General features: G+C 42.9%; 2 protein-coding genes across 4 annotated transcripts; one reads left to right on the plus strand and one right to left on the minus strand.

Moving 5' to 3' along the window:
• Positions 1 to 12,878: 12,878 nt before the first annotated feature.
• On the minus strand, positions 12,879 to 91,080 carry LOC311135549 (gamma-aminobutyric acid receptor subunit beta-2; the record flags this gene model as incomplete). Of its 3 annotated transcripts, XM_084169559.1 has the most annotated exons (10): positions 12,879 to 13,217; positions 18,678 to 18,818; positions 21,918 to 22,162; positions 28,364 to 28,516; positions 33,149 to 33,286; positions 44,714 to 44,796; positions 62,354 to 62,574; positions 90,008 to 90,075; positions 90,786 to 90,877; positions 90,998 to 91,080. In XM_084169559.1, 10 exons carry the CDS (start codon positions 91,078 to 91,080, stop codon positions 12,879 to 12,881), a joined length of 1,563 nt encoding a protein of 520 aa, XP_084025685.1. The 3 variants fall into 3 exon arrangements, with proteins under 3 accessions (XP_084025685.1, XP_084025687.1, XP_084025686.1); XM_084169561.1 differs by lacking the exon at positions 18,678 to 18,818 and having other exon boundaries at positions 90,998 to 91,044; XM_084169560.1 differs by lacking the exon at positions 18,678 to 18,818 and having other exon boundaries at positions 21,912 to 22,162; positions 90,998 to 91,044.
• An 11,615-nt stretch (positions 91,081 to 102,695) lies between these two features.
• Positions 102,696 to 112,216, plus strand: LOC311135673 (gamma-aminobutyric acid receptor subunit alpha-6-like; the record flags this gene model as incomplete). The annotated part of the gene is given in 11 exon segments (XM_084169696.1): positions 102,696 to 102,725; positions 102,729 to 102,743; positions 102,747 to 102,784; positions 102,924 to 103,054; positions 103,523 to 103,590; positions 104,908 to 105,128; positions 105,404 to 105,486; positions 105,583 to 105,726; positions 106,101 to 106,253; positions 110,095 to 110,348; positions 111,959 to 112,216. Coding segments are annotated over 11 exon segments (1,395 nt in total).
• Between the last annotated feature and the right edge of the window lie 31,963 nt (positions 112,217 to 144,179).

Raw genomic sequence — 144,179 nt, forward strand, 5'->3', positions numbered from 1 at the left:
TAATGGGTTTAATGGTGCTCCGTGGGATGTTCAAAGTTTCTGATATTTTTTAATAACACAACCCTGATCTGTACTTCTCCACAACTTTGTCCCTGTCCTGTTTGGAGAGCTCCTTGGTCTTCATGGTGCCGCTTGCTTGTTGGTGCCCCTTGCTTAGTGGTGTTGCATACTCTGGGGCCTTTCAGAACAGGTGTATATATACTGAGATCATGTGACACTTAGATTGCACACAGGTGGACTTTATTTAACTAATTATGTGACTTCTGAAGGTAATTGATTGCACCAGATCTTATTTAGGTATTCATAGCAAAGGGGGTGAATACATATGTACGCACCACTTTTCCGTTATTTCTTTTTTTATAATTTTTTGATTCAAGTTATTTTTTTCATTTCACTTCACCAATTTGGACTATTTTGTGTATGTCCATTACATTACATTATTTATTATTATTCTTATATTATTCTTATATTATATTATATGAAATCCATTTTTTTTATTTTTTTTATTACAGGTTGTAATGCAACAAAATATGAAAAACGCCAAGGGCGATGAATACTTTTGCAAGACACTGTAAGTCTTGTCTTGCAAAAATGTACCAAAACATTTCTGCAGTGCAGGTGTGACTTAATTTCAGCCTTATTCTCATGTTTATCTTGTATCACTTATCAACTTTACAAACATTATCTTAATAGGAAGTATACTTCATTCACCACTTCAAACAATAATATAATGGTAACACTAAGAACGGATACGCTTTCTTTCTCGCATGTGCAAAAACACAATTATAACATATCCTAAACGAACCCATTACTTTCACTCATTACTTATTCATCCTTACACATTTACTTTATGTTTATCATGTTACAACAAGAGTGTGGTGGCAACCTTTGTTTGGATTGTGGAAAAGTACGTGTTAGAGCATGGGTTAAAATGTATGGGCCCGGGACCCCTTCTGTGATAGCAAATTCATCAGGGACCCCCTCATAATCAGAAACTCGAGTGCAATAAAAATAGCATACAGATGTAGGATCTTAATTTGATCACTCTTTTGTTGCTGAAAATTTACCTGAAAAGAAGGAAATGCAAACTTGTAGTGTACTTGTAGTTTAAAAAAAATACTTCTAAAGTTTGTCATTTCCACTTTGAAATGTCAGACTTGATCACCCCTACACATTTTGTTATTAATTATAATCCACATAATAATGTGCATTCCCTGTTGCTGCAGGATTATTTACCTGCTGTAGCAAACTGTACAAGGAGTTTTACTATGATGTCTGCAGGCCCGGGGAAAAAACAGGCACACCTCTTGGCATCAGAGAGAACATTTTGCAGTTTTCAAGCTGCCATTCTACACAATTCACCATAAGCAGAAACTTTTACAGTTTTGAAAATAAATGACAGTGCATTTATGTTCAAAACAAGTATTGAATTGAAACTTGGATAATTGGTGGAGTACTGTGGATACCAATATCCCTGTGAGCCTCCCAATACCCATTTTGCCCATGGTTAAGAACATACTGTACATTGTAGATTAATAATATTACATAGTATTGTACTGTATTACAACCTCTAATAGTATTCCACGACTCTCTTGGCCAAAATGTGTTTAATCTGTTGTTGTTAGAAATATGTGACTCGTTTCAGGAAACTAAGCATATGTCACGGGTCACTACCTCACAGGAGAGCTATTTGAGCATAAACTTATTTTTTAAATCAAAATTACTTTTATTTTGGCAGAAATGCCGTCTGAAACATGTGAACTTTCATGTGCCTTAATAACAAACTTGTATGCCATCTGTAAATACGAATACAATTGTTAAATTACGAACCTAGTTGGTTAAGCCACAGAAAAAGACAGCAACCTTCCCACTAGCCATGATTGGCTGAGATAGTGAGTGGGCTGGACATGCCGAGAGAGTTCGGATTGGTCTGCCATATAGAAGGCTTCTGTCTATATGTGAGTATGTGTAGGTAATCCTGTCTAACGCGGCTTTAAAAATATATATATCATGTTGTGGAGCTGCATAAGTGTTGCTCTCCACTTTCTGGAGGATCGAGTTTTGAAATCAGTGGAATTAGAGTATGATAGCCAAAGAGATGGAGAAAACACCTGTCTCCGGATTTCATTTTCAAATTAGGGGCAACCATGGCATCTGTGACTGGGAGATGCGTCCATCATGCATGATGTATACGGGTAAGATAGTCTAGCTAACTGCTAGCTACATTTTCAGATATTACACGTTTCTAATTTTGACAGAGTGGTTTCATTTCAAGTTAAAGTGTACTGTTAGCTAGCTAGCTAACGTTAGCTGGCTGGCTTGCTAGCTAACATTACGTGTATGATGTTATTATTCGTATCTCAGAGCCGTTTGCTTGGCTAGTTAGAGCCTAATGTTAGCTAGCTAACATTGAACCTGGTTGGTTAGCTACCAGCAGATTCATGCAGGGTAGTAACGACATGAGTTGGCACTATGGTTAATTGTTTATCTAGCTAACATTAGCTGGCTGGCTCGCTAGCTAATGTTACGTGACGTTGTTTACCTAGCTAGGTTCATTGTTTACCTAGCTAGCTAGCTAGCTAGCTACATGTCTTAACAAAAGACTCCACTATGCAAGAAACAATTTCGGGTGTGTTTGTAAATGCAGTCTTAGTATGCCAGAGCGCAGAATAAGTGATGAACTTACGAACACACAACACCCATTGAATATGGCCGGTGTCAGTAAACGTCGGCAAAAAAGCGTAATTAAATTGTTGCCATCAGAGCTGGTTAGGCTCCATAATCCCAGTGTTGTGTCTGAAAGTAAATAGCAAGCTGGCCAATGTTAGCCAGTTAGCTTGGGTGGTTGACTGCCGTTGTGAGGTCAGAACGCTCGGATCAACCCTACACATTGGAGAGAGCGTCAAGTGTGCGCTCTGAACGCTCCGAGAGCGAAACGAGATGGGTGGGGCTGATGCTTAAGAGAATGTGAGCGATGCTTAATGGGTGTAGACTTAGAAGAGCTCTTCACTACGTACCAAAATATTCAAAGGCCATTTTCTCAAAAGTGAGATTACAAGTTTATCTACTTTCAAAGCATAATTACTTTCCCATTGTTCCCTTAAATGCAGTGTATGATCTACCATTTGTGTAGATATACCAGAGCTCTGTGTCTCTGCTTTTATCCAATGTAAAAAACACAATTTCAAATTTTGCTACATAAGACTGAATCAAGGCGGTCGGTCACATATTCATAAAACACTCAAATGGAAAACAAATATTAGATATCTGGCCGTGGACTCCCTGCACTTTGGGAACCCCTGCGTTAGAGGACCTTATCAAAAGCACAAAAAAAGAGAAGGAAAAGGACACAAGTTGATAGTATTGAGAAAAGTGCATGCAGATGAAATGCAATCTGACATATGTTGTGAATATCAATGATATTGAAAACATGCAATTGAACTTGAGGTGATGTCACTACATCTGCATTTAATGATAATTGAAATGTTCATGGACTTGTTTTCTATATTTTACTGTTACCGATCATCTAGGGGTGGCATGACCAGAAATCACATTTATAATATTTGTGCAGTTATCCCTGTTTTTGTTTCCATACATTTTCCAAGAAGCATAAGAGAGACATTGTAATGTTCTAGTCTCATTCTTGAAACGATCTCTGTTTGGAGGGAGCACCAAGTTGTTTGGTAACACCTACTATACAGCCACTATACAGCCACTATGGCTTTTGTATCGGTGTGTGCAAAATGTTGTTTTATAAAGTCAGCGGACAAACATGGTAATTCCAACATTTGTACGATTCTTCATGGAGTTTCACTAATAAGGTAAACAAACAGACAGGAAAGTAGTATTCTTACATTATAGTGTGTTTTGGTGTCAAAAATGTTTTTGACGTTTCTTAATATAACGTGCATTCGGAAAGTATTCAGACCCCTTGACTTTTTCCACATTTTGTTACGTTACAGCCAATCTACAAGCGGTACCCCATTATGACAAAGCGAAACAGGTTTTTAGATTTTTTTTGCAAATGTATAAAAATAAATAAAAATAAAATAGCTTGTTTACATCAGTATTCAGACCCTTTGCTATGAGACTCGAAATTGAGCTCAGGTGTATCCTGTTTCCATTGATCATCCTTGAGATGTTTCTACAACTTGATTGGAGTCCACCTGTGGTAAATTCAATTGATTGGACATGATTTGGAAAGGCACACACCTGTCTATATAAGGTCCCACAGTTGACAGTGCATGTCAGAGCAAAAATCAAGCCATGAGGTAGACGAAATTGTCCGTAGAGCTCCGAGACAGGATTGTGTCAAGGCACAGATCTGCGGAAGGGTACCAAAAGCATTGAAGGTCCACAAGAACACTGTGGCCTCCATCAATCTTAAATGGAAGAAGTTTGGAACCACCAAGACTCTTCCTAGAGCTGGCCGCCCGGCCAAACAGAACAATCGGGGGAGAAAGGTCTTGGTCAGGGAGGTGACCAAGAACCCGATGGTCACTCTGACAGAGCTCCAGAGTTCCTCTGTGGGGATGGGAGAACCTTCCAGAAGGACAACCATCTCTGCAGCACTCCACCAATCAGGCCATTATGGTAGAGTGGCCAGAAGGAAGCCACTCCTCAGTAAAAGGCACATGACAGCCCGCTTGGAGTTTGCCAAAAGGCACCTAAAGACTCTCAGTATTAGGTTGGGTGGTGGACTCAGGTGCAGAGACGGACACACGGACAAAGAGAGTAAAATTAGGATGTAGTTTATTCAACGTGTATTGGCAGAGAGAAGTAGTCAGGGTGGAATAGCTTCAGGCTGGGGTAGGAGCTGAGTGGGGTGGAGAGCCAGTAGTCCTGAGAGCTGGATAACGAGGATGTCAGGCAACAGAGGAGCAGGTAGCGGCGTGGGAATGGCAGGCAGGCAGGCAGGCAGGCAGGCAGCAGGAACAGACGAGATCTGGTCGAAGGAGAGACAGGTTACAAAACGTGGCAGGAACAACAATAATACTGAGAGAGTACAACTACACTGAGAGTGCTGTACGGGCCAAGTTACCACTGGAAGTGTAGGAACGAACTGGCGCTGGAGAGGTGTCCAGCCCGGGTAGATATCTGCTGCTTGATTGGTGCCAATGAGCTGCAGCTTGATGTAACTGCTCTGGTGATAGAATGGCCACGCCCGCTGACCTAGAACCTCTGACTGCACAGCAGGGGGAGACAGACACAAACAACACACACAGGGGAGAAAAGGGAAAGGAACACCAACAGGAACAGGACCAACAGAGCCGGACCGTAACAGTACCCCCCCCTCAACGGGCGCCACCCGGCGACCCACCCGGCTTGTCAGGGTGGTCCCTATGGAAGTCATTCACTAGCTGAGGATCCAGAATAAAACGTCTGGGAATCCAGGACCTCTCCTCGGGACCGTATCCCTCCCAGTCCACCAGGTACTGAAACCCTCTACCACGCCTCCGGACGTCCAGCAGTCTCCGAACCGTGTAGGCTGGATGGTCGTCAATAATGCGCGGTAGCGGAGGGGGATCCGCCGGCGGACACAAAGGACTGGAGGAGACCATCTTCAGCTGGGACACGTGAAATGTAGGATGGACTCTCATGGCCTGGGGAAGCTTCAACCGAACAGCCGAAGGGTTGATGATGGATTCGACCTCAAAAGGACCCAAATATCGGGGCGACAGCTTACGGGAGTCAGTGCGCAGGGGAATGTTGCTGGAGGAGAGCCAGACACGCTGACCAGGCTGGAACTGTGGAGCGACTACCCTGTGCCTGTCCGCCACCCTCTTATTCCTCTCTTCTGTCCGTAGAAGGGCCTCACGGGTGTCCACCCACACCTTGCGGCAGCGACGAAGGTTATCCTGAACTGACGGAACGGCTAACTCCCTTTCCTGAGACGGGAACAATGGCGGTTGGTACCCCAAAGCCGCCTCAAATGGTGAGAGGCCCGTGGCAGATGAGGTGAGGGAATTGTGGGCATATTCGACCCACGGGAGATGTTTGGCCCAGGTGGACGGGTTCTGGGATGTCACACAGCGTAGAGCAGCCTCCAGGTCCTGGTTAGTCCTCTCAGTCTGGCCATTGGACTGGGGATGGAAACCTGATGAGAGACTGACAGAGGCACCCAGAGCCGAACAAAACTCCTTCCATACCCGAGAAATAAACTGTGGACCTCTATCGGACACTATGTCCACAGGTATTCCATGGGGACGGAATACATGTAGGACAAAGAGGTCGGCTGTCTCACTGGCAGATGGTAATTTTGGTAATGCAACAAAATGGGCAGATTTAGAGAATCTGTCCACGATGGTGAGTATAGTGTCATTACCCTCAGACATAGGAAGTCCAGTGACGAAGTCCAAGCCCACGTGAGACCAAGGGCGACTCGGGACAGGGAGAGGCCGCAGCAGGCCCGAAGGAGCCCTGTGGGAAGCCTTATTTTGGGCACAGATGGAACAGGCCGCCACGTACTCCCGGACGTCAGCCTCGGCGGATGGCCACCAAAAGTGCCTCTTGAGTAGCGATAGTGTACGTTTCATACCAGGGTGGCAGGAGAAGCGTGAGGTGTGGATCCAGTTGAGCACTTGCGGCCGCACGGCTGCGGGAACATAGAGAAGGTCGGGAGGCCCATCGGCCGGTCCAGGTTCCAACTCTTGTGCCGATCGGACGAGGGACTCGATTTCCCAATGAACAGCCGCCACCAAACAGGAAGCGGGCAGAACAGATTCAGGATTGCTGGAGTCTTCAGTGTCTGTAAACTGGCGAGAGAGAGCATCAGGCTTGACATTACGTGTGCCAGGACGATATGTTAAGATAAACTTGAACCTGCTGAAGAACAGAGCCCATCTGGCCTGACGGGAGTTCAGCCTCTTGGACGACTGGATGTAGGCCAGGTTCTTGTGGTCCGTCCAGACTATGAAGGGTTGCTCTGCTCCGTCTAGCCAGTGCCTCCATTCCTCCAACGCCAACTTGACAGCAAGCAACTCCCGGTTACCCACGTCGTAGTTCTTCTCAGCAGGGGTCAATCTCTTGGAGAAAAAAGCCACCGGATGGAGCTTCTGGTCCGTGGGGGAACGTTGTGACAGGACAGCCCCCACCCCCGAATCCGAGGCGTCCACTTCCACAACAAACTGCAAACTAGTGTCTGGATGAATAAGAACAGGTGAGGTGGTGAACAGTTTCTTCAATGTACTCACGGCTGACTCGGCCTCAGGCGTCCACAGGAATGGCACCTTAGGGGAGGTGAGCTTGGTCAGGGGGGCAACCACTCGGCTGAAACCCCTGATGAAGCGGCGGTAGAAGTTGGCGAAACCCAGGAAGCGTTGTAGCTGCTTCCGAGACGTGGGTGTGGGCCACTCCACAACCGCTCTGATCTTCTCAGGGTCTGGTGACACTTGTCCCCGCTCGATGATAAAGCCCAAAAAGGGGACGGACTGCCGGTGGAACTCACATTTTTCTGCCTTCACATACAGTTTGTTTTCCATGAGGCGTTGGAGAACCAGACGGACGTGGGAGACGTGTTCATCCTGTGACTTAGAGAATATCAGAATGTCATCCAAATAGACAAACACAAAACGGTGTAGAAAATCCCTCAACACATCGTTCACCATGGCCTGAAACACTGCTGGGGCGTTAGTGAGACCGAATGGCATGACTAGGTATTCAAAGTGTCCGAGAGGGGTATTAAACCCAGTCTTCCATTCGTCTCCCTGCCTGATCCTAACGAGGTGGTAAGCGTTCCGTAGGTCGAGTTTGGTAAACACAGTGGCACCATGAAGGGAGTCAAATGCTGAGTTGATGAGAGGCAGGGGGTATGTATTTCTGACTGTGATGTTATTAAGTCCTCTGTAGTCAATGCAGGGCCGTAAAGTTTTGTCCTTCTTCTCAACAAAAAAGAACCCAGCACCAACAGCGGACGATGAGGGACGAATGATGCCAGAGGTTAGGGAGTCGCCTATGTAGGTTTCCATAGCTTCTCTCTCAGGACGGGACAGATTGAAAAGCCGACTGGACGGCAAAGGCGCTCCAGGCAGTAACTCAATAGCGCAATCGTATGGCCTATGAGGTGGTAATGAAAGTGCCTTGGACTTGCTGAATACCTCGGCCAGGTCCCGGTACTCCTCCGGGACTGAAGAGAGGTCTGGGGTTTTGACAGGGGAAGCAGGGGAGCCGACCGAGGGCGGAATAGCCGACCCAAGGCAAACAGAATGGCAGTGAGTGCTCCAACTGTGTATCTTGTGGTTTTGCCAATCAATATGGGGGTTGTGAAGGCTAAGCCAGGGAAAACCGAGGATAAGGGGGGAGGCCGAGGAGGAGACTACTTTGAACTGGATGGTTTCTTTGTGATTGCCGGACAGCATGAGAGAAACGGGGACAGTTTGGTGGGTGATGTTGGCAAACTGATGGCCGTCAATAGCGGTTACTGTTATAGGCTTAGGCAGGGGCTTAACAGGGATCTCAGCCTGAGTAACCAGGCTAGCGTCAATAAAACTATCCTCAGCACCAGAGTCGATGAGAGCAGTTAGTGGGAGAGATAGATTCCTGAACTGGACTGTAACTGGGATCACTAGACGGGGTGCTGTGGGCATTGAGTCTGGTATAACACTCGCAAGTACGCCCACCTTTACCTGCGAGCTTGGTCTTTTTGGGCGAATCGGACAGTTAACCAGGAAATGAGTGCGGTCCCCACAGTACATGCACTCACCAGCCCGTATGCGCCGTTCCTTTTCGACATGGGACAGACGAGCACGGCCCAGCTGCATGGGCTCGTCTAGTTCCGTGGAGGGATCCGCTGAGGTGTGTGGTCGGTGTCCGAGTGGTGGTGTAGCTCGGACTGCAGAAAGCGAGGGAGCCCCGTTAGAGGTGTGGACCCGACCGCCCCTCTCCTGTCTCCTCTCCCGTAGCCTGTTGTCTATTCGTGTAGCAAGGGAAACGAGAACATGAAGGTTAGCAGGCTCATCACGAACAGCTAGTTCATTCTTAATTGTGTCACTTAGACCGTTAACAAACGCTCCCTGAAGAGCTTCGTCGTTCCACTTGGAATCGGCTGCCAAGGTCCAAAAATCAATGGCGTATTCAGCCACGCTACCCGTGCCCTGTCGTAGCTTCAATAGTCTCTTTGTGGCGGTTCCGGCATAGTCCGGGTGATCAAACACAACTTTCAATTGAGAGGAAAAATCGTCAAACGACAGGCTGGTAATCTGCTGAGTAGAACAAGCCGCTTCTGCCCACATCAAAGCTTTGCCCCTCATTAACCCCAGTGCGTAATGTACCTTTGAGGATTCCGTGGCGAAAGACAGGGGCTTCTGTTGGAACACCAAGCGGCACTGAAGCAGGAACCCACGGCATTTGTTCAAATCCCCGGTGAAAGGTTCGGGTGCAGTTGTAGGGGGTTCCCGAAGGACAGGAGCGGAAGCCGAGCCTGGAGCCACTGTAGGAGGAACAGGCGGAGGAGAAGCAGAGGGAGAAAGGGTAGTGAGTGTTACCAGGTTAGTTACCTGAGAGGTGAGATGAGATACTTGATCCAACAACTGCTGGTTGTTATCCAATAGAGTCCGGATGAGTTGGTCGTGTTGTCCCAATAGTACTCCTTGTGAATGGAGGGCGTGTTGTACGCCATCACCCGTTGTTTCATGTGGCATCTCTGCTGAGTCCATGTTTGGCCAGTTCGTTCTATTAGGTTGGGTGGTGGACTCAGGTGCAGAGACGGACACACGGACAAAGAGAGTAAAATTAGGATGTAGTTTATTCAACGTGTATTGGCAGAGAGAAGTAGTCAGGGTGGAATAGCTTCAGGCTGGGGTAGGAGCTGAGTGGGGTGGAGAGCCAGTAGTCCTGAGAGCTGGATAACGAGGATGTCAGGCAACAGAGGAGCAGGTAGCGGCGTGGGAATGGCAGGCAGGCAGGCAGGCAGGCAGGCAGCAGGAACAGACGAGATCTGGTCGAAGGAGAGACAGGTTACAAAACGTGGCAGGAACAACAATAATACTGAGAGAGTACAACTACACTGAGAGTGCTGTACGGGCCAAGTTACCACTGGAAGTGTAGGAACGAACTGGCGCTGGAGAGGTGTCCAGCCCGGGTAGATATCTGCTGCTTGATTGGTGCCAATGAGCTGCAGCTTGATGTAACTGCTCTGGTGATAGAATGGCCACGCCCGCTGACCTAGAACCTCTGACTGCACAGCAGGGGGAGACAGACACAAACAACACACACAGGGGAGAAAAGGGAAAGGAACACCAACAGGAACAGGACCAACAGAGCCGGACCGTAACACTCAGACCAAGATAAATAAGATTCTCTGGTCTGATGAAACCAAGATTGAACTCTTTAGCCTGAATGTCAAGCTTCAGGTCTAGAGGAAACCTGGCACCATCCCCACGGTGAAGCATGGTGCTGTGGGGATGTTTTTCAGAGGCAGGGAATGGGAGACTAGTCATGATCGAGGGAATGATGAACGGAGCAAAGTACAGAGAGATCCTTGATGAAAACCTGCTCCAGAGCGCTCAGGACCTCAGACTGGGGTGAAGGTTCACCTTCCAACAGGACAACAACCCTAAGCACACAGCCAAGACAATGCAGCAGTGGCTTCAGGACAAGTCTTTGAATGTCCTTGAGTGGCCCAGCCAGAGCCCGGACTTGAACCCAATCGAACATCTCTGGAGAGACCTGAAAGTAGTTGTGCAGCGACGCTCCCCATCCAACCTGACAGAGCTTGAGAGGATCTGCAGAGAAGAGTGGGAGAAACTCCCCAAATACAGGTGTGCCAAGCTTGTAGCGTCATAACCAAGAAGACTTGAGGCTGTAATCGCTATCAAAGGTGCTTCAACAAAGTACTGAGTAAAGGGTCTGAATACTTATGCAAATGTGATATTTCTGTTTTTTATTTGTAATACATTTGCAAAATGTTATAAAAAACAGTTTTTGCTTTGTCATGATGGGGTATTGTTTGTAGATTAATGAGGGGGGAAAAACAATGTAATCCACTTTAGAATAAGGCTGTAATGTAACAAAATGCGGAAAAAGTCAAGGGGTCTGAAAACTTTCCGAATGCACTGTATGTTGAATGCTGATTCTACTACCGGCAATGCCATACCTAGGGGTGATTCTTTATGGAGTTTCACCAATAAGGTAAAAAACAGACAGAAACGTAGTATTGTTACAGTATACTTATAGTAATCATTTGGCAGAAAAGTAGAGTAATGGAATGCATTGATAACCAAAAAGAAACATATCTTTAAAAAAAAGAGGATAGTCCCTTTTCAATTGAGATTTGGAGCATTATTGTGCTTTTATGTATTCTGGTTTATCTTACCAGCTTGCAGAGCAGGCTTTTCTCTCTTTCACACTCTTTCTTTTGTATGGTTAATATCGAAACCTGCATGCTTGAAAAATAAATGGCAGTAATGACTGAATGTATATTTAAAGTATGTGGAGCTGCTCAAAACCGTCATTCAAATCCTTCCAGCTTCCTGAAGAGAATTATGTCATGGACATATGCTGGATGGATCCTCTGGAACTGCGATAGATATCATTCCTTTTTAAACAATCATATACAAGAGATATTTACACATCATGGTGATCGAAAATAATGGCTTGTGATGCATCACGAAATGCCCATGATAGACGCCTTAACTGCTGGCTCAATGTCATCAGTCATTAGGAATTGGAATGACATATCAGATGTTATCTGATGTTTTCTTAACAAACTAGAGCCAATGTTTGTTTCTGTATATCTATATGCAGAGCAATTATGAACAAATACATAATTGTATCCTGTAATCTTAAGGATATGTGAACAAAGGACTGAAATGGACAAAGGACAATATTCAGATACACATTTGTGCATTTATCTTTGAGATATCTTTGATCATATACAGTAGCCGTCCCTGTATCACTGACTATTAAACTGCTTTGATGACTAATGCAGCATTCTCTTTCTCAGTTTCTCTCTGCTTCTTTCACTTTTTTGCAATATATTCAACTTCTCAGTTGACAGGGGGCTTGAAAGTTAATCAATCAAGTGAATATTCTGTACCTTTTCTGAGTGAATAAGCTAAGAAAACAATGTCAAATCAGGAATCAAAGGCTTAGTGATACATTTCTCTGTAAGGTGTGCTTTAGCTTTCAATGTGAATAGTCTATAAGCTTTACCTTCTAGTTTATTCTGTCAAGGTTTGGAATGATGTAAGTTTCTGTTTAAAAAAAATATCTACTACACTATCAAATGTTTTCTTAGAATTGAAATAATGCTTAAAATAAATTATATGATTTGTCAACTATATCAAAGTAGAAAAGGTTGGATAATCCTAAAACCCTCATACTATTACTTAATATTGCAATACTATTAACATGTGAAACTTCACAATATAGAGACAAAATCAATTCTAGGATAAATATTATTACATCTGCCTCTTTGAAGGAATGAATCTTAGAAAAGATTTACCTGAATGTGCTTGTAGCTATTTTAAGGAATGTCTTTGTGGTCTGTGAGTCATTTTAAAATCAATATATCATTAATATTTCTAACTATGTTTTGGCAACAAATTAGATATATATTGTACAAATATAACATAAACACATACGCAAACAAACATAAAAAAATGATAAAATACTATATTTACTAAATATTCTACTTGTAAAATTATAATCATAAACTCTAGTACAGGCACCATATATGTTCTTAATCTTTCTCTCCTTTAAGGTTTTCATGTGTTAGCCAGCAATTAAGGTGTTCCAAGGTCAAATGGAATCAGTCCTGATTTTGTTTTAGTAATTCAGTCTTGTGTTGCAAGAACAAACAGCAAAATGATAACAATTCAGAGAAAAACAAGCAACATTTTTGTTGTTGTTTGTTTTGTTCTGCCCTTGCTGAAGTCCATTTAGTTGACGTAGTAGAGCCAATAGATAATGTTGAACAAGGAAAAGACAGTGGGGAAGATCATTCTCGACCACTTGTCGATAGAGTTTACATCAGTCAAGTCGGGAATGTTGATCTTCAGCTGGGAAGCACGCCTCCGTAGCCGGCTCTTCTTCTGAGTCACATGACGCTCCAGAGTGTTGCGTCCAAAGTTGTGCCCTGCTTTGCGGTACTGCAGGGTGGAGCTGTCATAAGTTAACATTGTGCTCCTGGGGTCACTGAGACCAAGGGTCAGCTCCGACGCTCCCATCTCATTTTTAATTTCTATGGTGCCCAGTAGAATGTTTTCGTGTGGGTCCATCTAGAAGGTGAGAAATGATATAAAGAGTTTAGTTACAAAATGCTATATCCACCAATTTTGTACGTTTTTTTTTTCATCAGAAATGATTGCTTATGGGTACCTTCATGTGAGTATAAAATATCACTGTTCTCAGAATCTTTTATTCATTATTTTTAGATTTTAAAAGCATTACACGGGGATACTGGCACATGTTGACTCCAATGCTTCCCACAGTTGTGTCAAGTTGGCTGTATGTCCTTTAAGTGATCATAGCTTTCACCTGGATTCACCTGGTCAGTCTATGTCATGGAAAGAGCAGGTGTTCCTAATGGTTTGTACACTCAGTTTAGCTGGTATGCAATGTTCTTATCCTGTATATTTGACTCTGATTTGTGGTTGTCTCATCCTAGCTATCTTAAGAGGAATGCACTAACTCTAAGTCACTGTGGATAAGAGCATCTGCTAAATGACTCAAATGTAAATATTTTACATACAGATCTCATATTACTGTATTGATATTTATTTGTAAACATGTTTTCTTTTGTAAAAGAAAGGTTGGGCGATGAGGCATAAAAACTCCTGGATACAGAGCATTAAGATAATGATCTGTTCAGGTCATACCACTTCTCAAAAGCACATTACTAGTTTCCACAGTGAGCGTAAAGATTCTGGATTCTGATGATCTCGAGTGGTAGGTCTGTCGCATTCAGTCTTTACATCTCACGGGCCACGGCCAGAGGGCCATTGCACTGGGTGAGGGTGGTCCATTTCTCAGTATGCATGGGTCTGACGATCCCTGCGTAACGGCAACCGCCAGGGATGGTTGTTAGCAGGAGAGTGATCTCCGCCAACCAGGGCATCCCTGGTCATCGAGATAAGCCTGTTACCTCACTCTGCTAACGGAGGGAAAGTGTGGGGCATCACCCTTGACAGAAGCAGAGGTACATTAGAGGTACATCCCTAGAGGTACGTTACCACCATATATTGATGGAGCCTCCAAACTACTCTCATGTGGAGTCAGTCTGGATAGATGCAAAAAACTGACTCTCAGAAGTTGATAACACCGCAAGGGCAGAGAGTATCCCAGTTAACTGGGCTGTCTCGTAATGTGTTCGAGGCATATGCATAGTGTTTTTCTCAAAACATGCTTGATCCTCTAGGACTGTGCCCTCAGTAGAGTGGCAACAGGCATAGGTATACTGTGTCACCGAGCGGGTGCTCGTGCAAGAGAGTAGCCGACACAATGACGTAAGTCGTCAACCAATGTAGCTAAAAGGAAGAAGGAAACATCCTGGTGACCCAGATGTCCTAATCCTAATCCGGTAGAACAGCTAGCTATGTGCCTGGTCTGTCTGGCCCTCCCTCAGAAAGTAGGGCTATCAATAACAAACATTTCCCCAGCCGCTCGCTCCCGGCTAGGAGAGGTAGAGCGGGCACAGGCCCCACTGCATGAATCAAGTGCAGTGTAAATAGGAAAACGTCAGAGCGTTGCAGACTCAGGAGTAACAGACATGCTGACTTTCATCCCTGGCTGGAACCTGATTTTTGAGGGTGACGAGGGGAGAGCCTATAGGGGGATGGCAATCGGGGGTAAAGTGCTTCTCCTCCACATTCCCATGTGAGCAATTAAATGGGATGTGCTGCTACACAGTGAACGGGGTCTATTCAAAACGCACTCGCATAAGGAGAGAGTGGCTCACGTTGAACACGAAAGAGTCTGGATAGGGCAGGGACACAATATTCCTCTGCCGCTAGGGCTGCACCCTAAGTTGGCTGGCCCTTCATGCCCCCTTTCGGGGGGTTGAGAGGGCGGAACCTTGCAGCGTCCACAGCGTGTTGCGCCTTGCCCAGCTTGTTGCCCCTTATCCGCTGTGGAGCAGGTTGCTGTGACCAACGGGCTGCCACAGGGCCCGGGTTTGTGGGGAAGGCTTCGCCTTCTTTCTTATGCATGTCACACTTCTGCCGCATAGCGGCGACAGTGGGCCCAAACAACTCGTTGGGTGTCACTGGGGCATCCAGCAGCTCCACTTTTTCTTTGTCTGTTAAGCTGGACAGGCTTAACCAAAGTGCCATCTCTCCCACTACCGCTTATGGTGTGACCACAGCTTTGGATGGCGCTAAGGATGGCGTGGATGTTAAGGTTTGTAATCATACAGATCTCATCTCAAGTATCTGGATTTAGGGTATCCAAATCCAGTTCTTTCCCCATCTCCTCCAGTAACTCAGCCTGATATGCCAACAATAAAGAGGTCACATTAAGTGCTCTGATTGACTTGGCCGAGGCTTTGTACGTCTTCTGGAAAATGGAGGCTGAAAAGCACCTCGTCTTTCTAGGGAGGGAATTACTGGTGGCACTAGCAGCATGGCATGTGGGGTTGAAGTGGTCAGCAAGAGACGGATCCACTGGGGGAAGGGTGGAAAAACCTGGATTCCTCCATTCCTAGCATGTCCAGGCAAGGGGCACCACTAACCTGGATCTTGCTGGAGAGGGTACTGCGAGAAGCAGTTGCTTGACTGGGGCCGAGTGGTATGGAAGACTCTTCCCATCGTACAGGTCCCTTACGGAACCCTAACCTCACAAGGGAGCCGGCCACTCGATGCCGAGTTTGGCTGTGGCTCGCTTGCAAATGTCAAAGAGCCCAAATTTCAAGTGGGGGAGATTTGCAGCTCCTCCATCCTGGGGGACTGGAGACATGGGAATTTGAGATGATGGAAGAGTGGTGTCTTCACCCTCCATCTCAGTTTCAAAGTCGAGGAGACCCACGAGATGAATCCCGCCATTGTCCTCGTCATCCCATAGCTCACCTTCCCTGGCACCAATTCGTCAGACAGTGAGGGGATGGAATCGACTCTAGTCAGTACTTTACAATGTTCTCAGGACTTGAGGTCATCGAGTGCTGCCTGAGCATGTTCCCTTCCCAGGCAATTGATGCATAGAAGGTGAAAATCCTTCACCGCAATCATAGAAACGCAAGCAAAAGAACTTGAGGGTTTGAGTGCCTGGCTAGGTTCGCCTTGGGATGGGGCAGCAGTAGCCATTGTACAGAGCAGGGCTTGCTGATATGAAGACGCCTGTTGTTACGCGGGAGCTAGCTAATTAGAAGCCTTGCGGCTAATGCTAGCTAGGGTGAGCACTGTGTGAACACTAAGCCGCGAGGCTAGTAATGCGTTAGCTAGCTAGCAGTTACCTCGTAGCTAGTACAGTGCTAGCTGAAGGGAACCGCGTTGGGGCAATTCGCTTTTGGGTAGATATACTCCCACAACCGTAGAGCTGTGAGGCAATCAGTCGGTCTAATTAACACGAGTAAACGTAAGTGAAAATTAGATGAGAGAAGGGAGCTAACAATAGTACCATGTTGCAGGTAGTAATGATGGTGTGGTTAGCTAGCTTTCCAGCTAGCTAGCCAAGTTAGCTAAAGCCCTTTGGCAAGGATTCACCAACTCTCGATAGCTAGGAGTAGGAAATTAATTATACTTGAAGCAAAACTTTCCTTTCGGTCAGTACTCAACACTATCGACAGGAGCTGGAGTCCTACATTTCTTAGTGTCAACCTCGGGGCTCAACTCATTCGCCTCTCGACCTGTCTGTCTCCAACAGATGCTGTGATTGGTACTTCAGTTAGAGATTCCGCTAGAGTGAATCCCCATAAGTGTGATATCAAAACTATATATTTTAAATGGAACCTAGCAGTACTACTTAATTATCTGGATTATTTGTCTCTCTGAAATGAAACCATCAAGTGATAGATTTCAAATAAATACATGTCTGCCATGCCATGATTAGATGGTGAAAAAAACAACCAATCTCTTTCATATGTTCTTTAAACAATAAAAGCTAATTTACCAACATTTCTGAAAATGGATTTATAGTTTTGGATTGAAACTCTTAATATGTATTATTAATTATGCTACAAGCAATGAATGAATAGCCTGAGGTCTAATGTCTTCATTTAGAATCCATACCAAGAAATCCCTCTTAACAATTTTGTAACAGCCCCTCCTGATAAAATAATGTTTATTTGGGTGAACTGTGGGTCCCTTTTACCATAGAATGTGAAAGACATACTGTATTTACTTCTTTCTTTCAGTGAGTTATACTCCCTGACAATGTTGAGTTGAAGGAACAAAATAACAGGCACAATTACAAACATATTTTAATCTAGTATTGGATGACTAAAACTACTTATATGACACAAAGTGTAAACAGTGATGGTGATAAACACCAACACTGGTGTTGTCACTGTCTTTTATCTTTATCACTGTTTACACTTTGTGTCGTATAAGTCGTTTTAGTCATCCAATACTAGATTAAAATATGTTTGTAATTGTGCCTGCTATTTTGTTCCTTCAACTCAACACCCCTTGCCTGGACATGCTAGGAATGGAGGAATCCGGGTTTTTCACTCTTCTCCCGGTGGAGTCGTCTCTGGCTGACCACCTCAACCCCACATGCCATGTGGCTAGCGCCACCGGTAAACAGTGGTGTTAAGTACTTAAGTAAAAATAGTTTTAAGTACTACTTAAGTCGTTTTTTGGGTATCTGTACTTTACTTTACTATTTATATTTTTGACAACTTTTACTTTTACTCCACTACATTCCTAAAGAAAATAATGTACTTTTTACTCCATACATTTTCCCTGACACCTAAAAGTACTCGTTACATTTAGAATGCTCAAGCAGGACAGAAATATGGCACCTATCAATATAATGCTTTGTCATCCCTACTGCCTCTGATCTGGCGGACACACAAAACACAAATACTGTGTTTGTAAATGATGTCTGAGTGTTGGAGTGTGCCCCTGTCTGTCCGTAATCAAAAATAATACGAAAATTGTGCTGTCAGGTTTGCTTAATATAAGGAATTTGATGTATAGCATTTACTTTTACTGAAGTATGACAACAGAGTACTTTTTATACCACTGTACTTCAGTACATTTAAAACCAGATACTTTTAGACTTTTACTCAAGTAGTATTTTACTAGGTAACTTTCACTTTTACTTTAGTCATTTTCTGTTAAGGTATCTTTACTTTTACTCAAGTATGACAATTTAGTACTTTTTCCACCACTGCCGATAATTCCCTCCCTGGAAAGACGAGGTGCTTTTCCGCCATTTTCCAGAAGATGTACAATACCATATGGTAGAGGGTTGAGGACAGAAAGGGCAAGGTGAATTTCACACATGATTGCACAGTGAAGCTTATCATGTATTCACCATCTACTAAAATGGGAAGCTATCAATCACAGTGTTTATTTGCTAGATGTTACCATATATAGTCCGGCAGATAAGTACATAAAATGAAAATGTGTTTAGAATGTGGAAAACAGTGTCTAAAAGTGGAGGGGAGGACAATGATGGTGGTGGAAACTATAGGTACAATTTAATAAGTGGTGTAAAGGAAATACAAAAGTGGTTCTAGTTGGGTTCTTTTTACTGTGCATTTTACTGTATGTTGTCACTATCAATTGTTAATCAAGTACCTTATTCTTTTGCTCGCCTAGTCCCATCGCTGCATCGTCCACAAAGATTGGTTCCCACATTGAGTCATGAGCGTCAATATCCCTCTGTTTCATTCTCGCATACAGAGTATCGTCTCTCTGAACTACATTTCCCACCAACCACTGAAAACATACACAATCATTATAGTCACTTGGGTCAGCTGCTAGGAGAGGGAACACAAAATAGACAATTCTGTTTAATGTAACCATGGTCAGAGAGGCAGTTGCTGCAATTATCACATTTCACTGAAAAAAAACATACTTTACTCACAATTTAGTACTACAGGAAACTACTATTCATCCCTTTATTTAAATGCAGTCCACAACATCCAAATCTCTATCCAATGCATGTTTTTTCTCTTATAAGTGTCAACCTGAAAACAGAACAGAGTCTGATACACCCTGTGTTCATTCAGTTAACCCACTTAACATGTAGTTAAGAGAAAAGCTTTTACAATACTTAATCAAATTTTCAGGACATAGAAGCCCCGTTTATACCTGGCTTTAACATGTGTCCTTTATCTTGATCTTGTCCACATTCTGATTGTGCCCAGATTTTTTTGACAGGTGTAGATGATTAAAAGATGCATTGTGATCGGATTGTGATCAGATCTTCCTGACCACCTCCGGAGGTAGTCAAGGATCCATTGTATCTGGATAACAATCAAGTCTAAACAGATCTGGATGGTCAAACCATTTAAATCATCATTATACCGGTCTCTAAAATAATTGACAGGTAGCACCACTGACCTATGGGATCAATAGCCTTAAAATAAATTAATACATATTATTATCAAATAATCTGCATATAGTGAGGGACCAGGAAATCTGGTCACATGTTATGCCGTGTTCACCTAATAGTCGGAACTAGGAAACTCTGCAATTTCCGATTTGCTAACTGGTTGAACGCAGCACGTGCATAACTACAGCCTATTAGCAAGTCGGACATTTTCTAGTTCCGACTAGCACGTGAACGCTGCAATAGCACCAGGTATAAACAAGGCTTAAAACAGGTAAATGTAACAGGAAGACTACTCTTCACTTCATAAACTCCACAGGCTCTCTTAGGGGCTTTAAATGTTTCTTGGCCTTTCATTCCATTTCATTTAGGCAAAAGAACACAGTGATAAATCACTCTCTCTGCCTGTGTTTCAGGTGGCAAAGAGCCTTATTTGGAATTAACACAGGACTGGCGTAGGCTTATTAAGGCTTGTTCTCCTTGACGGTAAGGCAGAGTAGCATTAATCTACCCCCCCATTTGAAGTGGTGACACTATTACCTTCCATGTCTTCACTACTTTTAGCTTCACAGTCAGTTCTTTCAATAATTAAATTCACTTTCATAAGGCGAAGAAGAAAAAGAGAAAACATCAGATTCATTCCAGATCATTCCACAGTAAAGCTCAAGAATCAGGTCATGCCACTGCTTTCATCTGAAACGGTCAGCTCTCAAATTAGTGTGCATGTGTGTTTGTGGGTTCACAGTGAAATCACAGTGAATTTATGAGAACAGACTGGACAGGAACAACTAATACAGCGATTCACGATACAGGACAGACTAAGCAGTCATATTTTTATAAAGTAAGCATTGTATGAAAACTAAGAATTTATCTAAATGTACACAAAGATGATTCACTACCTAGAGCATTTGGTTCTTTTCAAGCCTGTGATTACATACAGTAATTTGTATCATCTATCCAGTGGGCTACTCCTTAAAATACTGGGTATTCTATGAAGGTGAAAACCATGTACACTACCGGTCAAAAGTTTTAGAACGCCTACTCATTCAAGGGTTTTTCTTTATTTTTACTATTTTCTACATTGTAGATAATAGTGAAGACAAATAGTGAAGACATCAAAACTATGAAATAACACAATGAGATTCTTCAAATAGCCACCCTTTGCCTTGATGACAGCTTTGCACACTCTTGGCATTCTCTCAACCAGCTTCACCTGGAATGCTTTTCCAATAGTCTTGAAGGAGTTCCCACATATGCTGAGCACTTGTTGGCTGCTTGTCCTTCACTCTGCGCTCCGACTCTTCCCAAGCCGTCTCAATTTGGTTGAGGTCGGGGGATTGTGGAGGCCAGGTTATCTGATGCAGCACTCCATCACTCTCCTTCTTTGTCAAATTTCCCTTACACAGCCTGGAGGTGTGTTGGGTCAAAGTTCTGTTGAAAAACAAATGATAGTCCCACTAAGCGCAAACCAGATGGGTTTAGCGTATCGCTGCAGAATGCTGTGGTAGCCATGCTGGTTAAGTGTGCCTTGAACTCTAAATAAATCACAGACAGTGTCACCAGCAAAGCACCCCCACACCATAACATCTCCTCCTCCGTGCTTTACGTGAGAAATATATATGCAGAGATCATCCCGTTCACCCACACCGCATCTCACAAAGACACTGCAGTTGGAACCAAAAATCTCAAATTTGGACTCCAGACCAAAGGACAAATTTCCACCGGTCTAATGTCCATTGCTCGTGTTTCTTGGCCCAAGCAAGTCTCTTCTTCTTATTGGTGTCCTTTAGTAGAGGTTTCTTTGCAGCAATTTGAACACGAAGGCCTGATTCACACAGTCTCCTCTGAGTAGTTGATGTTGAGATGTGTCTGTTACTTGAACTCTGTGAAGCATTTATTTGGGCTGCAAATTCTGAGGCTGGTAACTCTAATGAACTTATCCTCTGCAGCAGAGGTAACTCTGGGTCTTCCATTCCTGTTTATCAAGAGAGCCAGTTTCATCATATCGCTTGATGGTTTTTGCGACTGCATTTGAAGAAACTTTCAAAGTTCTTGAAATGTTCCGTATTGACCTTCATTTCTTAAAGTAATGATGGACTGTTGTTTCTCTCTGCTTATTTGAGCTGTTCTTGCCATAATATGGACTTAGTCTTTTACCAAACAGTGCTATCTTCTGTATACCCCCCTACCTTTTCACAACACAACTGATTGGCTGAAACGCATTACGAAGGAAAAAATTCCACAAATTAACTTTTAAGAAGGCACACCTGTTAATTGAAATACATTCCAGGTGACTACCTCATGAAGCTGGTTAAGAGAATGCCAATAGTGTGCAAAGCTGTCATATGTGTTATTTCATAGTTTTGATGTCTTCACTATTATTCTAAAATGTAGAATATAGTAAAAATAAAGAAAAACCCTTGAATGAGTAGGTGTTCTAAAACTTTTGACCGGTAGTGTACAGTGCATGGTGTGTACTGTACCTTGTTTGGATCTATTCTCATTTTCTCGTTGTTGGCTACAGCTGCTTTCTCAGCCGCCCTCTTCTGGCGCTGGGGTCCCCTGCCGAAGAAGATGTAGTTGACCAAGGCATACTCCAGCAGGGCCAGGAAGACGAAGACGAAGCAGCCCATCAGGTACATGTCAATGGCCTTGACGTAAGGGATTTTAGGAAGGGTCTCCCGCAGGTGAGTGTTGATGGTGGTCATGGTCAGCACAGTGGTGATTCCTGGGAAAATAAACCGCCCATCATCATCGCAGATCATCACTGGAGACCAACAGTCCACCTCATTAGCAGAGGACTCCCACAGAGAGAGAAACTTAAGCCTTAACCACAGATCTGAGGGATCAGATACATCAGGTTCGTTCTGCTTTTCATTTGACATTTGAATGTGCTAGCAAGCAGACTGCTGTGACTGACAAGGAATCTCCTGTTGGCTTTCACAACCATTTCTGTTTAATGACGACAGTCAAATGGGAGGTCAACTCACTGTTAATAAAAGGGGTCTTGGTGTTTTTCTACTTATATGGTGAAGCTAACTGATGTCATTCAATATGTTCTTGTTTCAACTCCTTTATTATCACAGATTAATTAGGCTTTTTTTCCCGTATTGACTCTGCATGCAATCTGTAAATGACTTCATAGTCCACCTCTGATTCTGGTCAATGACAAGTTGATAGAAGCTGGGCATTGCATCCATACACATTTGCAATGCACCAGCCACACCTCTATTTGTTGTTAGTGCCTATAATGACTGAAAGCAGGACAGAGTCAAATGGTTCCTGAACTGGGGTCTGATCTGGGTTGACCAACCCCCTGTCCAGCCGCCTCCATTATCAAGCATTACTTATGGTTTTCATTAAATCCCATACATCCCTCCCCTCTCGGATAAATAAATGCAGGTCAGTCTCCAATCAAGGAGAGTGCTGCTCTTATCGAGGGAGCCAGCGATGGGGACAGGCGAGGGAGAATGGAGCTTTCTATATCCTATGTAGGCAGGCAGGCAGCACCGCAGACCTCATGAGCCAGACTTACGCAATAAAGGATGACAGCGAGAAATTATGACTTCCAAAATACAGGGAACCTAAAACGCAGAGGCACTCAAATCAGAGTGGAAACAAATCACTTCAGTCATCCATCACTCTACTTTAGGAAGCATCTCGAATGTTGTGTTCCGTATTGCTGCTGCATCATGCTTTTTCTCCCAAGCCATCTTACGAGTTCCAACCTGACTTCGCTATTTAGTTACTTTTTTCGTGTTTATCTTTACTTTTTGTGTAACAAGAATTCATACTATTGTCACACGACTGCCAAGCACTTTTGAATATCAGATTGACAGTTACTAACCTCGATTTCGACTTCAACTCTGACTGAGCTGTTCTTTTGTTCACACTGGACATTATTCCTTTGTTTCATGGAGTACCAAAATGCAGCAGACGTAGATGCGGTAGATGGGCTGGCATCCTGGTTAGACTGAGACGAAGAGAAAATCGACCAGCGTTCCCCTCCATTTTATTGTCCAAATGTCCAGTCACTCAAGAAAAAGATGGATGAGCTTCATTCGAGAGTCTCCTATAAGAGAGACTTAAAAAGCTGCAATATTATATGCCTCGCAGAAACTTGGATGGCCCAATCTATGAACATGGCACAATCGGACGACGGCAGCCTCGGGCAAGTCCAAAGGGGGAGGGGTGTGCCTTTTCATAAACAAGAACAGGATGTCTCAAGCATTTGCTCACCTGACATAGAATAACTCATGGTAAACTGCAGACCTTTTTTGTACCAAGAGAGTTCTCATCCATAATTATCATGGCTGTCTACATCCCTCCACAAGCTAACACCACTTTGGCACTCAATGAACTGTATGGGGCCATGAACAAACAAGAAAGCACACACCCAGAGGCTCAAACAGGAAGTACCAGTGATGTACTGAATACGGAAGAGATCCGATGAAGCAGATGCGAGGCTACAGGACTGTTTTGCTAGTACAGACTGGGATACGTTCTGGGATTCATCTGATAGCATTGAGGAGTCACGGGCTTCATCAATAAGTGCATAGACGACGTCCTCCCCACAGTGACTATACATGTACGAAAGTATCCAAATCAAAAACCATGGATTACAGGCAATATCTGTTTACAAGGAATGGGACACAGACATGGACGAATACAAAAAGCACGCTACAACCTCCAACGAGACATTAAGCATGCAAAATTACAATACAGGAGGAAGGTGGAATCCTATTACACCGGCTCCAACTCTCGTCAAATGTGGCAGGGCTTGCAGACGATTACAGATTATTAAGTGAAACCCAGTGAGATGGCCAGTGACGCAGAACTCCCAAACGAGCCAAATGCCTTCTATGCTCGCTTTGAGGAAAACAACACAGAGTCCTGTATGAAAGCCCCTGTTGTTCCAGATGTGATCTCGCTCTCCGTGGCAGATGTGAGTAAAACTTATAAACAGGTTAACACTTCCAAGGCCGCCGGGCCAGACAGAATACTAGGATGCATTCTAAGAACATGCGCAGACCAGCTGGCAAGTGTCTTCACTGACATTTAAATCCCTTTTTGTCCCAGTCTGTAACCCCAACATGTTTCAAGCTGACCACCATTGTCCCTGTTCCCAAGAACTCCAAGGTAACCTGTCTAAATGACTATCACCCTGCAGTACTCACATCTGTAATTATGAAGTGCTTTGAAAGGATAGTCATGACACACATCAACACCATCATATCAAACACGCTGGACCCACTCCATACCGCCCCAACAGATCCACAGATGATGCAATCTCAATTGCACTTCACACTGCCCTCTACCACCTGGACAAGAGTGGAATTAACTATGTGAGAATGTTGTTCATAGACTACAGATCAGCGTTCAATACCATAATCACCCCAAGATCATCACCAAGCTCAGAACCCTGGGACTGAACACCTCCCTCTGCAACTGAATCCTGGACTTCCTGACAGGCTGGCCCCCGGTGGTAAAGGTAGGCAACAACACCTCCGCCAAGCTGAACCTCAACATGGGGGCCCCTCAGGGGTGGGTGCTTAGTCCCCAGCTTTACTCCCGGTTCACCCATGACCTTGTGGCTACGCACGACTCCAACACCCTCATCAAGTTTGCTGACGACACGACGGTGGTAGGCCTGATCACCGGCGGCGATGAGACAGCCTACAGGGAGGAGATCAGAGACTTGGCAGTGTGGTGTCAGGACAACAACCTCTCCCTCAACGGCAGTAAGACCAAGGAGCTGAATGTTAACTACAGGAGAAAGAGGGGAGAGTACGCCCTCATCCACATCGACAGGGCTGTAATGGAGCGGGTCGAGAGCTTCAAGTTGCTTGGCATCCACATCATTAAGAACTTAACATGGTCCAAACAGACACGCACAGTTGTGAAGAGGGCTCGACAGCGCCTCTTCCCCCTCAGGAGGTTGAAAAGATTTGGCATGGGCCCTCGGATTTAAAAAAGTTCTAAAGCTGCACAATCCAGAGCATCTTGACTGGCTGCATCACCGCTTGGTATGACAAGTTCACCGCCCTCGACAGCAAAGCACTACAGAGGGTGGTGCGGGCGGCCCAGTACATCACTGGGGCCGAGCTCCCGGCCATCCAGGACCTCTATATCAGGCGGTGTCATAGGAAGGCCTGAAAAATTTGCTAAAGACTTCAGCCACCCAAGCAATAGACTGTTCACTCTGCTACCGTCCGGCAAACGGTGCTGGAGCATCGGCTCTCTGACCAACAGGCTCCGAGAGCTTCTTCACCAAAGCCATAAGACTGCTAAATAGCCATAAGACTGCTAAATTGTTAATTAAATGGTTACCTGGACTATCTGCATTGACCCTATCTATGCACTATCTATACACACTCACAAGACTATATATATTCACTCACACACACACTACACTGATACTCTCACACAAAACCCACACACATTCACATACACTACACAAGCACACAAATATACACACACAATTTCACACTCATCATATGCTGCTACAACTCCGTTCTTTATTCTTACTCTTATTATTATCTATCCTGATGCCTAGTCACTTTACCCTGCCTTTATGTACATACAGTGCCTTCGGAAAGTATTCAGACCCCTTCCCTTTTTCCAAATGTTGTTACGTTACAGCCTTATTCTAAAATGGATTAAAAAACTAAACATCCTCAGCAATCTACACACAATATCCCATGATGACAAAGCGAAAACAGGTTTTTAGAAATTTCCGCACATTTATTAAAAATAAAAAACATAAATATCTTATTTACATAAGTATTCAGACCCTTTGCTATGAGAATCGAAATTGAGCTCAGGTGCATCCTGTTTTCATTGATCATCCTTAAGATGTTTCTAAAATTGATTGGAGTCCACCTGTGGTAAATTCAATTGATTGGACATGATTTGGAAAGGCACACACCTGTCTGTATAAGGTCCCACAGTTGACATTGCATGTCAGAGCAAAAACCAAGCCATGAGGTCGAAGGAATTGTCCGTAGAGCTCCGAGACAGGATTGTGTCGATGGCACAGATCTGCAGAAGGGTACCAAAACATTTCTGCAGCATTGAAGGTCCCCCCAAGAACACAGTGGCCTCCATCATTCTTAAGTAGAAGAAGTTTGGAAACACCGAGACTCTTCCTAGAGCTGGCCGCCTGGTCAAACTGAGCAATCGGGGGAGAAGGGCCTTGGTCAGGGAGGTGACCAAGAACCCAATGGTCACGCTTACAGAGCTCCAGAGTTCCTCTGTGGCGATGGGAGAACCTTCCAGAAGGACAACCATCTCTGCAGCACTCCATCAATCAGGCATTTATGGTAGAGTGGCCAGACGGAAGCCACTCCTCAGTAAAAGGCACATGACAACCCGCTTGGAGTTTGGCACCTAAAGACTCTCAGACCATGAGAAACAAGTTTCTCTGGTCTGATGAAACCAAGATGTAATTATTTGGCCTGAATGCCAAGCGTCACGTCTGGAGGAAACCTGGCACCATCCCTATGGTGAAGCATGGTGGTGGCAGCATCATGCTGTGGGGATGTTTTTCAGTGGCAGAGACTGGGAGACTAGTCAGGATCGAGGGAAATATCATCCTTGATGAAAACCTGCTCCAGGACCTCAGACTCGGGCGAAGGTTCACCTTCCAACAGGACAATGACCCTAAGCACACAGCCAAGACAACACAGGAGTGGCTTCGGGACAAGTCTCTAAATGTCCTTGAGTGGCCCAGCCAGAACCCGATAGAACATCTCTGGAGAGAACCGGAAATAGCTGTGCAGCAACGCTCCCCATCGAACCTGACATAGCTTGAGAGGATCTGCAGAGATAAATGGGAGAAACTCCCCAAATATTTAACATTTACATTTTAGTCATTTAGCAGACGCTCTTATCCAGAGCGACTTACATGAGCAATTAAGGTTAAGTGCCTTGCTTAAGGGCACATCGACATACTTTTCACCTAGTCGGCTCGGGGATTAGAACCAGCGACCTTTCGGTTACTGGCACAACGCTCTTACCCACTAAGCTACCTGCCGCCAATACAGGTGTGTCAAGCTTGTAGCATCATACCGAAGAAGACTCGATGCTGTAATCGCTGCCAAAGGTGCTTCAACAAAGTACTGAGTAAAGGGTCTGAATACTTACGTAAATGTGATATTTCCATTTTCTATTTTTAATACATTTCTAAAAACCTGTTTTTGCTTTGTCATTATGGGGTATTCTGTATAGATTGATGAGGAAAAAAATAATTTAATCTTTTTAGAATACATTTGTAGCGTAACAAACTGTATCTACCTCAAATACCTCGTACCTCTGCACATTGATCTGGTACTGATACTCCCTGTATATAGCTCCATTCTTGTATATTTTGTTCCTTTTGTGTTACTATTTGTATGTTTATTTAAATTATTTTACTCTGCATCGTGGCACATTTTTTAATTTTTTATTGGATTTGAAAAAGTTAAAGTAAAACATAAATGTGGACACATCTTTTAGATCCTCCCTGTCCTTCATGTGAACTCAACAAAATATGTTTTGGCAATACAAGGTGATTCAAAACCACTATAGATCTTTGTGAAAAGAAACAGCATCCCATTATGTTAGTATGTAGTATGATGTAGTGTTAGGGCTCTTTTCTATCCATAGCTCTGAAGATCTGCTTTATAGCGCAATTGACAATTAAAGGCAAGTTCCCGTGGTCGCGGAGACTGTATTCATGGTAAATGCTGCATATGTTAGCTCAATCAGAAATTCCCGTTTAAAAAAAATTGCGGATCTTCCGTGATACATCCACGATACGGATTGAATCCAGCCCTTACACTATGGATTCCCAGTAGCTAAACCATGCCTCAGGCTTGTGCTTTGGCTAATGTTGTCGTGAGCTTAGTCACTGGTCACATGAAAAAATCCATGACAAACAAGTACCTACCCAAAGCCACTCTGGCAGCGGAGGCGTCATAGTTGATCCAGAAGGAGACCCAGGAGAGGATTGTGATCAGGATAGAGGGCATGTAGGTCTGCAGGATGAAATAGCCGATGTTCCTCTTTAGCTTGAAGCTGAGGGAGAGTCGGGGGTAGGATCCTATAGGGAGAGTAGACATTGTCAACGTAAGATGACACAAGACTAACATACATACAAGTGGTGTGTAAGACACTGCTATTTTCCTCTGTCCTCTCATCCGGATCAGTTTCTATTGACTTTACCTTGCTTTATGCTTGCCTCCTGAGGCTATGTCTACAGTATATAGGTCTAACATCCTTTGCCTGACAAAGGCTGCCTGAAGGGTTCCACTCCCTGTTGTCCTCTCCAATATCTCTGATGGGGAAACACTCAGCAGAAAAAATCCTGGTTCTGGCTTTAACTCTGTGGCATCAGCGTTCTCTTGCACTATCAGTTATGCCTATATCTATATGTATGGCGAGAGGGGTTCTTTGCCTGCCTAGGAGAGCCCTCTATTTTTGCTTATCTAGGCTTTCTTTGAAATAAACCCAGCAGGCCGTTGTATGGCAGCATTACTTGAACATGCTCATATTTTTGTGTCCTTGGGGATTGGGTTGTATTTTAGTTAGGTTGTATTATTCTATTACAATGGCAGGCGAGGGAGGACCGTTAGAGCTGACATCAAGAAGGACCCACGGTATAAGGAGCTGAGGAAAAGCTAAACAGCAGGTGCAGGAGGAGTAGGAGAAGAAAGGTGAATATATGACAGAGTGGGCATAAAAACACCTCCAGCACACATCTCCAGTGAGTAGTTCACAGTTAGTTTTCGTGAGTTTAGTGTGCAGCCCACGGCAATTAGAGATGCAGGAAGGGTTTCCTCAAGGACTAATGAAACAGTGGGGTTGTTACGGTTACAGAGGGGAGGTGTCGCAATCTTGTTAATAGAGGGCATTTTTCTGTCCTTACCACAACATAGGGGGTTGTATTGGATAAATGCCAACCATTTCTGCTGATGTGTGCTTCTCCATGTGACCTGAGGGTCAGTCCTTACTAGTCTCAGCGGGCTGCAGTAGAAAATGGGAATCCCCCATCCTCAATGCCTAAGCAGTGCAGTCACAGCCCATAGAGATACGGATAAGCTATAACTACTGTACATTCTCTATGCATCAGAAAACGTCGGGTTTACCAGTTAAAGGGGACACATGAACTCTGTAATTGTTTGACTCACTCTGTGTCATTATATTGATCCAATTCAATAAAGTAGTTTCCCCGACCCTCTATATACAATACCATTGTACTCCTGCCTGCTTGCATGACAAATTCATGAATATGAAAATGTAAGATTATGAATAAATCATTCCATCAAACCATTTATTTTTTAAATAACACATGAGCATGCTCCATTTCTGAGGGGCCTGTGCCAGTTCGGCTGAAGCGGGAACGTCCCACATCTGTTCCGGCACCACCACGGAGTCTCCCCTCCACCTCTCTCTCTGGACCCTCCATCACTCCTCCCCCTTCATAGGAGCCTCACTCTCCTCCCACCTCCCCCTACAGTGAGGGAAAAAAGTATTTGATCCCCTGCTGATTTTGTACGTTTGCCCACTGACAAAGAAATTATCAGTCTATAATTTTAATGGTAGGTTTATTTGAACAGTGAGAGACAGAATAACAACAAAAAAATCCAGAAAAACGTATGTCAAAAATGTTATAAATTGATTTGCATTTTAATGAGGGAAATAAGTATTTGACCCCCTCTCAATCAGAAAGATGTATGGCTCCCTGGTATCTTTTATACAGGTAACAAGCTGAGATTAGGAGCACACTCTTACAGGGAGTGCTCCTAATATCAGCTTGTTACCTGTATAAAAGACACCTGTCCACAGAAGCAATCAATCAATCAGATTCCAAACTCTCCACCAATGCCAAGACCAAAGAGCTGTCCAAGGATGTCAGGGACAAGATTGTAGACCTACACAAGGCTGGAATGGGCTACAAAACCATCGCCAAGCAGCTTGGTGAGAAGGTGACAACAGTTGGTGAACTGTCAATCTCCCTCGGCCTGGGGCTCCATGCAAGATCTCATCTCGTGGAGTTGCAATGATCATGAGAATGATCAGGAATCAGCCCAGAACTACACGGGAGGATCTTGTCAATGATCTCAAGGCAGCTGGGACCATAGTCACCAAGAAAACAATTGGTAACACACTACGCCGTGAAGGACTGAAATCCTGCAGCGCCCGCAAGGTCCCCCTGCTCAAGAAAGCACATATACAGGGCCGTCTGAAGTTTGACAATGAACATCTGAATGATTCAGAGGAGAACTGGGTGAAAGTGTTGTGGTCAGATGAGACCAAAATTGAGCTCTTTGGCATCAACTCAACTCGCCGTGTTTGGAGGAGGAGGAATGCTGCCTATGACCCCAAGAACACCATCCCCACGTCAAACATGGAGGTGGAAACATTATGCTTTGGGGGTGTTTTTCTGCTAAGGGGACAGGACAACTTCACCGCATCAAAGGGACGATGGACGGGGCCATGTGCCGTCAAATCTTGGGTGAGAAACTCCTTCCCTCAGCCAGGGCATTGAAAATGGGTCGTGGATGGGTATTCCAGCATGACAATGACCCAAAACACACGGCCAAGGCAACAAAGGAGTGGCTCAAGAAGAAGCACATTAAGGTCCTGGAGTGGCCTAGCCAGTCTCCAGACCTTAATCCCATAGAAAATCTGTGGAGGGAGCTGAAGGTTTGAGCTGCCAAACGTCAGCCTCGAAACCTTAATGACTTGGAGAAGATCTGCAAAGAGGAGTGGAACAAAATCCCTCCTGAGATGTGTGCAAACCTGGTGGCCAACTACAAGAAACGTCTGACCTCTGTGATTGCCAACAAGGGTTTTGCCACCAAGTGCTAAGTCATGTTTTGCAGAGGGGTCAAATACTTATTTCCCTCATTAAAATGCAAATCAATTCATTTTTGACATGCGTTTTTCTGGATTTTTGTTGTTGTTATTCTGTCTCTCACTGTTCAAATAAACCTACCGTTAAAATTTTAGACTGATCATGTCTTTGTCAGTGGGCAAACGTACAAAATCAGCAGGTGATCAAATACTTTTTCCCTCACTGTATGTGCCAAATGTCCTAGAAACAGAATGCATATACCAGCCTGTCAGAGGAGATCCAATGTCAAAGCTACATGCAATCAGGGGAGATCTGGTAAGACAAGGTTTATTGTATATTTGTCAACAACAGCTGTTGCACGATATCTAAGGAAGTCTCGAAGTTTTGCTCGCCTGAGGTAGAGTATCTCATGATAAGCTGTAGACCACACTATCTACCAAGAGAGTTTTCATCTATATTCTTCGTAGCTATCTATTTACCACCACAAACCGATGCTGGCACTAAGACCGCACTCAATTAACTGTATACGGCCATAAGCAAACAGGAAAACACTCATCCAGAGGCGGCGCTCCTAGTGGTCAGGGACTTTAATGCAGGGAAACTTACATCAGTTTTACCTCATTTCTATCAGCATATTAAATGTGCAACCAGAGGGAAAAAAACTCTACACCACCTTTACTCCACACACAGAGATGCGTACAAAGCTCTCCCTCGCCCTCCATTTGGCAAATCTGACCATAATTCTATCCTCCTGATTCCTGCTTACAAGCACAAACTAAAGCAAGAAGCACCAGTGACTCGGTCAATAAAAAAGTAGTCAGATGAAGCAAATGCTAAGCTACAGGACTGTTTTAATAGCACAGACTGGAATATGTTCCGGGATTCTTCCGATGGCATTGAGGAGTACACCACATCAGTCATTGGCTTCATCAATAAGTGCATCGATGACGTCGTCCCCACAGCGACTGTACGTACATACCCCAACCAGAAGCCATGGATTACAGGCAACATCCGCACTGAGCTAAAGGGTAGAGCTACCGCTTTCAAGGAGTGGAACTCTAACCCAGAAGCTTAGAAGAAATCCCGCTACGCCCTTCGACGAACCATCAAACAGACAAACCGTCAATACAGGACTAAGATCGAATCGTACTACACTGGCTCCGACGCTCGTCGGATGTGGCAGGGCTTGCAAACTATTACAGACTACAAAGGGAAGCACAGCTGCGAGCTGCCCAGTGACACGAGCCTACCAGACGAGCTAAATTACTTCTATGCTCGCTTCGAGGCAAGTAACACTGAAACATGCATAAGAGCATCAGCTGTTCCGGACGACTGTGTGATCACGCTCTCCGTAGCCAACGTGAGTAAGACCTTTAAACAGGTCAACATTCACAAGGACGCAGGGCCAGACGGATTACCAGGACGTGTACTCCGAACATGTGCTGACCTACTGGAAAGTGTTTTCACTGACGTTTTCAACAACTCCCTGTCTGATACCAACATGTTTCAAGCAGAACACCATAGTCCCTGTGCCCAATAACACTAAGGTAGCCTGCCTAAATGACTATCGACCCGTAGCACTCACGTCTGTAGCCATGAAGTGCTTTGAAAGGCTGGTCATGGCTCACATCAACACCATTATCCCAGAAACCCTAGACCCACTCCGATTTGCATACCGGCCCAACACATCCAGAGATGATGCAATCTCTATTGTGCTCCACACTGCCCCTTTCACACCTGGACAAAAGGAACACCTATGTGAGAATGCTATTCATTGACTACAGATCAGCGTTCAACACTTGTATCTGTACCTAGCTATAGGGATACGTTAATGAGAGAAGCTTCATTAGGGGCATTTGGGGCATAAGACATCACCTGTAGAGAAGACAACATTCTTGGAGATGAGTTTGTGGTCCACAATGGAGAACTGGGGGAGTTCTATTCTCTCCACCCCCGTCACAGCATTGTCACCTCCTCGCCAGTAGAACTCTATGTCATCAGTGGTGTACCCATCTGAGGAAGGGAGAGAGACAGGGCATTTTATGAAGAATATAGAAGGAAACTGCAAGTCAAAAATGTAATTCATGTGTATGTGTCTCGAAGATTATTAATTCAACATTAACACTTGTAGGCACACAATCATCAATAAGGCATACAAATAATGTGTTGATTGAATCATTACCATTGTAAATACTATATTGTAAACCTAAGATGTATGCCACGAATACACTCCCCTATGTATTTATTTGGACAGTGAAGATAAACATTTAATTTGGCTCTATACGCTAGTATTTTGGATTTAGATCACATTTCTTTATATGAGGTGGCGGTACAGAATAACACCTTTTATTTGGGGGTATTTTCATACATATCTGTTTTACCGTTTAGAAATGAAAGAATGTATCTCGTACCCCCATTTGAAGGTGTCATAAGTATTTGGCTAAATTCACTTATAAAGTATTACATTTAGTCAAACGTTTACTATTTGGACCCATTTTCCGAGCACAAAGTGACTACATCAGGTGTGTGACTCTACAAACTTGTTAGATGCATTTGCAGTTAATTTTGGTTTATGTTGTGCCCAATAGAAACTAATGGTAAGTAATATATCAGTGTCATTTTGGAGTCACTTTTATTGAAAATACGAATAGAACATGTTTCTGAACATGTCTACATTAATGTGGATGCTACCATGATTATGGATAATAAATATCATACCCCCCCAAAAAAGCTAACCTCCCCTGTTATTGGTAATGGTGAGAGGTTAACATGTCTTGGGGACATGAACTTTGTGCATCTGTAACTTTCTCACTCATCATTACTCATGATTCATTTATGATTATCCATAATCATGGTAGCATTCACATTAATGTAGAAGTATTCAGAAACATATTATATTCTTATTTACAATAAAAGTGACTCCAAGTTTACTCGGCTTCCTATTTCGCAACAAAGCCTCCTTCACTCATGCTGCCAAACATGCCCTCGTAAAACTGACTATCCTACTGATCCTTGACTTCGGCGATGTCATTTACAAAATAGCCTCCAACACTCTACTCAGCAAATTGGATGTAGTCTATCACAGTGCCATCCGTTTTGTCACTAAAGCCCCATATACTACCCACCATTGTGACCTGTACGCTCTCGTTGGCTGGCCCTCACTACATATACGTCGCCAAACCCACTGGCTCCAGGTCATCTATAAATCACTGCTAGGCAAATCCCTACCTTATCTTAGCTCATTGGTCAATATAGCAACACCCACCCGTAGTCTGCGCTCCAGCAGGTATATCTCACTGGCCATCCCCAAAGCCAACACCTCCTTTGGCCGCCATTCCTTCCAGTTCTCTGCTGCCAATGACTGGAATGAACTGCAAAAATCTCTGAAGCTGGAGACTCTTACTCCCTCACTAACTTTAAGCATCAGTTGTCAGAGCAGCTTACCGATCACTGCACCTGTACACAGCCCATCTGTACTTAGCCAATCCAACTACCTCATCCCCATACTGTTATTTATTTTGCTCATTTGCACCCCAGTATCTCTATTTGCACATCATCTTCGCACATCTATCACGCCTGTGTTAATAATACATTTTAATTATTTTGCACTATGGCCTATTTATTGCCTTACCTCCATAACTTACTACATTTGCACACACTGTATATAGATTTTCTATTGTGTTATTGACTGTACGTTTTGTTTACCCCATGTGTAACTCTGTGTTGTTGTTGTTTTTACCCCACTGCTTTGCTTTATCTTGGCCAGGTCGCAGTTGTAAATGAGAACTTGTTCTCAACTGGCTTACCTGGTTAAATAAAGGTGAAAAATAAAAATATATATATATAAAAGAAGCTGTCCAAATAAAACAACCAGAATACATAGTCAACTTACTACTACTGACCACAATGAGAAACAATAAATAGAATAGAGTAAAAATATTCATATAAAACAATGTTGTTTTACAGTGAAAAGAAAAACAGAAACAGTGCTCGCTCAACTAAAACTAGTACAGACACGAAGAGCCAGACAGTGCACTGCCGGCTATAAATGATTGAGCAACATCTTATAGAATCCTGGAGAAAGAAGTGATTTTCCATCAGACCATGAAACTGGGCCTTGCATAATCCACTGCCTGCCTGCCTGGGCCAATGCAGTTGTCAAGTCGGCTGACTCCAGGGCACTGTCTGTGCATGCATTGTAACAGAGAGGCAAGAGACAGGGTGAGTGATGTAGGATTCTGCACCACTCGAACACAAACAAATCACAGGGTTGTTTTTCTCTTTTCTCTCCCCTTATTAGAGTTACGTCAAAAGTGTTTCCTCCTCATAATGTCTGGTAATGAAAATGTGTGACTGTGTGTCTGTGTGCCTGCCATGTGTGTGTATGTTTGCGTGCCTGTATCTATGAACATGTATATGTACAGTTGAAGTCAGAAGTTTACATACACTTAGGTTGGAGTCATTAAAACTTGTTTTTCAACCACTCCACACATTTCTTGTTAACAAACTATAGTTTTGGCAAGTCGGTTAGGACATCTACTTTGTGCATGACACAAGTCATTTTTCCAACAATTGTTTCCAGACAGATTATTTCACTTATAATTCACTGTATCACAATTCCAGTGGGTCAGAAGTTTACATACACTAAATTGACTGTGCCTTTAAAGAGCTTGGAAAATTCCAGAAAATGATGTCATGGCTTTAGAAGCTTCTGATAGGACTAATTGACATAATTTGAGTCAATTGGAGGTGTCCTGTGGATGTATTTCAAGGCCTACCTTCAAACTCAGTGCCTCTTTGCTTGACATCATGGGAAAATCAAAATAAATCAGCCTAGATCTCAGAAGAAAAATTGTAGACCTCCACAAGTCTGGTTCATCCTTGGGAGCAATTTCCAAATGCCTGAAGGTACCACGTTCATCTGTACAAACAATAGTACACAAGTATAAACACCATGGGATCAAGCAGCCGTCATACCGCTCAGGAAGGAGACGCGTTCTATCTCCTAGAGATGAACGTACTTTGGTGAGTAAAGTGCAAATCAATCCCAGAACAACAGCAAAGGACATTGTGAAGATGCTGGAGGAAACCGGTACAAAAGTATCTATATCCACAGTAAAATGAGTCCTATATATATATAACCTGAAAGGCCGCTCAACAAGGAAGAAGCCACTGCTCCAAAACCGCAATAAAAAAGCCAGACTATGGTTTGCAACTGCACTGCTCTGATGAAAAAAAATAGAACTGTTTGGCCATTATGACCATTGTTATGTTTGGAGGAAAAGGTGGTAGCTTGCAAGCCGAAGAACACCATCCTAACCTTGAAGCACGGGGGTGGCAGCATCATGCTGTGGGGGTGCTTTGCTGTAGGAGGGACTGGTGCACTTCACAAAATAGATGGCATCATGAGCAAGGAAAATTATGTGGATATATTGAAGCAACATCTAAAGACATCAGTCAGGAAGTTAAAGCTTGGTCACAAATGGGTCTTCCAAATGGACAATGACCCCAAGTATTCTTCCAAAGTTGTGGCAAAATGGCTTAAGGACAACAAAGTCAAGGTATTGGAGCGGCCATCACAAAGCCCTGACCTCAATCCTATAGGAAATTTGTGGGCAGAACGGAAAAAGCGTGTGCGAGCAAGGAGGCCTACAAACCTGACTCAGTTACACCAGCTCTGTCTGGAGGAATGGGCCAAAATTCACCCAACTTATTGTGGGAACTTGTGGAAGGCTAACCGAAACGTTTGACCCAAGTTAAAGAATTTAAAGGCAATGCTACCAAATACTAATTGAGTGTATGTAAACGTCTGACCCACTGGGAATGTGATTTAAGAAATGAAAGCTGAAATAAATAATTCTCTCTACTATTGTTCTGACATTTCATATTCTTAAAATAAAGTGGTGATCCTAACTGACCTAAGACAGGGAATTTTTACTAGGATTAAATGTCAGGAATTGTGAAAAACTGAGTTTAAATGTATTTGGCTAAGGTGTATGTTAACTTCCGACTTCAACTGTATGTGTGAGAGTGTGGTGTGTGTGGTGTGAGCGAGCGGGTAGACCGCGGGGCTGACTGATCTTTGACAGGATTATTCAGGAACTCTCCCACTGCCTCATTGATTAGTCCCATGCAGGCATTCCCTCTCTCTTCCTCCTCTCTCCTCTCCTCCCTCGGCTTGCTCCTTATAATTACTACTGGTGACCTATTTAGATGCTACAAATAATTAAGTCACTCTCTCTGCAACTGGTTTTATCATATTATGTTCAGACTGTGTTTTAATTTCTGGATCATCCTAAACAAAAAAAATGGATTGGTGCTCATATCCCACAATGTGTGAGCTTTAAAACGACAGATTACTACACGATGGTATGGGTTTAATTGGAAACATGTGGGATAGGCTATTCCTAAGAGGCTGTTAAGAGCTATTTGCATTTAGAACACATCATTTCGTTATGTAATAAAGCATACACAAGTGAACACGTAGTATGAAATCAAAGTTAATTTGCAATAACCAATGCGATATTATCATAGAGCCTACACGATAAACATCCTTTCATCCCTTGCTATAGAGATGTCTAGATCTGGCCGTTGCTTGGTTGGTTGGGCTTATCTGATCCACCTAACTCCATTGTTTCTATGTCATTGAGCCTGACTTTGCTAATTATATTTTGCCTTTATTTGCTGTCATAGCTCTTACATCACTGCATTTGGCTTGGATGGATCCCAATTCAGAATCGGTGGTGTACAATAACTGAAGGGAGGAAATGGGGGAGAGAGGAGAGGGGGAGAGGAGAAAACTCCCTGCCTTTCTACATAGGCTCGGTCTTCCTTGTGCAGTGGAATGCTCCAGACCCAATCCAAGAATTAAACCATGTCCTTGGTTAACTGCTGATTGCCCCTTTAACTGGAGTGCACAGGAAATTCAGAATCAAAATCCAAAACAACTGATGCATATTCCCCCTACATGTGCTTGGGAGGCTCTTCTTAAACATGACTAAAATTAATGTTTGATACCTATGTTCAAAGCTACTTTAATCTTATTCCTGGTGTCCAATTAAAAGCTTGGGTCTAAAGTATGACAGTGTGCAGTGAGCTATCTATCTTCAGCTCAGCAGGTTGGTAAACGTGCAGGAGCAGCAACGGGAACATCTAGGGCACGAAATAAACCCCAGTGTACAAACTGTTCAAACCCCAGAGGACATTTGTGGTTTCTAAAATAGGATGTGATAGCAATGCTGCTCTATACGTTGCGCACCGCTGGTGCAGAAAATGTAACTATTGCTTGGTGGAATGTTGATATGATCATTTCATTGTGACAACACTGACAACAGCGTAAAATCACCATAATAATGTGGCATCTCAACTTTCGCCAAGACATCTTAGAAAGAAAAACAGCAAGTATGTGCAGATATAAGGCTGGTCTACTTGTGGTATTATCCGCTCAAATACAAAACATGTTCTCCAAAATGGTACACAGGTGCAATTTAATCTCTCTTTCTCTCAAAATAGGTCAAATGAATACCTCAATATTGTCAGAGAAAAAAGTATGGTTGTCTGGACCATGATTACAGTTGAAGTCGGAAGTTTACATACACCTTAGCCAAATACATTTAAACTCAGTTTTTCACAATTCCTGACATTTAATCCTAGTAAAAATCCCCTGTCTTAGGTCAGTTAGGATCACCACTTTATTTTAAGAATGTGAAATGTCAGAATAATAGTAGAGAGAATATTTCTTTCATCACATTCCCAGTGGGTCAGAAGTTCACATACACTCAATTAGTATTTGGTAGCATTGCCTTTAAATTGTTTAACTTGGGTCAAACATTTCGGGTAGCCTTCCACAAGCTTCCCACAATAAGTTGGGTGAATTTTGGCCAATTCCTCCTGACAGAGCTGGTGTAACTGAGTCAGGTTTGTAGGCCTCCTTGCTCGCACATGCTTTTTCAGTTCTGCCCACACATTTTCTATAGGATTGAGGTCAGGGCTTTGTGATGGCCACTCCAATACCTTGACTTTGTCGTCCTTAAGACATTTTTCTACAACTTTGGAAGTATGTTTGGGGTCATTGTTCATTTGGAAGACCCATTTGCGACCAAGCTTTAACTTCCTGACTGATGTCTTGAGATGTTGCTTCAATATATCCACATCATTTTCCTTCCTCATGATGCCATCTATTTTGTGAAGTGCACCAGTCCCTCCTGCAGCAAAGCACCCACACAGCATGATGCTGCCACCCTCGTGCTTCACGGTTGGGATGGTGTTCTTCGGCTTGCAAGCCACCCCCTTTTTCCTCCAAACATAATGATAGTCATTATGGCCAAACAGTTCTATTTTTGTTTCATCAGACCAGAGGACATTTCTCCAAAAAGTACGATCTTTGTCCCAATGTGCAGTTGCAAACCGTAGTCTGGCTTTTTTTATGGCGGTTTTGGAGCAGTGGCTTCTTCCTTGCTGAGCGGCCTTTCAAGTTATGTCGATATAGGACTCGTTTTACTGTGGATATAGATACTTTTGTACCTGTTTCCTCCAGCATCTTCACAAGGTCCTTTGCTGTTGTTCTGGGATTGATTTGCACTTTTCGCACCAAAGTACGTTCATCTCTAGGAGACAGAACGCGTCTCCTTCCTGAGCGGTATGACGGCTGTGTGGTCCCATGGTGTTTATACTTGCATACTATTGTTTGTACAGATGAACATGGTACCTTCAGGCGTTTGGAAATTTCTCAGACTTTTGGAGGTCTACAATTTTTCTTCTGAGGTCTTGGCTGATTTATTTTGATTTTCCCATTATGTCAAGCAAAGAGGCACTGAGTCTGAAGGTAGGCCTTGAAATACATCCACAGGTACACCTCCAATTGACTCAAATGATGTCAATTAGCCTATCAGAAGCTTCTAAAGCCATGACATCATTTTCTGGAATTTTCCAAGCTGTTTAAAGGCACAGTCAACTTAGTGTATGTAAACTTCTGACCCAATGGAATTGTGATACAGTGAATTATAAGTGAAATAATCTGTCTGTAAACAATTGTTGGAAAAAGTGCTTGTGTCATGCACAAAGTAGACGCCCTAACCGACTTGCCAAAACTATAGTTTGTTAACAAGAAATGTGTGGAGTGGTTGAAAAACAAGTTTTAATGACTCCAACCTAAGTGTATGTAAACTTCCGACTTCAACTGTACATATTGATATTCATAGACTTATTTTAGAAAAAGGAGTGCAGAAAGAAGCAAGATGTAATCGAATGTACTGCGCCTACATTTGGCACTGGCAGCTCGATTTATACAGTGTAGTAGTCCATACAGTATGCTTTACTATCATAGGTCTGTGTATGTACTATATAATGTAAATACTATAACATGTCTATATGACTATAGGAGTTTAACATTGATAAATAGGGCCGGCTGTAGCCTTTTGGGGACCCTAACATGCTGACCATTCTGCACGCTAAAACAGAACTTGGTTCTATTTGTGACGCTTGACGCGCTGCAAGTCCCACCTCTCCCATCTCCTCATTGGTTTTTAGGAGCATACACCCACCTGGGTGATTGAAATACGAACTGAGGTCAATTCACACCCTGATCTGTGTTACCTGACTTTGTGATTGCCTCCACCCCCCTCCAGGTGTCGCCCATCTTCCCCATTATCCCCAGTGTATTTATAACTGTGTTCTCTGTTTGTCTGTTGCCAGTTCGTTTTGTTTTCGTCAAGCCTACCAGCGGTTTTCCCCTTGCTCATGTATTTCTCAATTTCCAGTTTTCTAGTTTTCCCGGTTTTGACCATTCTGCCTGCCCCGACCCTGAGCCTGCCTGCCGTTCTGCACCTTGTCACACCACCCTGGATTATTGACCTCTGCCTGCCCTGACCCTGAGACTGCCTGCCGTTCTGTACCTTTTGGACTCTGATCTGGATTACTGACCTCTGCCTGCCCTTGAACTGTCGTTTGCCTGCCCCCTGTTTTTATAATAAACTTTTGTTACTTCGACACTGTCTGCATCTGGGTCTTCTCCTGAAATGTGACAGTACGAACTGGCCATAACTGACCCAGCAGACTCGTACCATTAGCAAAGGTCTGTGTATGTACTATACTATGTAACTACTATAACATGTCTATATGACTGTAGGAGTTTGACATTGTTGAACAGGGCTGGCTCTAGCCTTTTGGGGACCCTAACATGCTGCGTCGCGTGCGCGAGCGTTGCAAAATAAATGTACACATACATGTTATTCAATCATTGCACCCACACTGCTCGCGCGTCTCAACGAGCGTCTGCGTATCCAGGCGCTAAAATAGAACTTGGTTCTATTTGTGACGCTTGACGCGCTGCAAGTCCCGCCTCTCTCATCTCCTCATTGGTTTTTACGAGCATATACCCACGTGGGTGTTTGAAAGATGAACTGAGGTCCACACTCCAGTCCAGTTGGTGGTGGTATTGCACCTTAAATTGGTTGCCAACTGCCATATAAACTCCAAAGAAGAAGAAGAAGAAGCCATTACTAGAAATAAACTCTGTTTACACTTTTATCTGTGGATTAATTGTCGGAGTAGAGGACCTTGTGCATTTCAGGTAAAATAACAACCCAATGTTTATATCCCAGGACAAATTAGCTAGGAACAGCAAGCTACCTTGCTAAATTGACAAATGTTTAATGCTTTTCAACCTGTCTCCAAATTAATATAGTTGGTTTAGAGCGGTCTGGTCAGCATGTAAGCAAGATTCGTTTTTTTTTGCACTGACTCTCTTGCACTGGCTCTCTGCACACTCCCTGGACTCTACCCACACACTTGCACATACTACACTGACACTCCAACACAAACACACACATACACACATACACTACATACGCTCACACACACAAAACATACACACACATGCATATTGATGCCACACACACACACACACACACATTGTGGGGATGTTTTTCAGCGGCAGGAATGGGAGACTAGTCAGGATCGAGGCAAAGATGAACGGAGCAAAGTACAGAGAGATCCTTGATGAAAACCTGCTTTAGAGCGCTAAGGACCTCAGACTGGGGCGAAGGTTCACCTTCCAACAGGACAACGACCCTAAGCACACAGCCAAGACAATGCAGGAGTGGCTTCGGGACAAGTCTCTGAATGTCCTTGAGTGGCCCAGCCAGAGCCCTGACTTGAACCCAATCGAACATCTCTGGAGAGACCTGAAAATAGCTGGTCCATCCCAGAAATGTTAAGAAAATTGAAGCTCATTTACCTGCATTTCTATACAATTTAAAAACTCTAAACTGCTATTTGGAGAACAGCAAAAATGAGCCCAGCCATTATCACATTGGTTGCTATAGCTTCATTCACCTCAGTCGATCTACAAACACATAACCTATTAGCTATACAATTAGCCGCCACATATTAACTCAGCACAGGGATTAAAACCTATAATTAAATACGCACAGAGGGATCTGTTAGCATAAAAATTATTTTATTAACAAAACTTCAAAGTGTTTCCTTTCAAATGGTATCAAGAATATGCATATCCTTGCTTCAGGTCCTGAGCTACAGGCAGTTAGATTTGGGTATGTCATTTTAGGCGAAAATGGAAAAAAAGGGTCAGATCCTTAAGAGGTTAAAAGCTAATTTCCTACAATTTTACACATTTTGCCATGGATTATGCCATGTTAAAATGATATCTGAGTGAGAGTAACTAACAAAATCAATAGGGGCCCCTTGGAGGTCAGGGCCCCTGGGCACATGCCCTGCGTGCCTGGTCGGTAATTCGGCCATGATTACTACAACTTTAGATAGCTGGCTTGACTAACTAGACTCATTTACCAATCACATTTTTTTTACTGACATGGGCTAATTGAGTGACTGTCAGTGAGTGACATATAACAAGAGGAAAACTGCTGATGCACAACCAATTTTCGAAATTGCACCTTGTGTATTCTACTATTCTAACTTTCAACAGTAAGTTGAGACCCCGGCTGATAATACTGAGGTCCGGACCCCGGTGTCCTCATATGTAGCTACGGCCCTGGCTGTATGTAATAACACTGCAGACAGAGGAGCTACGGTACCAAATCTGCATCGTATTTCACATTTCCACACCCACTTCCTAGGGGACTTCTAATTGTGATTTACAACATGCCCTTTAAGTATATTTTGGTTCTGTTCCTTCCCCCGTATTCTGTTTCATTTAATAGGCAGCAGACCTTTACAAGTTACAAAACAAGAACATTTCAATATTATTGATATGCTATTATCACTGCTTTCTATGGTAATTGAATAATTATAATAAAGGAATGAACTTCTGAAAAAAAGATGAAGCAGATGAAGCCTCATGTTTTTCTACTTTCATTAGGGAGAGGCGCATTACATATTCACTCCACACAGTTGATGTTGCGCTCGGCAATAAGTCAGCCATTAAAATGAAGGAGTAGGCTTTGTGTTTGAGAGCTGAAGTGTTCTGTGAGGCATGTACACTCCCCTTCGCTCTCTGTCCCTGGCTGTTATGCCTTCAGCTACTGAGCCATGTCTGAACAGCAGTTGAACAGGACCGCACTGGAACTAACATTTGCCTCCACAGAACTAAACTTTCGACAAAGGCAAAACAGGTCCCAATTAGATTTCATTAGGTCATTTTTGTTCACTGTATTCCTAATACGGAGAAACAATGGATGCACAATGTTCATTGGTTCTGTCAAGATAAAGGTCAACATCATTAGAATAATGCAAACGTAGTGCTGTTGCCCCATGCTCTCGCATTGCGTGACCTTTCAAATTGCAGCCATAAGATGAGAAATCTAATAAAAAACGTTGATATGCTGTTTGGGAACTGAAGTGATTCAGCAAGAACAAAATAGCCTACTCACTAACACACACTGGAAACAAGGAATTAATTGAAGAGTGGAAGATAATAATAGATAGTTTTTGATTGAAACGTTTGTTTTCTATTTTGATTTATTAATGTGATAAATGTGAATGACTAAATGGGAGGTATTAGGGTAATGAAAGGCCATAAAGCATTTACCAAGCTGTTGAGAAAGGAATAAACTCTTCAAAAAGCAGCATTTACAGTAGAACTTGGCCTCCAAATGAACCGCCTTGTTTGGCTTCATTTCTTGCACAGCATTGTTATGCGGAAATCCCTGAATTGCTGAAGTGATGCAAAATAGTATACTGTCAAATCTGCTGACAGGAAACACTGTTAATTTCCCCTCATGGGGCCGCATTTACTGTACATCAACACATTCTTACAGAAATGGTTCATGTCCATGAGTGGTTTCAATGTTTGAGATATTATTGTGTTATAGTAACTGACTTGAGATTGTATGTCTTACACTTTGTGGATTCCTTATATGTACAGTTCTAGTACAGAGCATTGTTTTGGCACATGCTGTTTCCCATTTATGCCAAATAAAATACAATTGAATTGAATTGAAACCGAGAAATATAGAAACTCACAGCTCTCTATCTCCAATGTGCAGTTTTGCTCATCCAGTGGATATCGTCTCAGGTCCATCATACACGCTGCTGTAGTGGTGATCCTGAAGAGAAGGGGAGAAAAAAATACATTGTCAAGAGTCTGTACAGACCAAGGAGGTCACATTGATGATTCAAGTGGTACTCAGCACTGCCGATGGGATCCTAACTTCTCTCTGTAATTGCTTAAGTGCAGCTTTAGGTCCAAGACCGATTAGTATGAAGACACTTGCCTCCAATCAAAATATCAATCAGTATCTGGGGCCTGGGTCTAGCAGATAACTACATCCTAGAAGCAAGGGCACATATTGGAGGTTCTTCATAATATATTGCTCTCATACTATATATTGTCAGTGTACAGATAAAGTTAATAGTATGATGAAGTCGACGATAACCATGAGCTGATATTGATCCCCAGTTAAATCAACGTTGGATAAATCTCTAGATTATCTCAACCTTATTTAGCAGCTATAACACTACAGCAGCACATAGACAATTCAAATAAAGAGCTAACTCATTTTCAAAGTCTCCCAGACACATGACCAAGAAAGACAAACACAAAAGAACGGTTATTTACCAGCAATGGGTAAATAATCTTGTTCTGCGAACCAGCCCGTCTACAGTGGTGTATTAATAGGACAGGTGAGCAAGACTACAGCTGCACGCGAGTAAATATTAACTTTTTATCTAGCCTGCTCTCATCATACAGTATGATGTCAGATAAATAAGCACTACATGACTACAGAAACACTAAACAAGCCATACGTGATTCTGCATCAGTAGGTGCAGCCCATGGGCCCAATGATTAAAAGGCCAAACCTAATCCTTTTCCTAAAGGTAGCATTCTTTAAATAATCCCACTGTGCACGCTCCAGGTTCCCCCTACCTGAGAGGTGAATCACACTCTAGCTCGCTGCAGGGAAACCAGGCAAACCAGGCCAACCAGGCCAACCAGGATAGCTACTGATAACAGTCCCACACTGCACTAAATCACTCGGTGACATATTGTAACCTCTGGATACTGCTACACTACATTTGTAGGATCTTCACATAGATTGGGGAACTCCAATTCTGGTCCTGAGGAGCTGGGTGTGCAGGCTTTTATTCCAGCCCATTACTAAACTAAGCCAATTCAAAATAGCAACAATTGTGGTCTTCAGTCAGGACCATGATTAGCTGAATCAGGTGGGTTACGGAAGGGCTGCAATAAAGCTCTGACAACCAGAATTTCTTCAGGACCAGATGGAGAGCTCTGACGTTGTCGGATCATAAGCGACCTTGTGGTCTAACCTATGAGGCAATGTTGAAAGGAACAGGTTGAGAGCTCAAGTTCCTCTGTGTCCACATCACTAAGTAATTAACATGGTCCACACACACCAACACAGTCGTGAAGAAGGCATGACAACACCTCTTCCCCTTCAGGAAGCTGAAAAGATTTGGCATGGGCCCTCAGATCCTCAAAAAGTTATACAGCTGCACCATTGAGAGCATATTGACTGGCTGCATCACCGTTTGGTATGGCAACTGCTTGGCATCTGACTGCAAGGCGCTACAGAGGGTAGTGCGTACGGCCCAGTACATCACTGGGGCCGAGGTCCCTACCATTCAGAACCTCTATACCAGGCGGTGTCAGAGGAAGGCCCTAAAGATTGTCAAAGACTCCAGCCACCCAAATCATGGACTGTTGTCTCTCCTATCGCACGGCAAGCAGTACAGATCCATCAAGTCTGGAACCAACAGGACCCTGAACAGCATCTACCCCCAAGCCATAAGACTGCTAAATAGTTAACCAAATAGCTGCCCGGACTATCTGCATTCACCCTTTTTGCACTAACTCTTTTGACTCATTACATACAGTACACTGCTGGTACTGTTTATTATCTATCCTGTTGCCTAGTCACTTTACCCTTATGTACATATCTACCTCAATTACAGTACCTCGTACCCCTGCATATCGTCTCGGTACTGGTAACCCGTGTATATAGCCCAGTTATCGTTAATCTTGTTATAATTTTTTCAATTATTTTCTCTGCGTTGTTGGGAAGGGCCCAAAAGTAAGCATTTCACTGTTAGTCTATACCTGTTGTTTACCAAAAGCATGTGACAAATAACATTTGATTTGATTTGAAAGGGAATATATCAAAAAAATTACCTTAACACATCAAACACGTTGAGATTAATCGTCAGTACTATCCAGCATCCTTGGGACGTCCCTACCCTAAACCCTAACCTTAACCACCTGTTGCTCCCCTCCGGCGCTCTGATTCGCCAGTCTACTGAGCCACCGGTCTGAGCGCACCACCTCGGCAACACCGGAATGGAAACCTAACGCACCCCAATCACCTCTAGCGCAGACCGGTGACGGAGGACTGAGACCATGCATTGACTACAGGGGGCTGAACGCAGTCACCACCATGTACCGGTACCCCCTCCCTCTGGTTCCGTCAGCCATCGAGCAGCTACGAGGGGCCCGATACTTTACCAAGTTGGACCTGAGGAGTGCCTACAACCTGATCTGAAACTGGGAAGGAGACGAGTGGAAGACGGCATTCAGCACTACCTCAGGCCACTGTGAATACTGCGTCATGCCCTACGGCCTCGCCAAAGCACCTTCTGTGTTCCAGTCCTTCGTCAATGACGTGTTCTGGGACACGCTGAGTAGACAGGTGAGGTGATGGTATACATCGACGATATCCTGATCTACTCGGCTACGTTCGAGGAGCACGTCAGGGACGTCCGAGCTGTCCTACTCCGCCTCCAGGAACACAGCCTGTTGGTGAAGGGGGAGAAATGCGAATTCCACCAACAGGCCATCTCCTTCCTGAGATACAGGATCAGTCCTCAGGGGGTGTTCATGGAAGGAGTGAAGACTGACGCTGCTTTCAAGAGGCCTCATCATCTCTTCACCACCCCTATTTAGCCCTGGACTGTTCTGTATTTTGTTGTGTATGATTGTTTAGCGTCGTGTCGTTTACTCTCTTTGTTATTCCCTTTCTCATTATTAAGTAAACCTTGACCTCGTTAAGTCCTGCGTCTGCGTCCTGCCTCTTCGTATATCAGTACTCGTCACAAGGTCATAGGTGAGAGCTTACTGTATACATTCATTTCGGAAAGTATTCAGACCCCTTGACTTTTTCCACATTTCGTTACGATACAGCCTTATTCTAAAACGGATTAAATGCTACACACAATACCCCATAATGACAGGTTTTTAGAAATCTTTGCAAATGTAAATATAAAACAGAAATACCTTATTTACGTAAGTATTCAGACCCTTTGCTATGAGACTCAAAATTGAGCTCAGGTGCATCCTGTTTCCATTGATCATCCTTGAGATGTTTCTTCAACTTGATTGGAGTCCACCTGTGGTATATTCAATTGATTGGACATTATTTGGATAAGCACACACCTGTCTATATAAGGTCCCACAGTTGAAAGTGCATGTCAGAGCAAAAACCAAGCCTTGAGGTCGAAGGAATTATCCGTAGAGCTCCGAGACAGGATTGTGTCGAGGCACAGATCTGGGGAAGGGTATCAAAACATTTCTGCAGCATTGAAGGTACCCAAGAACACAGTGGCCTCCATCATTCTTAAATGGAAGAAGTTTGGAACAACCAAGACTCTTCCTACAGCTGGCCACCCGGCGCCTCCCAAGTGGCGCATTGGTCAAACGTACTGCATAAAAGTGCTAGCTGTGCCACTAGAGAACCTGGTTCGAGTCCAGGCTCTGTCACAGCCAGCCGCGACCGGGAGACCCATGGGGCGGCGTACAATTGGCCCAGCGTCGTCCAGGTTAGGGGAAGGTTTGGCCGTCAGGGATGTTCTTGTCCCATTGCGCACTAGTGACTCCTGTGGCGGGCCGGGCGCAGTGCACGCTGACACAGTCGCCAGGTGTACGATGGTTCCTCTGACACATTGGTGCGGCTGGCTTCCGTATTAAGCGGGCATTGTGTCAAGAAGCAGTGCGGCTCAGTTGGGTTGTGTTTCGGAGGACGCACGGCTCTCGACCTTCGCCTCTCCCGAGTCCGTACAGGAGTTGCAGCGATGGGACAAGACCGTAACTACCAATTGGTTACCACGAAATTCGGGAGAAAAGGGAGTAAAAAAAAAAGTTGATATACATTAGAAAAATCTAAATCCCCAAAAAAGAGCTGGCTACCCGGCCAAACTGAGCAATCGGGGGAGAAGGGCCTTGGTCAGGGACGTGACCAAGAACCCAATGGTCATTCTGACAGAGTTCTAATGTGGAGATGGGTAATGTGGAGATGGGAGAACCTTCCAGAAGGACAACCATCTCTGCAGCACTCCACCAATCAGGCCTTTATGGTAGAGTGGCCAGATGGAAGCCACTCCTCAGTAAAAGGCACATGACAGCCCGCTTGGAGTTTGCCAAAAGGCACCTAAAAGACTATCAGACCATGAGAAACAAGATTATCTGGTCTGATGAAACCAAGATTGAGCTCTTTGGCCTGAATCCCAAGTGTCACGTCTGGGGGAAACCTGGCACCATCCCTACGGTGAAGGATGGTGGTGGCAGCATCATGCTGTGGGGATGTTTTTCATCGGCAGGGACTGGGAGACTAGTCAGGATCGGGGGAAAGATGATCAAAGTACAGAGAGATCCTTAATGAAAACCTGCTCCAGCAAGCTCAGGAACTCAGACTGGGGCGAAGGTTCACCTTCCAACAGGACAATGACCCTAAACACACAGCCAAGACAATGCAGGAGTGGCTTCGGGACAAGTCTCTGAATGTCCTTGAGTGGCCCATCCAGAGCCTGGACTTGAACCCGGTCTAACATATCTGGAGAGACCTTAAAATAGCTGTGCAGTGACGGTCCCCATTCAACCTGACAGAGCTTGAGAGGATCTATAGAGAAGAATGGGAGAAACTCCCCAATTACAGGTGTGCCAAGCTTGTAGCTCATACCAAAGAAGACTCTAGGCTGTAATCGCTGCCAAAGGTGCTTCAACAAAGTACTGAGTAAAGGGTCTGAATTAGGGGTGTAACGATTCGTTTGAACAACGATTCGATTTGTATCACGATTCGTGGTTGTCGATACGATTCAAGGACGATATTGGTTCATTTAGAACGATACGATCCGAAACGATTCAGTGACTTGAAATCCTTTCAGTAACCTTTTAGCCAAAAATTCAACCAGTGTGACTGAAATAAATACCTGGATACTGGACAGTGCAGGTGAAGTTTCCTAGATTCCTGTTTCTTGTAAGGACCGCAATGGTGGCTTGATAATTTCTCGCTCGTCGGCTTCTCCTCTGTCGTCCGTCATGTTATGTTTTGTTGTCTTGGCGCCTTTGCGCTGCTGCTGGCGCGATGACGTCACGGATAGGCAGACTGAATCGAGTAATGTTTAAAGCCTTTATTATTAAAAGTGCTAAGAAAAAACATCCATATAAAGTCTGACGTGCTTAAATCCAATGGGTTATTTCCTAGTATCGATACAATCGATTTATTACATTTTAAAACGATGTTAGATCGATATATGTTGTCCAAAAGGCCAACTCGCCGAGCACAGATCGATGTAGTTGGATCATAGGAATATAAATTGATACATCGATGTAGTAGATGGATCGTTACACCCCTAGTCTGAATACTTATGTAAATGTGATATTTCAGTTTTTTATTGTTAAAACATTTGCATACATTTCTGAAAACCTGTTTTTGCTTTGTCATTATGGGGTATTGATGAGAAGAAAAAAACAATTTAATCAATTTTAGAATAAGGCCGTAACTTAACAAAATGTGGAAAAAGTCAAGGGGTCTGAATACTTTCCGAGTGCACTGTATATGTAAAAGGGTAGGCCTAAGCATTCAAGCTAGTAATTGTAAAATCTCTGGCTTACAGTTGTCCATCTCTCATATTCTCATTGACACAGAGCCCACTAACAAGGCATAGATATCAGGAGAGAAGAGATGAGGGTGATGATGAGAGGCGGTTTGGGAGTATTCAGCTCCGAGTCTTTTTATCTCGTAAAGTTCTTAGCTGCCAGAATCAGTTGAGTGGGAAGAGTGCCTTATGTCAGGGTTTCCCAAACTCTGTCCTGTGGCCCCTCCTGGGTGCATGTTTTGGTTTTTGCCCTAGCACTACACAGCTGATTCAAATAACCAACTCATCATCAAGCTTTTATTGTTTGAATTTGTAGTGTTAAAAAGAAAAAGAAAACAAATAAAAAACTCTACGTGCCAGGGGGGGCCCCAGGACCAATTAATATAACCCTGGAAGTCTACTGGCACAACTCAACAGGAACAAAAGAAAATGGATGATGTGAATACTTGCAAAAAACTATTTGAGATCTCAAAATCAACTTCTCGTGACCTCTAGTCAGTGTTGTGAAGAGAACATAATGACTGTGGCAATTAACTCGAAAAACAGAGCTGCATCGTAGAAAATACTAAAAAATGGTTCTTTGCAAATGTGCAGCCTATTGCAAAAACTGTCTAAAGTGCTTTTTAAATATGTACTACCGTTATCTTAACCAAATTATTAACATACCTGTCCATTTCTTCTCCTGCAGTGTTCATTATCATCAGCATTAAAGCTCACTCAGGAAAAAATGACTAATGGAAATCATATAATCCTGGAGTGGAATGGATCTAGTTATAGACTCTGGCACATCCTGATATAACCCCAGGTGCCAAACAGCCATTAAACCTGAACACTATAATTATTTTTGCCAGATACTGGCATAAAGATCAATACGTGTGCAGATGACAACTCCAGGGTTATTTTATAGCAGCTTAAATTAACATTCCCAAAGGTAGAAAGATGCACAAAGCTGACCTCAATGAAATTATGTTGAACCAACATGGGATATACGTTGAATTGACATCTTTGCCCAGTGAGTTCCTTCCCCCTCATCCCAGTGGGCAAAAATAGGCAAAACTGGTTGACATGACTGTCATTTCAACCAGTTTCTTATTGTGAAGACATCATTTCAACCAGTTTTGCCCGCTGAGATGTTTAGCACTCTAGTCTGATCACATAAACAAACTCACATTTCCTCCAGTCTGTTTTTGTGTTTGGGCGTTTTGCACACACTCCTATTTGTAAGCTAAATGTTCTTTTAGAAAACACAATGCACTCAAAACACATTTTATGGGCTTTTATGGGTCTGAATACTAGGCCGCCTTTGTTTTTTGTAACTTTGGAGAGTTGTGAAACATTTATGCAAGGTCTTGTGTGACCCAAGGGGGACAGGGCACCTTTAAAACCAAATGACTCTCTGTCTGCATTTACTGGGGCTTTAAAGGGCACACACTGAACTGTAACACCTGTATCAGAAACACTGGGAGAGCTATTGAGTGCCGACTTTTTATATTCGTCAAAGAGGTCTGCCATAGATGACCCCAATACTATTTTCAACAGCAACATAATTCTACATTCTGTATGTAAGACAGAATGATTACTTTACCTATTCCTATGGTCCAGAGTTTTTCTTAATCAGGTTGCGAGGTCAGGAAAAACTCCTAACCTGAACAAAGTCAATCATCCACACAGAGGGCAGAGCAGTCTTTATCATACTGGAACTGGTTCGATACTGTAATACCAGTCATGAGTGAATAGATAAGGTCAGTGTAGCCATCAGGCAGGAGCAGGAACAGAAGGGGCTGATAGATCATGAGTAATAGGGAGCCACTCTCCCTGGCTCTGGTCTTGTGTGAGAAGAGAAGCTGGACACCCAAAGTCGGTGCTGCCAGCCAACCACGGACCTGCACGGCACCATGGGTAATCGTCTAAACCCACCTGACGACACTGATAAATCCCGGCCAGCGGAGAGGCTTATCTTGGAGCCCAATCCTCTGTGGTATGGCACAGAGATAATCACCTGCTCCCTGCCTCCTACACACCTGTCTCTCTCTCATCCACTACAGCCGAGACGAGGCGAGGTCAACGCATCCTTCAGCTCTGCTTTCCACCACAGGAGTGGGCACTGTGTACAACACTCTCCATCTCTACACACAGTCTGGAGATCTGGGCCAATAATCCATTATAAATTGGTATATTGGTCAACCAACAGTAGCTGGGCCACCTGGATGCACTGGGTCTTTGCTTCATATTTCCCATAAATCAGAATGACAGGTATTCTCTCATACCCTATGTCAGGTAGCTACATAGTTGGCAGTAGCGATCAGGTTATTATTAGCTAATTAGCCTCAAATAAAATATGTATTACCATCTAATTATATAATGTTCTTGAGCACATTCATGGGGCACGCTCATATTCATGTCCTTTATAATATCACATTTTAGTACAAACTCATCATCACCATCCGAGAGATAATAGGCAACTTAGTTGAGATCATGAAAGCAGACCAGAGAATGATTGGTTGATGCTCTCAAAGTGGTAGCAAAGCCAAAATAATCTGCATTAGTAATCGGCTGTCAAACCTGCATCATCACATGATGAAAGGTGTCAAGTGTAGAATGAACAGTCTACATGCCATAGACCTTCCCTTTACAGTACCTGTGATGAGCAAAACCTGGACATCTCTTCTCAATGCACTAAACACCTTCTGTATTGTACTGTATTGTACCTCAAGCCACACTGAACTATACAGTGAGAGGGATTGGGGTTCTGTGAAATAGATAATCAGGCAGTGGAGTGTCCCATCAGATAATCTCAAAAGAAACTGAAAACCAGGCCTACAGATTCTCCATCTCACCAGGCCTACAGATTCTCCATCTCATGTCACTTCACATCACACCTGTCAATTATCTGTGTTTATATAAGATACTGTAGCACTGACCTACAACACAAGAAAAAAAGGTTCCAGAGGTCAATCCCAGTTTGATACCTTATCCTATCATTAATCTAATACAGGCACCATCCTCCAAAATACATATGGTAAACAGAGGTTAACAGGAGGGAGTATGGCACTGATTTATGGCCACATACAGATTGGGATTGTATTAATGTGTTCATCTCATGTCCCCACAAGACATGAAGCTCTGTTTCTGTAGGTGCAGTAGTACTTAACAGGCCGAACTCTCGCATGACACAGAGACAGTTTTTGTCACAAAGTCAGTTAATATCAATGAAGAAATGAAAAAAATATTTTTTTGCCATTTCAAATTACACACTCCAGAGGTTCTGCACCCAGGAGTGGCCTAGTTCCTTGAGCCTCTGAGGTCGAGATTAATGTTCTATTTCTGCCTGTGGTCACCCTACCTTTGTCAGCAATAATTCCCCTTTGATGCATCTGCTGCAGGTGATGTGGCTTCTGACTTCCAAGTGTTTAACCAAGGAGCAAATTGGCGGTTACTTGCCAGCAACTTTCTGATCTCTGTGTCAAGGTGGAGTCAATGGAGTTGAGCAAGCGCCTTTGGCACAGTCTTCAAAGGAAAGTGTACATATACAGTGGTAGGCCAGTACTGTTAGTTTGAGTGTGTATCAGCGTCTGTATCTGTGTATGTGTGTGTGTGTGTGTGTGTGTGTGTGTGTGTGTGTGTGTGTGTGTGTGTGTGTGTGTGTGCGTGTCTCCGTGAATATTTGCCTCAAGTATTAATTGATGTACAAAATAATTTTTCACGTTTCCAACATAACCCTCGGTTGCTTGGTTACTGACTACAAGCGGTGCCAAGCGAGCCCCATATGGCTGTCCACCTACTGTGACCTCAAGTGTCAGGCAGCGCGCCTGGACTCTAGCACGGGCTCAGTGCACATTATGGCAGGGGTTTTGGGTCACACTAGGATCCAGCACCCCTCTGGAGCTCCAGAAGTTTGAGGTCAAAACAGAGGCCTCAAGGGAGGGGTGTTGGACCAGGGCCCGGGGGAAGGAGAGACAGACCAACCAAATCCATCCACATGTCCCATCAGCCCACTTCTACTGCTGTCTGTTCTGCTTTCACACACAGGCATCAGCACTTCTCCCCTGGACATGTTTTCGCACAATATTTTGCTCATTATATTTGTGGTCACCTTGGTTTTCCTACTGCTGGTCTGTCCTGATGACCGTTTGGGATATGTGTTTATATATTTTCACATGGATAGGCAACACAATGCTGTCCAATGCTCAAGCATCATTCCCCCCTTTAACAGAGCAAACACATCATTCATAACATCTGTTTATGCATGAACAACATTTTAAAAAAAACAATGATGTATTCATGAAAGTCTTCTCACTGTGCATTGTCATTTTCTAAGGAGTGAGAGGGGGATCAATGTTACCTCTGCTGGGCACATGCAGTGCTAACAGTACTATACATTCTCTATATTTTACTCTAGAATGATTCTTTGTTTTCTTGGACTAGTTTGCTTTGTGCTCCTCTGCAGTGACTCAAGACAACAGCTCCTTGAACAAATAGCAATCATGTTCAAAACACTGACTCTGTCTGTCTGTCTGGCTGTCTGGCTGCAGAAATACAACACAAATACAAACCAAAGCCTTGTTTCGTGTGCTGCTCTGTAGCCCATTGAAGCTTGTGCAAACAAAAAGGCACCTTTCTTAACCTTCATTTTCTCTTTTCAATTGCTTTCCTTTGAAAAGTCAATGAGGATCATTATTGTTGGGTCGAAAGAAATGCCCTTGAATAAGTGAATTTCAAAGTTTAATATCAAACCAGGCTGCAAGTTATAGCTGTATAAAAATCACAGTCTCAGCATGTCAACAAAAGTACATATGAATACACACTGTATTGTTTGCTTTGTAGCGGACTGTAATCATTCTGCAGGCGAATTGGCAGCTCAATGGCGAATAAATACGTTTGGCAAATTCAAATATTCATCATGTATTTGTGCACAGTGGCTGTGTCAGCGATCAGGAAACACTACACACACTGAATCCAATTAAGATTCCAATGAAAGGCATGTATGAAAAGATCCAGCACCACTATTGTAACACATATTGTGTTTTTATGTTGCATGTAGAACAGTCTGACCACTCAACACAGGTCATCTGCATCTCACTGAGGAGGAATAGCGAGGTCATGGGAAGAGAGGGATGATTCCCGGTTACATAATTGGGTCAGGCAACCCACACAGTTATATTATTACAACAACATGCAAATGTATGAATTGCATTTTTCAAAACAGATCTGTGAGAAACCATTCCATGGGGATGCATACCATTTTTGCCTGTCTGATAATATAAAATCAAACACATTTTTGTTTGTCACATGCGGCGAATACAACAGGTGTAGACTTTACAGTGAAATGCTTGCTTACGAACCCTTCCCAACGATGCAGAGTTTAAAAAATATATAATAATAGCACAAGAGGAATAAAATACACAAGAATGGAGCAGGGAGTACCAGTACCAGATCACTGTGCAGGGGTATGAGGTGTGTGAGGTAGATATGTACATAAATGAAGAGTAAAGTGACTAGGCATCAGGATAGATAATAATAAGATTAAAATAAAGAACAGAGTAGCAGCAGCATATGATGAGTTAAAAAATGTGTGCACGTGTATGGGTGTTTGTTTTGTGTGTTTGTAGTGTATGTGAATGTGTATGGGTTTTGTGTGAGAGTGTGAGCGTAGTGTGTATATAGTGTGTATATATAGTCTTGTGAGTGTGCATAGAATCTGTGCAAGATAGGGTCCATGCAGATAGTCCTGGTAACCATTTAATTAACTACAGTTGAAGTTGGAAGTTTACATACACTTAGGTTGGAGTCATTAAAACTTGTTTTTCAACACCTCCACAAATTTCTTGTTAACAAACTATAGTTTTGGCAAGTCGGTTAGGACATCTACTTTGTGCATGAAACAAGTAATTTTTCCAACAATTGTTTACAGACAGATTATTTCACTTATAATTCACTGTATCACAATTCCAGTGGGTCAGAAGTTTACATATACTAAGTTGACTGTACCTTTAAACAGCTTGGAAAATTCCAGAAAATGATGTCATGGCTTTAGAAGCTTCTGATAGGCTACCTGTGGATGTATTTCAAGGCCTAACTTCAAACTCAGTGCCTCTTTGCTTGACATTATGGGAAAATCAAAATAAATCAGCCAAGACCTCAGAAAAAAAATTGTAGACCTCCACAAGTCTGGTTCATCCATGGGAGCAATTTCCAAATGCCTGAAGGTACTACGTTCATCTGTACAAACAATAGTACGCAAGTATAAACACCATGGGACCACGCAGCCGTCATACCGCTCAGGAAGGAGACGCGTTCTGTCTCCTAGAGATTAACATACTTTGGTGCGAAAAGTGCAAATCAATCCCAGAACAACAGTAAAGGACCTTGTGAAGATGCTGGAGGAAACAGGTACAAAAGTATCTATATCCACAGTAAAACAAGTCCTATATCGACACAACCTGAAAGGCCGCTCAGCAAGGAAGAAGCCACTGCTCCAAAACCGCCACAAAAAAGCCAGACTACGGTTTGCAACTTCACATGGGGACAAAGATCGTACTTTTTGGAGAAATGTCCCCTGGTCTGATGAAACAAAAATAGAACTGTTTGGCCATAATGACCATCGTTATGTTTGGAGGAAAAAGGGGTAGGCTTGCAAGCCGAAGAACACCATCCCAACCGTGAAGCACGGGGGTGGCAGCATCATGCTGTGGGGGTGCTTTGCTGCAGGAGGGACTGGTGCACTTCACAAAATAGATGGCATCATGAGGAAGGAAAATTATGTGGATATATTGAAGCAACATCTCAAGACATCAGTCAGGAAGTTAAAGCTTGGTCGCAAATGGGTCTTCCAAATGGACAATGACCCCAAGCATACTTCCAAAGTTGTGGCAAAATGGCTTAAGGACAACAAAGTCAAGGTATTGGAGTGGCCATTACAAAGCCCTGACCTCAATCCTATAGAAAATGTGTGGGCAGAACTGAAAAAGCGTGTGCGAGCAAGGAGGCCTACAAACCTGACTCAGTTACACCAGCTCTGTCTGGAGGAATGGGCCCAAACTTATTGTGGAAGGCTACCCGAAACGTTTTATCAAAGTTAAACTATTTAAAGGCAATGCTACCAAATACTAATTGAGTGTATGTAAACTTCTGACCTACTGGGAATGTGATGAAATAAATAAAAACTGAAATAAATAATTCTCTCTACTATTATTCTGACATTTCACATTCTTAAAATAAAGTGGTGATCCTAACTGACCAAAGACAGGTAATTATTACTAGGATTAAATGTCAAGAATTGTGAAAATCTGAGTTTAAATGTATTTGGCTAAGGTGTATGTAAACTTCCGACTTCAACTGTATTTAGCAGTCTTATGGCTATTTAGCAGTTTGGAGGTAGAAGCTGTCTAGGAGCCTGTTGGTCCGAGAGCCGATGCTCCGGTACTGTTTGCCGGACGGTAGCAGAGTGAACAGTCTATGGCTTGGGTGGCTGGAGTCTTTAGCAATTTGTCTGGCCTTTGCCTGATATCGAGGTCCTGGATGGCAGGGAGCTCAGCCCCAGTGATGTACTGGGCTGTCCGCACCACCCTCTGTAGCACTTTGCGGTTGATGGCGGTGCATTTGCAATACCAAGCGGTGATGCAGCCAGTCAAGATGCTCTCAATCGTGCAGCTGTAGAAGTTTTTGAGGATCCGATGGCCAATGCCAAATCTTTTCAGCCTCCTGAGGGGAAGAGGCGCTGTCGTGCCCTCTTTACGACTGTGCGGGTGTGTGTGGACACACCCTGATATTCCACCTGGTCCGGCGGCCTTGCGAGGGTTAACCTGTTTAAAAGTTTTACTCACATCGGCCATGGAGAGCGAGATCACACAGTCATCCGGAACAACAGGGGCTTTCATGCAAGACTCAATGTTGTATTCCTCGAAGCGAGCATAAAAGGCATTTCGCTTATTTGGGAGATCTGCATCATTAGGCATCTCACGTCTGGGTTTCCCTTCGTAATCCGTTTTCATCTGCAAGCTCCTTAAAAAAGTATATAATATTTGACACAACCATGCCTGGTGTCAAGGTTGGAGGATTTCAATTGAACCACGTTTTCACTGTGACCTCCACCTTCACATCCACCTGCACCTCTCATTCATACCTTCACTTAAAGATGCACTCCGGGATCTTCAGCACAAGAAATGTGTAACATATTGCACAAATTGGATTTGTACCATATCACACGAAATGGATGACATAGTAAAAAATGTGATGACTTAGTACACAAAAAATGAGCACCATTTTCAAAACTACTGGCTGAAATTATACAAAAGTTTGAGAGTACGGCTTTAATCCTTGAGTTATGAAACTCCACTCTGATATGCGTCAAATTTAACCCATGCTACAGCTCTCGAAATAAGTGCATCTTGTCACGCTGGGCTTGACAGCGGCCTGTGAAGGTCATTAGTCTAAAAACAAATGCACTGTCAAAGGTCTGTCTCACACTGTCTCACACTACCAGTCAGGGTCATCCTCCTCCCCTTCGTCCTCATCTAAATGATCATCCTGTAATCCTATACAAACAAGATGAAAATCCATGTAGAAAGGGGTTAATTTCCATTCTGAACTCATGACTTGACTTCCAATGCCACCTCTGCTGAATTCAATATTTCTGAACAATGGTTGGGGAATAAAATAGTTATTTTCCAGTAGCTAAGTAAAAAACGCATGCTCTCTCTCCATTACACCCAAATGACTATATCTGTTTTGAGGAGCTCTTTTCTCAGCGCATTTAGCATATAAAAATCCACACTAGAACTAGTTATCTTGCCTGGAAAATACAGTGCATTATTCCAAACACTTGTGTATAATAGGACACTTTGCAATACAGTAAGAATTATTTGGCCCCCATCTATAATACATGAAGTTCCTAAGGGCCCAATTTCCTATTCTTTGTTTGGCTCAGGCCTATGCAACTGGCTGCATATTACAAGTGACTCACCTCATTGTTAGCACTATTATAACCATATAAAACATTTCTGTTGACAACTCAAAGCCCTGGCCTTGCATCGCGAAAGGGGGAGGATATAATGCAGCTTTAGTAGTGCTGTTTGTTATCAGGAAGTAAGTAAGATAGGAAGGGGAACTATGATTGGAGACAGGGGAAGACAAGGCTTCCAGTTCCCCTCCTCTTTCTCTCTTGTCTGATAGGACTGCTCAGATCAATGAGAGATGGAGAGATTATTCTGGACTCTGACACGCTAATAACTTAAAGCTATCTAGCCTCAGCAATAATGTGGCTTCTGTGGTTGACACATTTAATAATCAATGAATCACTCCATGAAACAATCGTCTAATTGCTCTTTGCTGCAGACGAGGAGAGAGAAGGAATTATGTAACGTGGAGTGTCGAACGCTAAGCAAACATATCAAGTGCTAACTCATAGTGTGGGGGGGGGGGGGGGGGGGGGGGCAGATGGAGGCTAGGGAGAGATACAGTGCCTTCAGAAAGTATTCATACCCCTTGACTTAATACACATTTTGTTGTGTTGCAGTCTGAATTCAAAATGGATAAAATATTTTATTTTTCACCAATCTACACACAATGACAAAGTGAAAACATGTTCTTAGATTTTTTGGGAAAATGTATTGGAAATTAAATACAGAAATATCTAATTTACATAAGTATTCACACCTTTGGCAGCGATTACAGATGTGAGTCTTTCTGGGTAAGTCTCTAAGAGCTTTCCACAACTGGATTGTACAACATTTTTCCATAATTTTTTTCAACAATTTTCAAGCTCTGTCAAATTGGTTGTTGATCATTGTTAGACAACCATTTTCAGGTCTTACCATATATTTTCAAGTAGATTTAAGTAAAAACTTTAACTCGGCCACTCAGGAACATTCACTGTCTTCTTGGTAAGCAACTCCAGTGTAGATTTGGCCTTGTGTTTTAGGTTATTGTCCTGCTGAAAGGTGAATTTGTCTACCAGTGTCAGTTGGAAAGCAGACTGAACCAGGTTTTCCTCTAGGATTTTGCCTGTGCTTAGCTCCATTCTGTTAATTTTTTATCCTGAAAAACTCTGCAGTCCTAAATGATTACAAGCATTCCCATAACATGATGCAGCCACCACTATGCTTGAAAATATAAAGAGTGGTACTCAGTAATGCGTTGTATTGGATTTGCCTCAAACATAATACTTTGTATTCAGGACAATTTTTTGGCAGTATTACTTTAGTGCCTTGTTGCAAACAGGATGCATGTTTTGGGACATTTTTATTCTGTACAGGCTGCCTCCTTTTCACTCTGTCAATTAGGTTAGTATTGTGGAATAATTACAATGTCGTTGATCCATCCTCAGTTTTCTCCTATCACAGCCATTAAACTCTGTAACTGTTTTAAAGTCACCATTGGCCTCATGGTGAAATCCCTGAGCGGTTTCCTTCCTCTCCGATATATCTTTGTAGTGACTGGGTGTATTGACACACCATCCAAAGTGTAATGAATAACTTCACCATGCTCAAAGGGATATTTAATGTCTTCTTTTTATTATATTTTTACCCTTCTACCAATATGTGCCCTTCTTTGCGAGGCATTGGAAAACTTGCCTGGTCTTTGTGGTTGAATCTGTGTTTGAAATTCACTGCTCGACTGAGGGACCTTAGCGATAATTGTATGTGTGGGGTACAGAGATGAGGTAGTCATTCAAAAATCAGGTTAAACACTGTTATTGCACACAGAGTGAGTCCATGTAACTTATTATGTGACTTGTTAAGCACATTTTTACTCCTGAACTCATTTAGGCTTGCCATAACAAAGGGGTTGAATACTTATTGACCCAAGACATTTCAGTTTTTCATTAATTTGTAAAAATTTTGAAAAACATAATTCCACTTTGACATTATGGGGTATTGTGCGTAGGCAAGTGACAAACATATCTCAATTGAATCCATTTTAAATTCAGGCTGTAACAAAACAACCTTTGGAAAAATCAAGGGGTGTGAATACTTTCAGAAGGCACTGTACAGCAGAGCACCCAACACTTCCCTCTCCGACCAGTCCCCCTTCCCCCGCCTCCCATTTTCTGCAACTCCGCAATAGCCACTCAGTTTATTGGATAGGGGGATATCTGCACACAGCGGTGTCTTCATTATGTTTTGATGATTTTCAATAACCTGTGTTTACAAATGGGATGCGTAGGCATTATTCAGGCCCCTTTTCTAAGTAACAGATGAAACTTCCAAAGAGCTGAGTAGGTGTATTATCATCCATAGCAGGCGTTATACTCTTCAATACATATTCCACCCACATTACAAATGTGCTATGCAGTGCCTCATATTATTGAAACCCACAAAGTACTCCATAAGAAATGGAGTTCAACTGACACTTTAATGAGATCACATCCCATTGGAATATTCCATTGCAATCCATTCACTTTATATAGAGACCATTAATCAGGAAACCGGTAATAGCATCTCAATCTGAACAACCCTAAATGTCAAACAGGCTTTTCAGTTGACAGATGCTGTTGTCTAGAGGATCCTGTAATTTGTTAAAATGAATCTGGGGAATATTCAAGGATATGGATAATCTGCTCTCACACTGTTGGCTAGTTAGAGAGATAACTATGATGGATGATTAAATCTACCAGCTCACTAGGGAACTTGCCATCAAACATTGTCTTCATTGGGTAGAGATAGGCCTATTCAAGGTGTGGTTTTGTACATGGTTTGGTTGCAATATTTACTTAATTCTCCAAAGTAATGTCAAGTCATAGATTTTTTTTAAATTATGAAACATTACAAACATTACCTCAGGCTATAGAGCACGGTGCCATCTGGATGCAGTCGAATCATTCTGTTTTTCACTGTGACACCATGGACAAAAGACTTCTTGTCATTTAGGAAGTAGGTGTCCGGGACCCACAGCTGATCCGCTACCCGGTTATCCAGGGTGAGATTGAGGGGAATCTCTGAGTAGGATAACCGCTTGTCTCGCCAAGCTTGCTGGAAATACATAGTCAATGTATAGTCCTAAAAAGAGAGAGAGAGAGAGAGATAGAGACATAGAGAGAGAGAGACATAGAGAGAGAGAGAGAGAGAGAGAGAGAGAGAGAGAGAGAGAGAGAGAGAGAGAGAGAGGTTACTGGGGACCAGGGTAACAGGATGGCATGTCATATATTACATGATGTTAACTTAAAAGCATGTCATGTAACTCAACATGAGTAGTGTCTGACCATTTGTATTGACAGATTTATAGAGAAAAAACGTTATTTTAGCAAGACAATGTTGTCTGCAATGGCTTAGTACTACTGCACATGTGCATAACAAATGCCAGCATGTCCAAATAAAAAAGCATGTTATGATTTCAGTAGCAAGAGTGCAGAGTTTCAGACCCTCCGTTGGCATTGTGCATTCATACATCAAGTCAAATGTTTACGGCTTTGCCTAAAAGCTACACTATATATACACTAGTATGTGGACACCCTTTTAAATTAGTGGATTCGGTTATTTCAGCCACACCCGTTGCTGACAGGTTTATAAAATCGAGCACACAGCCATGCAATCTCCATAGACAAACATTGGCAGTGGAATTGCCTTACTGAAGAGCTCAGTGACTTTCAATGTGGCACCGTCACAGGATGCCACCTTTACAACAAGTCAGTTTGTCAAATTTCTGCCCTGCTAGAGCGGCCCCGGTCAACTGTAAGTGCTGTTATTGTGAAGTGGAAACGTCTAGGAGCAACAACGGCTCAGCGCGAAGTGGTAGGCCACACAAGCTCACAGAACGGGACCGCGGAGTGCTGAAACACGTAATGCGTAAAAATCATCTGTCCTTGGTTGCAACACTCACTACCGAGTTCCAAACTGCATTTGGAAGCAACATCAGCACGATAACTATTCGTAGGGAGCTTCATGAAATTGGTTTCCATGCCCGAGCAGCTGCACACAAGCCTAAGATCAACATGCGCAATGCCAAGCGTCGGCTGGAGTGGTATAAAGCTTGCCGCCATTGGACTCTGGAGCAGTGGAAACGCATTCTCTGGAGTGATGAATCACGCTTCACCATCTGGCAGTCCGACAGACAAATCTGGGTTTGGCGGATGCCAGTAAAATGCTACCCGCCCGAATGCATAGTGTCAACAACATTCAAGTTTGGTGGAGGATAAATAATGGTCTGGGGCTGTTTTTCTTTGTTTGGGCTAGGCCCCTTAGTTCTAGTGAAGGGAAATCTTCACACTACAGCATACAATGACATTCTAAACGATTCTGTGCTTCCAACTTTGTGGCAACAGTTTGGGGAAAGCCCTTTCCTGTTTCAGCATGACAATGCACAAAGCGAGGTCGATACAGAAATGGTTTGTCGAGATCGGTGTGGAAGAACTAGACTGGCCTGCACAGAGCCCTGACCTCAACCCCATCGAACACCTTTGGGATGAATTGAAACGCTGACTGCAAGCCAGGCCTAATCGTCCTAACATCAGTGCCTGACCTCACTAATGCTCATGGCTGAATGGATGCAAGTCCCCGCAGCAATGTTCTAACATCTAATGGAAAGCCTTCCCAGAAGAGTGGAGGCTGTCATAGCAGCAAAGGGGGGACCCACTCCATATTAATGCCCATGATTCTGGAATGAGATGTTCGACGAGCAGGTGTCCACAGACTTTTGGTCATGTAGTGTATGTCTGCACTGCACTGTAAAACAGGTATTCTGTTTAAAGTGTATCTGTGTACTGTAGAGATTACATCATCAATACGTTTAATAGAAAAACAAGCTATTAAATAGGAGAGAAAATATGACCCCACTTCATATACCGTATATTGACTACTTCAGGTTTATTACCTCCTCTGTAACTTAGCCTAGTCCTGACTTCATACGCAACTTTATTGACTTATGTCGCTGCAAATGATTACTAATATTCTCTGTAAAACAACAAATGACAAAATAAGAGTTGCAGAGCACATTGCATTTCAGCTGAATATAATCATTTGTGGGGTTAGCCAGGGAGTATTGCAAAATGGTCAGAGTGAATTTGGAACAAACAGCCAAGCCAGCACACTGCTCCTGCTACGCTAACAATAAGAGGCACAGCAATCCATCCATCCATCCATGAAAAATAAACTTGGGGAAACTTGCTGTGTCAGGACACTTTTGTCACCACTGGCAGATCCACTTCTCCTAACAGAGGCTGAAAATGCATTTTCGATATGCCTGTTGGTTGCAAAGATGATGACATCCCTATATCTACTGCACTAAATGGACTGACTAGAAAGGGGGGCATGAAAGCAGAGATTGAGCCAGTGAGCTATCATCATGTGTCTCACTCCCAACATATCCCTCCATTTCTCTCCATATTAACTCGTTGTTTGCAACAGTGTGTTGCTAACATGTTTGCTGAGCTAACTATGCTATTGCAAGTCCCATCAAACATTGTGCATCATAACATTAAAGAACAAACATCAGAGCCTGGTTATAATTATCATCATTTTGAAATGTTTGTATTTCCTTTTCCGGCTAGGGATGTTTTTACTGCTTATCAAAAATGTAAATGTTTATGCAAATTACGTATCTATACTGAGTAAAGTGTTATTTGTTGGTCATTGTTATGTCGATTGATCAATAGTATTGCCTGTGAGGTGTGTTAACACTGTCTATTGAAAATACTAATACCTGTTCTAGGTTAATTGTTGGTCCTCTGTAGCTCAGCTGGTAGAGCACGGCGCTTGTAACGCCAAGGTAGTGGGTTCGATCCCCGGGACCACCCATACACAAAAATTTTTATGCACACATGACTGTAAGTCGCTTTGGATAAAAGCATCTGCTAAATGGCATATTATTATTATTATTAGGTGTTAATGGTTTATGCCAGGTTAGGAAATATCTTTTTATCATTCAGGGTGGCTGTTTATGAGGTAACGTGCTGTTACAGAGATCTGCCAGTATATAGGCACCTACAGCTGAACAAAAATATAAACGCCCCTTACAAAAAAAGATTGCTGTCAGAGTGCAGTATAGCTGCAGTATGCTGCAAATACTGCGTCCAAAAGAAAACTTTTTTTACTGCAGTAATCTTGCCGTATAACTGCAGTTAGAGTGCAGTATAACTGCAGTTCAACTGCAGTACACTGTAGTTATTCTGCAATTGCTGCGTCCAAAATACCACAGTCGACTGCAGTTACTGCACTTTTACTGCAGTTTCAAAACTGCAACAATTTCAAAGATTTTCCTGAGTTACAGTTCATTTAAGGAAATCAGTCAAAGTTTATTCAGGCAGAGAAATATGAACATTTATAGATCCATGTACGATAACAAATAGTTTGCCATGACTGCTCACTGTGTGTGTCAAGGGAATAGTCCCTTGGATTAAGGGTAAACTGCATCTGTTCTCACCTGGCATAAGGATTACACCAGCAGTTTAGGATTAGTTTAGGATTTTACTATTTGATTTTGATCTATGATTGTAAATGTATGTACAATTCAGTCTTTGACTGCGAATTTGCCAATAAAGCCTACTATTACCTACTACCAGCAGTATTCACATCATTTTGAAATATCATGCAATATGAAGCATGTTGGCGTTAGCGATTACATAATCACTGTAGGCATTTCCTGTGAGGCATTTCCTGTTTTCACACAGGAGTTTTCACAGCTGTCAAAAGTTTGGACAGACCCCACACTTGAATAAAGAGTGCATTATGGCTGTGGCTTATTAGGCTGAGGGATAAAGAGTCCCTTCGGCATCCCATTTCTGCTACAGTCTTGAACCAGCGTTACCTGAGAGGGGAGGCTTGCTTAGCAGGATGGCCCTGCTGATGTGCCACTGTGCCAAAGTTGCTGGGACTGGAGTAAAACATGGAGCTCCTCAAAGGCGTGTTATAGCCTCCATCTCTCTGTAAGGAGAGGAGGAGGTGGTGGGGAATTGCTGCTGAGAATCAACAGAATAGCAGTGCTAGCCAGTGTCAGTGTGGAGGAGTCTGTCATAACACCAGTGTTAATGAGCATCACTAAGTAATCTAAGTTAGAGGAGAGAAAAAGAGACGGCTAGATTTATGAGAGCTGGGCTGCTAGTGAGGACGACAATAGAGTCATTATTTCTCTCCACTCTCGCACTGCTTCTCACAAATGATCCCAAAAAATATAAAAATTAAATAAAGTTGGTTCAACACAGTGGTGGGTCATTTTGACCCTAGGACAACGGGAGGGTTAACAAATGGCTGCATCCAATGGCTCAGTCTGGCCCTTATGGCAGTCACAAAACAATCCTCTTCACCATCAAAACCTAGATTATGACTATGCATTATTCAGTTAGATCTAAAGGTTTCATTTTCTTTCTACCTTTTGAAAGTTTCCAAAACCCTTTTTCTCCTCTCAGACTCAGGGCAAGTGCTTCACTTCAGTAAGTGGCCACTGCAGCCTAAGATGCTTTCACAGAATGCTAACTGAAGGGACACGTTGAGCCACAGGCCAGACCTGAGTACCTTAAGAGTGTTGTGCAATTAATAATGTTCACTCAGCTGCTGACAGGAAGGTAAGGATTCATTACCAATACTATATTCAACAGGGATTAATCAAGTGTCCACATTTTGTATCCTTGTATATAACCCTGCTCCTTATCGCCGAAAATGGCGATAAGACATATCCTCTCTCCATGCCATTGCATGCGTTTCGTTTCCGATACACACAGAGATTGAAAACAACAATACTTAAACAAAAAACCATGTCGAGTAGCCCTGGCACGACTGACCCGTGTTGGGCCAAGAACGCTGCAGGCACGATTTGTGGATAAGACACAGCCTCGGGGTAGAGATTCTGCCTATGTGTCCTGGCAGTGGCAATAGCAGGGCACAGCAGAGCATGCACTAAGGCCACGTTTTCATTACTATTCCCCCAAATAACCAGTCCCCCATCCTGACTGGACTGAGGTGGAGCGGGATGGTGGTGGGGGGAGCAGGTGGAGGGGGGACTATAGGTTATATTTCTGCTTCCTCACCACCCACTACCCTTGAAGTGAGTTATCCATTTCATGGCAGTGGTATGTTTGCTGGAAGGGATGGAGTATGAAAGCCAAGGAAAGTTCAGTGAAGCAGTGATGAAAATTGCTGTTATTCTCACCACTCTCCACTTTCAACCTCCCTCTGTTCTTTATTTAGGCCTCCTGTAGCTCAGTTGGTAGAGCATGGAGCTTGCAACGCCAGGGTTGTGGGTTCGATCCCCACGGGGGGCCAGTATGAAAAATGTATGCACTCACTAACTGTAAGTCGCTCTGGATAAGAGTGTCTGCTAAATGACTAAAATGTAAATGTGTAACTCCTTCTCTCTTCTCCATCTTTGTGACTTTCCAACTCGATCTCTGGGGAGGCACCTCTTGCGTCAATCCACGTGCCTCTGTTGAATAATAAAAATGTCCTGACACTTTCACAGCAAGTGTGTGAACACATCTGATCATTATTACTGAATAAATACTGCCAAGGAAGCTACTTTATCCATAAAACATAGCTGGTGTTGGATCATGTTGGAAGGTGCTAGATGGTTTTAAAGAGTTTATGACAAGAGTGAATTGGAATATCTCACATGGCATGGCAGCAAAAGTCTGCTGACACCTGAATCCTAAAGCAGCTTCACACTTTCCTCCAGTCTTTGGAATTGAATGAGTGAGAAGACATGATCCACCCATCATTCAACCAGATGTCCACAGTACGGTCTGATGTTCAGTCACTGGAAAAGCTCTTAAAAAAGACGCATCCCTTACTCCATTCACATAGCCTATCTACAGTATACAGCACTGCTACAGAATGTTTCCTAATAATAGACAACAGATTTATACCCACAGCTGTATAATGTATATATCCACCCAGTCCCCTGGGATACTTGTATCTGTGGAATCCTTTGAACAGCTTGTCCACACTGCACAGAATATCAGCAAAGGAATGCCATATATTGCTCCAATGCCCTGTGAAATATAAACACAATACAAATGCTGCTATTGTATGACAGGGTGAAGCGGAGAAACCAACCACGACCAATTGCAATGTATAGAAATGGCGTAGTAGCCAGTAAACAGGCACAGCTGTCTCAATTCAGTGTGTCATGTTCATTTAGAGGAGGTTTCACTCCTCAGATACAGAGACTCAAGCAACAAAAGAGCATTTTCTGATTGGATGATTGGATTTCTAGAGGGCATTGTTCTTCTCTGAGGACTAAACCTCTTACAGGGTTTGTCAGCTTTTTGTCTTTTGCTGATCATTTCCTAAGTATAGCCTGTTGGAGAGTAGAGGAGCGTTTCAATAAGGCACTAGCTCTTGTGCCGTATAGCCTAAATACCCTCCACTCGCTTTAGGTCCTCTCTACTCCTTCATTATTTAGCTTGTCCCGGACATAACATTCAGTTATGTTTGGCTTGTGAAGGGGAATTGAATTTAGGAAGCCCTTTTTTGCGATCCCCGAGCACAAGCCAATAGCTCTGTGGTTGGCATCAGTGCAGTTAACTGACTGTATTTTGCAATTTATTTGATATGATTGGTGCATCTGCAGGCCTTTTTGTGTCCCAGAATGACGTTGACTTGAGTGGCAATTTATATGGATAGGGAGGCATCGGAAGAGGGGATAAGATTATTAGGGCTCTTTTTAGTTCAAGGGGAAGAGGGGAAGTTGACAAGAGTTTCTATCTCAGCTGTGGACGTCAGAATGTAAACCAGCCTAACATTAGAGCCTATGTTAGCCTCTTTCTCTCCATGCCATTTCTCCCACTTACTTGCCTCTCATCCTCTTCCTCTGTGTGTGTGTGCGTGTGTTTATGTGTGTGTGTGTGTGTCTATGTGTATGTGTGTGTGTGCCTGTCTGTGTGCACGTGCTTTGGTGTGTGTGTGCTCGCGTAATCACAAGCCTACGTTTGTGCGCTCATGCTGTGTGTGAGTAAGTGTGTGCCTGGGTGAGTGTGCACAGTATGTAGCCTAAGTATCAGTGACGCTGTGTGTATGGCTGAGTGTGGGTGTGTGTTGTATGTTTCAGAGGGTTGTTCTGCCAAGCTTCTACCTTTCCAGAGCCTCCAAATTCCTCGGACTCCCACACACAGAAAATAACATACTCTAAGCAAACGGAGCTAGGAGGCTCAATTCCTCATGCATTATGGAGGTCTGAGGAGCAGCTTTATTGCTATTCCAGTAGTGTAGCGAAAACATAACCAAATCTCATATTGTCAACAACGAGATACTGTAATACATTGACATTTAGGGATCGATGTCAGGCGAGTTCTCATCGTGGAAAAGCATCCTGCTGTTTCTGACACACAATTGTCAGTCAGTGTGGATCGGCCACACTTGAGGCTTGCACATACATCCTTGTCCAGGGACACCCTTAAAGAAGCAATATCTCCTCTCAGTTGGTGTGACCTACAGGAGAGTGTAGGGGGCTTTGCGAAGTGTGTGTGTGTGTGTGTGTGTGTGTGTGTGGGGGGGGGGGGGGGGGGGGGGGGAGTATTTATTTCAATGTATTCTCATTCTAAATCAACTGATATGGTAGCTTAAGGACTTTAAATAATTTTGGGATATTCAAGGAGTCATGTTATTTCTGAGTGAGATTGAATCTTTCCTCACAAGCACATTTCATGCCAAACTGGGAGAGGGATCGTTCTTGAATTATGGCGGCATTGGGCATGGCATTTTGTGAAAAATGTATTTAAATGTAATTGGGTACATCTTCCCATTCTAAATCAACTAGTATGGTAGCTTAACAACATGAAATCATTTGGACCATTATGATAACATTGTGCCACCAGTAGGAGTAGTAACACCAATGATGGTAACGCCAATGAGAAATGTTATGTACATTTGGGTTTTCTGAAATGGAGGCCACAAATGCTTAAATGTAAGGTCATCAATTCTTTAAAAATAATTGACTAAAGTGATATGATTAATCATTTTGCTAACAATGTTATTTCCCTTCATTTAAATTGACTGAAACCAAGTGACACTTTGGATTTAGACACCCAAATTATCAATGGAATCCTCAAATGTATGACATACTAAAAGGATGTAATTAGCTAATAATTTTCTTTAATATACACCCCTTCTCCGATAACAGTTTGCCACTGGAGAGAATACTCAAGGTCCTTGTATTGTAATTGATGTGATTTTCAAGACGGTAACACCAATGACATAAAACTGAGGGGCACACATTATACCAAAAAATATATATACTGTATACTTTAATAGCCTTCTTTGTTTTTATTGATAGAGTATATACTATATGAAATACTTGTGTTCACATTCTAGTACTCTAAATAATAGACAGATATCTCTAAATCCAGTGAGACAATCCAATTTGCTAGGCCCTAGTAGTTTCTACAATTCATACAAATAAATATATGTTTTGCATTATCAAGGACTTACATCGGTTCTTATTAAATAACAGTTAAATAAACCTGAAAATGTATTATTTGTAATGTTTTTGAAATGTTTAAGTGTTTTTACACAGTGCCAAAATCAAGGGACAGAATTTACCACCGCAATTCAAGAATGACCCAAAATAGACACACCTCACATCAGCTAATGAATAGGCATAAACCGCGAGACTAGGTTTGCTGTCAAACAGTGTTCAAAAGAAACCCAAAGTAAGCATCTTAATGGCATTTACCCTAAAGGTCCAACTCTCAATAATACATTCAAAATGGCAACCTCCATAAAGAGAAATGGAGCACACAATATTGAGTTCTGTTTCTTCTGTCACAGGGAAGTTGAATCTGGGAGCGGAGCCTGCATTTTTAAACATGTTTTTGAGCAGAATTATATCTATCTACAGTTCCTTCGGAAAGTATTCAGACCGCTTGACTTTTTCCACATTTTGTTATGTTACAGCCTTATTCTAAAGAATATTAGATATTTTTTATTCTCAGCAATCTTCTCACAATACCCCATAATGACATAGCGAAAACAGGTTTTTAGAAATATTTCCACATTTATTACAAATAAAAAACTTTAATACCTTATCTATATAATCAGACCCTTTGCTATGAGACTTGAAATTGAGCTCAGGTGCATCCTGTTTCCATTGATCATCCTTGAAATGTATCTACAACTTGATTTGAGTCCACCTGTGGTAAATTCTATTGATTGGACATGGTTAGGAAAAGCACCCACCTGTCTATATAAGGTCCCACAGTTGATAGTGCATGTTAGAGCAAAAACCAAGCCATGAGGTCGAAGGAATCATTCTTAAATGGAAGAAGTTTGGAACCACCAAGACTCTTCCTAGAGCTGGCCGCCCGGCCAAGCCGCCCAGCCAAACTGAGCAATCGAGGGAGAAGGGCCTTGGTCAGGGAGGTGACCAAGAGCCCAATGGTCACTCTGACAGAGCTCTAGAGTTCCACGGAACGGAGCAAAGTATAGAGAGATCCTTGATGAAAACTGCTCCAGAGCGCTCAGGACCTCGAACTGGGGTGAAGGTTCACCTTCCAACAGGACAACGACCCTAAGCACACAGCCAAGACAACGCAGGAGTTGCTTCGGGACAAGTCTCTGAATGTCCTTGAGTGGCCCAGCCAGAGCCCGGACTTGAACCCGATCGAACATCTCTGGAGAGACCTGGAAATAGCTGTGCAGCAATGCTCCCCATCCAACCTGACGGAGCTTGAGAGGATCTGCAGAGAAGAATGGGAGAAACTCCCCAAATACAGGTGTACCCAAGAAGACTCGAGGCTGTAATTGCTGCCAAAGGTGCTTCAACAAAGTACTGAGTAAAGGGTCTGGATACTTATGTAAATGTGATATTTCTGTTTTTAATTTTTAATAAATAAAATGTTTGCTTTGTCATTATGGGTATTGTATGTAGATTGATGAGGAAAAAAACAATTTAATCAATTTTAGAATAAGGCTGTAACGTAACAAAATGTGGAAATAGTACTTTCCGAAGGCACTTTGGATGCGATACACACTAAACCCTGTTGCATGTGATAGAGCAGAACTGGTGATGAAGTTGTCAGATGGGGGTTCATTTGACTGCAACACAAGTACACTGACTGAGAATATTTCAGGGGGAATAATTCCCCACGCATGCTGGATTTTTGCTGGCAAACCGTAGTACATTGAGGATATAAAATTGACTACCCATTTCAACAACATCCAGTTCCCTGAATTTAATCCATTACGTGAGATAAACCCTGTCGTTTTCCTTCCATTTCTCTGTATTTCCCATCCCACTGAATTCAGTCTGGGATGTTACAGTGGATATTCCAGAGAGAGAGTGAGAGAGAGAGAAAGAGGAGGCAGAAATCTGTCCGTTCCCACATGCAAAAAGCCCATATCCTCCTCGGAATGGAGGGAAGGGAATAATGCATAACCCCACGCATTGGGCAACCCTGACCCACTAATCCTCCTCCCTTCATGCTTCCCTCTGTTTCCCCTCCTTTAGTTAGCTCCCTTAGCCACTGTTGTCGGCCTGCATAATTAAAAGCGCAGGAATTGTTTTGGGGATCAGCTTTAGCAAAACTGCTGATGCAAACCACTTGGCCCAGAAAGCACCTTAGTTGTTCTTGGGTTAATTTACCTCTCTACTTCCACTTGATGAAGAAAAAGACGAAAGCGGGAATGTAAGACAGCGAGACAGCACAGGGAGGAGAGACAGTGAGCTCATGTGAGCTGAAAGTGTTTTACCAGTATTTTTGGTTTAAATCTGAGTTCTTAAGCTGAATTTTCTAAGAGCTTCCATGGTTACAGGGTTCCTCATTAAATGCAATCATCCCTGCTGAAGAACAATACAGTGATTTGACAAGTCTCTTTAGATACAGTATGTTTGACCATTGACAACTCACAATTCTTTTCTCAATTCTTTTCTCAGCTAAACTCAGTGAGGGAAAAAACAGATATACTGTAGCTTGTTCAAAGGTGGCTTGCCGGATAGCCAATTAGAGTCCTTGATGACATGACGCATTGGGACAGCAGAATGATAACACTCCATCTCTAGTCAGCGTGAGCAGCGACACCTATTCTCACCTCTGTACCTCACACTGTGGCTGGCTGAAATGACTCGCTGTCCAGTCACAGGCACAGCGCTAACACTTCATATATGAAATAACTGTGAGGAGCTCCTTCACACTCAAGACTGTAGACATAGCTTGATTAATCTTCGAATCATACACAGTGTCAGTGGAGTGGAGTGGCTATATCTGCTTTCCATCACACAGGTAGAGGGATAGGCCGGTAGTTCACTGCAGAGTAGAGCATTTCTTATTCCAGCTTTAGATTTTTACTGTTAGAACCTTTTGAGATTTCTTCAGAGTTGGAGTCGATTGGCTTTTGGTATGTTCTAGTGGATGTATTGATCTTACATTCTTACAGTGCTATACAGTGAGGGAAAAAAGTATTTGATCCCCTGCTGATTTTGTACGTTTGCCCACTGACAAAGACATGATCAGTCTATCATTTTCATGGTAGGTTTATTTGAACAGTGAGAGACAGAATAACAACAAAAAAATCCAGAAAAACGCATGTCAAAAATGTTATAAATTGATTTGCATGTTCTACTGTGTAGTAAGGTGAAGAGAAATATATCAGTCACACATCCATGTGTCATTGCCAGTCAGCTATTTATCTAACAGAGACAAATCTAGGTTTGTGTGTTCATTTACCCATGCACAATATTCACATCAGATAGGAGAGCCCAGTGTTCAGTGTTCCTTGCCCAGCACCCCAGCTGGGCCCATTAGTGACAGAGGGACAGCCACATGTGACTATTAACACTAAATAAATAGAGCAAGCTCCATCGGTGCTGCATCCCGAACAGCACAGAGAGAGTAGCACTGGCGGAGATTAACCCACTTTCATTTGTCACTCCGCCTTGTCCGTTCCGTAGTGCCGGCCTCAGCCATTCTCGAACGCTGTGAGAGAACAGGTGGGGAGATTATCGTTCCACAATGAGCACAAGACAATATGTTGTCAATTCCCAACGCTGCCCTGTGACAAGCAAGCAAGATGCAGCAGCCTATGTGCATAGTGCTGCAGCTACGACCTGAAGGCTATACATCCCAGCTCATTCTTCACTGTCAGCAGCACCACTGAATCAGTGAATAACTACTGTGGTCTAACCACAGGGAATTGATTACATGCCTGCCTTCCCTTGACATTTGGAGCACTATCCCTAATTGCATGATAAGCAATCTCTGCATCATTAATAATAATTTAAGCAGTAAATCATTAGTGTTTGTCAATGTGTGTATGATGAGAATGAGGGTATAGCTAAACTAGAGTCCCCCCAGCCATGCTATGCTAGGCTATGGAAGGGGCCTATCCAGTATACAGTAATAGCATCACTCTGTCAGACTGTCTGTGTTCCCTTAAGGCTAGGTACCCTCCTCTGCTCTCCCACTTCCCCCAGCTAGGCCAATCTCACACTTAGTAACCATGGGTACACCCCATTGGAATTCTTTCATCATCCTTACACATTTCTTAGATACAAAATGCTGTAAAACCTGTTTGTTTTTCGCTGGGTTTCAAAACAATTTCCAATACTTTCAATGATTTTCCAATACTTTCAATGAGTTCTAGGGCCAGCTGACTTTTACAGCTGTGAATCCAAGGGTTTTCAGCTGGCACCCATCAAAGACATAACAAGAGTGGAGGGATTGAGGCAGTGAGCGAGGGAGAGAGAGAGAGAGAAGAGAGAGAGAGAGAGAGAGAGAGAGAGAGAGAGAGAGAGAGAGAGAGAGAGAGAGAGAGAGAGAGAGAGAGAGAGAGAGAGAGACAAGTAGCATGAGCATAGGGCAAAAACTGAGAGGTGGAGTGGGAAGGAGATATGTCAGAGGAGGTACAGCATGCAATGCATGATAAACAAGACAGGATATGGAATATATGTGAAGCGAAGGAGTGGAGGAGGGTGAGAGAGGGCGCAGTTAGGGTGTGCAGACAGTTGCGGATGAGTGATGCGTAAGTATTTGAGAAAGCAATAAAAAAAGAAATAACCTCTACAGACAGTGTAGAAACTTGGCAGAGAGGCATGATTCAGCAGATGTGTGCCTTACTGGCGAAGAACAGGTTTAATTCTGGTACTATAAAGCCTCACTCAACTTCAGCCCAACAACCTCAGCACACAGGCTTAGGGAATTGACAATGAGATTGGCTGGAGCCAGGGGTGATCAACAGTGATTCTAGAGCAAGTTGAAGTTCTATGAACAAATGTTAAATGAGTGACAGACATTATATTTTTCACTCCCTCTGTCTGAATGCAATTCCTGGTAGAGAGAATAAGAATTCACATGTTCACATGCCTGATAATAATGACTGATAATGACAGATAATGGCTGATAATGACAGCCATTATCATCTATAGCCAAGATAGGAGCACAGCTAAGTCACACTTTTTAACACATGCTAGTTAACTAGGCCTACGTCTTGGCAGTTGTTCAGATTCTCCATAGCAGCCTCTTCAATGTCCCAAATAGGACCAACAAGAGGTCCCCCAACAGTTCTAGTGGCCCCCACTACCAACAGTGTGTGCGACACTAGTCACAAGTCACATGATTGTAATGGGCAAGCAGGTGGCTCCGTGGTGCTGCACTATATAATGACACTCATGCCATATATACTGGACTGTACAGTGGATAAGATAGCCTGTATTTCTAATGAGCCATGACAGGCCTTTCTTGAGCAGAGCAGACAAGTGGGAGCCTCCAACCATTAGAAGTCAAGTTGGTAAAGTCTTGTTGAGTCTGCAGTGTGAACTTACTGCCATGGGTGCTAGAGACATGAATATTTATGCTCCAGTTTAACTGGGGAATATCCCTCTTGTTCCATCTAATTAAAAGCAGAATGTCATTGTTTAAGTGTGTGAAAATAACATGGCCACTTACATAAACCAAAGGTGCCCCAAAAAATTATGAATGTTTGATGATTTAGTTCATGTGTGACATCATGTGACAATTGTATTAACCCAGTGTTTCCAAATTCAGCCAATCAATAAAAGATGCAGACAAAGTGCAAAAGCAATTAGATGTTACTGTATGGTCCTAGAAGGACAAAACACAACAACCACATGTGTCTGTGTATCCAGAAAGACTGCCAATACCTTTTTCTATAAGATTAATACAAAATAATGTTTTAGGATGAGAGTGAGGGTCAACATGGAAACACAGTATGTGTCACGACCTGACTCTGAGGACGTTTATTTGTTGAGTCAGGGTGTGTATATTCCATGTTGTGTGTTGCTATGTAGATTTTTCTATGTTTAGATCTAGAATGTGTAGATCTATGTTGACCGGGGTGGTTCCCAATCAGAGGCAGCTGTAGCTCGTTGTCTCTGATTGGGGACCATACTTAGGCAGCCTTTTGGCACCTGTTAGTTGTGGGATCTTGTTCCAGTTATGGTATGTTTGTGTGTTACCTTGGACTTCACGTTTCGTTTGTTGTTTTGTCGCGTGTTCATTCGTTTAAATAAACATGTATGCTTATCACGCTGTGCCTTGGTCCGTCCAGTCTATAAACGATCGTGACAGAATAACACACCCTACATGGAGTCAGCAGGATCAGCGGTGCCAACGGGATCACTGGAGGAGCGCGTAATCCACCAAGACGCCATGATCCAGAGACTGGGCACCGCCATGCAAGAGGTGATGGACACCTTGAGCCGATGGGAGAGAGGAGGTTTGCCCACACCTCCTCCAACAATAACACCACCATCAGCCATACCCATCGTTCCATCTCCGGAGTCCAGTGGGATTCGGCTCTCGCTCCCGAGGGCTTATGATGGCACCGCTGCCGGGTGTCAGGGTTTCCTGCTTCAAGTAGAACTCTACCTGGCAACCATCCACCCGGCGCCCTCGGGATACGAGAGTGTTTCCGCCCTCATCTCCTGTCTGTCCGGCAAGGCACTGGAGTGGGCCAACGGCGAGTGGAGGGGAATAGACGCCGCTACAGTCAGTTATGCGGAGTTCTCCCGTCGCTTCAGTGCGGTTTTCGATCATGCCCCAGAGGGGAAAGCGGCGGGGGAGCGTCTGTTCCACCTCAGACAGGGGAAGAGGAGCGCGCAGGAATTCGCACTGGATTTCCGGACTCTGGCTGCCAATGCGGGATGGAATGAGAGGGCCCTCATCGACCACTATAGGTGCAGCCTAAGGGAGGACGTTCGCCGAGAGTTGGCCTGCAGGGACACCAACCTAAGTTTCGATCAGCTGGTGGACATGTCGATTCGTCTGGATACCCTGTTGGCTACCCGCGGACGTCCGGAGCTGGGGCCGTCCATTCCATCCCCCAGCACCTCCGAGCCGAGCCCTATGGAGCTCGGGGGTGCTGGTGCTAGAGAGAAGAAGAGAGAGACCAGGAGAGAGGCCGTCCCCTGCAACAACTGTGGCCGCAGAGGACACACTGCGGTTCGGTGCTGGGGAGGATCTCCTAGGGATCGAGGCAGCAGGCCACGCACTGATGCCTCGATCACCCAGAGCTCTCTGTTGTACACATGTGTATCCAAGTTGTGTTTCCCGAGGTTTCTCCTCACTCCCAGCATAAGGCGCTAGTCGATTCAGGCGCAGCTGGGAATTTTATTGATCGCAGTTTCTCGTATAAGTTAGGGATTCCCCTTATACCAGTTGATGTGCCCTTCCCCATCCATGCCCTAGACAGAAGATCCCATCATACGAGGACCAAGCAGCGTGTCCAGGAGCAGACAGCCTGGACCTGGGAGGAGATCCTGGACGGGAAGGGATCCTGGACTTGGGAGGAGATTCAGGCCGGGATGGATCGCCGTCCTTGGGAGGAGACAGTGGAGGCGCGATATAGAGAGGAGCAGCGGCAACGTGGAAGGCGCCGGCCGAGGAAGAAGCCCAAGAGACAGCCCCAAGAAAATGTTGGGGGGGTGCTAAAAGGGTGGTTGGCGGAGCCTAGAGGTAGAGCAGAGCCAACTCCCCGTACTTACGCGAGGAGGAATGTGACTGGGCAGGCTCCGTGTTATGCGGAGCTTCGTACTGTGTCGCCAGTGTTCCGGCACAGTCCTGTACGTCCTGTGCTAGCACCACGCACGTGTCGTGCGAAGATGGGCATTCAGCCAGGACGGGGTGTGCCGGCTCAACGCTCCTGGTCTCCAGTACGTCTCCTCGGTCCCGCATATCCTGCGCCTGTTCTACGAGCTGTATCGCCAGTGCGCGTGCACAGCCCAGTGCGTCCTGTGCCAGCGCCCCGCATGTGTAGTGAAAGTGGGCAGCCAGCCAGGACGGGTTGTGCCAGCTCTCCGCTCCAGACCTCCAGTCCGCCTTCGCAGTCCGGTCCGGCCCGTTCCTGCTCCTCGCATCAACCCAGTGGTGCGCGTCGCCAGCCCGGTCCGGCCTGTTCCTGTCCCTCGCACCAAGCCAGTGGTGCGCGTCACCAGCCCGGTCCGGCCTGTTCCTGTCCCTCGCACCAAGCCTGATGTGCGCGTTGCCAGCCCGGCCCGGCCCGGCCTGTTCCTGCTCCCCGCACCAGGCCAGTGGGGCGCGTCGTCAGTCCGGTACGGCCCGTTCCTGCTCCCCGCACCAAGCCAGTGGTGCGTGTGTCCAGTCCGGCACGGCCCGTGCCTGTTCCACCGGTGCCTTGTCCGGCACCGGTCAGCTGCTCCACTCCGGAGCCAGAGCAGTCCGCTCCACCGGTGCCCAGTTCAGCTCCGGTCAGCTGCTCCACTCCGGAGCCAGAGCAATCCGCTCCACCAGGGTCCAGTCCAGCTCCGGTCAGCGGCTCCACTCCGGAGCCAGAGCAGTCCGCTCCACCGGTGCCTGATCCAGCTCCGGTCAGCGGCTCCACTCCGGAGCCAGAGCAGTTCGATCCACCGTCGTCGGGTCCAGCTCCAGTCAGCGGTTCCAGTCCAGTCCCAGACGTCAGCCCCTCTCCAGGTTCGGGGTCTCCCACACCAGGGTCCAGACAGGGCTTGGTACGTCGTGGGAGGAAGGAGAGGGGAAGCAGCGCGCCGAGGTCCAGACCAGACCAGGGGCGCAACAGGGAGGTGGAGAGTAAGTGGTGGTCACGCCCGGAGCCGGATCCGCCTCCGAGGCGGAATGCCCACCCGGCCCCTACCCTGTTATGTTTATGTGGCGCGGTCGGAGTCCGCACCTTTGGGGGGGGGGGGGGGGTACTGTCACGCCCTGACTCTGAGGACGTTTATTTGTTGAGTCAGGGTGTGTATATTCCGTGTTGTGTGTTGCTATGTTGATTTTTCTATGTTAAGATCTAGAATGTGTAGATCTATGTTGACTGGGGTGGTTCCCAATCAGAGGCAGCTGTAGCTCGTTGTCTCTGATTGGGGCCCATACTTAGGCAGCCTTTTGGCACCTGTTAGTTGTGGGATCTTGTTCCAGTTATGGTATGTTTGTGTGTTACCTTGGACTTCACGTTTCGTTTGTTGTTTTGTCGCGTGTTCATTCGTTTAAATAAACATGTATGCTTATCACGCTGCGCCTTGGTCCGTCCAGTCTATAAACGATCGTGACAGTATGAGCACAGAGGCTTCCATTAGGATGAACTCATCGCTTTCAAACATAATTTTAAAATAGTGCTTGATGAAAGCCTGTGTGTGCTGGAATCTCCAACCAACTTAATTAATCCACTAAGGCAAATGATTCACACGGAAACATTAACATTTCCAATCCGAACCGCAATTGCCTTTTAAATGGAACAAGCCGCCATTTGTTTCATTAACTTTAATAATGAAAGGGGGTGTGCTACATGTACATGGAAGAGGTTTATTGCTTTTCTGGTATTGGATCAAAGTTGATGAAATGAAAGAGGGGCATATCAAAGCTCAGAGGCAGCCATTATGACAATTACTGGGCTGACTAAACATGACATAGCTCCCCTTAGCTTGTGACTCATTTGTGTAATGGAGGAGATGGTCATGTGACATGGCCCACCGCACGTCTCTTCGCTGTTAAAATCAACATGGCAACGTTATGGATTATAACGAACAGGAACTCCCCACCCACTCACTTAAGCTGCCACATAAAGTATACAGTGCACAAAACATTAGGAACACCTGCTCTTTCCATGACATAAGACTGATCAGGTGAATCCAGGTGAAAGCTATGATCCCTTATTGATGTCACCTGTTAAATTCATGTCAATCAGTGTAGATGAAGGGGAGGAGACAGGTTAAAGAAGGATTTGTAAGCCTTGAGACAATTTAGACATGGATTGTGTATGTGTGCCATTCACAGGGTGAAAGATTGAAGTGCCTTTGAATGGGGTATGGTAGCAGGTGTCAGGCGCACCAGTTTGAGTGCTGGGTTTTTCACGCTCAACAGTTTCCCGTGTGTATCAAGAATGGTCCACCACCCAAAGGACATCCAGCCTACTTGACACAACTGTGAGAAGAATTGGAGTCAACATAGGCCACAATCCCTGTGGAATGCTTTCGACACCTTATAGAGTCCATGCCCCGACAAATTAAGGCTGTTCTGATGGCAAAAGGGGGTGCAGCTCAATGTTAGGAAGGTGTTCCTAACGTTTTGTACACTCAGTGTATACAATAATAATACACTTCACAAGAATCAATGAAGTAAAGTGCAGAGGGCAATCTTCAACATTGTCATACGTAACATGCAAGAGCCTCACCATGTAAAAGGTAATATACCAATATATGGAGGGTAATATAACCACAAAGAGATTATTACATAAGAGCCCCATAATTGACTCTCCCCAGAGTTCCACATACGGATGGGGTCAGCAAATTGGTTTCAATTTCACTTTTCAATTAAACTGCAAGTGTAGGAATGTATGAGTCTAGTGTCTTTTGGATACAATCAGCAAATTAGTTTTCTCTGAGTGAAACACAGAGTATGCAGAACAAAAGTTACCCTAGGAACCATGTTCTGTGATAGACAGAGGCAGTGGGCCATTCTAGCTCTATCATCACCAAGGCTCCCGAGAGAACATAGACATCAAGATCACTGTAGTTTGTTGATCACAACAACAACACTAGAAAACAACAGTGCCTAGAGCAGCCACAGACATTGGAGAGTGAGATGTAAGCGCGAGAAATGATCTAAAACGTATAGCTAGCTCAAATCCTGGGATAACAGCAATATGTCCATCACCTTTGGCAACTTCTGTATTAAGTTCGGTGGGATCGTTTGTTGTCTCCATGCCAGTTATGTTCATCAGCCACACATCTAAAAGGCAAGGAACCATCCTCACCATTACCACCATCATCATCATCAACATCATTAATCAATGTCCTTTGCATTTTATCAGGCGTATGACTGGATATAAAATTGATCCCAAACTCTAGAGGGACGTATCTAAACAAAAGCTAATGAATTATTTGGAATGCAGTATGCGTTGCTGTTACTCTCTAGTATCTACCCATACAAACACACACTCTCTTGTGAATTCCCTCCGCACATACTTTTCCCTGAATGATGCATGAACCGAGCATATGCAATGTATACAATGCCAGTGGGTCTGCCTGTGTCTGTGCTTTGTTAGTTCCCATGGCTGTCAAGTTGGAAAAGGCAGGTTAAATAGGTAAACAGCTTTTGAGTGAAAGGGACCCAAAACACCATTACAGGGCAAGTGAACTGAAAATGAAACCATTTGCCATGTAACAGGCCACACGTCAAAGCCTGACTGATGAAAAACTAAAAACAAAATTCATTTGTATTTTTCCAGGAAATGTAATTCATGGCAGTTTAGTTTTTTTGTATGTGGCTGTATAAGGGATAACTCAGTATTATTACGACTTTCAACAGCCTTAGTGAAAAATGCATGTCATGTCTCAGTCAGGGTTACCTGCTAATCACATGAATCACATGAATAATGTTAATCGAATAGATTAAGGGGGAAAAAAGCCAAATCTATTTGGCCTTTCTGTGAAACTTCTCTTCAACTTGTTCATTTCTAAAAGACACTGCTTGACAAACAATTAGCTATACACTAGCCTGTGAAGAGCCGGATTTGCTTGCTTGTCAACGAGACAAGATTTTGAAAGGATGGCTTCGTGAGACTGTACACATGAGTATCACATTTCCAGAGCACAGAGGACTAGCCCAGCCAGGATGGATGATCCACCATCAACATGCATGTAATCTATCATTTAATTGTATCTCAAATCCATTAAAATGACAAGACTGGTTTCCCCACCATATGTAGTACAGCAGCATCTAGTTTGAAATGTCTTCTACATCCCTTACGGAGATAACATATATTGCACCTGCATTGCATTTTGTCCAGTACGTAGCGCAAACAGTCATTTCTCTGGGCAAATTTCACACACATTACTGTGCTCTGCTAGCTAATATATGCTAACTAACCATAGGGGGGGCATTAACTCTGAATTCTTAAGGTTAGGCATTAACTCCGAATGGTTAAGGTAAGGGTTAAGGTTTGGGATAGGCTTAAAACAAAATGATCAAAAACAACTCTCTAGCGCTAGTTTCTAACATGCAACCTTTGGAACCAGAGACAACATGCAACCTTTGGAACCAGAGACAGATGCTTACATCCATCCGCCATCCCCTTCCACAACACCCTAGCAAAACCAACAGCGCTCACTATTGCCCCTAGTGGCCGGTTTCCACGTCATCTCCCGGTGTCCTCAGACATGGATGTACGTTGAATACTGACTTCTATCACAAGTGACCTGCCTGGTCCTGTGACAGTGGTTGATGGTGCAGGTAGGTCAAAGTTAAATTAATGGAATGGGGTGTGGTACAGTGGGGAAAAAAAGTATTAAGTCAGCCACCAATTGTGCAAGTTCTCCCACTTAAAAAGATGAGAGAGGCCTGTCATTTTCATCATAGGTACATGTCAACTATTACAGACAAATTGAGATTTTTTTTCTCCAGAAAATCACATTGTAGGATTTTTAATGAATTTATTTGCAAATTATGGTGGAAAATAAGTATTTGGTCACCTACAAACAAGCAAGATTTCTGGCTCTCACAGACCTGTAACTTCTTCTTTAAGAGGCTCCTCTGTCCTCCACTCGTTACCTGTATTAATGGCACCTGTTTGAACTTTTTATCAGTATAAAAGACACCTGTCCACAACCTCAAATAGTCACACTCCAAACTCCACTATGGCCAAGACCAAAGAGCTGTCAAAGGACACCAGAAACAAAATTGTAGACCTGCACCAGGCTGGGAAGACTGAATCTGCAATAGGTAAGCAGCTTGGTTTGAAGAAATCAACTGTGGGAGCAATTATTAGGAAATGGAAGACATACAAGACCACTGATAATCTCCCTCGATGGGAGTTGAAAGTCCGTGTTGCCCAGCGACAGCCCCAAAACATCACTGCTCTAGAGGAGATCTGCATGGAGGAATGGGCCAAAATACCAGCAACAGTGTGTGAAAACCTTGTGAAGACTTACAGAAAACGTTTGACCTGTGTCATTGCCAACAAAGGGTATATAACAAAGTATTGAGAAACTTTTGTTATTGACCAAATACTTATTTTCCACCATAAATTGCAAATAAATTCATTAAAAATCCTACAATGTGATTTTCTGGATTTTTTTCTCTCATTTTGTCTGTCATAGTTGACGTGTACCTATGATGAAAATTACAGGCCTCTCTCATCTTTTTAAGAGGGAGAACTTGCACAATTGGTGGCTGACTAAATACTTTTTTTCCCCCACTGTATATTGTATATCTTAAATGGGCGGCAGGTAGCTTAGTGGGTAAGAGCGTTGTGCCAGTAACCGATAGGTTGCTGGTTCTAATCCCCGAGCCGACTAGGTGAAAAATCTGTCGATGTGCCCTTAAGCAAGGCACTTAACCCTAATTGCTCCTGTAAATCGCTCTGGATAAGAGCGTCTGCTTAATGATGTAAATTTAAATGTATGCCTACATTTAGATACAGATCTCTCTGTTCAATATCTCTTGACCAATTGTCTGGCCAAATAGTAGGCAAGTTCTCTGCATTTGAGGCTACTAAGCCCATGAAACTGGTCCACAAGATTCTAGATATGTTTAGCAAGCTCAGACTCCGTGTCATCAGATTAGACATTGTGTGCTTCTGCTACTCTATCATAGCCTCTCTTTCACACAGGTACATGTTTGTTTTATTTTATGTCAATGTACCTCTTCAGTGTCATTCAGTCTATTTTTTCATCCCTTACTGCTGCTCAAATGGATGATGTCTGCTCTGTAACAATAAAAATGCACTATCTTGAGTTCATAATCATGACACATTGCAAAAATTATATGCTTATTATGCATAAAACTGACTAAATGTAATCATCATGTATATGGGGTATGGTGGCCATTGGCTCAATTTACCCAATGCCCATAATCTCAATTTACCCCAAGGCAAACATTTGGACTATATTATCCCACAGAGCTAGAAGGATGCACTTTCATACTAGGTTTAGGACCTCATATTATAGCTTATACTGTACATAACTGATGTACAAAACTATCTTAAAACTATCTACTTTGGTTTAGATACAAGCATCATGAAACCTTTTTTCACCTTTACTTAACCAGGTAAGCCAGTTGAGAACAAGTTAGGGGTAGCCAGGTGGAAAGCATGGCCAGCCATCACAAAATGCTTGTTGAAATTCTCAATTATCATAAATTTATCGGTGGTGACAGTGTTTCCTAGCCTCAGTGCAGTGGGCAGCTGGGAGGAGGTGCTCTTATTCTCCATGGACTTTACAGTGTCCCAAAACCTTTTGGAGTTAGTGCTACAGGATGCAAATTTCTGTTTGAAAAAGCTTGCCTTTGCTTTCCTAACTGATTGTGTATATTGGTTCCTGACTTCCCTGAAAAGTTGCATATCGCGGGGCTGTTCAATGCTAATAGAGTACGCCATAGGATGTTTTTGTGCTGGTCAAGGACAGTCAAGTCTGGGGTGAACCAGGGGCTATATCTGTTCTTAGTTCTGAATTTTTTGAATGGGGCATGCTTATTTAAGATGGAGAGGAAAGCACTTTTAAAGAACAACCAGGCATCCTCTACTGACGGAATGAGGTCAATATCCATCCAGGACACCCGGGCCAGGTCAATTAGAAAGGCCTGCTTGCTAAAGTGTTTTAGGGAGCGTTTGACAGTGATGAGGGGTTGTCGTTTGACCACGGACCCATTACGGACGCAGGCAATAAGGCAGTGATCGCTGAGATCCTGGTTGAAGACAGCGGAGGTGTATTTAGAGGGTAAATTAGTCAGGATGATATCTATGAGGGTGACCATGTTTACTGATTGTGTATGTGTGCCATTCAGAGGGTGAATGGGCAAGACAAAATAGTTCAGTGCCTTTGAACGGGGTATGGTAGTAGGTACCAGGCACACCGGTTTGAGTGTGTCAAGAACTGCAATGCTGCTGGGTTTTTCACGCTCAACAGTCCATGCCCCGACAAATTGAGGCTGTTCTGAGGGCAAAAAGAGGAGTGCAACTCAATATTAGGAAGGTGTTCCTAATATTTTGTACACTCAGTGTATTTCAGGATGTTGTGTCTCCCTGGAAATAATCAGTTACAGTTTTGAAAACATAGCTTGTCCAAAACAATAAACATTACAGTTTTGAATACATAGGTTGTCCAAAAAAGTGATCTCTTGGCACAACTTACCCCAGGTATGGGGTAAGTTGAGCCATGGGACAGGGTAAATTGAGCCGCCTGCTAATTTATGTACTGAATGAAATGTGACCACTACGTTTTGAAAACCATGTCTATCTTGATTTCCCAAACACAATTCAAAACAATCACAATCACCTTTTGTCTTTTAATCATTTTAAGCATCTTTTAACACATGCTTTACACCTAACAAACACTTTGTATCTTTTTTTTTTTTTACACTTTTTAACAATGTGTACTTTTTTTAACATAGGCCCTGGTGTTACCTCATATCCCAGCGATAATGCCTTGTATTACACCTGGGAAGAAAATACCTCAATTTGCTCAACTTTCTATTGGCTCAACAATTGGCTCAACTTAACCCCATGGCCAATGACTCAACTTACCATAAGGCAAACATTTGGACTATATTAGCCCACACAGCTACAAGGATGCACTACCATGCTAGGTTTAGGACCTCATATTGAAACTTAAAGAAAACCCAACTGATGTATAGAACAATCTTTAAATGATTTACTTTGGTTTAGATACAAGAATCATGAAACCTCTAACACAATTCATTAATTTGACTTGGTTTCTTCCTTCACAGACTGCATGAAATGATGACTTCCTAAATATTTGGTCACGTGATTAATGTTATGTATGGTTGCTTAGAAACAACGGGTGGCTCAATTAACCCTTTGGCTCAACTTACCCCACTCTCCCCTATCAGCTACATGTGTCATCTCAGGAACACTCAGACTACAATATATTAAACTTATTGCAATAAATGTGCCCAACTATGCCAACATAAACACGCCTTAGGCAAATTTTACTCCACGTTGTATCTCTCAATCACTTAATCATACAGTATAGTAATCCTTTGATACAGCACAGTCTGTTCTTCAACGTTTTCTACAGATATGACTGTGATATCTTGATCTCCACAGCTGCCATGAGTCGACTGTTCTGAGATTCAAAATGGAGGGCTCTGCATTCTGAGCATCTTCTCCAGCGATCAATAAGCTCCTCTTGACCTTTGTCTACATCAATAATGGTATTTCTGATTTTTGGAACAGGAGAAGAAGTTTGTCTCATCCTCAACACTGAGTATTTATTTCCCTGAGTCTTCAACAATAAAATTGCTCATTCAACAGTAATATTGCTCAACGTGGAAGGAAAGAAAGAAAGAAAGAAAGAAAGAAAGAAAGAAAGAAAGAAAGAAAGAAAGAAAGAAAGAAAGAAAGAAAGAAAGAAAGAAAGAAAGAAAGAAAGAAAGAAAGAAAGAAAGAAAGAAAGTATAAATGTAGGGCAAAACTGCAGTAGATTCTACCACTTACCCAGCCAGCCATTCATGAAAAAAAATTAACTTGCTGCCTGGAGTTGCAGTTGCTCTATTTCATTTGTATTCTGTGTGTTCTATTGTGTTTGTCTATCTCTGAATCATATGAACCCCAAGCAACATGAGGTGCATGACCTTCCCTCCAACCTCACGGACGCTGCCACTGCAAATGGCAGGTTGTTAATGTCATGACACTTTCACACGCACCAGGCCTGAAGCCAAGGATTTACCTCGCCCAGCCTTACATCTAACTTTTGCTCTCCTCCCAGGGCTCTGGGTGGAAGAGCACCCAGGAGCAGAGGACCTTTTGGGGGAATGTGCATTCAAACACAGGCCTATTATATACCTTGCACGCTGGATGAACATACTGTACGTGACTCAGTAACCGTGGTGAATTCCAACCACAGAGGACAGACGGCACCTGGGGCCTTTGTTCCACAGACCAATCAGACCACCACGGAGCTCCCTTCCCTGGCTCTAATGAGTTAACATTGTCTGGGGCAGGTAGAGGAGCTGCTAAAGACATGGTGCTGCTGGAGTACAGCAGAGGAGGGTAGGAGAGGATGGGTTGTCGGTAGACATAAAACACTTTACCCTCACTCAGCCTCTTGTTAAAAGGGGTCCATTAGCAAACCCTATTGTCCCATCCCCTCCTTCCACTCTACTTCTATGTGGGCTTCTCTGGGGAGGTAGAGAGGCTTATGCTTTCAACCAACTCTAAAGAGTCTAAAGAGAAGAAGAAGTCATCCGTATCCCAGCAGTGATCTTCAGAGGAGCTGAAAGCTTGGGGGTGCTGAGATAAAAGAGGAGGCACCATAGAGTAGTGATGGGGGGAAAACATTTATACAGTTACATATTGCAATACTATTTTTGATGATATTATGCCGATCATTTTACTTAAAGTAACGATTTTTTTTTAAATCGAATAAAATAAATAAAAACGTTTTGGAAGAACACAATCCCTCTCCTATGTTTACTTCCAGCCCGGCTTTGTGGATTAGCGCAGTGTGATAATAGTCGCTGAGCATATTTGTTGAAAGCATTAAAGGTCAAATCATTCTCTAAAACAATAACCCAGGTGCTTCATTCAGGAATTCTGCCAACCATGAAGCATGGATTAGGCCGTTTATTAGGAGATTAAACATGCAGATGCATAACTTTTTGTCATCACAGAGGGGTCGTTCACATTGCCACAGGCAGCTGCCTACCATGACGTAACCTTCAGTTCATGGTGCGTTGACCACTCGCTTTGGCTACACAATGAAAATCAGTGTTTAATCTGGATGAAGGCATGCAGGAGTCAGAGCCAGACTAATCAAAATGTGGAGGGGCACTAGACCAGTGATCTATGTGTTTACTCTCTCTGGCCTTCCTCTGACATCATGCAAATGAATACTAATATGGCGGACAAGGGCAACTTCCACGAGTAACATCTTGTTAATCATACATATTATTTTATACAATAAACCCAACTGGAATTACATTTGGTCTGGGGAACGACTATGATGGCAACAGTTTAAACTAATGCCTATGGGTATTTGTGCCAAAAATAGTCAATTGTGTGCTCTTAACTTCGTATTATGATGAGTCCCACTTCAACTGGAAAACCTCATTTCAACAACCAGTAGAGTAGAAATTAACCTGAGCAAAGCTAGACCTTTGTATGTGCCTGCTATTTCATCACAAATGCAGTTATTGTATGTGAACTCAGCAGTAATCTAAATACATGTATTAATTATATTATTTATATTTATTATAATAATTTCAATTTCAGTGTCATATAAAAAGCCCTTATTCGTCTACTACAATGGAGGCATACCTTTTCTCATAACAAGTGTCAAATCTAACAAATGACAAAACAACCTAAAACACACTAAAAGCAGAGATTAGCAGAGATATTGATATGACTGGAAGCATAACCATGGATTTTATCCAAAACATACCCAAGGGTTTGGTGGAGGGACCTACCTCTCAGTCAAATCCTGTCACCCTCTACACTGACATGCAGTTCTGACTAAGTAGCACTAGGGGATGCTCTTGCATGAAGCAAAACTTGTATCCACCAGTATCCACTTAATAAATTCCTTGAAACATTAGTATTTCCAGGCTAAACACATTACAAAGACTCAAACCACCTTGTTCACTCTTCTCAAACACAGGTATGTGACATGTTGTCAACCAACACCTTGTCTTCATCCCTTAAGGCAGGAGCTTCCATAATCAACCGCCATAAATTGAAATTCAGGTTACAACCTGAAACATGTTTCTAGGAAACATTCACAGTTGTGAAACTCTCTTATGGGTGGATTAGCAACAACATGCTAGGCCTACAGGTGTGAATTTAAAAACGTCGATAGTCATAGTAAAATGGGTTGTTGCCATTGAGATGACTTCTGAGGGCTTTTGGATTGTTCTTACCCCATTCTCCAAGCAATCACTGTAGGTGTATTGACAATACCCAGCAGATCAATACAGCGGTGAGAAGACTAAATATTTTGATAGCATTGGTTTGACTAGTAGCCTATTCCGTGCAGTGCGCTGGGGGGTTTCCTTTGGGAGAGACAGTGCATGGAATATCCGAGCAATGCCCACAAATCATTTGGAGAGGGTGATAATCGAGTACTTACCATATTGACTTCAGATACCATGTCTATGCTGGCTATGTCTATATTCATCCCCACTCCCACAGGGGGACCTGCAAAAAATCAACAAAACGGACCGTAATGTTAACCATTTCATGATTTTTATTTGTTTATTAAATGAATACCATAAACCACAAATGTAGCCTAACACTTTGAATTATAGCAGCTGCGTACCAGAAGCACACGAGCAATCATTCATTGACTTGTTGTCAGACAGATACCACGATACAATATGGGGATTTTAAAAAGCAGGTGCGCACGGTGCCTCTGATGTTCATCGCAAAACACAGTGCATGGTGTTTATTTCGTATAAGTGCTTCCGAGGAAATTGAAAGTATATACCTTTGAGCCCAGCAGAATATAAAGAAGGGCTTTTCCACCTGAATAGAGAGATAGCCGCGTTCGTAAGGTAGCCTAGGCTAGACACAAATCGCCAACATAACAATGGGTTGGGGAATTGATAAACACGTTTCATTACACTACAGTCAAAAGGTGTATCATTGAAAGAGCCTACAACGTAAAATACCCTTCTAGTATTGTGTTATAAAGTGGTCCTAATCCGTGTCGTTTAGCACATGTGGAACGAGGTAGCCCAATGTATCTATAGGCTACCTGGACAACCGGGGGGTAGGCTATGTGCGTTTAACTTTTAAAAAATGAGAAGAGGGATTTAAGCGATCCACCCAATTAGAGCAACAACTGGGTGTTATAGGGCTGACAATAGAAACGTCAATTAGAGTTGGTATTAAATTATTTCAATTACCTCCGAAATCCGGCCTCAAGCGAATGTCATATCCTTTCAACAGTCTATCCACAGTTTCTTTTACGATTGACATATTGCTAGGGTCATTGACACTAGAGAAAGAGAAGGAATACAATATTATATTTACAGGCTTCTGAAGGCATTATTTAAGCGTTTTCTACAGTGTAAAGCACAGCCATACATGTTGAAGAGCATCTAAACTGACCACTTACCTTTGCGCACAGACCACAGCCACTATTACAGGAAAGGTCCAAACCCCAAAATAGCTCATTTTTCTTATTCTCAACGCCGCCATAGTTTTGATATGATTTTGGATTTCAGTGAAGACAGACGAGATCCAACTTATTCTGGCCAGTGCAGTAATTCCAATGTGTGGCGCATGCGCATTTTCTACCACAACATCAAGGAGCAGTGGCTGCTGATGCTGGTGGTAGAGCAATTTCCCTGCCAGAGAAAATATTTGAATGGGTAAGCGAAGCCTACAAGTTAGTTTGAGGCAAACGGATGGATCTCACTCGCGTTCATGATTTTCTAAAACGTGTGAAATAAACGTTATATATATTATACTTTACTTTCTTATTTTCCGTTAATATCGATGTTTTATTCCACTTAGAAGGAATGTTTAAAAACTACAACATTAGAAATTAGGATGAGGTGTTGCATCGGCTACTTTATCTAACATCAACGCATACTTCGACAGATTCGTTGTTGTTGCATGCTTCGACAGATTACTCCCGAAAATGTTGGGAGGAAAACCTATTGAACAGTGTGTGTGTGTGTATGTGTGTGTGTGTGTGTGTGTGTGCGTGCGTGCGTGCGTGCGTGCGAAAGAGAGAGAACGTGTGTAGCTACAGCTCAGAGTGCGCGTGAGCTCGCGCGAGGGTGTTTTGAGGCACAGAATGATGAGCACCAATATGGTAATCATCGGATTATTTTTTAGAGGTGTGTTTAGAGGGATGGGCAGCGACGGCACAGCTGATTAGTTCCTTTGGTATTGATCAATATGCAGAATATGTAGGCCTAGATTGAAATAATTCAAACACAACATGTATGAGCATTCGAGAAATAGTCAACTCCAATTTACATTTACATTTACAATTTAGAATTATAAATTAGGCTACCCATGCACTGCGCTGGATGTGCTCTCTCTCTCTCTCTCTCTCTCTCTCTCTCTCTCTCTCTCTCTCTCTCTCTCTCTCTATCTCTCTCTCTCTTTCAAGGTGGGATGCTCCTCAAAGTTATTATGACGTGACTCAACTTCCCAATCAATTTCACCCACTTCACCTCTCCTACGCGTTCGTGCTTTTGACGCAAACTTGCGAAGGCGTGCTCAAATTCGTTTCATTACCACGAGTTGTTGCTCTTGCGTCAATAATGCGAATAGAATACATTAACAATAGCAAGTATGGTATACATTTCAAAGCAATCGCTACCCACTCCCGAACCGGACATACGCGCTGCGTAAAAGTGGACAAGCTTTGGTGGAATACAAATGCAATGGCGCTCCGCACTGGCCAGGGAGCGCAGGAGACCCCGGACGATAGTCGCAATGAATCAACATCCCTCTCATCTGTCATTCCTTAACAACCCACAATTAAGATGTGTATCATTGAGCTACTAGCTGCCCCATGTGTAGGCCTACATCAAAATGATATTAGTGGACATTATTGCACAATTGAATGTTGAAGTCCCCTCTTGGGGTATATTTTGTTTCGTGTCGGTTTACTTGTAGCCTGATTGCTTGATCTGCTATACATGAGATTATGTTTTTGCTTAATAACCCAGCTATTCTGAGATTGTAATTAGACCATGTAGAGAGAGATAAACCCTGCCCTCAGTTAGACACATAACCATTAGAACATCTGTCATTTAAACCATAGGCCTCAGTGGCCAAACATGAATAAACAACAAGGTCAAGTTCATTTGCTAAAAATTGACATTTGTATTTTGCTTCCATCGTGGCTTACAGCAGATACATAAAAACACACCATGCACAATACAATAAAAATTGGTTGTTAAATAGTCACTAATTCATTCATTCACTCATCTGTCTTTTGTTATTCATCATGAATGCATATAACTCCCTGCCTCCGCCACTACCCCTTCTAATACTTGTTCATTTGCTCTACACTTCTAAAGAACATAACTCAAGTATTTAGCACTTGATTATGTTGCTTTCAGAGAGTGTATTTTCACGTATTTCCTCTCCAAGGTCAAACAGACTTCATCCCAGCACTAAGAGTGAAGAGCACAGCGATACAAATGACTGATGGGTTACTGACTCTTCATAATCAAACACTAGTCATATTTTCATCTCCCTCATGTCCAGTCAAACTGCATCACACCATGTATTGGAATACAGTGTTTTTGGCTGTGTTTTAATACAGGGTTTGTTTCCTGGCATCGAGGGTATTGATGGAGAGAGAGGCCAGTCTGGCCTGTTTGTGCAGAGAGCCTGTGTACACAGATAGCACAACACAGCGCATCATCTGCCATGACTTTGGGTCGCACTGTTACCACAAGCAAGGAAAAGGAGGAGGAAAGTAAACATTAGCAGTCCTCTCACAATGGTACCCACTCACTCAGTGATGTGCTATGTTTGCCGGTTAAACTAATAAACTGGAAAGGTCATAGCTCAAATACTGAATGTCTTAAAACTAATGTACAGACACACAGACACATTCCTAAAATACTATGAGACGATGACTCATTTCTAAATGATAAACTCTTGAAAAGACCAAAGTTACATGATGTTTGAGTTCTTCTTTTTACTTGAGTGTTGACAAGTAATGCAATCTCCTCACTGAAGTCAATGTTCTTTTTGTTGTCTCTGGTGTCTGAATTAATATTACATTTCAGATGAAAGGAAACATATACAGATGTAGGATCTTAATTTGAGCCAGTTATTTTGCTACCGCCAGAAGATAAGCCTGCAGCAACAGGAAATGTGAATTATTATGTGGATTATAATTAATGGACATTTTTAATAGGTGTTGATACATTTTTCGTAAGGGAAAATCACATTTTAAATTTCAAAGTGTTCATTATAAACTTCAGAATCCTTTTAAAATCTCAAATACACTACAAATTTTACATTTCCTGCATTTCAGGAAAGTTCTCCTGCAACAGGGGGATCAAATTATGATCCAACATCTGCATGATAGAGAAATAGCTTGGGCAGAACACTGAGTTCATCCCTCAGTGTACTCAAAGCAACATTACATGCACATACACACACACACACATACACACACTTTCACACTCATCATATATGCTGCTGCTACACTGTTCTTTTTTTAACTCTTATTATTATCTATCCTGATCCTTTACCCATGCCTATATGTACATATATACCTCAAATACCTCGTAACCCTGCACATTGATCTGGTACTGGTGCTCCCTGTATATAGCTCCATTCTTGTGTATTTTATTCCTCTTGTGTTATTATTATTATTTTTATTATTTTTAACTCTGCATCATTGGGAAAGGGCTCATAAGTAAGCATTTCATGGTGAAGTCTACACCTTTTGTATTCGGTGCATGTGACAAATACAATTTGATTTGATTAGATTTTTATTTCCATGTGAAAATAATAGTGGTACATAAAGACCCTTGGGTAACAGTGTACTTGTTGCTTGAGTAGCACTGTTGCCTCTATACCTAGCCTATGTTGCTAACTACAACATTATTATTACTTAAGAACTGCTATATAATTACAAGGTAATAGTGTTTATCAGTATAGGTTGTTACACAATTGGAACAAGGACCGTGTGTTTACAGATCCACGTGTTGCCTAATTACTCATTTTTGTTATGACACATTTTATCGTTCCAGTATGCAACTAATATGTTTTGTTTTACACTTTTCAAAGGGACGTTGTTACATGTAACTACACAGGGCCAGTAACACCAATTCCCAAAGTAGTCCCAGGGTTGATATGGTCTTGTGGAGCTTAATAGACTAGGAACTGGTAACAATATTTGGAACAAGGTACACCTTTCCATTAACAACAGGTTATTTTCAGTAACAAGTTTATTTCCATGTTATCACTTGTGTCAAAGGGTATATTGAATAGAATGTTATGTAAATACATTGTTTTTTGCAAAAGATACACGTGTAATTATAATGTACCTACTCAGGAGCAACTGATTGTAAATTGGAGCACAATAGGTTTAATCTTTTAAATTATTAGCTAGCTTTTAAATTACAATAACATCCTTTGCAGACGATTCTATTCTAACCAGGGGTGTATTCACACACACACACACACACACACACACACACACACACACACACACACACACACACACACACACACACACATAGACACAGACACACACACACACACACACACACACACATATAGTAGGCTACATAAAGTGTAATACATAAAAACAACATCATCACATGATTATTGAAAGCAGTATCCAGAGAATGTGTGGACAGACTGGATTATTTTTTGATAAACCTAATGTGGGGAGTTTGCACCTGGTCACAGATCAGTGTATAGACCCCCTGTGGACATCTGACATGGCCAGGTACCAAAGTGAGATGGCGACGTGGCAGGATGCCAGGGTGGCACAATGAGGCTAGATGGTACTCATATCTTTTGAGGAATAGTTTTAGAAAACCCATCTTCTGAATTATAATCTTGATGTTTGGTGTATATACCTGTAGTATGTACAGTGCGTCATGTATCAACATTATAATAATTTAAAAAAACACAGTGAACAGGTTTTGTGTATTTAAAATGCAGTGAAATTATGACTGCACTTACAGTGCTGAGTAGCCCTTTCTTGCGGTCAATGACCAAAAGCGCCCTCTTTGGTCTCATGGGTGGAATGTTATTGATATTTTGATATTTTTTTGATATTTTTTTTCAAACCTATTTTTTTGAAAATCCAGTGTTTCTATGTCAAACAGTTTTGTTATATTTCAGTCTTCTGTGGTGTATATAAAGTGTAATATTGGGATGCAAACTCAAAACTGAATACATTTCAACTCTATATCTGACATGGTACAGGTGTCTTCTTTATTTAAGCCCATAACCATGTGTGTGAGGTGTATACTTTTGTTTCAAAGTGGATTTGTTTAAGACTTCCAAGAATCACTCTGTGTGACCTTGATTTAGCCCACTGCAGTAAAAGGTTATGTGTCCCTATCTAAATAGAGGGTCACAATTAAACAGCCCTAAAAGGTACATTTAAATAATGCCTCTCTTGACAAGATGTATAGTCAAAGTAGTCTTATAGTGATGAAATCAAAGAGCTTGACCAATTAAAATAGATAATCAGAGCATAAAAACTCAAAAGGACATCTGGTACTCTAAGGATCAATCATACTTGACTCATTGAATAAAGTCTAATTTCCAAAGCAAGTTGTTTTCAATATGAACTTGATGTTTCTCAGAACTGTTTCTCATGCCAAAAGATACATTGAATAGAGTAGCATATACTGTATGTACATGAACGTGCTGTTTCTAAAGTTGATTTGAAAACATTTGAAGAACTTCAATTATTGACATCAAAGGTTTTTGATATCTATAATATACATACCATACATCATAAAATGTATAGTATCCAAAAATGAATATTAGCTCCAAAATGGAAATGATAACCCCAATCTTGACATCTGTTAACATTCTTCAGCAGCCATGTGGTTTCCCCCCACTGTGACACCAGGTTTATTTGGCGATGACTATCAACAGTTTCCTTGCCAATGCCAGGAGTGAGCTACATTTTGAAAGTGTGGAAAACCAGTAAAAATGGAGACCATCAGCCATCCTCTATGCCTCATTAACTGCCGCCAATAAGAGGAGGCGCCACCTGCTGTTTCTCAAGGTCACAGCGCCCTTTACACTACACGACAATGGACACCATCGCCAAATCTGGGTTGAGTGTCTTGGGGTGAGTGTCAGCTTCAGCCACAGTTGGGAAGTATATCTGAGCGACCTTGCCAAACAGTGCCTTTTGGTGCCTTGGCTTCAAATATGGAGATTCCAACAGAGTGACAGGAGCTCTTCCACCAGCAGACCTCCCACATGAGATCCTCTTGTCAACATCTGCTCCTCACTCCTCCTATGTCCCCCCTTTTGCCCCCTTCTTTGCCCCCTCACAGAAGAGCCTTGCTAGGCTTACCTCAGAACAACCACTGCCGACACACACCACCTCTGCAGACTCTCTGACTTTGACTTGACTCACTGAGTTAATTTTTCTGTAACAGCAAGCCGTTACCAAAGATACTGTGTAATAAAGCACAATTGCCACATCCACTGTTGGTGGTATGTTAAATATAATACAGCACTACAGAATTGCTTCAGATTTTGTTAAGTATTACACACATACACTTTATACAGTTGGACTAAGATGTCAAGGAATAAAAACTTGGATTAAAAGTAGACATTGATCTAATCGAATTAGAGAAAGGATGTGATCTGGTGTTTATCCGGAGTCGATGTAAATAATTAAAGAGGTGATGCAGTAAGCAGGGGATATATAGTGCCTTGCAAAAGTATTCATTCCCCTTGGCGCTTTTCTTATTTTGTTGCATTACAACCTGTAATTTAAATTTTTATTTGGATTTCATGTAATGGACATACACAAAATAGTCCAAATTGGTGAAGTGAAATGAAAAAAATAACTTGTTTCAAAATATTCAAAAAAATAAATAACGGCAAAGTGGTGCGTGCATATGTATTCACCCCCTTTGCTATGAAGCCCCTAAATAAGATCTGTTGCAACCAATTACCTTCAGAAGTCACATAATTAGTTAAAAAAAAGTCCACCTGTGTGCAATCTAAGTGTCACATGATCTGTCACATGATCTCAATATATATACACCTGTTCTGAAAGGCCCCAGAGTCTGCAACACCCCTAAGCAAGGGGCACCACCAAGCAAGCGGCACCATGAAGACCAAGGTGCTCTCCAAACAGGTCAAGGACAAAGTTGTGGAGAAGTACAGATCAGGGTTGGGTTATAAAAAAATATCAGAAACTTTGAACATCCCACAGAGCACCATTAAATCCATTATTAAAAAATGGAAAGAATATGGCACCACAACAGACCTGCTATGAGAGGGCCGCCCACCAAAACTCAGGGACCAGGCAAGGAGGGCATTACTCAGAGAGGCAACAAAGAGACCAAAGATAACCCTGAAGGAGCTGCAAAGCTCCACAGCGGAGATTTGAGTATCTGTCCATAGGACCACTTTAAGCCGTACACTCCACAGAGCTGGGCTTTACAGAAGAGTGGCCAGAAAAAAGCCATTGCTTAAAGAAAAAAAGAATTAAACACGTTTGGTTTTCGCCATGTGGGAGACTCCCCAAACATATGGAAGAAGGTATTCTGGTCAGATGAGACTAAAATTGAGCTTTTTGGCCATCAAGGAAAACGCTATGTCTGGCGCAAACCCAACACCTCTCATCACCCCAAGAACACCATCCCCACAGTGAAGCATGGTGGTGGCAGCATCATGCTGTGGGGATGTTTTTCATCGGCACTGACTGGGAAACTGGTCAGAATTGAAGGAGTGATGGATGGCGCTAAATACAGGGAAATTCTTGAGGGAAACCTGTTTCAGTCTTCCAGAGATTTGAGACTGGGACGGAGGTTCACCTTCCAGCAGGACAATGACCCTAAGCATACTGCTAAAGCAACACTCGAGTGGTTTAAGGGGAAACATTTAAATGTCTTGGAATGGCCTAGTCAAAGCCCAGACCTCAATCCAATTGAGAATCTGTTGTATGACTTAAGGATTGCTGTACACCAGCGGAACCCATCCAACTTGAAGGAGCTGGAGCAGTTTTGCCTTGAAGAATGGGCATAAATCCCAGTGGCTAGATGTGCCAAGCTTATAGAGATATACCCCAAGAGACTTGCAGATGTAATTGCTGCAAAAGGTGGCTCTACAAAGTATTGACTTTGGGGGGGGTGAATGGTTATGCACGCTCAAGTTTTCTGTTTTTTTGTCATATTTCTTGTTTGTTATCTTCAAAGTGGTAGGCATGTTGTGTAAATCAAATGATACAGACCCCCCATAAATCCATTTTAATTCCAGGTAAGGCAACAAAATAAGAAAAATGCCAAGGGTGGTGAATACTTTCGCAAGCCACTGTAATTAGTATTGAAAGAGACTAACAGTCAATGACAAGAACATGTCCCAGAATAGCTGGCTGTAAAATAGGACATTCACTGGGTCACAAGCTGGGTACTGTAGTTTAGTGGAGAAGGGCCTGCTCCTCAGTCTGGTCTTTTACTAGCTTTTATTAAACTCATGAAATGCTTTGACTGCCTCTTAGTACACCACAGCACTAGCTAACCTTCTGCTGCTGGCCATGGTGCTGAAGTTTTAAAACTGCCTTACTTAGGTCTGTAGGATTATGCCACTGTCCATGGTGCTGAAGTTTCAATTGCAGTTGGTTGCCTTACTAGGGTATGTTAGAGTTGTGTTTCTGACCATGCTGTTGAAATGTACACTACTGAAGTTGATGGGGTGAATAAAGTTTTCCTTCATTCCATTCCACAATTATGAACAATAACATTTCATTGTATAAATATGTGATTTTTCCCCCTGGAGATGCTGAGTATGCCCACAACAGAAGTTGTTGTACTGACCAAAACAAAGTATCAAATGTTCTATTTTCCCAGGCAATTTGGCAAAGGTCTCTTTTACAAAGGTCAGGGAGTTATAAAAATGTTTCTGTGAAGCAAGAAACTGCAAGGCACTGAGAAAGCTGCTTGATTGAATTAAAATACTTCAAAATCAAGAGTTATGTGCGAACACTCAGACATTGTCAGAAGCTTAATGAAGGTCAGTTTGTCATCTCTGGAGTGACTCAGTTATGACACAAGTCATGTAAAATATTTGTATCTTCAAAAATGGAATGGAAAACCCTCACCTGTTGATATGTGCGATATCCTGGCTCGAAATGGCTACAGTGCAGAAATAAACATTGGTGATGGGTGTAGTTACCCCTCAAGTTACCCCTGTGCAATATAAAGTGCTTTGAGAGCTGTATAATGCACAATGTTAATATAATCCATTATTATCATTATTAACATGTACGCAGTGCAACTCTTAAGATTCAAGTGATCTGTTCAACGATCCAGTGATACCTTTTATTCAAACAATGCATATTAAATGTAATGAACTAGAATGAATGCTTCCCAGAGTAGGATATATTGTATTTGGACAATTAGCAATTAGGCTCCACTTGTGGGCCAAAATGCCTTTCAGTGGCACTATCTCTGACCATTTGGCACTTTATGACAGAGATGATGCTCCAAAGACCAGCACAGCTTAAAAATCACCATATCTATCTCTGCATCAGTGCACTCTGGGTCACCATCATGTGTGTGTGTGTGTGTGTGTGTGTGTGTGTGTGTGTGTCGGCCAGAGAACACGCCTCGGCCGCTTCAACAGAGATATGATGGTCATGGTTCTACCTCTTCTTAATGATATGTGGTTGAAGCCCCTGCTGTATTGCCTCCTGAACAGACCCCTAGTCCCATAATGGATGACATGGCTCATGTGATGAATAATGCTGTGCCCATTGCACAGTGCTTAAACCTCACTGCCATGGAGGTGGATTAGGGTAATGGCCCTGTGTCATTTCAATGGTGGCATTACCTAGCATGCCAAGCAGATTCACACCAGTGAAATCTGAAATAAGCTCCCTTCCTAAAAGGCATCTTGGCTCAGAGCATGGCTTCCATTAATGCTAAATGAATCATATTACACAGTAATGTTTACTATAATGTTGATTCAACCACTGCCCTTGCTGCCATCATTTCTACAGACACTCTCATCCAGAGCGACTTACAGTAGTGAGTGCATCAATTATGATACTGCCAGCCCCCCATAGGAATTGAACCCACAACCCTGGCATTGCAAGCACCATGCTCTACCAACTGAGCCACACAGAACCACCATCATTATCATAACTGTCACTACTATCACTAACAGTGCTTCTGCTGCTATCACCAGAGCCAGGAGTTTTTGCTGACCATGTGACCTTCCTACGGTCAAACTCAGGTCTCCTGCATGCCACAACACTGTGTTAGCCTGTGGAGCTAAAGCCTAGGCATTAGCTTGGGGAGCTAACGTAAGCCTCCAGGTCCTTACTATGATTAAAACAACTATATTATTGTCATACAAACATACACTGAGTGTATAGAACATTAGGAACACCTGCTTTTTCCATAACATAGACTGACCAGGTGAAAGCTATGATCTCTTATTGATGTCACCTGTTAAATCCATTTCAATCAGTGTAGATGAAGGGGAGGAGACAATTTAAAGAAGGATTTTTAAGCCTTGAGACAATAGAGACATGGATTGTGTATGTGTGCCTTTCAGATTGTGAATGGCCACGACAAAATATTTTAGTGCCTTTGAACAGGGTATGGTAGTAGGTGCCAGGCGCACCGGTTTGAATGTATCAAGAATTGCAACGCTGCTGGGATTTTCATGCTCTACAGTTTTCCGTGTGTATCATGAATGGTCCATCACCCAAAGGACATCGAGCCAATTTGACACAATTGTGGGAAGCAACATTGGCCAGCATCCCTGTGTAATGCTTTTGGCACCTTGTAGTCCATGCCCCGACAAATTGAGGCTGTTCTGAGGGCAAAAGGGGGTGCAACTCTATATTAGGAAGGTATTCCTAATGTTTTGTACACTCAGTGTATATTATCATGACTATTTCCTTGACCGCCCCCATTTAACACGTTTTATCATGTCTACATAGCCACAGCATTACCCACTGCACCACATCTTGAAGAAGATGAGGTGGGTGTACACCGTTCAAAGTGCATTTAGAACATTATATAACTTACATATTGAGTAAAATGAGACTAGGATTGTGGGGATTCATTGCATAAATCATTTATAACACTTTTCATGCTTTTTTAGAAAAGATGTATGTCCGTCAGATAGATTATAAATATGGTGAATATGTTATGTAAAAGTTAAATGTTATGTAAACATTAAAATCTGTCTTCCATGTTTTGTACAGACTAAAACAGTAGAAGATAAGAACAAAAGATGTCTCAAATGTTAACAGAAAATCTAAGTAGAGATTGTGGCAGAGAACTTATTTGAACTAAATAGCATATCATATTTGACTGCACAAAACACTGTGTTCTCACATTTGCCTTTGTTCTGTATTAAATATTCCCCAATTTGAAATGAGACCAACTGTTACTGTACTTGTCAGAATAAATGTGTCCATACAGCTATGATTCTATCTAAGTGGTATAAAACAAGTAATACTTTTTTTTGTAACAGTCAAATTTGTGACAAATCCAAAATGAACTGACTTGGACAATGTCACTGCAGGTCAGTGAGAGTTTGGAGCCAGCCAGCCAGCAAACCCCCTCCTACTCCTGCCTTGCCACCACCACCACCAGCACAATCACATACACCATCCTAGGTTTATCTGCTTTGTATTTATTTGCTAACCCATGCAGAAGATTTGAACAAGCATACACAGACTGTTACAGCTAATGGAAAAAGCTGTTTGACCAAGGTCAAACTGTTATCTCCTCAACTTTGTTATGAATTAACATCTGTAGAATGCTCTCCACTACAAAAATGTAAACCATCTCTGGTGTAATCTCTTGCAGCAGGACATTTGAGCCTTTTCCAAATCTCCAAACCGGTCCTTGCTAATTCCCTGCCAAAACTATCAGTTGATTTCTTCCTTCTAATGTCCCATAATGCCTTATTCGATTATTGTCAATGCCCTCCGTCCCTGCTCTTCAGTCTCTTAAAACTCTTTAGTTTTTCAACTGAGCGAGTCAGATGAGGCGCAACCGCACTGGGGAAGTAGAGCAGGACTGGCGCAAAAACCCTCGCGCTTTACACTAAGCCGTGTGATCGGTGTTTTAAATGGTTTTAAATGATGGAATATGCAAATTACAACAGTTGACCAGGGCTTTTAGGCTGTGAAGTGTTTATGAGGCATGGCTTTCGTTTTCACTTTCTTTTTTCTGTCCTGGTGAGTACAAGTTAACTATTCTTCTCCGACTTTACCATGTTAGGATGTTGATCGATGTAAATTATGCAACTTTGATGCAGTAACAAGTTGTACCGAGTAGAATAAGACACCAGATAATGAAGATGTACTTTGTTTACAGTGTGATCAATGTTTGGGGAAATAATCCGAAATCGACAGAGACTGATGGGAATATCTATTTGGATAACATCACGCGTATATTGGATGGATTACTAGATGGATATGACAACCGACTGCGACCTGGATTTGGAGGTACAGTAATGCACATTTTAGAATTCTAACAGGTTGTTTGATAAGGTGTTAAATTCCAGTCTTCTCACTCAGTAGATCAAGTTGTACTTTCCACAGTGCTGAGGCACTTATGTTCCGGATATACCCTAATTCTTGGTCACTATCCGATCGTTGGAAGCTGCTTTTGGTGCACTTAATATAACTGTCGAATTTGTGCCCTAGAGTGTCCAGGCAATTCATTTACCCACTGACCTCAAGGTCTCTTTCATACAAACGGCCAATCATACTAAGGGATGTTATTGTGCTGACTTGTGAGAGGAATATCCAACACTTCTACAGGTCTAGTAACTGTAAATTGGCAATGGGATATCATTAACAATAACATCGTTTTTATCTTGTCGATATCTTACATGCTTCCTTTTGTTTTTAGAGTGAAGATGTATGTTTATTTAGCTATGTCTTATGCCAAAACAACACTTATCTTTGTAGGTCCAGTTACTGAGGTCAAAACAGACATCTTTGTAACCAGCTTTGGTCCAGTGTCAGATGTTGAGATGGTATGTGGCCGCATTACTACTTTATCCAGTCCACTTCAATAACACAAAACTCCAGTGTTGCCATTTATGGATAGTTTAATACACACTTGTGTTATTACAGACAGATAATTGCTTGTTGCTCTCAGTCCTAGCATGTCCCTCCACAGTCTCAAGTCATGTTCCTACCAGCCTTCATTATTCTGGCATTTGGGCAGAATGTCATTAATGCAGCTTAGAGATTTTAATCTGGTTGTCAATCTCTGTCAGTGAGGGTCCCCAGCCTGCTGAGTGTTTTATTTCCTTTACAGCCTATACCATGTGATATTACAGGCAGTATAGATAAGACCCTTCAGAACAGTAAAGCCATCCATTTAATCTAAAAGCATTCCCGGATTGAAAAAGCCATATCCATGGTTACCGTTTGGATCTTCAGTCATTTTTTTTCATGTAGAGGAGTTGAGAAATATGGACATGCACAGTAATTAAACAGATCACAAACAACACAGAGGGGATACTTTAAAATATGAAGTTTCTTTCCAAAACACTATATATCAATTTTCTGAAATATTGGTAAATTAACTTTTATTGATTAAAGAACTTGTTGTGTTTTTTCACTATCTAATCATGGCATGGGTTTGTTCAATGACAGACATGTATTTGTTTGAAATCTATCACTTGATGGTTTCATTTCAGAGACAAATAATCATAGTTTTTTGCAAAACGCTATATATCCGCCTCACTCTTTGAGAAATAAGTAGTACTACTAGGTTTTACACAGTCAAATGTATCAAATAACTACATTTTTCTATAAATAACTGTACAAATCATAGATTTGTGACATCAATATAAAAAAATATTAAACATTAATCAATGCTGTAATATGAGAAAACATTTACATTTGACATTTTAGTCATTAAGCAGATGCTCTTATAAAAGCGACTTACAGTTAGTCCATTCATCTTAAGATAGCTAGGTGAGACAACCACATATCACAGTCAAATATACAGTATACAAACATTCCATTCCAGCTAAACAATTGATATATAGCGTTTAGCAAAAAAAGCTACATTTAATACACACCTAAAATCTATTAATAAAAAATCTGAGAACAGTAATATTTAAACACATGAAGGTATCCATAAGCAATCATTTCTGGGAAAAAAAACACAAACGTGAAAAATAAACTCTTCATTTGCATAAATTAAATACGTTTACCTATTACTGACATTTGATAAAAAGAAAATGAGGTCACTGATATGCTGTTCGTACTGTACAGTATATGCCATAATTTGCATATTAATTGATTGCTGATTTGATTTCCAAACTACCATGTTGTAGGAGTACACCATGGATGTATTTTTCCGTCAAACGTGGATTGACCAGAGGTTGAAATTCGAGGGCCCCATCGAGATTCTGCGGCTCAACAACCTCATGGTCAGCAAGATCTGGACACCAGACACATTCTTCCGGAATGGCAAGAGGTCCATCTCTCACAACATGACCACTCCCAACAAGCTGTTCCGCATCATGCAGAACGGAACTATCCTCTACACCATGAGGTACTAATGAGTCACACAGCCATCCAGGTCCAGAATAGACCTGCGTAGTACTCTGTGTTCTACTGGCCAATCTGAGTATCATACAATCATGGGTATGGTTGAGCTATTTGTGCAATACACACAAACTTGACCAGGCATATTTCTATGAGTATTGCTTTGTTTTCAAAAGATGGTACTACCTACTGTATGCTGGTGTGATTAGTTATATATGATCATAGGTGAGCATTACTACTGTACATAAGGTGTGTCCAATACTCTTTGCCATTCCATTGCAGATTGACTATAAATGCAGAGTGTCCCATGCGACTGATGAACTTCCCCATGGACGGCCATGCCTGTCCTCTCAAGTTTGGTAGCTGTAAGTTGTCTTGATAAGCCTTAGTCAGACAGATGGTTCCACCAGGCTAGCTGGTGATTACAGACTGACTACAGAATCTTTATTTCTGCTGTCCAGATGCCTACCCCATGAGTGAAATTGTGTACACATGGAAAAAAGGACCACTGTTTTCTGTGGAAGTACCAGAGGAGTCCTCCAGCTTGCTACAGTACGATCTAATAGGACAGACTGTGTCCAGTGAGAGGTTAAAATCCAACACAGGTAAGAATGTATTCATTCACTCAATGCTTTAGTAATGCTTACAGAAATAGGCCTACAAATATAACTATGCTAACTAACAGTATGCATCCTGTATGCATATGGCTTTGCATGATTTCAATCTAAATACATGTTTTAATTCTAAATTGAATTTTCATCTGAATCTCCGCTTGTTTGGTACACATTCAAACTGGGGTATTTGACATGTGCTACAGTATGCATGTACTGTATGCAAGATGTCTCCCCCATGATGCTCGCTGTCTGATCTGTTATCTGTAACACAAACCAGTATTGTGCACTGTGAATTGCTGATTTAACAACGTGTCTGTTACAAACTCTCTGCGTCACAGACAGAAATGTAATTTGTTTTCTGACAGGTGAATATGTAATCATGACTGTTCACTTCCACCTGCAAAGGAAGATGGGCTTCTTCTTGATTCAGACATACATCCCCTGTATCATGACGGTGATCCTGGCTCAGGTCTCTTTTTGGATCAATAAGGAATCGGTTCCTGCTCGAACTGTATTTGGTAGGCCTCCTGATCTCCACCATTACTCCCTCCATGTCTTGATTGGCTTGTCCACCATGCTTACATGTTGCAAGGTTACCCCTAAAGGTCACATTATAAGTTGAAGTTCCTTTGGAGTGATACAATAGAGCATATTTAAGATAACAAAACAACCAAGCTGGATAATACCAATTCACCACTCATTGCATGATCTATTCTGTATCCTTTTATGTAGATTGGGTGAAGATATAGTATTTTAATGTGCTTTTTTGGCAGAACTTGGTAATAGTTTGCATTCTATGGAGTGCTTCACTTAGTGGAGTGGTACTAGAGATAAAAGGCGGTAGCTCTTACTCCTTCTACCTCATGATCTTTATTTTCTCCAAAGTGGTGGAGCTGAATTAATAGTAAATAACTCCTACTCTGAAATCGGTCCTACCGAGAGGGTTGGGGGGGTGATGCTGTTTACTTGGACTCGTTCCGAGGACTTGCAGGTTCCGCTTGTTCCCATTACATCATGCAACACTTGTTTCAGCCTCTAGCCTCGGGAGCATGGAGCTCCTAAGTTTAATTTGCCATACATTGGATTTTCAATTTTAATTTCCTCAGTTACATTTTCATGAGCAGGAGTAGCAGCCTTTGTAGATTATGGCTCTGTTTGGAAGCTCGTCAGCATTTTGAAAAGCCCACACAGAAGTGAAAGATACCAATCATTAGTACGCGTTCAAGTTGGGCCCCACGTGAAACGCACATATGCGGAAAGTCATTAACCTCCCACATCCCACTGCTTTCATTTCACACAGTAGCGGGGGAGCGAGTGTTTTTAGTGTGAACATGGTGTGTCCTTTAGGAGGCTGTTGCATAAAACATATTGGATTTTCCAATATGACTCTAAGAGCTGAAAGTCCCCAGAGTTGAAGTTCCACAGACTTAATTGAGTGGGCCTAATTTGTACCTTGCGTTTATCCTTTAAAAGCACACGGATGCCTCAAGCTCTTCATTTCTTTCCCCTTCATTTTCTTTCTCCTCCTCTTCCTCCCTCTCTCTCTCTTTCTCTGGCCTCCTCTGCTTTATTTCCTGGCACGATTTCTCCCATATCCCTCTTCCCCAGTGTGATTAACAAGTGCATGAGTTTGACAGGCAGTGTTGGCCATTGGTGGGGGTTTTATAGAGAGTTGGTACTGTAGCTAACTTAATCAAGAGTTGTATACTGGCTTTCAGAGCTGAAGCAGCGCTTAAATACGGTGAAACCTGATTACATCCACTTAAGTGCCCTTTACATGTCCCACTTGTGCAAATGAACTGTGTAAATATCTAATTGATAAGAGTATAGCAGGGCAGTGGCCAATGGACCTTTTCTTTTTGACTGTTTTAGCTTGATGAAAACAATCTCTGGAAAATTATAGCTGTACCCTGTTAATGGACCATTATAGAGCATGTCCCTTTTGTGAATTAATAATGACTTGTAAGGGCCTCGATAGTGTGAGCCCAGTGATTCAAACTCGCATTGAATAAATGTGATGAGATTTATTACCATGAACACATATTGTATCGATGTATCTGTTTGCATTTGTGAATCTCCACAGTGTTATTCACTGCTCAGATATCTGTTAACACGTTAAATGCAACGGATTGAGGCACAATTGCTTTGCCTGTTGTTGCTATTGTTGTTTGTTATTGTGAACAAGATCCAATTTGTGAATATAAACAAATGCAGCCAATCAATTTCCATAGTAGCCCTGCCTCAGATGAGGTGCCTGACCATAATATTATTTAACACTCTCAATCAATGGCAATTAATTTTTACTCCCTTGAAACATAACTTGCAGTGAACCACTTCAAATAAGCAACTCCAAAGGTTATACAGATTGAAATTCGCAATACATTTATTTTGATATATAGGTTAAGTAGTTTATGAAAACTTTGGTAATCTATGAATATGTTTAGTCTCTTCCCAATGTTATGAGGAGATAAGAGTGTGAATTCCTGCACGTCTAGATAGTCCTGTCGGTGAAGTCACTTGGCAGTCCAATGAACCTTATCCAATACAAGTAGAAAGTATTTCAGAAGACATTTGTGCACACTGTATAGCACAGTAAATTACTTCATATAATCTGTGGACAGGACAGCCTTCATCAATTCATCTGTGTGCCATCCTTCTCATCATCATTACTCTCCTGCTCCTCCAGGCCTACTTGCAACTCAGTCATCCATTGTCTCCCTGAGAGGAAACTACACTACCCTGGCATCTCATTCCAACCCGCATCCCATTGATCACAATGTGTCTAACTCTAACCCATGGAAGTTGTGGTGCTCTGGAACTATCATCATCATCACTAAAAACAGGCCAACCCATGAACAGTAAACACCGTGGCTGGTATGACAAACTTAATCTACTCCAACCCTCCTCTGCTTTTAGAACCAAGTAAGAAATACCCTGCTGTGATTTCAAATGGATGTGTCCAAGTAATAACAGGAAGAGTAAAAGTTGACCCAAATGAAAAGTTTACCTCATTTATATGGATAAAAGTCAATTCATCTATTGATCCTGAGAGTCAGCAACCAAAAACATGGCTTAGTTTCCTCAGCTTAAGCTTAGTGTTAGCATAGTTGCGTGCACTAATCGAGTCCTGTGATACCATGTTTCCAAAGAGCATGCCTATATGACCTGACTTAAAGTTGATTTAAGCATGCTGTTAGGAACATACTGTATTAGCACAGGCCCTACCACTCCTGCGTTTGCATGCAATGATGTTAAGGCTAAGCTGTGGGTGAGTAAACTAAGCCATTTTTGTGGTTGCTGCCTCTCAGGATCAATAGATCATGCTGAGAGTACACTGTGTTACTTTGAAAACCCAAACGTTGGTGAATATGTTATCCTGTATGACTCGCTATTGGTAAAGCGAATACACTTGACATAATAACTATTGATTTTCTTAAAGTAAAAAATATTATACTTTTTTACATTTCACTGGCCACTTGTTTACTCAAGTCTCCAAGATAAATATTTTATAGCTATACAAGTATCATTACTTATCAATAATACCAGAGCACATTGGTTTCTGAGAGATAGACATTATAATCAACTTTGTATAAAAACCAATTATGACCCTCCATCCAAAGGACAATGAAGACAAAGTGTTTAGCATTGAACTTGGACACACCATTTTTGAATGTAAGAGCAAGGTTAGTGGTTGAGTAGTGCATGTCTAGTCCTGTGAACTTGTGTGAAAATGAGGCTAGAGATTAAACATCATGCCCACAAATTCACCCTCTGGCCAAGTAGGGCATCAATTACCATCTAAATTATCAATGGGCTCTGAGGATTTTGTGCACTGTAATGCAATACTAATCTTCATTTTGTAGGTTGCTATTGATGAAGTTGTTACAGTATCTTCCGTTATTATTAACGAGACAGCCTAATCTGATGAACCCAAGACACTATTTTTGCTCAAAATGTTCAGTAATGTTAGATCAGTGTCTTGAGAATTACGGCAGAAATAATTTCATTCTCTGAAAATATATGATAAGATTTGATCTATTGGGTTCATAGAAATAACCATTTTCAGGCCAAATGACATGCTTGAATAGACTCTTAACCATTTCCCCTTAAGCGATTCCGTTGCATGTAAGCTCATGTGTGCTCACATTAAACAGCTTTAACGCAAACCACTGGATGGTTTCTTGTCAGACTCTCCAACCCCCTCCACTCCATGCCCTGACAATCACTCAACAAGATGATGGGCCTGGTACCCTGGAAGCCCAGCCAGTCAACCCTGGGGCTCTGGGAGACAGACAACAAAATGTATCCTCTATCCAGTATCTCTGTCTAACATCTCTCTATGTGCCCTGTGTATCCCAGGCATTACCACTGTGCTAACCATGACCACACTCAGCATCAGCGCCCGCCACTCTTTGCCCAAGGTTTCCTACGCCACGGCCATGGACTGGTTCATTGCTGTATGTTTCGCCTTCGTTTTCTCAGCCCTCATCGAGTTTGCCGCAGTCAACTACTTCTCCACGCTGCAGGCCAACCGGGAGCTCCGCAAGGCGGCCGCCATCAAGGCAGCCCAGGAGGCTGCAGAGGCCGGGAGGAGCGACGGGGAGTCCTCTTCGGTAATCCACCCCCCTCCTCCCTCCCTCCTCATCTTACACTCCTCCCTCCCTTTCCCTTTCCTCCCATCTCTATGTCCCTCTCAACCCCCGCCTCCTAGTCTATGATAACAAGAGCATTTGACGAGAAGAGACAGCCAGTGGCTTCATGAACGCGGTTGCAGCAGATTATGTAAGACGAATAGATTAAGGGAATATCCAGGCAGATCATTGGAGGCTCACGAGAAGCCTTCATGCTGGAGGGGAAAGGCAAGCCCAATGCTTTGCGCTTCTGTGGGAGAGATACTATTATTAGGTGGCTGCACCAACTACATGAAGACCTACATGTAGGTTTTCACGTAACAAAATTACTAAATAGTCAATCGGAGAGGAGCTCTATCTCGCCATCTGTCACCATTTTGAATTACTATCTCTCTAAAAGGCAGCCAAATCTAAATGACCTGTTTAAATGTTGACTGTTTATGACTGGTTGACTGGTTGTTGACTGGATAAGATGTTGACTGGTTATGACTGGTTGACTGGTTGTTGACTGGTTAAGATGTTGACAGGTTATCACTGGTTGACCAGATGTTGACTGGATAGGATGTTGACTGATTATAACTGGTTGACTGGTTGTTGACTGGATTTTGGTGTTGTTGACTGAGTCTATCAGCTCTTCCTTAGCTGAATACTAAGGACTGTTTATATTATACACTGATTTAGCTGTGTGTCAGCATGCTAACACTCCATTTGTTCACCTGATTGGTGAAATTGGATTAAAGAGAGGACACAAGCAAAATTGATAGGATAACCTGTGTATTATGTTGCACTATAAATCCTGCATATTTCATCTCATGAAAAAAAAAAATATCACGCGGTATTGACATTTCATGAGGTATCCCATCAAGCTCTAGCGATATCAAGTCAGTATGCAAAACAATGTTATATAGTGTATCTACTGTATAAGAATTTGCTCTGATCATTGTGGGATTTGAGCCTGAGAGCCAGCAGAGAATTCAAGCCTGTTGTCATTTCAGAAATAGCTGCAATATTAAAGCAGCATGAGCCGCATGCTCCCTGCTTGATTTCTCACCTCCGTTGGACTCACACAGCATTCAGCAGCTGACATTTGCAGCTCCAAACTGCTCTGTGATGGAAGCCAGTTAAACCAGTGCCAGCGCTCTCTCTCTACCCCACACCACCTCTCACAACCCTGCCTCAGTCCCTCATCCCCAGTCCACACCACCCAACCCTGCCTCAGTCTCTCATCCCCAGTCCACACCACCCAACCCTGCCTCAGTCCCTCATCCCAAGTCCACACCACCCAACCCTGCCTCAGTCCCTGCTCCAGTCACTCTGCTGCACTACAGTAGCCAAATGCTATTAAATATAAAACGTTGTATTGATGAATGAATCAATGACTGTATCTTTTATGATTTTGTGCATATGCCATACGGCTCTGTGTTGTTATAGGAAATGGGTTCAATTAAAACTGCATTATGCCAAAATAAAACCCAATTGATTTCCTATTTTAATCTTAATTGCCAATGACTTACTGTTGTGCTGGTCATAGATTTACTGTGCAGACCTGTTCTCTCACTCACCTCCTCCACCCACCTTTATGCACTATACAGGATGCCAGCAGTATGCTGAAGAAGAGGATGAACTCCACGCCTCACTTTGAGAGGCCAGCAGAGGTGTTCCCTAACCCTCCAGTGAATGCCCAGGCCTTCCTCCAGCAAGGCTCAGCCATGCCATCCAACAACTTACTGACAGGCACCAGCATCATAGACAAGTACTCACGCATCCTCTTCCCTCTGTCGTTCGGGGCCTTCAACCTGGTCTATTGGATAGTCTATCTTACCAAGGACACCATGGAGATGACAAGGTAAAGGTGATACATTTTCTAATGGCTACTGTAAATGTTTGGAAGCTTGCTACAAATGACGGGAAAAAGACAGTTTGAAGCAATTTCAAGTGCACTGTAGACAGTATGTTCAGGTAGGCCATTTTGATGTAAGAAGTAGGATCTATTATAGCAGGATGATCTATAGCAAATCATATGACCTTTTCTGTAGCCCACTCATTGTGACATGCATGTAGAATCCATGTGCTAATAGTTTCAGTTTTATGTCATATTCTTGGAACTGGGGAAGGAATATAGTTAAATTGTCCTATTATATGCATATAAAATAGAAAAGACAGGGCTACATGATGAAGAGGGACAATTTCACGGTAACAGAATTACACTGAGACTTTTTACTTTAGCATGTATCCTAAACAAAAACCATTGATTACAAAGTTTAACAAACCATACAACTTTATGCACAAGGACTACTTTGAACAATTTACACAGAACATTTCACAAAACACATTTACTGGAAGAACTGTGCAGATGCAAAGTTTGGTAAGAGAATTATGGTAAAATCTCCCTCAGTTTTTTATGTGACCACGTTTTCCAAAAACTCTTAAATATCTGCTCCGAATTAAGATTCGGCACTGCATCTGGGACCGAACCCAGATGCAGTGCCTTAGACCGCTGCGCCACTCAGGATGCCTAAGGTGAATAGACTTAAAGTGAAACGTGTAGCTCTCGTCAGGGGTGCAACTTTAGTTTTAGAAGTGGGGGGGCCCATTCTTTTTATTTTTATATATATATATTTTTTCAATCAGATAAACACTCCAAACAGCCTACCAGACCGCTCGGAGGCGTCTGCATGGTCCTAAAGTACACCGTTGCCTTGTTTTGTATCACATTCCAATGATAAAACTGGGGGAGACATAAATGCAATTTCAAAATGTCCTCCCCGTCCCCAGTGAAAGTTGCACTCCTGGCTCTCGTAGTCGATAAACTGTACATTGATAACCAACTGTTCCGAGACACCAAGTCTACTCCATGGCTGTTCTAAATAATACAAAGTTCCCATAGAGGAGTCATTAATGGAACACTAAATACCATCCATGTGATTGTAGAAACAAAACAAAAAAGGAAAACAATAAAATACAACAATTGATAAAGAAATAAACTACAAATACACTATCCCATTCATATAATTAGTATTCAACTTTCTATTCATAGTATTTATAAATAGATAAAAGACAGCATTAGAAGAAAGGATAATTACTGAAAGAATACATCTTCAAATATAAGGAACACAAAAGTACTTAAAAGCCCGAAATTAGGTAGGAATCAACATGGTAGGGATAAAAACACAGCAAACAGAGGACATAGAAGACACAGTATGTGGGTATGTGCGGGTGTATTGTGACGGAAGGTGAGATGTGTTTTCTTGTGTTTGGAAAAGTCTGGAGTTAAGTAAAATGTGTGTCTGTGAGCAGGAGTTGTGACAGAGAAAGCTTTACATTTTGTGCAGAAATGGGATATACATTTTAAAATAGATTATAAATATAGTTTATTTATTGTCTTATCATGATGGAGCTGTCCCCAACCCTGTACCTTAGACCCACCTGAACGACCCACACACTAAGGAAATCCTTATCTGTTTTATAGGCCTACTGCAAGTAGCCTATATGCAGCCAAGACAGAAAGATAAACGCAGTCAGAGACCCACTAAAGCAGCACCGCCCACTCAAGATTCTGAGCCTGCATGGTAGGGTTGAAGTGGACATACTCGGTATTCATATCCCGAAATAAAGAAATGATCTTTCTACAATACATTTTAATAGAAAGTTGGCAAAAATAGATAAGATCTTGCTACTGTGGAAAGGAAAATACCTGTCTATTTGTGGAAGGCAACAACTGTTGGCGCAATTATTAGAAAATGGAAGAAGTTCAAGATGACGGTCAATCACCCACGGTCTGGGGCTCCATGCAAGATCTCACCTCGTGGGGCATCAATGATCATGAGGAAGGTGAGGGATCAGCCCAGAACTACACGGCAGGACCTGGTCAATGATCTGAAGAGAGCTGGGACCACAGTCTCAATGAAAACCATTAGTAACACAATACGCCTTCATGGATTAAAATCCTGCAGCGCACGCAAGGTCCCCCTGTTGTTGAGTTAAAATTTTATGATAGATTCATGCAATGCTTTTACTATAAAGGAGACCTTTCCACTCCTACTCTTGTCCACGGTGGTCTGCGAACCCACAACCTTCTGGCCCGCAGCCCTGTGCGCTATCAAAATCCCCACGTAGCCATATAATACTTACAGGACGAAGAAGTGTGTAATCACAATTCCCATGTAGCCATGTAATGCTTACAGGACGAAGAACAGTTTCTAAAACTGAATATCTAAGGTTCTGGTATGTCCAGGAAGTGTGGGTAAAGGCTATCCACTTTGTTTTAATTATTATTTTGGGTATAGGGGAGGTTCACTTGTATTTTTTTCAAGCGTTCAGGGGTGGTTTAGGTAAAATATATTTTCTCCATGTATCCCTTATTATAAATAACGTTCACTTCCTTACAGTAGGCAAATATAGTTGGCAGGGGTCTTTACAGTACATCTACATTATTGTGTTTTGATGTATTTCTTATACCTTTTAATACTTTTTCTGGTATTTGTTTTCTAAGACCCCTTTTCCATCTGTTTGACCTGAAGCAAAGCCTTTATGTATGTCATTTAAAAACATGGAAAATGGTTGAAAAATGTATCTATGCCTTCATTTCCTCAAAATACAGTTGAAGTCGGAAGTTTACATACACTTAGGTTGGAGTCATTAAAACTCGTTTTTCAACACCTCCACAAATTTCTTGTTAACAAACTATAGTTTTGGCAAGTCGGTTAGGACATCTACTTTGAGCATGACACAAGTAATTTTTCCAACAATTGTTTACAGACAGATTATTTCACTTATAATTCACAGGATCACAATTCCAGTGGGTCAGAAGTTTAAATACACTAAATTGACTGTACCTTTAAACAGCCAGAAAATGATGTCATTGCTTTATAAGCTTCTGATAGGCTAATTGACATAATTTGAGTCAATTGGAGGTGTACCTGTGGATATATTTCAAGGCCTACCTTCAAACTCAGTGCCTCTTTGCTTGACATCATGGGAAAATCTAAAGAAATCAGCCAAGAACCTCAGAAAAAAAATGGTAGACCTCCACAAGTCTGGTTCATCCTTGGGAGCAATTTCCAAACGCCTGAAGGTACCACGTTCATCTGTACAAACAATAGTACGCAAGTATAAACACCATGGGACCACACAGCTGTCATACCGCTCAGGAAGCGTTCTGTCTCCTAAAGATGAACGTACTTTTGTGCGAAAAGTGCAATTCAATCCCAGAACAACAGTAAAGGACCTTGTGAAGATGCTGGAGGAAACAGGTACAAAAGTATCTATATCCACAGTAAAACAAGTCCTATATCGACATAACCTGAAAGGCCGCTCAGCAAGGAAGAAGCCACTGCTCCAAAACTGCCACAAAAAAGCCAGGCTACGGTTTGCAACTTCAGATGGGGACAAAGATGGTACTTTTTGAAGAAATTTTCTCTGGTCTGATGAAACAAAAATAGAACTGTTTGGCCATAATGACCATTGTTATGTTTGGAGGAAAAAGGGGGGGCTTGCAAGCCGAAGAACACCATCCCATCCGTGAAGCACGGGGGTGGTAGCATAATGCTGTGGTGGTGCTTTGCTGCAGGAGGGACTGGTGCACTTCACAAAATAGATGGCATCATGAGGAAGGAAAATTACGTGGATATATTGAAGCAACATCTCAAGACATCAGTCAGGAAGTTAAAGCTTGGTCGCAAATGGGTCTTCCAAATGGACAATGACCCCAAGCATACTTCCAAAGTTGTGGCAAAATGGCTTAAGGACAACAAAGTCAAGGTATTGGAGTGGCCATTACAAAGCCCTGACCTCAATCCTATAGAAAATGTGTGGGCAGAACTGTAAAAGCGTGTGCGAGCAAGGAGGCCTACAAACCTGACTCAGTTACACCAACTCTGTCAGGAGGAATGGACCCAACTTATTGGGGGAAGCTTGTGGAAGGCTACCCGAAATGTTTTATACAAAGGCAATGCTACCAAATACTAATTGAGTGTATGTAAACTTCTGACCTACTGGAAATGTGAGGAAAGAAATAAAAACTGAAATAAATCATTCTCTCTACTATTATTCTGACATTTCACATTTTTAATATCAAGTGGTGATCCTAACTGACCTAAAACAGGGAATTTTTACTAGGATTAAATGTCAGGAATTGTGAAAAACTGAGTTTAAATGGATTTGGCTAAGGTGTATGTAAACTTCCGACTTCAACTGTATGTACATACAACTAGGAATAAAGTGACAGATAGTAAATAGTAGAAGCAGCATATGTGATGTGTCAAAAAAGTTAGTGCAAGAAGGGTCAATGCAGATTGTAGCTATTTGGTTAACTATTTAACTAACTATTTAGCAGTCTTATGGCTTGGGGGTGGAAGCTGTTCAGGGTCCTGTTGGTTCCAGACTTGGTGCATCGGTACCGCTTGTCGTGTGGTAGCAGAGAGAACAGTCTATGACTTGGGTGACTGGCAAATGTTTAGGGCCTTCCTCTGCACCGCCTGGTATAGAGGTCCTGGATGGCAGAGAGCTCAGCCCCAGTGATGTACTGGGCCATACGCACTACCCTCTGTAGCGCCTTGCGGTCGGATGCCTAGCAGTTGCCATACCAAGCGGTGCTGCAGCCAGTCAAGATGCTCTCAATGGTGCAGCAGTAGAACGTTTTGAGGATCTGAGGGCACATGGCAAATCTCCTGAGGGGTAAGAGGCATTATCATGCCCTCTTCATGACTATGTTGGTGTGTTTGGACCATGATTGTGTTCAACCCGCTCAACTACAGCCCTGTCGATGTGAATGGGGGCGTGCTTGGCCCTCCATTTCCTGTAGTCCACGATCAGCTCCTTTGTCTTGCTGACGTTGAGGGAGAAGTTGGTGTCCTGGCACCACAAATCCAGGTCTCTGACCTCCTCCCCATAGGCTCTGACAGTCTTCAGTGATCAGGCCTACCACCGCCGTGTTGTTAGCAAACTTAATGATGGTGTTGGAGTCATGCGCAGCCACGCAGTTGTGGATTAACAGGGAGTACAGGGGGGGACTAAGCACACACCCCTGAGGAGCACCCGTGTTGTAGGTCAACGTGGCAGATGTGTTGTTGCCTACCTTCACCAACTGGGGGCTTACCATCAGGAAGTGTTCAGTCCCAGGGTGTTCAGTCCCAGGGTCCTTAGCTTAGTGATGAGCTTGGAGATCACTATGGTGTTGAACGCTGAGCTGCAGTCAATGAACAGCATTCTCACGTAGGTGTTCCTTTTGTCCAAGTGGTATTACAGACTGAGTCAGGGAGAGGTTGAAAATGTAAATGAAGACACTTGCCAGCTGGTCAGCGCATGCTCTGAGTACGCGTCCTGGTAATCTGTCTGGCTCTGCGGCCTTGTGAATGTTAACCTGTTTAAAGGTCTTACTCACATCGACTATGGAGAGCGTAATCACACAGACGTCCGAAATAGCTGGTGCTATCACGCATGATTCAGTGTTGCTTTCCTTGAAGCGAGCATAGAAGGCATTTAGCTCGTCTGGTAGGCTCGCGTCACTGGGCAGCTCGCGGCTGGGTTTCCCTTTGTAATTCGTGATAGTTTGCAAGACCTGCCACATCTGATGAGCGTGAGAGCCGGTGTAGTAGGATTCGATCTCAGTCCTGTATTGATGCTTTGCCTGTTTGATGGTTCATCGGAGGGCATAGCGTGATGTCTTATAAGCGTCTGGGTTAGTGTCCCGCTCCTTGAAAGCGACAGCTCTAGCCTTTAGCTCAGTGCGGATGTTGCCTGTAATACATGGCTTCTGGTTGGGATATTTACGTACGGTCACTGTGGGGACGACATCGTCGATGCACTTATTAATGAACCCACCACATTCATCATAGCACACTATGAGCAAGTGCTTCAAATAACAATGTAGCGCTGTTAGTGACATAAGAATAAAAGAACACACCCTGGCATCACATTTGTTGGATCAAGAGGATGGCCGGTGGGAGATCATAAGTTATGGAAGTGTGACACAAACCTGGTGTAGGTTCAGGCCTAATTCATATCTGCTGTTCTCTCTGCACCATCAAAGTTGAAATATGACTGCAAGAGTATGCATCAGGGTATTTTGACATTACATTACATTTACATTACATTTTAGTCATTTAGCAGACGCTCTTATCCAGAGCGACTTACAGTTAGCGAATAGATCTTTTTTTTTTTTTTATACTGGCCCCCCATGGGAATCAAACCCACAACCCTGGCGTTGCAAACGCCATGCTCTATCAACGGAGCTACATCCCTGCCGGCCATTCCCTCCCCTACCCTGGACGACGCTGGGCCAATTGTGCGCCGCCCCATGGGTCTCCCGGTCGCGGCCGGCTGCGACAGAGCCTGGATTCGAACCAGGATCTCTGGTGGCACAGTTAACACTGCGATGCAGTGCCTTAGACCACTGCGCCACTCGGGAGACAAACAGCCATACAGCTGTCTTACATCCCCTCAAGGCTTCATTGGCTAGACCTTATCTGATTCATGGCCATAAATAGTATAATATGGCACTATAGGCAGTCAATATGCTGCAATAGTATTTTTCTTTACTTTTTGTATACACTCACACAGGTGCATGCATTAACAGATGGTACTCATGCATGGACAATACACACAGACACTCTCACTTCTTATATGGCACCTGAAGCTTTCAGCCACAACACTGTAAACATTCTGTATGGAGTCATATTAGCATCACATATAATCCAGCCACCGCATGGCTTCTGAGAACGGTGTGTCAAACACACATTCCCGTGTCAGAGATTGCTTTCCTATTAGAGTAGGAAGCATTAAGAAACCTTACGCTCTTCTCCCCTTTCACCTAACAGCATACAATTGATCCTTGAATGTTACACTCGACAGGCTGCCAAGGTAGATTGCTGCTTTAAAGACAACAGTTGCCTCATGTCAAGGCAAGTGGATCGAAATGAATATGCGCTTAAGGTCAGCAGAGAGGAAGCAGAGAGGAAGCAGTGGGCCTACAACAGACCCACGTTTGGAAAGTCTGTTTAGTAATACGATCCTTTCTATATTTTGTCTCAAATCCCCCCCGTCATAATGACCAACCGTCCTGCCTACCGGCACAGTAAGATGAAATTGAATTATATTTAACTTCTGGCTTCCCAAAGACTGTTTTTGTGCAGCCTAACACAATTGAAAGCAACGCTAGGGTATGTACATGCACCCACGTTGTTAAAAGCACTTATATGTATGTTTTTTCTGCAGGGAGAAAGAGAAATGAGAAGCAATAATGAGAGCATGGAGGGTGGCAGGTAGCCTAGCGGTAAGAGCGTTGGGCCAGTAATCGAGAGGCTGCTAGTTCGAATAATCTGTTGATCTGCCCTTGAACAAGGCGCTTAACCCTAATTGCTCCAGGATTGCCGTCAAAAATGGCTGATCCCTTGCTGGGACCCCACTCTCAGGGTGAATGGGATATGCAAAAAACACATTTCCACTACTGGGTGATCTGAAAAGTCATAGTCAATCGATCAATCATATACTAATACTTTTAGCAAAAATGTTTATTTTCAATTTACAATCTGTAGAAACAATGAGAATAGAAGGGTTCAGAACTTTTGTAAAACATCACAGTACAGTTGAAAAATATATGGCAAATAGAAATCCAATATGGATGGTGTTAAGAGATAGATGGGAGGTGTTGAATGGAGTTGAAGGATGGGACTAATAACAACTAACAACAACTAATAACAACAAGATAACTAATGTAAAGCATACTGTGTCCATAGTAAGTATATAGGTTATAGGTTGAGAGTTTTTGTGAAAGAGCACAGTTAGAAAGATATGGCATATAGAAGCAAACCGGATGGACATCATGAAAATGATCGGAGAGGTTGAGGGTAGAGGAAGCTCAGGAGTAAATACAAACAAAATATAATTATTGTAAAATTGACTGTGTCCATAAAATGTATATAGTATGGACAGTGGGGAGAACAAGTATTTGATACACTGCCGATTTTGCAGGTTTTCCAACTTACAAAGCATGTAGAGGTCTGTCATTTATATCATAGGTAGACTTCAACTGTGAGAGACGGAATCCAAAAATCCAGAAAATCACATTGTATGATTTTTAAGTAATTAATTTGCATTTTATTGCATGACATAAGTATTTGATCACCTACCAACCAGTAAGAATTCCGGCTCTCACAGACCTGTTAGTTTTTCTTTAAGAAGCCCTCCTGTTCTCCACTCATTACCTGTATTAACTGCACCTGTTTGAACTCGTTACCTGTATAAAAGACACCTGTCCACACACTCAATCAAACAGACTCCAACCTCTCCACAATGGCCAAGACCAGAGAGCTGTGTAAGGACATCAGGGATACAATTGTAGACCTGCACAAGGCTGGGATGGGCTACAGGACAATAGGCAAGCAGCTTGGTGAGAAGGCAACAACTGTTGGCGCAATTATTAGAAAATGGAAGAAGTTCAAGATGACGGTCAATCACCCACGGTCTGGGGCTCCATGCAAGATATCACCTCGTGGGGCATCAATGATCAAGAGGAAGGTGAGGGATCAGCCCAGAACTACACGGCAGGACCTGGTCAATGACCTGAAGAGAGCTGGGACCACAGTCTGAAAGAAAACCATTAGTAACACACTACGCCGTCATGGATTAAAATCCTGCAGCGCACGCAAGGTCCCCCTGCTCAAGCCAGCGCATGTCCAGGCCCATCTGAAGTTTGCCAATGACCATCTGGATGATCCAGAGGAGGAATGGGAGAAGGTCATGTGGTCTGATGAGACAAAAATAGAGCTGTTTGGTCTAAACTCCACTCGCCGTGTTTGGAGGAAGAAGAAGGATGAGTACAACCCCAAGAACACCATTCCAACTGTGAAGCATGGAGGTGGAAACATCATTCTTTGGGGATGCTTTTCTGCAAAGGGGACAGGACGACTGCACCGTATTGAGGGGAGGATGGATGGGGCCATGTATCGCGAGATCTTGGCCAACAATCTCCTTCCCTCAGTAAGAGCATTGAAGATGGGTCGTGGCTGGGTCTTCCAGCATGACAACGACCCGAAACACACAGCCAGGGCAACTAAGGAGTGGCTCCGTAAGAAGCATCTTAAGGTCCTGGAGTGGCCTAGCCAGTCTCCAGACCTGAACCCTATAAAAAATCTTTGGAGGAGCTGAAAGTCCGTATTGCCCAGCGACAGCCCCAAAACCTGAAGGATCTGGAGAAGGTCTGTATGGAGGAGTGGGCCAAAATCCCTGCTGCAGTGTCTGCAAACCTGGTCAAGACCTACAGGAAACGTATGATCTCTGTAATTGCAAACAAAGGTTTCTGTACCAAATATTAAGTTCTGCTTTTCTGATGAATAATAAATAATAAAATGCAAGTTAATTACTTAAAATCATACAATGTGATTTTTTTTTTCTCACAGTTGAAGTGTACCTATAATAAAAATTACAGACCTCTACATGCTTTGTAAGTAGGAAAACCTGCAAAATCGGCAGTATATCAAATACTTGTTCTCCCCACTGTATACAGGGCGGTCTGAAGTTTGCCAATGAACATCTGAATGATTCAGAGGAGAACTGGGTGAAAGTGTTGTGGTCAGATGAGACCAAAATCGAGCTCTTTGGCATCAACTCAACTCGCCGTGTTTGGAGGAGGAGGAATGCTGCCTATGATCCCAAGAACACCATCCCCACATCAAACATGGAGGTGGAAACATGCTTTGGGGGTGTTTTTCTGCTAAGGGGACAGGACAACTTCACCGCATCAAAGGGACGATGGACAGGGCCATGTACCGTCAAATCTTGGGTGAGAACCTCATTCCCTCAGCCAGGGCATTGAAAATGGGTCGTGGATGGATATTCCAGCATGACAATGACCCAAAACACATGGCCAAGGCAACAAAGGAGTTGCTCAAGAAGAAGCACATTAAGGTCCTGGAGTGGCCTAGCCAGTCTCCAGACTTTAATCCCATAGAAAATCTGTGGAGGGAGCTGAAGGTTCGAGTTGCCAAACGTCAGCCTCGAAACCTTAATGACTTGGAGAAGATCTGCAAAGAGGAGTGGAACAAAATCCCTCCTGATACGTGTGCAAACCTGGTGGCCAACTACACGAAACGTCTGACCTCTGCGATTGCCAACAAGGGTTTTGCCACCAAGTACTAAGTCATGTTTTGCAGAGGGGTCAAATACCTATTTCCCTCATTAAAATGCTAATCAATTTATAACATTTTTGACATGCGTTTTTCTGGATTTTTTTGTTGTTATTCTGTCTCTCACTGTTGAAATAAACCTACCATTAAAATTATAGACTGATAATTTCTTTGTCAGTGGGCAAACGTACAAAATCAGCAGGGGATAAAATACTTTTTCCCCTCACTGTATATATATATATATATATATATATATATATATATATATATATATATACAGTGGGGAAAAAAGTATTTAGTCAGCCACCAATTGTGCAAGTTCTCCCACTTAAAAAGATGAGAGAGGCCTGTAACTTTCATCATAGGTACACGTCAACTATGACAGACAAAATGAGGGAAAAAAATCCAGAAAATCACATTGTAGGATTTTTAATGAATTTATTTGCAAATTATGGTGGAAAATAAGTATTTGGTCAATAACAAAAGTTTCTCAATACTTTGTTATATACCCTTTGTTGGCAATGACACAGGTCAAACGTTTTCTGTAAGTCTTCACAAGGTTTTTGCACACTGTTGCTGGTATTTTGGCCCATTCCTCCATGCAGATCTCCTCTAGAGCAGTAATGTTTTGGGGCTGTCGCTGGGCAACACGGACTTTCAACTCCCTCCAAAGATTTTCTATGGGGTTGAGATCTGGAGACTGGCTAGGCCACTCTAGGACCTTGAAATGCTTCTTACGAAGCCACTCCTTCGTTGACCGGGCGGTGTGTTTGGGATCATTGTCATGCTGAAAGACCCAGCCACGTTTCATCTTCAATGCCCTTGCTGATGGAAGGAGATTTTCACTCAAAATCTCACGATACATGGCCCCATTCATTATTTTCTTTACACGGATCAGTCGTCCTGGTCCCTTTGCAGGAAAAGAGCCCAAAGCATGACGTTTCCACCCCCATGCTTCACAGTAGGTATGGTGTTCTTTGGATGCAACTCAGCATTCTTTGTCCTCCAAACACGACGAGTTGAGTTTTTACCAAAAAGTTATATTTTGGTTTCATCTGACCATATGACATTCTCCCAATCCTCTTCTGGATCATCCAAATGCACTCTAGCAAACTTCAGACGGGCCTGAAAATGTACTGGCTTAAGCAGGGGGACACGTCTCGCACTGCAGGATTTGAGTCCCTGGCGGCGTAGTGTGTTACTGATGGTAGGCTTTGTTACTTTGGTCCCAGCTCTCTGCAGGTCATTCACTAGGTCCCCCTGTGTGGTTCTGGGATTTTTGCTCACCGTTCTTGTGATCATTTTGACACCACGGGGTGAGATCTTGCGTGGAGCCCCAGATCGAGGGAGATTATCAGTGGTCTTGTATGTCTTCCATTTCCTAATAATTGCTCCCACAGTTGATTTCTTCAAACCAAGCTGCTTACCTATTGCAGATTCAGTCTTCCCAGCCTGGTGCAGGTCTACAATTTTGTTTCTGGTGTCCTTTGACAGCTCTTTGGTCTTGGCCATAGTGGAGTTTGGAGTGTGACTGTTTGAGGTTGTGGACAGGTGTCTTTTATACTGATAGCAAGTTCAAACAGGTTCCATTAATACAGGTAACGAGTGGAGGACAGAGGAGCCTCTTAAAGAAGAAGTTACAGGTCTGTGAGAGCCAGAAATCTTGCTTGTTTGTAGGTGACCAAATACTTATTTTCCACCATAATTTGCAAATAAATTCATTACAAATCCTACAATGTGATTTTCTGGATTTTTTTTTCTCAATTTGTCTGTCATAGTTGACGTGTACCTGTGATGAAAATTACAGGCCTCTCTCATCTTTTTAAGTGGGAGAACTTGCACAATTGGTGGCTGACTAAATACCTTTTTTTCCCCACTGTATATATATGCGGGAAAAAAAACATATGGGGGATTGGAAGTGATGCAGACAATTACATTGATGGAAGTTACAATCTATCTGCAATATTAAAGCTGATCTACCCCCGAAAAAAATAATGTAAAAAATAAAATAAATAAAATAAAATAAAACAAAACAAAAAAATTAAAAGATTAACACATTTCCATTTCACACCACACACTTGTACATGTGTGAAACAGGACAACTATAAGCACCCCCTTTTTTTCCTTCTTTTTTTACATTAATTTATAATTAGGTTCTCAAATGCTGTAATATTAATACATTGCAATTTGAATATACAATTATTAAACTTATCAATAGCAATATGCAATATACAAAATGCATACGTGATTAAGCTATGCAAATATAGCAACAAGATAACATTATTAATGGTCAAATGTAGAACACAGTAACATGTGGTGTGGTGTGGTAGGCCAATGCTAGAGCAGGCTAAATTGGCAGTGGCTATTTACTGTAGCATATAACATTTTTTATTTATTTTATTTTTATTTCACCTTTATTTAACCAGGTAAACCAGTTGAGAACAAGTTCTCATTTACAACTGCGACCTGGCCAAGATAAAGCAAAGCAGTGCGATAAAAACAACAACACAGAGTTACATATGGGGTAAAACAAAACAAAGTCAAAAATACAACAGAAATACATATATATACAGTGTGTGCAAATGTAGCAAGTTATGGAGGTAAGGCAATAAATAATTACAATTAGTATTAACACTGGAATGATAGATGTGCAAGAGATGATGTGCAAATAGAGATACTGGGGTACAAATGAGCAAAATAAATAACAATATAGGGATGAAGTAGTTGGGCGGGCTAATTTCAGATGGGCTGTGTACAGGTGCAGTGATCGGTAAGGTGCTCTGACAACTGATGCTTAAAGTTAGTGAGGGAGATAAGTGTCTCCAGCTTCAGAGATTTTTGCAATTTGTTCCAGTCATTGGCAGCAGAGAACTGGAAGGAATGGCCAAAGGAGGTGTTGGCTTTGGGGATGACCAGTGAGATATACCTGCTGGAGCGCAGACTACGGGTGGGTGTTGCTATGGTGACCAATGAGCTAAGATAAGGCGGGGATTTGCCTAGCAGTGATTTATAGATGGCCTGGAGCCAGTGGGTTTGGCGACGAATATGTAGTGAGGACCAGCCAACAAGAGCGTACAGGTCACAGTGGTGGGTAGTATATGGGGCTTTGGAGACAAAACGGATGGCACTGTGATAGACTACATCCAATTTGCTGAGTAGAGTGTTGGAGGCTATTTTGTAAATGACATCGCCGAAGTCAAGGATCGGTAGGATAGTCAGTTTTATGAGGGCATGTTTGGCAGCATGAGTGAAGGAGGCTTTGTTGCGAAATAGGAAACCGATTCTAGATTTAACTTTGGATTGGAGATTCTTAATGTGAGTCTGGAAGGAGAGTTTACAGTCTAACCAGACACCTAGATATGTGTAGTTGTCCACATACTCTAGGTCAGACCCGTCGAGAGTAGTGATTCTAGTCGGGTGGGCGGGTGCAAGCAGCGTTCGGTTGAAGAGCATGCATTTAGTTTTACTAGTGTTTAAGAGCAGTTGGAGGCTACTGAAGGAGTGTTGTATGGCATTGAAGCTCGTTTGGAGGTTTGTTAACACAGTGTCCAATGAAGGGCCAGATGTATACAAAATGGTGTCGTCTGCGTAGAGGTGGATCTGAGAGTCACCAGCAGCAAGAGCGACGTCATTGATATACACAGAGAAAAGAGTCGGCCCAAGAATTAAACCCTGTGGCACCCCCATAGAGACTGCCATAGGTCCAGACAACAGGCCCTCCGATTTGACACATTGAACTCTATCTGAGAAGTAGTTGGTGAACCAGGCGAGGCAGTCATTTGAGAAACCAAGGCTATTTAGTCTGCCAATAAGAATGCGGTGGTTGACAGAGTCGAAAGCCTTGGACAGGTCAATGAAAACGGCTGCACAGTACTGTCTATTATCGATTGCGGTTATAATATCGTTTAGGACCTTGAGCGTGGCTGAAGTGCACCCATGACCAGCTCGGAAACCGGATTGCATAGCGGAGAAGGTACGGTGGGATTCGAAATGGTCGGTGATCTGTTAGTTGACTTGGCTTTCAAAAACTTTAGAAAGGCAGGGCAGGATGGATATGGGTCTGTAACAGTTTGGATCTAGAGTGTCACGCCCTTTGAAGAGGGGGATGACCGCGGCAGCTTTCCAATCTCTGGGGATCTCAGATGTTACGAAAGAGAGGTTGAACAGGCTAGTAATAGGGGTTGCGACAATTTCGGCGGCTAGTTTTAGAAAGAAAGGGTCCAGATTGTCTAGCCCAGATGATTTGTAGGGGTCCAGATTTTGCAGCTCTTTCAGAACATCAGCTGTCTGGATTTGTGTGAAGGAGAAGCGGGGGGGGGCATGGGCAAGTTGCAGCGGAGGGTGCAGAGCTGGTGGCCGGGGTAGTGGTAGCCAGGTGGAAAGCATGGCCAGCCGTAGCAAAATGCTTGTTGAAATTCTCGATTATTGTAGATTTATCGGTGGTGATAGTGTTTCCTAGCCTCAGTGCAGTGGGCAGCTGGGAGGAAGTGCTCTTATTCTCCATGGACTTTACAGTGTCCCACAACTTTTTGGAGTTAGTGCTACAGGATGAAAATTTCTGTTTGAAAAAGTTAGCCTTTGCTTTCCTAACTGCTTGTGTATATTGGTTCCTAACTTCCCTGAAAAGTTGCATATCGCGGGGGCTATTTGATGCTAATGCAGTACGCCACAGGATGTTTTTGTGCTGGTCAAGGGCAGTCAAGTCTGAGGAGAACCAGGGGCTATATCTGTTCTTAGTTCTGTATTTTTTGAATGGGGCATGTTTATTTAAGATTGAGAGGAAATTACTTTTAAAGAACAACCAGGCATCCTCTACTGACGGAATGAGATCTATATCCATCCAGGATACCTGGGCCAGGTCAATTAGGAAGGCCTGCTCGCTGAAGTGTTTTTGGGAGCGTTTGACAGTGATGAGGGGTGGTCGTTTGACCGCGGACCCGTTACGGACGCAGGCAATAAGGCAGTGATCGCTGAGATCCTGGTTGAAGACAGCGGAGGTGTATTTAGAGGGTAATTTAGTCAGGATGATATCTATGAGGGTACCCATGTTTACGGATTTAGGGTTGTACCTGGTAGGTTCGTTGAGAATTTGTGTGAGATTGAGGGCATCTAGTTTAGATTGTAGGATGGCCGGGGTGTTAAGCATATCCCAATTTAGGTCACCAAGCAGTACGAACTCTGAGGATAGATGGGGGGCAATCAATTCACATATGGTGTCCAGGGCACAGCTGGGGGCTGAGGGGGGTCTGTAGCAAGCGGCAACAGTGAGAGATTTATTTCTGGAAAGGTGGATTTTTAGAAGTAGAAGCTCAAACTGTTTGGGCACAGACCTGGATAGTATGATAGAGCTCTGCAGGCTATCTCTACAGTAGATTGCAACTCCACCCCCTTTGGCAGTTCTATCTAGACGGAAAATGTTATAGTTGGGGATGGAAATTTCAGAATTTTTGGTGGCCTTCCTATGCCAGGATTCAGACACTGCTAGAACATCAGGGTTGGCGGAGTGTGCTAACGCAGTGAATAACTCAAACTTAGGAAGGAGGCTTCTGATAGTTACGTGCAGAAAACCAAGACTTTTACGGTTACAGAAGTCAACAAAAAATAGCTCCTGGGGAGTAGGAGTGATACTGGGGGCTGCAGGGCCTGGGTTAGCCTCTACATCACCAGAGGAACAGAGGAGGACTAGAATAAGGATACAACTAAAGGCTTTAAGAACTGGTCTTCTAGTGCGTTGGGTACATAGAATAAAGGGGGCAGTTCTCCGGGCGTTGTAGAAAAGATTCAGGGCATTATGTACAGAAAAGGATATGGAAGGATATGAGTACAGTTCAGGTAACCCTAAGCGTTGGGTAACAATGAAAGAGATAGCGTCACTGGAGGCACCGATTGAGCCGGTCTCGGCGTGTATGGGGGGTGGAACAAAGGAACTATTTGAGGCAGTTTGAGAGGGACTAGGGGTTCTACAGTGAAATTGTATAATAAGAACTAACCCAAACAGCAATAGGCAGGCATAATTGACATGGGAGAGAGGCATAAAGCAGTCACAGGTGTTATTAGAGAGAGCTAAGACAACAACTGGAAATAGCGATAACGTTTGGGCTAAGGCTAAACAGAATAAACAGGACAGGGTACCGTGTAAAGGAACAGTCCAGCAGGCATCAGCTGTGCAGCTGAGTGATCATAAGGTCCAGTGAACAGCAATATGTGAGTCCGAGAGCAGTTCAAATTGGTGCTTCAGCACAGCTAGCAGGGAGCACAGTTGTAGTTTGCGTGTGCTAGCGGGCCGGGGCTGGGTCATACATGTGGGTCATACATCAAACAACAGATAAACTCATAAAGTTAGTAGGCAAACAAGCCAGCAGTATTAACCAAAAAGTAGGCCTTAATTTAAAACAAGTGCATGAAAGGTTGAATCAAAATAGCTGTTTGACAAGGACTATTAGCATTAGCAGCCGAAATGTCAGACAAAACTAAATGTTATTATTGAGTGAATTCCTTTTCTGTTTCTTTCCTCAACGTAATAACATTTTGTACTTACGTTTCCATTGACACATACTTTCTTCGATTGTTTTGAAGAGTTTCATCTGAGCGTTTAGTGTGCTCTCAGCTGTCTGAGTTCGTGAATGACCCAAATACTAGTGATGCTACGTTTGATACCGGAGCTCCGAGGCATGCGTTGAAATCGCTAAACACCGTACTTCAAAGCAGTGTGCCGATGCCTGTATCACTTTATCAGAAGCACCTGATCAATGATGTCCAAAGCTTTGTTTTGTTGAACAACCACCTGATTGGCTTGGTATTGGTTTCAGTAGAAGACAAATAGGCTTCGCTGCACACGCACTACGGCTGCTCTAAAGTCTTTTGACCAGCAAGTGCCACTGGTGTTCACCGTGTTGATCAAAGCCTTGAGTAATGAACCTACTTTCGACACAATTGGCTGGAAAGCCTCAATGCTTCAGAAAGATGCATTTCCCCATCACTACCGAATACAGGGGATACGCCCGCAAACTTGTGTTTTTACTCAACCATAGAGTTTGCTAGAGGGCACACCTGCCACGAATGCCCTCTCTCCACCTCCATGCTTCAGACTGGGGGAATTCTGAACAGTAAGGCAGCACAATCTAAACATTTGTCTTCTGATATGGGGTCCTAACTTCCTCATATCGTACCTGGCTGTGTGGTTGAGTGGGTCAAATTCCAAAGAAATGTGCCATCTTACTGTCCTTCAATTCCTGCTTCAACTTTCACTCCATAATAAAGGTGGAATTTCACAAAACATATTCTCCCTAGGATCTATTCAAACTTGAGTTATGTTGATTTAACATGACTTAAGTCTATATTTTTTTGAGTCCATGTTAAGTCGATTTATCTCAAGTCTGAATCGGTCACTCTTTTTATATTTGATGCTGCCTTTTACATGCACTGAAACACCAAAAACTGTTTTCACAACACTCACTTAAAACTATATTGTTCAGATTGAAGAACCACTTTGTTTGTTTCAGAGTACTTCCATTCTGTTTTGAAATACACTGCTCAAAAACAATTTTTTCCACGTATTTATTTGGACAGTGAAGCTAAAACGTTTAATTTGGCTCTATACTCCAGCATTTGAGATCAAATGTTTTATATGAGATGACAGTACAGAATGTCACCTTTTATTTTAGGGTATTTTCATACATATCTGTTTTTTAAAAAGTTTTTTTGGGGGGTGGGTAGATCAGATTAATATTGCAGATAGATTGTAACTTCCATCAATGTAATTGTCTGCATCACTTCCAATCCCCCATGTTTTATATATATATATATATATATATATATATATATATATATATATATATATATATACTGTACATTCAGTGTATCATAACACTTACATTGGGTTTACATGGATGACTCAAAACTTAATTCAACTGAACAACAGCAAAACAGAGGCCCTACTTGTTGGCACCCCCCACCAGGTCCAACACTCACCAATAACACACCTCACCATTGCAGGACAGAACACCCCTCTCTCCCCCTCAGTTTCCAATTTGGGTGTAAAGCATGATTCCTCCCTGACCTTTGACAGCCACATCAAACAACTGTATGAAGTGTCATCTTATCACCTCAAGAACATTACTAAACTCCGTCCCACCCTCACTCAGTCTGATGCAGAGAAGCTCGTCCATGCCTTTATCTCCTCAAGGCTGGACTACTTCAACGCACTCTTCATCGGGATCCCTGGCAGGAGTCTCCAGAAGCTCCAATACATCCAGAACAGCACTGCCAGGATCCTGATGAGAGTGTGGAAACATCATCACATCACCCCCATCCTGGTAACTCTGCACTGGCTCCCTGTCTCATTCCGGATTGAATTATAAACCCTCCTGCTGACTTTCTGGTGTATTCCTGGCAATGCCCCTCCTTATCTAAAATAACAGCTCTCACTCCATAACCCCACCCGCACCCTCTGATCAAGCGATAGCCTACTCCTTCACGCCCCCAGGACCAAGCTCCGCTCCTTGGAGTATGGAGCTTTCAGCTTGGCCGCCCCCAGCCTCTGGAATGCCCTCCCGGACCACCTGAAGGCACTACAGACTCTGGGCTCCTTTAAAACAAGCCTAAAGACCTTTCTCTTTAGGAAGGCATTCTGTTTATAGATGTGCTCCTTGTTGTCCTTGTCACTTGCCGCGTCAGCTGTGTTCTTTGTGTCAGTTGCCCTGTCTAGTTGTGTCCATTTTTCAATTTTTTTCAATTTGGTTTGTATTTTTATTTTATGCACTTTCATATTATTCTGTATAATGAAAAGTGTTTTACAAATGTAATAAATTATTATTATTATGATAAGTTATTATTAAATTCAAACACCCTCCAACACCAGATCTCAGCATAGGTGCACTACTTTTCATGGTTTTACTACACAATGATGGTGTTTTGAGTCTTTCTATTTGAACAGTGTACTGTTAAACGACATACTCACACAGAGAGCTTTAGAACACCAGTGGCTCGACACCAGCCATTAACCTGGGTGTTCTCTTGCTTTACTGAGAGCATGCCTGTTTTGTATAGTGTATTTTTCTCACTGAATATAAATGTAAGGTGCCTCAGGCCTTGTGAGAGAAGTCAGATTACGTGACAGTGATGAGAGCTGTCAAGAGCTGACTAGGGTTTCTGACATTTCCTTAACTGTTGCTATTGATTGATGTGGAATGTAAGCGACCAAGCAGTTAGCTACATACGCAGTAGGCAGCGTTGTGAAAGCCTAGGGGGCTCGAAAGCACTGTGATCAAAAATAGAACAACAACCAGTGGAGGAGCCATTGAAGTCAGGCTCTCAGGATGTGTGGATAGTGTGTGCATGGTTCATTCCCCAAGTGCCAGCCACTGTAAGCTTTCATCTCTCTTTTTTATAAAACTGCATTACACTGTATGGTTTTCCACATTGTCATGATGTGACTTTCATCATTGTGATTACTATTATTTATCGAATAATTACCTACTATGTTTAATTGTTCATGTAACAATTAACTCATTAGGAATTTGGGGCACCAGGGAAAATGTTGTTTAACGAGTTACCATTTCCCGAATTAACTCTAACGATATCTAGATATCTCTTATCATTTAACAGTCATTTATTAATCATTTACCTCATATCAGTCTCATTCTGAATGTCGTAGACTCTTTACGAACCCTGGTCTTACTGATCATTCCGTACCACACAAATGGATGATAACACAAGATACAAACACGTACATGGTATAGGTAGGGATTAGAAACTTAATACAATGAAAACAGGTCCCTAGCGGACTAACACAATATGACACTTGTTACAAAAGATGGCGAGTCTGAGCTCCCTCGGGCGTGGCTAGTTACAAGGCAAAAGTATTATCATCACTATGATTTTGTTAGAAAGCTTAAATCACATTCCTATCTTCACGAAAACATCGTCTTCCTCCTTGATATTTTCTACGCAAGGTAAAAGAAGTAAACCTGATATCCACAGTGTAAAAGCTCTTCATGTCACAATGTTTTCCTTATAACACCTTTATACCATTTTTAATGACATCACAAAATAGACATTAATTTTCCATATTCCATTTCTCATCATTCCCAACGTTTGGATGTTGAAATATATTGTCCCAATGTTCATTGTTGGATGTTGAAGTTTTTGGGAGGCAAAAAGTCTCTGAAACAAAGGCATTCCTTTCACCATACTAGAATGCCAAAGATAGATTATCCTCCTCTCTCATTTATGGCAACATGCTACCACCCACCAACCTAACCTTTGGCAGTGGGTGCTGTACATTTATCCTAACCCACATTTCTTTCTCATCTCTTGAACGCCCCCTTTTTAATTTATGAGAAATAAATAGCTTTTTCCGTTGATGCCTGCCTCCAAATTGAATGCAGATATATTTTATTACAAAAGTACTGCTGAAGAGGAGCAGGGAGAAAGACCCTTTACTCAGTTCATCGCGCAGAAAGGAATAAATATCTCTCCGGGAAGCAGAAGGGTGGAGGTGTATGTTTTATGATTAATGACTCATGGTGTAATTGTGATAACATACAGGAACTCAAGTCCTTTTGTTCACCCGACCTAGAATACCTCACAATCAAATGACGACCGTATTATCTCCCAAGATAATTTTCTTTGGTTATAGTCATGGCCGTGTATATCCCCCCTCAAGCCGATACCACAACGGCCCTCAAATAACTTCACAGGACTCTATGCAAACTGGAAACCACATATCCTGAGGCTGCATTTATTGTAGCTGGGGATTTTAACAAAGCAAATTTGAGGAAAAGGCTACCAAAGTTCTATCAACACATCAACTGTAGTACTCGCGCTGCTAAAACACTCAACCACCGCTACTCCAACTTCCGGGATGCATACAAGGACCTCCCCCGCCCTCCTTTCGGTAAATCTGACCACGACTCCATTTCACTCCTCCCTTCCTATAGGCAGAACCTCAAACAGGAAGTACCAGTGCTAAGGACTATTCAACGCTGGTCTGAGCAATCGGAATCCACGCTTCAAGATTGTTTTGATCACGCGGACGGGGATATGTTCCGGGTAGCTTCAGAGAAATATATTTATGTATATACTGATACGGTGACTGAGTTTATCAGGAAGTGTATAGGAGATGTTGTACCCACTGTGACTATTAAAACCTACCCTAACCAGAAACTGTGGATAGATGGCAGCATTCGGGCAAAACTGAAAGTGCGAACCACTGCATTTAACCATGGCAAGGTGACTGGGAATATGGCAGAATACAAACAGTGTAGTTATTCCATCCGCAAGGCAATCAAACAGGCAAAACGTCAGTATAGGGAGAAAGTGGAGTCGCAATTCAACGGCTCAGACACCAGACGTATGTGGGAGGGTCTACAGACAATCACGCACTACAAAAGGAAAACCAGCCACGTCGCAGACACCGACATCTTGCTTCCAGACAAGCTAAACAACTTCTTTGCCTGCTTTGAGGATAATACAGTGCCACCAACGCGGCCCGCTACCACGGACTGTGGGCTCTCCTTCGCCGTGGCCGATGTGAGTAAGACATTTAAGCGTGTTAACCCTCGCAAGGTTGCCGGCCCAGATGGCATCCCTAGCTGCATCCTCAGAGAATGCGCAGACCACCTGGCTGGTGTGTTTACGGACATATTCAATCTCTCCCTATCCCAGTCTGCTGTCCCCACATGCTTCAAGATAGCCACCATTGTCCCTGTAACAAGAAAGCAAAGGTAACTGAACTAAATGACTATTGCCCCGTAGCACTCACTTATGTCATCATGAAGGGCTTTGAGAGACTCGTCAAGGATCATGTCACCTCTACCTTACCTGCCACCCTAGACCCACTTCAATTTGCTTACCGCCCCAATAGATCCACAGACGATGCAATTGCCATCACACTGCACACTGCCCTATCCCATCTGGACAAGAGGAATACCTATGTAAGAATGCTGTTCATTGACTGTAGCTCAGCATTCAACACCATAGTACCCTCCAAGCTCATCATTAAGCTCGAGGCCCTGGGTCTGAACCCCGCCCTGTGCAACTGGGTCCTGGATTTCCTGACAGGCCGCTCCCAGGTGGTGAAGGTAGGAAACAACACCTCCACTTCGCTGATCCTCAATACTGGGACCCCACAAGGGTGCATGCTCAGCCCCCTCCTGTACTCCCTGTTCATCCATGACTGCATGGCCAAGCACGCCTCTAACTCAATCATCAAGTTTGCAGATGACACAACAGTAGTAAGCTTGATTACCAACAATGACGAGCCTACAGGGAGGAGGTGAGGGCTCTGGGAGTGTGGTGCCAGGAAAATAGCCTCTCACTCACCTTCAACAAAACAAAGGAAATTATCGTGGACTTCAGGAAACAGCAGAGGGAGCACCCCCCTATCCACATCGACGGGACCGCAGTGGAGAAGGTGGAAAGCTTCAAGTTCCTCTGCGTACACATCACTGACAAACTGAAAAGGTCCACCCACACAGACAGAAGGCGCAACAGTGCCTCTTCAACCTCAGGAGGCTGAAGAAATTTGGCTTGGCACCTAAAACCCTCACAAACTTTTACAGATGCACAATTGAGAGCATCCTGACGGGCTGTATCACTGCCTGGTACGGCAACTGCACCGCCCGCAACCGCAGGGCTCTCCAGAGGGTGGTGCGGTCTGCCCAACGCATCACTGGGGGCAAACTACCAGCCCTCCAGCATCCGATGTCACAGGAAGGCCAAAAAGATCATCAAGGACAACAACCACCCGAGCCACTGCCTGTTCACCCCACTGTCATCCAGAATGCGAGGTCAGTACAGGTGCATCAAAGCTGGGACAGAGAGACTGAAAAACAGCTTCTATCTCAAGGCCATCAGGCTGTTAAATAGCCTTCACTAGCACATTAGAGGCTGCTGCCTATATACATAGATTAGAAATCACTGGCCACTTTAATGTTTACATATCTTGCATTACTCATCTCATATTGTCACGATCGTTATAGGAAACAGACCAAGGCGCAGCGTGATATGCGTACATCTTTTAATGAGTACTTTATACAAAATAACAAAACAACAAACGATACGTGAAGTCTACAGGTTCACCAACACATACCTATACAGAACAAGATCCCACAATAAACTAGTGCCAACCGGCTGCCTAAGTATGGTTCCCAATCAGAGACAACGAGAATCAGCTGCCTCTGATTGGGAACCACCCTGGCCAACATAGAAAACACGAACTAGAACGAAACATAGAAAATACAATGTAGACACTTACACACCCTGGCTCAACATTAAAGAGTCCCCAGAGCCAGGGCGTGACAGTACCCCCCCCCCCCCCCCCCCCCCCCCCCCCCTCCAAAGGCGCGGACTGCGACCGCGCCACCCAAACTCAAGAGGGTAGGGGCCGGGTGGGCATTCCGCCTCGGAGGCGGATCCGGCTCCGGGCGTGACCACCACTCTCTCGCTACCCCCCCCGTAGCGCCCCTGGTCTGGTCTGGCCCTGCTGGCCGGAGCTGGACTGGACACCGGTGGAGCGGCACCGCTGGACAGGCACCGCTGACCAGGCACCGGTGGAACAGGCACGGGCTGTGCCGGACTGACGATGCGCACCACTGGCTTGGTGCGGGGAGCAGGAGCGGGCCGGACCGGGCTGACGACGCGCACCCCTGGCTTGGTGCGGGGAGCAGGAACAGGCCGGACCGGCTGACGACGCGCACCATAGGCTTGGTGCGAGGGGCAGGAACGGGACGGACCGGGCTGGCGACGCGCACCACAGGCTTGGTGCGGGGAGCAGGAACGGGCCGGACCGGGCTGGCGACGCGCACCACAGGCTTGGTGCGAGGGGCAGGAACGGGCCGGACCGGGCTGGCGACGCGCACCACAGGCTTGGTGCGGGGAGCAGGAACGGGCCGGACCGGGCTGTCGACGCGCACCACAGGCTTGGTGCGGGGAGCAGTAACAGGCCGGACCGGGCTGGCGACGCGCACCACAGGCTTGGTGCGGGGAGCAGGAACGGGCCGGACCGGGCTGTCGACGCGCACCACAGGCTTGGTGCGGGGAGCAGTAACAGGCCGGACCGGGCTGGCGACGCGCACCACAGGCTTGGTGCGGGGAGCAGGAACAGGCCGGACCGGGCTGGCGACGCGCGTCACAGGCTTGGTGCGAGGGACAGGAACAGGCCGGACCGTACTGGGAACACACACCACTGGCCTTGTGCAGGGATCAGGAACGGGCCGGACCGGACTGGTAACACACCCCAGTACCTCTCGCCGTGCCTCTACACTCTCCTTCCCCCTCATGATCAATGGCCCCCGTAACCTGGTGGCCTCCTCTCCTAGTCCGCAAACTCGCCCTGTAGCTGCCTCCAGCAGCCCCGTCGTCCATGCCGTGTGCCCCCCCCAAAAAAATTACTTGGGGTTGCCTCTCGCTTGTCCGACGACGGCCCGGTTGGCGCCGAACCTCCTCTCTCGCCAGGGCCTTAACTTTTGCCCATGGCCCTCTGCCCGCGAACATGTCCTCCCAAGACCACCATTCGCCCACCTGGGACATCGCCAACTTCTCCAGTTCCTTACCCGGCGTTTGCTCCTGAACACGCTGCTTGGTCCTTCTTTGGTGGGATCTTGTTCTGTATAGGTTTGTGTTGGTGAACCTTTAGACTTCACGTATCGTTTTGTTGTTTTGTTATTGTGTAAAGTACTCATTAAAAGATGTACGCCTATCACGCTGCGCCTTGGTCCGTTTCCTTCGACGATCGTGACACATATGTATTTACTGTATTCTATACTATTCTGCTGTAGTTGAGTCTTTGCTGCTCTGACATTGCTCGTCCTTATATTTATTTATATATTCTTAATTCCATTGCTTTACTTAGATTTGTGTGTATTGGGTATATGTTATGAAGTTGTTAGATATTACTTGTTAGATATACTGCACTGTCGGAGCTAAAAACATTTCGCTACACCCGCAATAACATCTGCTGAACACGTGTAGACCAGGGAGGTTTTCCAATGGTTTGCAAAGAAGGACATCTATTGGTATATGGGTAAAAAAAAAAAAGGTGAAGTTATTAATTACACTTTGGATAGTGTATCAATACACCAAGTCACTACAAAGATACAGGCGCCCTTCCTAACTCAGTCGCCGGAGACGAAGGAAACCGCTGAGGGATTTCACCATGAGGCCAATGGTGATATTAAAACAGTTACAGAGTTTAAACCCCTGTTTAGGGGACCTGCGTGGTTCTGGTACCGGTTCCGAACGACATTTTCGCTTGTAGATCTGTGGACACCATAGATAGAGATGGCATGCGTTGAGCCATAGCCCTGGTTCCCACGTGACGTAGGAATTGAAATCTGAAACCACTTGAAGCTGGGATGTCCCTCCTACCATTTCATTTGCTCTTCTGACTGTTCATCAACTCCTGGCTGAACCCTACATCACAGGCACTGACAAACCACATGCCTGCAATCGTTACATCGTAGTGCAGTAGGAGAGAGTGGTGTCATCACTGTAGCACATTCAGAGATCGATTAGCCAATAATAGTTTTTAAAAAAGCATAGATTTTAAATAAAAAACACTTTCTGTTTGTCATAGATGGACAATATTAATATGAGATGAAATGCAAGTTCCTAACGAGTTCAGGAAGCCAAGCTAGAGCTCTGTGAGATGTTCACAGCGATGTGGACAGACGTTTTGATCAAAATATGCACATTTTCTCTAACACTAAACATACAAATGTGTATTTTACAGTTATAAGAAAGGTGAAATATTATATGCTTTCTAAATATAGTATAATCAAATTATAACACAACTAACTATTAGTAATTTTAAGCCTTATTCACACAGTTTTTTTGAATAGGAAATACATATAAAATATTTCATATTTTCATATTTGTATCATATTTCTATTGTGTACTTGAGCTTGTGTCCTCAAAAGTGACTACACCTCAGCAATTTATACGTTTTTCCAGAAAGGTTAGATTTTAACCTTTCTTGGAGTATGCAGCATTACTAGTTATTGTTTATGGCCCTCTCATGATAAATAATTTATTTGGAGGATTACCTTGATTACATTTAGTTACATTTAACTGGTTTTAATGGCAGGGATAGGAGATAACTGTGGATGGATCAACAACATTGTACTTTACTCCACAATACTAACATAAATTACAAAGTGAAACAACTTATTATGTGACTTGTATAGCAAATTTTGACTCCTGAATTTATTTAGGCTTGTCTTAACAAAGGGGTTGAATACTTATTAACTCAAGACATTTCAGCTTTAAATGTTTTAATACATTTCTTAACATTTCTAAAAAACATAATTCCGCTTTGACGTTATGGGGTATTGTGTGTAAGCCAGTGACACACAATCTCAATTTCATCAACTTGAAATTCAGGCTGTAACACAACAAAATATGGAAAAAGTCAAGAGGTGTGAATATTTATATTCCAGAATTACGTTTCTCGTTCTGATGTTTCTTAATTTGTTTATTTTTATTTTTGGGATTTGTGTGTATTGTTTTGTATTGTTAGTTATTACTGCACTGTTGGAACTAGAAACATAAGCATTTCGCTCCACCTGCAGTAACATCTGCAAAATATGCGACCAATAATCATCGAACCCACAACCGTGTCATTGCAAACGCCATGCTCTACCAACTGAGCTACATCCCTGCCGGCCATTCCCTCCCGTCCTACCCTGGACGACGCTTGGCCAATTGTGCGCCGCCCCATGCGTTACGTTTGGGGCAGATCCAACACAACACATCACTGAGTACCACTCTTCATATTTTAAAGCTTGGTGGTGGCTGCATCATGTTGGGTATGCTTGTCATCAGCAAGGACTACAGAGTTTTTGAGGATAAAAATAAACGGAATAGAGCTAAGCACAGGCAAAATCCTAGAGGCAAACTTGGTTCCGTCTACTTTCCAACACACTGGGAGACAAATTCACCTTTCAGCAAGACAATTACCTAAAACACACGGCCAAATTTATACTCCAGTTGCTTACCAAGATGACAGTAAATGTTCCTGAGTGGCCTAGTTACAGTTTTGTCTTATATCGGCTTGAACATCTATGGTAAGACTTGAAAATGGCTGTCTAGCAATGATCAACAACTTAACAGAGCTTGAAGAATGTTTAAAAGAATAATGGACAAATATTGTACAATCCAGCTGTGCAAAGCTCTTAGAGACTATCCCAGACACAACTCACAGCTGTAATCGCAGCCAAAGGTGATTCTAACTCAGGGGGTTGAATACTTATCTAATGAAGTGTTTTATTTTTTACATTGTTATATATATTAATTTTTTTACTTCGACATTACAGAGTATTTTGTGTAGATTGTTGACAAAAAATGACAATTAACTAAATTTTAATCTCACTTATAAAGGGGTATGAATACTTTCTGAAGGCACTGTAGGATTGGGTCTCACTAGTGCCACCGGGAATCCATAGTGGGCAATACCTAGCCTGAGTACCAGTCTCTTTAGCTAACATTCCACTCCTTGCCACTCCTTGTGCCAAAGCGACTGGTCTTTCTACCTTTTTCAAATATTAACATTCTATCATTAATGAGCTTGAGGATAACAGAGGAGTTGATCCTGATTCGATAACCCTCACAGCTATTCTCTAGTCACAATGATTATCCAAATATTGGCACTCTATCACTTTATTTTCTCCACAGAACAAGTTGGTATATGGTTGCTAAGCAACCATTTTTGGTTTCTCCAGATGAAACCAGTCTGTCAAAAGTTGCTAGCGCAAATCTAAATTCTCAAACTATGTACATACTGCAATTCAAACCAAAAAACCTATTTGCTTTGATTTTAAGCATCAAAATACAACTATTTACCTAGCTTACAGTGAATTCTTTGTCTTTGACTTGTTATAATTCTAATTCTATTTTCAAGGCTCCACATGTTGTCATGGAAAATATGAATGTTTATTTGCAACAACCAATGAGCAACTCCGCCGTAAATCCCGCTGTATATTGAATGTTGAGGAGCTTTGGCAATGACATGGAGTGGCAAGGAGTGGAATGTTAGCTAAAAAGACTGGTACCCAGACTAGTTGCTACCTGCCTTGTGGTGGCTTTTTAATGAATAGGGCCATCTAGGCCAGACATCAAGGAAACACATTTGCTGCAAAAGGCTTCTGTGAGCCCAGTGCTCACTGCTCATGTCTGTGCAAGTTGAAGCTACCTACTGTATAGGCGATAAGCTCTCTTCTTTATTGCCCACTGGAGTGCCAGACTTGAAAAACAGCTATTTTCTGGTCTCTCATAAAACAAAACCACGAAATCTAATTTCTAACTCAATTCCTATTTTCTAGCAAAGGCCTTTGCTATAGCTTCAGTTTAATGATAATGAAATTACTGCATCTCAGGCAGATAATATAGGGGGCCAGTAAAACTGTAATCCTAATTTTACATATTTCTCATTATAGCCTCAGGGGAAAGTATTCACCCTACGCGCGTGTGTGTTTGTGTGTGTGTGTGTGTGTGAGAGAGAGACTGTGTGTGTTTGTGTCTGAGAGAGTGTATGTGTTTGTGTGTGTATTTCCATGCACGTGTGTGTATGTGTGTGTTTACATGCATGTCTGTGTGTTTATTCAGGCAGAGCAATATGAACATTTATATGTTTATATGTACGATAACAAATAGTTTGCCATGACTGCTCACTGCGAAAGTCGTCAGGGTTGTCAGGGTGAATTCCATTTCCCATCTCTTTTATGTGGAGATTTTTCAAAAGGACATCGTGCTTGGCACAGCATCCCCCTATCTTGATTAGTCAGTGGTTTTCCAAATAAGTAATCTAAGACAACATAAAGGAATCTATTCCTTCATAGTGTTGTAGTCCACACAGATCAATAGAGTTGTGGTTCTGATTACATTTCACAGATGCACACTCCCATAGGAAACCGGAAACAGCCATTCTTGATAACACCAAATGCAGTACTACACGGTTGAGGATGGCTGTGCTCTCGCTCAGAATAATCCCTTGGTTTGACACATAGACAGAGGAGGCGTAGGTGTGAAATACCTGGCAGACTTTCCCAGGGAAGGAATGAAAGAGGTGGACTAGTTTCGCAAGGTCTTTGTCGACAACCCATGAGCAAGTGACTGATTTAAATAATAAGGGCCCTTCATGCCAAACCTGGGAGAGAATCAAACTAGAACACCTTCAGTATGGCGGTTCACACTGCTGGCTGGCTGCTGGGCCATTTGTGTGTGCTAATACACACTCCATCACCCTCCTGCGTTCACAAGATGACAGCAGAGCTTTATTTATTTTCAAAATGCGTCACGTTGCCCCCGAACATTCCCCAACCTCCTCAGTACACCCTCTACTACACACACAGCAATGTCTCTGTTAACTGGACTGTAGTTATAACCGCACGTTTCTGTGTTCTAATTTTCTCTCCTTTTTTCTTTGTTACAGGGACAGCGTGTGAGCCCCGTTTGGAGTGAACCCCCTCACTGATATCACACAGATGCACACGGATGCACACGGATGCACACGTGCACGTGCGCACACACGCGCACACACACATACACACACAAACAAACACAAGAACACTGGATAGATGACAGAGAAGCTTGCCAAGGTTTTTTTTTTTTAAATGCTGCCTCTGTACATTATGTTTTTAGTTTTTTACTTTCAGTGTGTGAGGATTTGAAGGGCTTTGCCAACTGTTGACCTGGGAGCTCAAGTTTCCTCATAGCTTATGGGCCTGGACTCTCAGTCTATTTCAAGACAGGTACTCAATCTCTTTCTCTCTCACACATCCCCTCTGTGTCTTCCCCCTGAAGAGACACAATGTGCATTGGCACTTCTCTTTCAAGTGTAATGCCCTTTCCCGGTCCCTGCCTGAAATAGTGGGACTTTCCAAAAAGTAGCTGAGTGTCTGCCACAGGACTGGAGGCAGCGGAGGCACTTTGTCTGTGTAAAACAATACACGGCCTGGCAGCGTCTATCCTGGACAGTACTGGAACACACCTGAGGGGAGTACTGTGCACTGCCTCCACTCTGACTGACTGACTGACTCTCTCCTCCCAATTTCAACTTTGCCATCTCTCTCAATTTTTCGGTTCATTGGCCTATTTTCACTCCTCTAATGAAAAATGTATTTGGTGAAACCAAATCGTCAAAGGGTTGTTATTGGTTCCTCACATACATTTTAATATTCACAGTTACTCAAAAGACACACATACAGACACACACCCAAAGACACACACATTCACAGGGACAATCTTGTAAGACAGTCAAATCCAAATAAATGCGAGGGTCATCGGTCTCTCCACGCAGGTCAAAGATCAACCACAGGGCCTGTATTTGTTGGCATCCATCAACTCAAACTAAACCCTGGACGTTAACGAATTCACAATATTCTCTCCTTGCTAACTTTACTTGGCTATGTTCGGCGTATCTGAGAATAAAAATATAGTTCCCTGGCAACAGCCCGCCTCTCATTCAATGGACATATTCTTCAATGTCAGTGTTGTTTGTTTTAATGTTTTCTATTTTTGCACTTGTATGTAATTGCATCTGTCATTATTGGACATGAAAGGATGATAAAATGGTTTGTGGTTGGCAATTGTTCAATAAATGACAGCTTTACATTTAATTTAGAACTGAGTACTCTCACAAGCAGTTAAGCATCATGCCAAATTTATTCATTAGCTTCTGTCTGGATTTACATATAATTATGTACTATTTCCAATTAAAAGAAAGAGGTAAATTATTAAATCCACAGAGTAGCGCCATCTAAATATATCCAACATTCATATATGTGTGTTTATTGGTTATTCATGACTGTGTCTTTCCACTGGCTGCCTCTCTCTGCAGCACACATTGCAGCTTATCAACACTCTTATCAACACCATCAAGCATCTGGTTCAGTTTTTTATGAAGTCCATTAATATTCCTCAAGTTGTTTCACCTTTTTACATTTCTTTTCATGTTCCCCCCAGATATTGTAGTGATCTTTTGCTGAGGAAAAGTAGATGGACTGCATTCAAATGTAACCTTCCTCTCTGCTTTTGATGTGGAGTCTGAGGAGACAGAGCATTTATGCTCTGACTATACTGGCAGGCCCTGGAAGGGACTTTTTGACAGTTGTCTCTGAATAAGACTGTCTGAACCTAAAGAAAGAGGCAGAGGAGTGACTGATGTATAGCCCTGACTGTTAGCCCTATTGAGGTGGTTATTTAGTTTAATTAAATGGAAAAGGAAGATGGAGGGAGCTGTATTGATGACCTTGTTGATTTTCTCCAACCTCAACCTGCCTGCTTATGTCCAACTCACTGGTCTCTATGGGGGACAAGCACTAGCATGACCTGTGACCCTTCAGTGTCCTTGTTAGGGGTTTGGAGTGTTGGGGTTGTGTGTATCAAAGATCATGACATCTACCGCCCCCTCAACATTATATTTCACTACAGGCATGAGTTACATTGATTCTTAGCCACTATTATTCCCTAGTTTTTATTCACAGGCTAAGCAAATGTGAAGGGGGAATATGAAGCAGCATTATGGTAACACATTGGTCTTTGTGCATATGTGAATATTTCATGATCAATGTAGTTATAGATTTTTATTTTTATTTTCTGTCTTAAAAATCCTGCTTGATATATGGCTATTATGTTAATTATTTGTACTGATCTGAAATGTATTGCAGCTTTTGTATATACAGTGTCTTGCAAA

Source organism: Coregonus lavaretus (assembly GCF_964263955.1).
Source record: "Coregonus lavaretus genome assembly, chromosome: 10".
NCBI lineage: Eukaryota > Metazoa > Chordata > Actinopteri > Salmoniformes > Salmonidae > Coregonus > Coregonus lavaretus.